This window comes from Leptodactylus fuscus, chromosome 10, assembly GCF_031893055.1.
Source record: "Leptodactylus fuscus isolate aLepFus1 chromosome 10, aLepFus1.hap2, whole genome shotgun sequence".
Lineage (NCBI taxonomy): Eukaryota > Metazoa > Chordata > Amphibia > Anura > Leptodactylidae > Leptodactylus > Leptodactylus fuscus.
In genome coordinates this window covers 58180928-58325106 of record NC_134274.1, presented here as the reverse complement: position 1 = coordinate 58325106, position 144179 = coordinate 58180928, and the positions used below count along the sequence as shown (strand labels likewise).

At 44.1% G+C, this 144179-nt stretch overlaps 2 protein-coding genes across 2 annotated transcripts; both read right to left on the bottom strand.

Annotated features, from left to right (window-relative positions):
• Positions 1 to 65824: 65824 nt before the first annotated feature.
• Positions 65825 to 79485, bottom strand: TYSND1 (trypsin like peroxisomal matrix peptidase 1). The gene is made up of 4 exons (XM_075258451.1): positions 78043 to 79485; positions 77185 to 77315; positions 67681 to 67866; positions 65825 to 66199 (listed from the first exon to the last, which is right to left on the bottom strand). The coding sequence occupies exons 1-4, from the start codon at positions 79272 to 79274 to the stop codon at positions 65982 to 65984; spliced, it is 1767 nt and encodes a 588-aa protein (XP_075114552.1). The 5' UTR covers positions 79275 to 79485; the 3' UTR covers positions 65825 to 65981.
• Positions 79486 to 89778: 10293 nt separating this feature from the next.
• Positions 89779 to 108818, bottom strand: SAR1A (secretion associated Ras related GTPase 1A). Its single transcript, XM_075258310.1, has 7 exons — positions 108658 to 108818; positions 97822 to 97894; positions 97608 to 97727; positions 93167 to 93232; positions 92785 to 92888; positions 92168 to 92299; positions 89779 to 90917 (listed from the first exon to the last, which is right to left on the bottom strand). Exons 2-7 carry the CDS (start codon positions 97877 to 97879, stop codon positions 90801 to 90803), a joined length of 597 nt encoding a protein of 198 aa, XP_075114411.1. The 5' UTR covers positions 97880 to 97894; positions 108658 to 108818; the 3' UTR covers positions 89779 to 90800.
• Between the last annotated feature and the right edge of the window lie 35361 nt (positions 108819 to 144179).

The following is a 144179-nucleotide window of genomic DNA, read 5'->3' as shown; positions in this document are numbered from 1 at the left end:
TGACTGAGGCTGGGCAGTGCTGCCTACTGGTCTTTATAGTCTTTGCTGATTCTCAGAATTTTGTTGTAAATTGCACAGATCATAAACCAAGCAGAAAAAGGGAGGTGTCATCCAGACGTGTATGAGAGTTTTATTTTTTTAATTGCTGAAAATTTCAGGGGCTGGAAGCCTGACCCAGCGACCCTGCTGCCACGCCGCGAGTGGACCGAAGCAGGAGGCTCCGCCCACCAACTGCACACACCAGCTTTTTAGCCATTTTATTAGATTTTGCTTCATTTGATTTATTATTTTCAATGTTCAGTAAGCTTAGGGAGAGTTCCAGCAAAGGATTCTGGGAAATTATGCAAATTCCTTAAGTTCCTATTGGTCAATTTTTCAAAATGGCCACCCAGTAGGCGGTCCATGGCAGAAGGGGAGCTCCAGAGGCATGATACCTTAAGATACTGGCTGCCCATCACTCAGTTCTCAGCTGGCAACGGTAGCACAGATCACTGATCGCCGGGATCACCTAAAGGGACACTTTTGTCAGAGCTTAGTCTGAGCACCCAGCGATCTTTAAGAGGGTTGTTTAGATTTAGAGAAACATGGCTGCAAACAAACGGCACCTCTCCTGTCTATGGGTTGTGCTTGGTATTGCAGCTCGGTTTCATCTATTGCAACTATTGTGAAACTGGGTTATTCTTTCCACCCTTCAGTAAGCTTAGAGAGAGTTCCAGCAAAGGATTCTGGGAAATTATGCAAATTCCTTAAGTTCCTATTGGTCAATTTTTCAAAATGGCTGCCAGGTAGGCTTTTATATTTCAGAAGGCAAGCACCACAAGCATGGTCTTCTGTGATACACAGGCTGCCCCTTGCTGGCTATCACATGGTAATGGTATCTCAGATCACTGAGATCATTTAAAGAGGACCTTTCATGAGTTGGGGCACATGTGGCTTTATATATGTGGCTTTTATATGTGGCTGGAAAGCCGACATTGCGCTGAATTCAGCGCACCGTCGGCTTTCACGATCTGTGCCCCAGGTGAAGAGCTATCGGTGCCGATACCGTAGCCTTCCTTCCCGGTCTCACAGTACACCGCCATAGGCGCTGCTGTGAAGAAGGGCGTTCCTGACTGATTGTCAGGAACGCCCTTCTGACGGTGAAGAGCTACGGTACCGGCACCGATAGCTCTTCACCTGGGGCACAGGTCAAAAATGAACATGCAAGTTTGTTGGAGGTTTTATCACTTTTTATCAACACTTCAGAATTACTCATCCTTGCAGGGGATTTTAACTGTGTTTTAAGGGGTGAAGGACTGCTGACTACTAGTTCCTCTAGGCTCTACGACAAGATCTCCGGCATGCTGAAGGACATCATCACTGATCACGGCTTAATGGATGCATACCAGACTTGCAATATAGGCATGCCGGAGGAAGTCGGCGTCATGTGGAGCAACGCAACCTGCAGCTCAAGAATCGATTTTACCTTTTTATCACAGTGTTTATTGCCATTATCATGTGAAGTTTTACCAAATGTTTTATCAGACCATAGAGTTTTAAGTTTTAAAGTTAAAATTCTTAACAATGCTCTTAAAGGTCATAAGTCCTGGAAGTTAAATAAGATAAGATAAGATAATCCTTTAATAGTCCCACAGTGGGGAAATTTCAGTATGTTTCAGCTGCATAGTAATACAGATACATGATAATACACAGTAAATATTACAGAAGTAGTAGGCACACATATGCTGAGAAAGATATACTAGGAGTCCTAAGGAACAGAGCAGCTACGGAACAGAGAAAAAAGAAGGAGGACATTCATAATCATTAGTTCTCTGTGCGGAGTGTCTCCGCTTGGTCTGATGTAGATTATACAGCCTGGTCGCGGTTGGAAGGAAGGACTTGCGATAGCGCTCCTTCTCACACTTGGGGTGAAGCAGACGGTCACTTACAGTGCTGCCAAGTCCCATCAGGGTCCCATACATGGGGTGGGATTTGTTCTCCCGCATGGAGGTCACCACACACAGTATCCTTCTGTCACCCACCACCTCTACTGGGTCCAAGGGGCTCCCCAGGACAGAGCTGGCCCTCCTGATCAGCCTGTCAAATGTCTCTGTTTTAGATGATTCACAGGTTTGTAAAGATTTTATTGAATTTTATTCCAGATGTAGGCGGTCCAGAGGGTCTGATGTCTCCACCAGTAAATGGTGGGAGAAAATGAAAGTTAAGATCAAACACTTTTTTATTAAAGTTAGCGTCCAAAAAGCAAAAGAGAAACAAGCTGCTTACCAGACCCTCAATGATCGCCTGCAGACCCTGTACAAACTAAGGGACGGAGGGTTAAACGTCACCCCGGACATCCAATCACTAAAAGATGAAATTGAGAAGTACCTGGAGCGGAAGGGCAAAGAAATCATTTTTAGAAGCCAAGTTAAGCACGTGGAGGAGAACAAGACCTGCTCCAGGTACTTCTTTAAAAAAAATTAACAGCAAGAAAGCAGCAATAGATAATATTGACGGGGTGACGGAGGTACAGGGTCTTTCAGATAAAGTGCATGCATTTTATTCAGACCTTTTTAACACAAAGCCTGTGGATCATCAGTTTTTAGAAGACTCGCTGAAGGAGATAAAATCTGTTTTAACCCCTGTCTCCCAACAGTTTTTATTACAGGTACCTAAGGAGCAGGAGATTTTAGAAATGGTTAAAAGTTTTAAGGCAGGTAAGGTGCCGGGGCCCGATGGTATACCCGTAGAGTTTTATTCAAAATTCTATAATGTTTTAAAAGATGATCTTTTAAGCCTTTTTAAAGAGGTTTTTAACTCTAAAGAGCTCCCTAAGTCCTGGCGGAAGGGTGAGGTGTCCCTTTTATACAAGTAAGGGGACCGGGCTGATTTAAGAAACTGGAGGCCAATTATAAACGTAGATTATAAAGTAATGGCAAAAATATGCGCCAACCACCTGAAAACAGTTATCCCCCAGATCATCCATTCCAACCAGGTCTGTGGGGTGCCAGGCAGGAGCATATGGGATACCCTAAACCTTGTGAAAGATGCCATAGAAAATACCAAAGTGCGGAAAAGCAAACTGGCTCTTATAAACATAGACTTTGAGAAAGCTTTTGACAGGGTATCCCATTTTTATCTTTTTAAGGTTTTAGATCAAATGGGTATACCAGAGGGCTTTTTATTATCCTTAAAGGCATTTTATCACAATTGTAGCAGTCAAATTTTAGTAAATGGTTTTAAGACACGGGATGTTCTTTTAAAATCAGGAGTTAAGCAGGGGTGTCCCTTGTCCCCACTGCTCTTTATATGCGCCCTAGAGCCCTTCCTGTGTTCAATAAGAAACGATAAGATGGTCCGTGGTGTGCCCCTGCCCGGAGGAGGATGGGTTGAGGCTAGAGCAGTGGGGTACATGGATGACGTCACGATTTTATGCCCGGGACGCCCCTGCCCTACACAGAGCTTTTAAACACCTTGATTTTTATTGTCTTGCCTCAGGTTTTAAAGTGAATTTAATAAAAGTAGCATTTTAAACATAGGAGGTATGACTTTTACGGATATTCCTGTGCCCGTGTCTGATTCTGCTACAATTTTAGGTGTCTCCTTCAGCGAGGATAATAATGGTGCTTTTAGCTGGGACATGGTGGCTGAAAAGGTGAACAGGAAATTTTTAATGTGGAACATGAAAAAGCTATCTATGGAGGGTAAGGTCTTGATTTTAAAAATGGTGATCCTCCCCATACTCTTATATTTAAGTTTAGTGTTCCCTCCCCCAACGGTTTTATTAAAAAGGATCACCAGAACTTGTTTCACCTTTTTCTGAAGTTCCAAAGCGGAAAAACTGAAGAGAAAATACGTTGTAAGAGCTAAACCTAAAGGGGAGAAGGATTTCCCTGACATATGTAGATTTCATTTATTTAAATATTTTATATTTTATATTTATATATTTTTTTGAATTAAATATTTTTATATTTTATGAGGAAGATCGGGAGGTTTGAAACATCTCTTAATTCACCTTATGCTTTTAATCTCCCCTCACATTATGCAATTTTAGAAACTATTATAATTCTACAATTATATATAATTGTAAAACTATTATATATATTATAACTATTATAATTTATTATAATACAATTTTAGAAACTCTTTAACCTGAGATCCAGAAGCGCCATAGAACTAAAACAGAGCGGTAAGCTAATAAAGAGTCTTAGAGAGAGGGAAACCATAATACCAGTCGGGAGGTTTAATGAAGTGCAAACAAAACAGATATGGAAGATGACTAATTGTTTCCCTCTTTTTAACCAGCAGATGGACCTGGCCTGGAGTTGTGTGCACGAGTGTCTTCCATGTCGGGCCTTCCAGTACAGTAGAGGATATGCAACAACCGCCGTCTTTCCAGAGTGCGGCTTTTACGCAGTTCATGGTCTTCCATGCCGTTGCCTTCTTAGCTTGTGACGTACAGTTCCGGTCAAGAACATCTTGCTTTTTAAGAGAGATGTTTTATCCTCTGCTGATGTTTTACGCTTGTGTTTTAGTGAAATGTTTTTATATTATTTAATTGATAAAAAAGGAATTCCCCCCTTATTAAACAATGGTATGTCAGGGAATGGAACTCCAGCATATAGCCACCATGTACCCTTTTATGTTTTATGTACTTGACTGTTGACTGTTTTTATACAAAATATATTTGAGTTGAAGTTTAATTTGTTGTATGCAAATTGATGCTTAATAAAAATGCTACCCTTTGTGGTAGACTTCAACTTAAAAAAATCTGTTCTTATCAGAAGCAGTAAGTACGTGAAACTGCCGGAGGTGCTGGACTAGGGCCCACCATGCAGGAGTAGACCGAACGCTGTGGAGATGGGGACAGAGAAACCACTTTGGGCATGTTGCTGGGGGATGCAGTCAGTAATCAGTTCCACCAGTGGTAGGATCGGGCCACTGTAGGGGACTGACAGAACGCTGCTGACGCTGGCAACACGACCACCTGGCGCTTCGGTGCCAGTGGACCTTGGCTGGGGGCCGGGGAGCACTCGAAGGCCTCTTGTTTTGTGCCCTGGGGGCTTGAGTGGACCCCGGGGTGCCTTAGACCACTGGGCGTGGGAAACCCACTGGTTTTCGGCACATTGCGTGGCACAAGTTCACACCTTTTGAGCACCCCACTCCCTATGCCTGGTTTACCAGAGCGGCAGAATTTTTATAGATCCGGCGGGTAAACTGGGCCTTGATGGCACTTTACCACATTGTTTAGATGTTTTTCACCTTCTTTTGTCCACTTTGTCACATTTTTGTGTTTGACGAAGGGATGCTGTACTCTTTTGGGACGCCCCCAACGGTCATCTGGAAGTGAAGTCTGTAATGGGCTTCCCTCCTGTCTCTTGTTGATCCTTTCTGGGTCGACTGGGGAGGACGCAGGTCCTTTGGTCTGAGTCCAGGAGTATCCTAGGTGGTGGTAGCCCAAGGGGAACAGGGCAGTTGCGGGCTTTTGGCTTCGGCTGTTAGCCCACTGGTACTCGACTCCGCTCGGCACCTTTTGGGCCTTGTGGGGAAGGATTAGTCGGGAATCCCCCCTTTTGGGAGGGAAAGGGTAAGTTTTTGACAGACAGCATCCTGGGCACGTTTTTTTTAGTGGCACTCCCACTTTCTCCGTGCACTGGGTGTTTACGTTGGCACTGTTTGAGGCCTTCGATAAAAAAAAAAAAAAAAAAAAAAAGAGGTCTTGAGCCGCTGCTATGTGTGGCCCATGGCTGCTTAGTGGTAGAGTTCTAGAACTACTGCTATGAGTGGTGGTTGACGCTCAGCATTGACACTTGCCAGTCTTTATAGTCTTGGCTGTTTCTCAGAATTTTATTGTAAATTACAAAGAAAATAAACCATATAAAAAAAGGTCTGTATTACCCCAACTTAGATGATATAATCTATATATAATATATATATTTTAATTGCTGAGAATTTATGTTGCAGCGCTGGAGTTCCTCCCAATATTCCCAATCTTCCCAACAGACTCATCCCACTTTTGCCCCCTCCCAGGATCTCTTTTCGGGTCCTTTTACTGTCTCTCCCTCTGTTGAACCACTTCCCGAATCCCAGGAACTACCAGACAACTTTGTGTGTCCTGATGCCCAAATACTGGAGCATCCGCAATTTCCTGCCAAATTTGTGGTTGTGGACCTGCAATCAGCATTTCTGGGCCTCAGTGATGATGACGAGACACAGTTGCCACATCAGGGCAAGCTGTGGTTATGTGTGGTTTGCAGTAAGAGGAGAGTGAGCAATTGGAAGAGGAGTTGGTGGACGACGAGGCCACCGACCCGACATGGACAGGGGTGATGTCTAGCGGGGAAAGCAGTGTAGATGTGGAGGCAAGCGCAGCAGCAAAAAAGGTGGCTAGAGGCAGAGGCATGTCCAGAGGCACAGGACAGCTGCTTCACAGAAACCAGGCCTGAGGCAGCAAGGCCCAAGATGTTCCCTCTTCTAGCTACCCGAGAGAAACTCCCCTATCGAGGCCACGTTCCTCAATGGTGTGGAGATTTTTCAATGTATACGCGGAGGACAAATTTAGTGCGGTTTGCACACTTTGCAAGTCTAAAGTGAGTAGAGGCTCTGAAAAGAGCAACCTTACCACCTCTGGCATGCGCCGTCATTTGGAAGGCAAGCCCTGGGCTCAGTAGGAGAGAGCAAACGCAGGACAATCGTCGGCTGGTGTTGCCAACACTGACTCTTCCACAGTTTCCAGTGCTGGAGATGCAGTCCAGACCACCAGCCTGGACACCTCAATATCTGCCTCAACACTTTGTGGAGTTCACCCTCATCTGCCCCTTTTCCTGCCTCTGCTCCTCTCACCTGCACCATCATGCACCTCTTCCAAGCAACTCCCCATCTCCCAGGCCTTTCGTCGCCGGCAGAAGTACAGCGCAACCCATGCCCAAGCCTTCAACGGCCTCATATCAAAACTGCTGGCCCTGGAGATGTTGGCGTTCCTGCTAGTGGAGACTCATGCCTTCAGTGACCTGATGGCAGCTGCGGCACCTCACTATGATGCCCCTAGCCGTCACTACCTTTGTTTGTGTCCCCTAACATTAGTCGGGCCCTGAGTTCCACGCTTTGCTGTAAGGTCCACTTGACCACCGACGCATGGACAAGTGCCTGCAGTCAGGGACACTGCTTCTATGTAATGACAGGCCGGGTGAATGGAGTTGAGGATGGGCCTGGGGTGCAAACTGCGGTGGCCTATCTCCTCTCCCAGCCCAAAATTGCTGGCAGGTCCTCTTTGAAAGCCTACTCCTCAGCTGCAACCTCGACCACATCTGCGACCTGTAAGTGCTTCAGCACTGGGGTGTGGAGACATCAGCAGGTCGTGCTGAAGCTCATCAGCTTGGCCGACAGAAAACACACTTCCTTCGAGATTAGGGATGCCATCCTTGATGCGACAGCAATGTGGTTTTCCTCGCTGCAACTGGGCCCAGGCATGTTGGCGTATGTGATAATGGCCGGAACCTGGTAGCAGATCTGGAGCTTGCCAGACTCAAACACAGTCCACACATGGCCCACGTTTTCAACTTGTTGGTGCAAAGGTTCTTTGAAACCTGTTTCATGTTGGGTTGCTTTTCAAGAGACAAAGGCATAGTTCACATCATGGAGAACAAACAATACTGGATTTTTGCAATCCTCGACCCCCGGTATAAGAAAAAAATCTCGTCCTTTGTTCTGGTAGGGGAGAGGAAAAATCGCATAAATGATTGCCACAAGCAACTGGTGCAGAATATGATGGTAATGTTTCCGTAAACCCTCGCTGGCGGCAGAGAGGAGATTTCCTCCAAGAGGCTAACAACTGCCATCCGGTCCACAACCACCAGGAGAACACTCTCCAAGGTCTGGAAAACTGGATTGAGCGTATATAGCCTGACAATTGCTGTGTATCCCCCTTAGGTTTGGGGGGATACACACCTTTAAAAACTGGATTGAGCGTATATAGCCTGACAATTGCTGTGTATCCCCCTTAGGTTTGGGGGGGGGGTGGGGGAACACACCTTTAAAAACTGGATTGAGTGTATATAGCCTGACAATTGCTATGTATCCCCCTTAGGTTTGGGGGACACGCACCTTTAAAAACTGGATTGAGCGTACATAGCCTGACAATTGCTGTGTATCCCTCTTAGGTTTGGGGGGTACACACCTTTAAAAACTGGATTGAGCGTATATAGCCTGAAAATTGCTGTGTATCCCCCTTAGGTTTGGGGGGGGGGACACCTTTACAAACTGGATTGAGAGTATACAACCTTACAATTGCTGTCTATCCCCCTTAGGTTTGGGGGGGGGACACACACCTTTAAAAACTGGATTGAGCGTATATAGCCTGACAATTGCTGTGTATTCCCCTTAGGTTTGGGGGGTACACACAGTGGTTAGCTGGATTGAGCGTATATAGCCTGACATTGCTGTGTATCCCAGTTAGGCTTTGGGGGTACACACTGTGGATAGCTGGATTGAGCGTATATAGCCTGACAATTGCTGTGTATCCCTCTAAGGTTTTGGGACCAATAAAAAGTGAACTAGATTCACTAAAAAAAACCCAGGTGGGTGCACAATCCCTTGTGGATGGAATGATTGAAACCGATACTTGAATTACAGCAACAGTTTATTGAAGGACAATTTTGAGAGTAGATAACGCATTTCAGGGCCTTTGGGCTACAAAGCCCACCCCTTCATCAGATCTAGTGTAAGAATATTAAAAAATCACATTCAGTAACATACAGTCATATACAGTATATATAAAAAAAATCAGCTGTATTTATATAATAAAAACTCCATAGTGTCATGAAATTTGTTAGGAAATTAAAAATCATGATAAAAAATAAGAATTAAAGTAAACATAAAAATAATGGATACATTGAAATCAATAGAATAATTAAAAACCATATATAAGCTAGTAACTAGAGATGAGCAAGTAGTACTCGATCAAGTAGGTATTCGATTGAATACTACGGTATTCGAAATACTCGTACTCGATCAAGTACCACTCGCTGTTCGAATGTAAAAGTTCAATGCAGAACCAGCATTGATTGGCCGAATGCTATACAGTCGGCCAATCAATGCTGGTTCTTCTCCTACCTTTAGAAATCTTCTCTGTGCAGCTTCCCCGCAGCGTCTTCCGGCTCTTCATTCACTCTGCCAGGCATCAGGCCTGGGCAGAGCAGACTGCGCATGTCCGCTTGTAGTGCAGGCATGCGTAGTCGGCTCTGCCCAGGCCCGATGCCTGGCAGAGTGAATTCAGAGCCGGAAGATGCCGCGGGGACGCTGCACGGAGAAGACTTCTCGGAGGATCCAGCCCGACCCTCACCCGTGGACTTGGTAAGTATAATTTGATCGAACGTTGCCTACCCCTGAAACGAGCATCTCCCCCCCCTATAGACTATAATAGGGTTCGATATTCGATTTGAGTAGTCAAATATTGAGGGGCTACTCGAAACGAATATCGAACCTCGAACATTTTACTGTTCGCTCATCTCTACTAGTAACCATGATTGGTAGCAAATGTTTCTCCTTTGTATGGTGACTAGGGTTCATGAACTTTGTGCAGAGATATTGTATTTGGTTATATTGTGTGTACAGACGGAAGGAAATGTTAAGTGGCATGCCTAAGGGTCTTATTATATACACAAACCAAACAGTGAAGTTTAGTGCCAATGCTCTGGAATCAAACCTCACACATGCAGAGGTGATCTAATAAGGTGAAAAAGAAAATAAGGAAATAATTACCTTGTTCAAATCAAAGTCCAGAGTCAGATCTATGAAGCTCAGGCTTCACTTCTGAGCTTATATATAGTCTACTAAGTGTGCAGGGAGGCTACAGGTGTAGGGCCTCATTGTCATAACCAGGTCTGGAGCATTGCACCTGGCAGAGATTCAAATTCTTGTGTGGAGGCATTGATAAAATGAACAAACAAATATATATATATTGTTTACTATAGCAGTATATAATATGCATTAATAAATATATAGATGGTAACAGACACCAAATAAATGGGTATTAGCCTGGCAGTTAAATGATACCATAAATAATACATTACAATACAAAAAGAATAAAAGATTAAAAAAGCTCTACTATGTGGATTTTACCATTGATAATTAAGTAATTGGATACATTGGTACGATGGATAACAAGTTTCTCTACAGATCAATCAGATAATTATTTTATTAATATATTATCAAAGTCAACTCTCAATAATCAAAACAGTAGCATAAAAATTTAAAATTAAAAAGATAGGACAACACGGAGGCTCAGCGGCCAGCACCACAGCCCTGCAGTGCCGGAGTCCCTGGTTCAAATCCCACCAGGAACAACATCCGCAAAGAGCCAGCACGTCCCCCCCGTGTCTGCATGCACCTCAACACTCCACAAAAATACACCAATAGGGGGGAAAAAAAATAAAAATGTGTGCCCATTGTGATCCCTAAATGGTTATCACAATCCACATTAACCACTTCCGGACCGCCCATAGACTATATACGTCCGGGAAGTGGTTGCCTTGTTCTGACAGGACGTACCGGTACGTCCAGTCAGAACACAGCAGCTGGACAGAGATCGTGCAGCTGCTTTCAATGGGAGCCGGCTGTAACTTCAGTCGGAGCTCCCAGAGAGAATGTCAATGTATAGAATCTCCCATAAAATAGTGCAACAATTTTTTAAAAAAAATAAATAAATAAAAGTTCTTAATCCCTCCTTTCCCTAGAATACATACAAAAGTAGAAAATGACTGTGAAACACATACACATTAGGGGTCCCTGTGTCTGACAGTGCCCTGTCTACTGAATATAGGGGATCTGCAGTGCTCCTGTTCCATCAGGAAGGGGTAAATAGGAGCACTGCAGATAACCTATATTCAGCCAGACTGAATTCCAAGTGGGGGGAAAAAAAAAAACAGTCCTCAAGCTCAGGGAAGGGGCAGACAGACAACCAAAACACCCCCTCCCCTTCCCCAGCATCTACTGCACCCAAAAACTACGACCATTTTAATTTTTGAAATTTTCCAGTAGCTGCTGCATTTCCCCCCTAGGCTTTTACTCGAGTCAATAAGTTTTCCCAGTTTTTTGTGGTAAAATTAGGGGGGTCGGCTTATATTCGGGTCGGCTTATACTTGAGTATATACGGTATATATATATATATATATATATATATATATATATAATTAAAAAGTTTTAAAAAAAAGTAAATAAAATAATAAAAAATAAATAAATAATACACTAATAAAACGCTGTTATTAAAGGTTATAGCCCCACCCCCGACAACACCATACAAAATAAAAATTACCGTAACGGAGAGGAAAAACTATATTATAAAGTTTTTCAGTGACACTTTGTGTTATTAAATGAAAAAAATAATAAATTGAAAAACAGACACAATTTCCCTCCTATTTTGTTTATATTTTCCTGGATATGAAAAAAATTAAAACACATTTGAAAATAAAAATAACATAAAAATAAAGCCCTATGTGTCCCCGACATACGAGAAAAATTTGACAGACCTCAAAACCACACATACAAAATAAACCTAAAATGTGTCTGGTCCTGGACCACAAATTGGCACGGTACTGAAGTGGTTAAAAGGAAAAAAAAAAAAAAATTAGAATAAATTTTTTTTATATATGCCATCATTAGAATGATAAAATAAACTCAAGATATTACTTTGGTAGCCTCATTTAGACCTTGGGGTTGTAGGGTGTTTAAATGAAATATCCAATACATTTCCCTGTTTTTTAATTTTTCAAATCTATCAATGGAAGAAGATTAAATCTGTTCAATTAGGGTTACTCTGAATTGGGATGCATCACAGTTATGATGTATTTTAGCATGTTTTGAAACACTATGTTTCAAAAAACCTTTTTATATTTTACATCTGTGATTAGGTTAGGTTTTGGGGGTACGCACCGTGGAAAGCTAGGTTGAGCCTATATAGCCTGACAATTGCTGTGTATCCCACTTTGGCGTTTGGGGGTACACACCGTGGATATCTGGATGAGCATATATCGATTCCTTGCCCTGCAGTATAGCTCTAAAAAGAGCTGTTGTTGTTCTTCAGTTTTTTCCTGCCTAGTAGAAGCTAATCCCTCTCTAGCCCTCAGCAGATCTCTGTCCTTAAGTCTCCAAGCCGCAAAATGAGACGAAGATGGCGGCGACTATTCTATAAATCCGAGGTCACCTGATTTTGGCAGCCAATGGCTTTTTCAGGTTTTCTTCACTGCCTCCGTTTTGGTAGTTCCTGTCCCACCTCCCCTGCACAGTTATTGGTGCAAAAAGGTGGAAGGGGATACAAATTCGATCGAATGCCATTCTCTCATCTCTACTAAAATAAGATAATCCTTTAATAGTCCCACCATGGGGAAATTCAGTGTGTTACAGGAGCATAGATAATACAATAATAATAATACAAGAAAAATCAACATATAAAAAGCTCAGACTAGAAAAGATTTTTAAAAAAATGGTAGTAGTCATAACAAAAAAAAAAAACCCTTCAGGATCATATTAGTTCTTTGTATGGAGTGATATACGTTTAGCTCGGCATTGATTGTACAGCCTAACCGCAGTGGGGAGGAAAGACCTCCAGATAGCACTCCTTCTCACACTTGGGGTGAAGCAGTTGGTCACTGACAGTACTGTCACGGTGTCATGCATGGGATGGGAGTTATTCTCCCACATGGAGGTCACCACGGACTGTATCCTTCTGTCACCCACCACCTGCACTGGGTCCAGTGGGCTCCCCAGGACAGAGCTGGCCCTTCTAATCAGCCTGTCAAGCCTATTTCTGCCCCTGGCTAGTATGCTACTCCCCCAGCAGGCCACACCAAAGAAGATGACTGATACCATTACAGAGTTGAAAAAGGCCCTAAGAAGTGCCCCCTGGACTCCAAAGGCCCTCAGCCTCCTGAGCAGGTAGAGCCTGCTGTGACCCATTTTGTGCAGCACATCCAGGTGATCAGCCCAGTCCAGCTTATTATTGAGAAGCACACCCAGATACTTATAGGTCTTGACTATCTCAATGCCCATTCCATGGATGTCCACTGGTTTTGGAGCAGGTCTCCGTTTACTAAAGTCTACCACCATCTCCTAGGTCTTTCCAGCATTAATCCTGAGGTGGTTCCACTGACACCATTCCACAAAATTCCGATTTAATTCTCTGTATTCCCTGTCACCTCCATCTGTGATGAGGCCTAGTAGACTAGTAGGCCTTTTAGACTAGTTTTACTGTGGTGCCTATTTATGATGTAAGTGCATCTCCTTGGTAAATGCTGTGCATATGTTACATTAGATGCACCTTTATAAACTATAGTATGTGGACTTTTTCCATTTTTTGCTCAAAAAGGCGCAAATGCCCATCTTTAATACTTTCTGACCATAAAGGCTCTTTTACAATGTCCATAAACTGGAGTGAATTTAGGCCATGCCCCTTTTCTTTGCAAAAATCAGAAATGGAGAGGGCAGTACAACATCTGGAGAAAACGCTTTGTAAGGTGGAGAAAAAGACCACAAAAAGATACTTAACATTATATAAAATTTATTTTATTTTTAAACTGGAACATGATTTTTAAAAGGTGGTCATATACTTTAAAGGAGTTTTGTAGACAAAAATTATTGTTGGTTTATCCTAAGGAGAGGTCATCAATATCAGATCAGTGGAAGTCTGACACCCTGTACCCCAATCGCTCAGCTGTTCTCAGCTGCTGACACACGGAGAATGGAGCAGGAAGCAGACAACTCTGTTCTCTGTGTAGTGGCCAGACCAGGTACTGCAGAACAGCTCTCATTCCAATACCAGCCACTTCACAGAATGGAGCTGTCTGCTTCCTGCTCTATTCTCTGTCTATCAGCTGTTGAGAATGACCAATCTATGGGTAGTGTCAGACCCTCACTGATCTCATATTAATGATACATCCTTAGGTGAAATATTTTTAGTCCAAAAAATATTCTTTCTTTGAGGAAATATGGCTTTTAAGAGAAGTTAAGTACCATACTGGACCTGGGGAAGCCTGTAGTGTATCCGGACTTCCCAAAGGCATTGTATAACACATTTTTGTTTTTTTGGTTTTCAAAAGAAAATACTGGGACTAAGGGAATAAATGTGTAATGATATTAACAACCGATACAGGGATAGGAAATAGAAGGTGGTTATAACAGTACATGCTCAGATTGGATCCCAGTCACTAGTGGGGTGCCACAGGGATCAGTATTAGACCCATTTTATTTTTCTATATATTTTTATTCATGGCATTGACCAGGGTTTAAAAAGTATAGAAGAATCTCAATATTTCAGATAATACTAAGCTATGTAAGGTAGACAACACAGACAAGCATAGTGTAATATTAGAGAGGGATTTGGGGAAGCTAGAAGGTTGGACAGGGAAATTAAAAACTAATTTTGCCGTGGCTAGATGCAAAGTTATGCACCTGGGCTACAAAACAAGATTTACAACTGTATTAAATAAAAAATTCACTAGGTAAAACCAGCAGTGAGAAAGACTTGAGCTTATTTGTAGATAGTAAACTTACCTTTAGCAACCAATGCAGATCATACATATGTCATAATTTTGTGCACCTGTATGTAAGAAGGACAGATGCAGAAAATTAATTAATTACAATTAATTTGACACTTAATGGGTTAACAATGCTGTGAAAGAGTGTCATCTCAACTATTTCAATGGCTTTTCTTGACTTATGTGATAAAATATCACAATGCAGCAAGTTTTTACAGAAATTCAAGTTAATGTTTGAACATATAGCTGAACAACAGTGGGTGCGCAGGGGAAAGAATCCAAGGTAAATTACCTCTTCCCACATTCATATTCCCATTCCCATCCGTCTGTGTGGCATTTGTCAGGTCTTTAAAGGGATTCTATCACTAGACACGTTGGAATAGCCTTCTCTTAGCCTTCTCCAACTCAAGGCTATTCTTCTCTTACCTTTATTATTCTGATCCGTGCCGCCGTTCCTTAAAAATATCTTCTTTTTTCTTGCGCGATCCTCTTTTCTTCGTTCCAAAGCATTAACTGTGCATGCCATTTTTCCTGTGGCCGAATGGGAGAGGCCACAGGAAAATGGCCGACTGCACATGTCTGTCGTTCAGTTACCTGTGGAATGCCAATAGGACCAGAAGATACAGATCACCGTGCTTCACCATATATTAAAGCAAATGTTGACCTCTCATACGATCTGGAGTGGCACACAGGACACTGACAGGGCCGACATGGAGGCGCAGGAGCGGGCACATCATGGTTCATACACTTGAGAAAGGGCAGATAGCCCGAAACGCATTGTGTTTTATCGGATATCAATATATTGCTTTAATATATGGTGAAACGCAGTGATCTCTATCTTTTGGTATCATTGGCATTCCACTGACACCCAGGGTGGCATGGGTCCTGCAGCTGCAACACCTAGGGAAGGACCCCCCTACGAACTGGTTCATAGGCAACCGTGGAAGGGGAGGAGCTTTCTTTTCCTATTTATACTCACCTACCAAACGTTACGTACCATATACAGCTTGGTGCTGTTCTCTGTTTTTGTCTCTCCATGTTCAGTTACCTGTGGCCTCTCCCATTCGGCCACAGGAAAAATGGCCGACGGACATGCACAGTCAGCGCTTTGGAACGAAGAGAAAAGGATTGCGCAAGAAGAAGGCAGAGAAGAAGACAGAGGCCATCGCTGGAGAGTTTTCAAGCAGCCCAGGGGACGCCTACATTGCTGTTTGAGCGCTGGGGACTGCCCCGAGTGCTGTAAGAAAACTCATTTACATAAGGAAAAAAGAAGATATTTCTAAGGAACGGCAGCGCAGATCAGAATAATGACGGTAAGAGAAGAATAGCCTTTCTTAAGGCTATTTCTACATGTATTTAGTTTAAAAAGGGATTATAGTGATAGAATACCTTTAAGGAGGTTGTCCGAGAGTTGAAATTGACTGACCTGGTTTGGGGAAACTGATGAACTGGAAGGTTCCAGCTATGCTATGACCCTCCATGTCATGTGAATGTAGGCAGCACATGTAAGCAGCTTGCAATCACTTGACCCAAGGCTTGTGATGTGGCCAAAACCTCCTGGGTCCATCATCAGCATTACTGGATCAGGTAAGTCAATTTCAACTCCCTTTCAATTGCAACTCCCTTTACAAACATCTTAAAGACAAGCCTACTCAAGCGCTGTAAGGGTGCAAAAAGCTGCTGGATGGAATCGATGGAGCCATTCAGTTGCCATGACAGGCAGGAGCCTTGTGAAAGCTCTCATGCCCACCAAGCCTAGGTTTGTATTAAACCCCTCAGCAGGCAAAATTTAAAAACAAAGATCATTTTAAAAAATTTTTAAAAATCAAACAAAAAGTTTCTTTGCCAATTCCACCTCAATTAAAATTGGTTTCCATTGAGCAGTTAGACACCCTTCCATAGGGTCTTACCAAGGCTGATCTCTCAACAAGTTCAAGAGCCTTTTTTGAAAGTTAAAACATCATAAGATATGGGAACTGAGATTTTGGGATACAACTTTGAGTCAGGAATTCATTTTGATATTTGGAAATGTTTTTTGTCTATATATTGGGCAATTGGCATACAACTTGTCAGGATACGGAGTTGCCACGGTCTCCTTGCTGCGCGGCGTCTCCCTGGGAGACGTGTTAGGAGTTCTATTGGGTGTGCTTAGGTCATTAAGGGTTAATCTTTTCCTTGCTCTCAGTCTCCATGTCATTAGCCATCAGGTGTGTTCTCTGCTGCTATTTAATCCCCACCCAGGCATGGATCCTTGCCAGCCATTCACTTTGTGGTTCCTGGTTCCTCTGCGCAGTCTGATTCCCTGTCTGTTTGTATTCCATATGTTTCTTGGTTTTTAGACCCGGCTTGTATTTTTGACTATCCCTTGTCTTTTGATTCGGTACCTTTATTATATCTCCTGGCTTGACCTCTTGCTCGTCTGACCTCGCCTTCTCTTCTGTGTCTTGCTGGGACTTGTGGTCCTCCCTGGTTCCATGCTGTTTAGTCTTTTGTTTTGCATTGCATTTACACTGTGCTTTCTGTTTAGGTGTGACCCCGTGACTCCAGTCCCTAGGACTTTCAGGGCCTCCTCTCCCCTTATCCTAGCCGCCGGATAGAAGGTTAGGAGCCGTGGTAGGCGCACTTCAATTAGGAAGTGCATTGGTCTGCCTCATCTCAGATATTACAGCATAGTTATAGCTGCAGGGCCTGCGACCCCTTTTGTCATTAGTTGCACAGTGTTGCTTTCCCAGCTGTGTCACTTTGCACTGCCTGACCCTGACTCCAATCCTTACACAACTCATGGAGTTTTTGCCTTTCTGTAGAGTAACATGGTAGGATTAGAGGTTGGACCTGGCGGACATATCTATATGTAAAGGGAGCCCTGCAGATTAATAGGTTAGCATCATCTAAATCAAACAGAGCTTTCCCATAGTCTGTCCCCCAACTCCGTCCTGCTCTTGGATGGACCAGTTGAGAGCAGCTGCAACATCTCAGACTACCAAAGCACAGTGTGCATAGGATAACAGTCTAAGAAGTTAGTTGCTGGTCACATTACAGAAATAAAGAATGGACTGGGAATTGGAGGAACCCCATCGAAACACTATCTACGTCATAGGCATTGATTGTGAAATTTTTACTGTGAACTGAAGGGCCATTTTAACACAAAAGTTGATGGTCAAGTTAGAAAGAGCAAAAGTCTCCATGTCAACACTGGAGCATATTGTTTTGAATGAAATGGTAAAATACAACATGTATCTAATGAATAGGTAAGAGCTGACTTGACTTTGTTAAATTAGACAGAGAACAAAGAGCAATCAATGCCCGGGTAGATATTGATTTCTGCCATTAGCGGCAAGCTTCTACAATCCAGATAATCCAAAGTGAAATGGAAAAAATCAAGGACCCTATTAAGCACCATCTTTCATCAAGTGTAGGATGTGAGAAAAAGTGGATTTATCTGATAGGATTTCCACTAACACAATCGGCAACACACAGCAGTCCTGACATTGACACTGCAGGGAGTTCAGAAATCAAGTTCGATTCAGGTACATTAACCACGCTGGGCAGAGGTTTTAGGACTTGAAGAAAGCCACAGGAACACCTTGGTGTGGAATAAGATGAATTGGAGAAGCCATGTGTGAGTAAAGCTTTCACACTGTATGTCAGCATTAAACCACAGGAAGTTGGCTTCTTTCCAGAGCAGAGATTGATCAAAAGATATTTCTGATATCATGTAAAGTGAAGTGAGAACTTAGAGAAAGAAGTGAATGTGATCCAACCTCTGCCAGGCTCATCTCGTAACCTCCCAGGAATTAAATCCTGGGGAACTTGAAGCTACACAACTTCCATAAGTATGCCAGAGCTTCTATCACCCCTTATATTCTACATAGTATTTAGTGTGCAATATAGATAGTGCACATAGCTCACATTGTGTATTTTGTTCATTGTATGTTTTTGTGCACTGTTAGGCTGCATTCACACGGAGTAAACGCTGGCGTTTTTTGTCCGTTTTTTGTGTGTTTTTTTACGGCCGTAAAAAGACGTTTCCATTGATTTCTGCAGTAAAATACTGCCGTCTTACCGTTTACGCGTGTCTTTTTACGGCCGTATTTTTACGGCCGTAAACTAGCGTAAACGTCGCGTTCACGCGACGTTACGTCGCGTAACGTCGCGTACACGTACCGCGTACGCGGCGTGTACGCGGCATAACGGTCGTAAAAAACGTGACCTATGAAACTAACCCATATTCATGGGCAACGCCCAAAAGGGCTGGGCTGTGGGCGTCACCAAAAGCCAGCGGCCATTTTAGGACACCTAGAATCTTCCACATCCATCTTTACACACCTGAAATTGATGGGAGAAGGAGCTCCAACTGTCTGCTCATGTAAGTATTGCCTTAACAAGTGATTATGAAGATAATCTTGTTTCCCTTAGTCCTAACAGCGGCACAATGTGGGGTATTTCTGCCCCAGTGTGCTGGTAGGACAGGCGGATTTTTAATTAGCCAATCAAAAGCGTGGCTGGCCCTATAAGAGGGCACAAGAACCTCCCCTCTGCGTGTCAATACAAAAGTACCTCCATATTTATACACAGTTTTATACATAAGATATGATTCCCAGGGTGGGAAATCTTGTGCCGCTGTTAGGACTAAGGGAAACAAGATTATCTTCATAATCACTTGTTCCCTGTCGTCCGTACCAGCGGCACAATGTGGGGATATAGCAAGTAGGCCCAAAGATGGGCGGGATTATTCCATGACAGAGCTCAAAATGGTTTGGGCAAAGGCAGAGGAATCGGACACCCGGTCCCTCAGGCGGTAATGCCGAATGAACGTGGACTCAGATGCCCAGGAGGCAGCTGCACAAATCTGATCCAAGGACAACGCACTCCTCTCAGCCCGAGAGGTGGACACTGCCCTGGTCGAGTGGGCATGAAGAAAAGATGGGACCGGACGCCCTTGGGCGGTGTAGGCGACCTTTATGGTATCGGAGACCCAGCGGGATATCGTGGCCTTGGCGGCCTTGGCGCCTTTATTCTTCCCCGTATAACTGATTAACAGGTTTTCGGCCTGCCTAAAAGGGCGAGTGCGCTGCAGATAAATTTGCAGACATCTGATTACATCCAGCCTATGCCATCTTTCCTCTTCAGATGAAGAGGGGAAGGGAAAAAATGCTGGAAGAGAAATAGTTTGGTTCCTATTTGCAGCGGATGGAATCTTGGGACGAAATCCTGGGAGGAACCTAAGCTGCACATGGTCCGGAAAAAATATAGTATATGGCTCCTCGGCAGATAAGGCTTGTAGCTCACTAACTCTTTTGGCAGTTGTAACTGCCAATAGTAGAGCCATTTTGCCAGTCAGTAACTTAAGTGAGACTTCTTCCAGGGGTTCGAATGGTTGGTCACAAAGAGCGTTCAGGACCGGAATAAGGTCCCATTGGTGGACAGGGGTGTTCACCACCGGTCTCAGCCTAGTTGCTCCTTTAATAAAGGTGCTCACTAAAGGATCCTGAGACAGACGCCTCCCCAGATAGGCGGACAGGGCCGCTACGTGTACTTTAAGTGTGGCCGCAGCCAGACCTCTGTCTAGTCCGTCTTGAAGGAAGTCCAGGATCGCCTCAATCGGGGGATCAGTGGAGTCCACTTGATGCCGCAGACACCAGGCATTAAAGATGTTACTAATTCGACGGTAATTCCTGTTAGTCGAATCCGCTCTGGCGCTGGATAGGGTCTTCAAGACGGCTTGTGACAGTCCTCTATTCCTCAATAGGGACTGGTCAACCTCCAGGCTGTCAGGTTGAGTCTCCTCAGATCCTGGCATCTCAGCTCTCCTTGGGTTACCTGATCTGGGAGAGGGGGAAGCCTCCAATATATGCCCTGACTCATTTGTATGAGCTGAGCAAACCAAGCCCTTTTTGGCCAGAACGGGATTATGGCTATTCCCGAGGCTTGGTCCTGTCTTATTTTGATCAATACCTTCGGTATGATTGGAATTGGAGGGAATATGTAAAACAGCCTGAACCTCCATGGGATGGACAGGGCATCCACTGCCAAGGGATTGTCCTCCTGGTATAGGGAGCAGAAGGTCCCTACCTTGGCATTGAGTCGGGTAGCCATTAGATCGACCTCCGGGAGACCCCATCTCTGGACGATCTGTTGAAAAACGTCTGGATTGAGAGACCATTCTCCTGATACGGTAATACCCCGACTCAGATGATCCGCTACTATGTTCAGGGAGCCCTTTATGTGAACAGCGGATAACTGGGCTAGGTTCTTCTCTGCCCAGGCAAATATAAGATTCGTCTCTCTCAGTAAGGTTGGTGACCTGGTGCCCCCTTGTTTGTTTATGTAGACTACCACCGTCATGTTGTCTGACCTGATCTTGACAGACTTGCCTTTCAACTCCGGGGCAAAGTGCACTAGGGCCAAGTACACAGCTCTGAGTTCCTTGAGATTGGAAGATCCCAGCTCCGGACATCTCCATCGTCCTTGTACAGTCCTGTCCTGGCAATGGGCTCCCCATCCCCACTGGGATGCATCTGTTGTCAACAGGGTCCACAATGTCGGGACCATGGACCTTCCGTCTTTCAGGTGTATCCACCATCTGAGGGAAAGACGGGTAGCGGGAGAAAGGCAGATCTTCTTGTGCAGTCCCCGTGGAGACCTGTTCCAGGTTGTCAACACTTCCATCTGCAGGGGACGCAAATGCCATAAAGCCCAAGGGACTGCTCTGGCCGAGGATGACATTAGGCCGAGGACCCTCATGGCGGTGCGGATAGTTACCCGCCGGGTGTGTAATAGAAACCGTGCACCGGCCTGGATCCTTTCTTTCCTTGGGCTGGAGAGGAAGATCTGCATCGTTTCTGAATCCACTATGAACCCGAGGAACTTCCTGCGTGTGGAAGGAACGATTTCGGACTTCTCCCAGTTGATGATCCATCCTAACTCTTGTAGGAAACTGATGGCAAGGTTGAGCTGCTGGAGGAGAGCAGCAGGAGACTGAGCTTTCAGAAGCCAGTCGTCTAGGTAAGGAACGATGAAGAGGCCCTGTAGTCTGAGGGCCGCAGCAACCGGAGCGATCACCTTGGTAAATACCAGGGGGGCGGATGTGATGCCAAACGGCAGAGCTGTAAATTGAAAGTGCTCCCTGTGGCCGGCCATAGAAACGGCAATCCTGAGGAATTTCCTGTGGGAGTGAGCAATAGGGACATGAAGGTAGGCGTCCTTCAGGTCAAGGGTAACCATCACGTCTCCTGGCTGGAGAAAAGCAGACACGGAATCCACGGTTTCCATACGGAATGACCTCTTCTTGATAAAGCGATTGAGGTACCTCAGGTCTATTATCATTCTCCAGCCCCCGGTGACTTTGGGGACCAGAAAGACGGGGGAGTAAACTCCCAGACCGAGATCTGAGGCTGGGACCTTCTCCAGGGCGCCTTTGATAACATACTCGGCGACCAAGGCCTCTAAACTGGCCTGTTGGGAAGGTGGAAGGGTTCTGGTGACAACAAACCGATCTGGAGGTGGAAGGTGGAATTTGATAAGATAACCGTGCTGTATAATTCTTAGCACCCATGGATCTTGAATATGGGTGACCCAAGTTCTGAAGAAAACCGAAAGCCGTCCTCCCACAGGAAGGGGGGCCACAGGGAGCTGCCCCGCGTCAAAATTCCGGCTTCCTCTTGGTGTCCTCCCTAGAAGCACCACGTCCGGAACCTCTAGGACGATATCTGGGACGCCTTTGCTGGGTTGGGCGTCTATAATTAGAGGCGGAACCTCTGCCTCTAGAGGGGGCACGTCTGCCCCTGGCAGCTTGAGGTAAGGACTTCCCCTTACCTTCAGCTAATCCCTCTATGATAGTATCCAAGCCCTGCCCAAATACTCTTCCTGGCTCAAAAGGAGCAAAGAGCAGCCTTGGATGCAAAGTCTGCATGCCAAGGCTTTAGCCACAGGGGTCTGCGGGCCGCAGTGGACAACGCCATTGACTTGGCTGAAATTCTCAACTGATGGCGAGAAGATTCTGCCAAAAAATCTGCGGCCCTATGAATATTCTTCATGGAAGCCAAGATGTCATCCCTGTCCACACCGGAATCAATATCCCGCTCCAAGGTGGCTAGGCGGTTACGAAGAAAATCGCCCACAGTGGTAGAGGCTATGGCTACTGAGGCTTGGGCAGAGGAAGCAGAATAAACCTTCTTTAGAGTGGCGTCAGCCCTGCGATCCAAAGGATCCTGAAGATTTGATCCATCTTCGAGGGGCACCAGGGTTCTACGAGACAACTTCGCCACGGCTAGATCCACCTTCGGGGGAGGCCCCCAGGAATCCCACTGAGTCGAATCCATAGGGAACAGGTGCTTAAAGATCCTGGATAATGAATGTCCTTTCTCTGGCTGCTTCCACTGCTGCACCATGAGGTCGGTCAGCGTGGCGTCCGCATGGAAGGCAATATGTCCCCCAGAGGCAGACGTGGAGGCTTCCCCGTCAACATCTCGGCCCACTGTAGACCGGATGGACTTCAGCAGCCTGCCTGTTTGTTCATAGTGGAACACAGGTCTGCTGGAAACTACAGAGTCGTCCTCGGAGGAAACATCCTCTGCCACCCGTAGATGTTCCAGGGGAGGGAGGGACGAGGAACGATGCTCTGTGCATGGTCTCTTGGCGAGCTGAGACAAGGTAGACTGTATGCCTTTAAGGGAATCATCCTGCAAAAATAAAGAGAGAGTACAAGCAAGGGAATTATCCTTACCCAAGCGATGCCCAACTCACCATCTCCTTGACCCAGGCCATCATATCTCTAGGAGAAGGCTCCTCAGGTGGGGGGCCTCTGCAACCGCGACAACGGGCCCACTCATAGCCTAAAAATAATAGGCGGGTTATAGGACCGGTAGTACCCCAGAGGGATAACTTCTTAAGCCGCTACCTACCATCAGGGAGCGGCGTGTCACAGTCAAAACAGGAAAGGTGCTTCCTTTTGGCAGTAGATTTCCTCCTATAATCCCCAGGGGGGGTAGTAGAGGAAGACATATCCTACAGAGAGACCATAGACCATGCAAAATTGTCACCAACATATTCTACCAAATATCAAAAGAAGGGGTAGATCTTACCGTGTCCTAGACCGGACAGCAAGGTGACAAGAAACTGAAGGTTTGGTTTGGAGGCAAAAGGAGACTTGAAGCTAAGCAACAACCTCTGATGCACAGCCTTCCGCCTTAGAAAAGGAGAAGGTAACTAATAACCGGCCGGCCTGACCTTTAACCCGGCCGGCCGGAAATGGGAGGGGCCATAATCACATGTACCCTCCAGGAAGAAAAAAAGGTTACCCCCCCTCTCTTCATACAGCCCCAGCAGGGGCGCCTACCCCCTCAATTCCTGGCCCGGACCTGCGTGCAGGCTAGATTCTGCAATAAGCAGAAAGCCGGAGTAAATAGCTTTCGCCGGCGCCAGGACTTTCAATGGCGCCGCTATACTTCCGGACACAACCGGAAGTGTGCGCCCGGCAAATGTGGACGCAGGAACTCTCCGCCGGAACTTAGTTCCGGCAGAGCACGTCCGCGAGTGCACAGCGAGAGAGCCCCGCGGCAGAGTGCCGGGCCAACTCACCAGTACGCGATGTGCTGACAGGTGAGCCAGGGAGAGGGAGGGGAGGGAGGGAGGGAGGGAGGTAGGAGGGAAGGAAAGGAGCCACGCAGGCTAAAAACTTTTTTTCCCCCAGACAGGGGAAGGGAACCTTCAATCAAGAAGGTCAGAAACTGAAAGAAGAAGAATTATGCTCCAAAGGTAAGTAACCCATAGAGCCTAAAATAAGAGGACACAAGTCCTCCCCACCTGTCCTTGACCACACAGGACAGAAAAAAACACGCAGAGGGGAGGTTCTTGTGCCCTCTTATAGGGCCAGCCACGCTTTTGATTGGCTAATTAAAAATCCGCCTGTCCTACCAGCACACAGGGGCAGAAATACCCCACATTGTGCCGCTGGTACGGACGACAGGGAAAAGTTGTTGAAATGGATTTTTTTGGGGTGGTTTTGTTGTTTTTCAACTTGCACTTATATGTACTTTTGTCTTTTCTTAGTGAAAGCTAAATTTCATCAGTTTTGGAAAACAAATTCAACTCACACTGCCTGGCTACTCATGTAAGTATAGGTTTCTATACATTTGTCTTGGGTGTAGAAATGTTTTTTTTTTTTTGCTGTTTAATTTTTTTTTTTCACTAAATTTTTTTTTCTTTTCAATAGTCAAAACACCGCTAATTGCAAATTGACCGCCATCCTCACATTGCTACACCTTGTTGCTGTCTCTTCATGTAAGTTTTTTTTAAAATTTCCTTTTTTTTTTTTTTTTTTTGGTTTTCACTTAAAATCCTTGCAGTTATCGTATGTGTATTTTTGTATAAGATTTTTCACACAAAATAGCAACACATTTCATGTTTAAGGCCCAAAGCACACACCTTTTTTAATGTAAGGACCATGACACCATCACACGGTAGAATGCTTTCTAGTGTCCCCTGCACATAGTGTAATGTACAATAGCAGTCGATATAATGTCCCATAGTCGTTTTTTTTTTATTTTTTTGGTTTTTTTTGTTTGGTTTTTACTTAAAATCCTTGCAGTTATCGTATGTGTATTTTTGAATAAGATTTTTCACACAAAATAGCAACACATTTCATGTTTAAGGCCCAAAGCACACACCTTTTTTAATGTAAGGACCATGACACCATCACACGGTAGAATGCTTTCTAGTGTCCCCTGCACATAGTGTAATGTACAATAGCAGTCGATATAATGTCCCATAGTCGTTTTTTTTTTATTTTTTTGGTTTTTTTTGTTTGGTTTTTACTTAAAATCCTTGCAGTTATCGTCTGTGTATTTTTGAATAAGATTTTTCACACAAAATAGCAACACATTTCATGTTTAAGGCCCAAAGCACACACCTTTTTTAATGTAAGGACCATGACACCATCACACGGTAGAATGCTTTCTAGTGTCCCCTGCACATAGTGTAATGTACAATAGCAGTCGATATAATGTCCCATAGTCGTTTTTTTTTATTTTTTTGGTTTTTTTTGTTTGGTTTTTACTTAAAATCCTTGCAGTTATCGTATGTGTATTTTTGAATAAGATTTTTCACACAAAATAGCAACACATTTCATGTTTAAGGCCCAAAGCACACACCTTTTTTAATGTAAGGACCATGACACCATCACACGGTAGAATGCTTTCTAGTGTCCCCTGCACATAGTGTAATGTACAATAGCAGTCGATATAATGTCCCATAGTCGTTTTTTTTTATTTTTTTGGTTTTTTTTGTTTGGTTTTTACTTAAAATCCTTGCAGTTATCGTATGTGTATTTTTGAATAAGATTTTTCACACAAAATAGCAACACATTTCATGTTTAAGGCCCAAAGCACACACCTTTTTTAATGTAAGGACCATGACACCATCACACGGTAGAATGCTTTCTAGTGTCCCCTGCACATAGTGTAATGTACAATAGCAGTCGATATAATGTCCCATAGTAGGCTTTTTTTTGGTTTGTTTAAATTTTTTGTTTTTCAAAAATTCATAGCACACATTTTTGTAATGGAGCTGATGCTGTGTCCCTTTGTACCTATATGCATGAGTGCTTCAAAACACATGGCATTCACTTCTATGCTAGCACATGTTAACAAAAAAGGATGCTTTTTTCAACGTGTGCTGCCTTTTTCAAAATGGAATGGCATGTTTTTTTTATCAACTTTGTCATGCGCACACTATATATTATATATATATATATATATATATATATATATATATATATATATATTTTAGATTTTATTTTGGTTGTTGTGGGGGGGGTTTATCATTTCAAGTTCTTAATTTTGTTAGTGATCCTTTAACCTTTGTTATAAAATTTATGGGGGTCCATTCAGCTGCTGTTTGATGCTGCGCTCATGTATTCATTTTATTTCCCGCCAGTGGCGTGTTACAGGAGCATGTACGCAACCTTTAAATCCCGCGCTGCTTACGGTTGTCTGTAGCCGCCATTAAACGTGGCAGAAACGTCACTGTCAATGCAGACTGTTAAGACCCCCAGCGCAAAGGCACTGTACATGCTCCTGTAACATGCCGCTCCCCATACAAATCAGGCACAAATGAGTGTAACATTTAATATAGTTTTAATAATGGCTTTGCAAAGGACACTTTCATACACTTTAATTACAGGTAGCATACCATTTTGTTGCAACATGTATTTCAAGCTTTGTTATTTGGATTACATGTTTTTAAAAGTGACTACAAGTTTTTAATCTTTGAAAACATTTTGTCATACAGATCAAACATGTCAACACGCCCCAAAGAACCGGCTCAAAAAAGAAGTGGGCCCACCGCATCCCAAAGTTACCACCGCATGGACATCAATGTGAAGCGTCTCATCACATTAGTAAGTGCGATGCCTTCCTTTTTTTTTTTTTTTTTTTTTTTTTTTTTGGGGGGGGGGGTTTCTGGTGGGGGGGTCGGGGTTGCATTTGGCCACATACGTAACATTGGTTGCATGTTGTAATTCGGGACAGTATGGAGATTGCTGTTTGGACTATGGTCCAGCATGCTTGCTAATGTATTTGTTTGCTGAAACACATTGCCATTGCTATATGTTGGCACAATGTTTTTAGTAAGGAAGGGCCTTTTTTTTTTTTTAAAGTTTTTGGTGACTAAAGTTTGGTTTTTGTTTTGCTTGTAAACATGCAGGTTCACCAGAAGCCACGATTGTGGGATAAAGCCCACCCGCTTTATGGGGATCGGCATGCCCGTGACGCCGGGTGGCTGAAGGTTTGCGCCGAACTCTACCACGAGCAATGGGCCAGCTTCCCAGCTCGGCAAAAGACACAGATTGGTGAGTATATATCTCTGCAGGTTTCTTCATAAAGCTTAAAAAAGGGCTTGTTCACATGGTGTCACGTGCCGCCTGATGTTGCACATGTATGCTGTGTGACCCTTTCTTTGTGTGCCGTACATGCTCCCATTCATTGGCATGGGAGGGTTGATTGGATGCGTAGCGCTAGTTTACAGCAGGGAATATAAATGCACGGCCGCAAACTAGCACCATGCATACCATCCCCGCTCCCATTCAACTGAATGCAAGCATGTAGGGCACGCAAAAGGGTCAGGCGGCGTACACGTGCCACATCACGCGGCACGTTACACCATGTCAGCGAGCCCTTAATAAAGGGTCCTTTCACATGTAGTCAATGTTTTTTGGGGTTTTTTTTGACCTTTTTTGGTTTAAATGTTTTTTTTATAAAGAAATTTTATCCGTTTGGAACATTTTTAATTTCGGTTGCGGTCATCTTAATAACCCGTCCCTTAACGAAACCACAAACAGGAACCCTATTCATATCAAACTTGATGATAAAAATGAACTGAAAGCGCAAAAAAGCCACCACAAAAATTAGTGCCCCATTACTCCATGTGAATGGACCCTTTTAAATATAATAATGTTGGTTGTGTGTTATTTTTTAATTGTTAATTTTGAATTTATGATTGCAGAACATGATGTCCGCACACGGTGGAAGAGTGTGCGGGACCGGTTCATGAGAGAGCTGAGGAAGGTGGAAGCCAGTGGGGCCTCTCCTTCAAAACGCGCCAAAGTGGCGTTCCACGACGAGCTGCAGTTCCTTGTAACTGGCAGTGCCTCCCAGGAGTAAGTCTCTCTCTCTCTCTCTCTCTCTTTCTCTCTTTCTCTCTTTTTTTTTTTTTTTTTTTTTGTGGTATTGCTAACATTTTAATCCCTTTTTTTGTCTACAAAACATTTAATAGAGACATACTTAATCCTATTATTTTCCTCTTTTTCATTTACAGATCTTCCGGCAACACCCCTGCCACGGGTTCCCGGGAGCCACCAGCCAGCCAAGAGGAGCTGCAGCCGGAGGAGAGAGCCCCATCGAGTCCACTGGAGGGACCCTCTCATGAACCGGAGAGGAGGGCCCGAAGTGCATCCCCTCTCCCTGCCTCTGCAAGGGTGGCTTCCCCAGCAGCCTCCCAGGTGTCTACACCAAGTCAGGCACCTGAAGAGGAGCTGGTGGAAGCCACCAGGCGTATGAGGCGGGAGCGTCGGGACCCTCCTCCCCCCACACCTTCCACCCAGGAGAGGCCAGGGAGTACCCTCCGGGGAAGGGCCAGCCAGGTTGACCTTGAAAGCCAGGCCCTGGCCCTTCTCCGAAGGGTCAACAGCATGGATAATGCTAGTTATTTTGCCAATGACGTGGCAGGTGTCCTCCGGCAGCTGCCACGTCATCGGCAACAACTTTTCAAGGCATATATCCATGCTGTTGCTGTTGACTTTCTGGGCTCTCCTGAGTTTCCGGATCTGGCTTGCATGACAAGCCAGTTCCGGAAGCTGTGTGTCAGGGCATCTGAAGGCCACCTCTCCACTGCAGAGGAGTATGTCTCCTCCTCTGCTGATCCCGCCCATGATGGAGACACTACCCCACTTTGCCCCAGTCCCGCTTCCCTTACCCAAACTCCTCCCCATGATTAGTTTTCCTTAAAAATCCTTTACCCCTCCTTTTCCTTTCCCCCCACCCCAACACTTGACATTATTTAAGTTGTCACTTTTTTTTCATGTTAATTATATTTTGGCCTGGTGGGTGGGGGTGGGTTGGGGATGTGTGGGTTTTTTTAATTTGTGTTTGTTTATATGTTTGGATTTTCTTTCCAAAAAAAAAAAAAAATTACAATTTAAAATTTTTTTGAAAAACAAAATTGTTGTTTGTGTTTAAATTCACTGTCAACACACACTCACTTAATTAAGGGTCCATTCACACGTAGGTAAACCCCTCGCCTGTATCAGATGTGTACACGGTGCCGTTTACACCAGGGCTTAAAAACAAGGACTTTGCATTCACTTCAATGGGAGCGCTAGTAGCACCAACATGACGGGGGTGATAACTAGTGCTCCCATTGAAGTGACTGGGAAGTGCTTGCCAGCCCATCGGTAATGTCGCCGTGTCCACCTGTGATACACACTTAATAGGTGTCAAATCAGTGTTCATTGGGCCATCAACTAAAACGGGTGGTTCAACATAGTGGGGGAGTGTGACACTTCACTTGTTGGTGGGGCCACATAATGTGATTAAAAAACAGGGTGTTGACTTGATGCCATTGGTGTTATGTTTTCACATGATTATGTGCCCCCACCAAAAAGCTACTGTTTTGATGTTCACATATGGATTGACTTATGCTAGGTTCACACCTGCGTTGTGGTCTCCATTCTGTTTTTTCCATCTTCTGCATGACCAAAGACGGAAAACACAGTCCCGGGTCCAGCACTGAGGTTTGCATGCAGTACCCTGAAAAACAGGTTTATGAAATGGCGACACAGAGTACTGCATGTGTGACTCTCTGTGTAGATTCCAATACTACATTTCTGCACGGCGAGCCTTCAAAAAACGCTGCCCGCAGCTAAACACCCGCACACCTTTCTCACCCATTCAAAGGAATGGGTGATAAAGGATCATGCAGATTTTCCGTCTCCTGCTCAGTTTCTATGCAGGGCATCAAAACCTGCATTATTATGAAAGGGACTGCTGGGTGCAGATGTGACTGAGGTGTTTAGGGGGCCTTCACACTACCGTCGCTGTCCGACATGTAGTGTCCGCTCCTAGTGTCCGCTCCAAATCTGTCACGGACACTAGGAGTGGCCACTAGCTGTGTCCGTGACACCTGTCATTCACTTTATAATGGGCATTGGGTGCGTTCTTTGGCACTCCGTGCCCGTCCTTTCCTGTCTGCAAGAGAAGATGTGCGACTTCTCAAGCGGACAGAGGAACCCTGCATGCAGGGTTTTTCTGTCCGCTTGAGAAGTCGCACATCTTCTCTTGCAGACAGGAAAGGACGGGCACGGAGTGCCAAAGAACGCACCCAATGCCCATTATAAAGTGAATGACAGGTGTCACGGACACAGCTAGTGGCCACTCCTAGTGTCCGTGACAGATTTGGAGCGGACACTACATGTCGGACACCGACGGTAGTGTGAACGCTCCCTTAACTGATATGACATTTATTTAAAGGTGTTGTCCCGTCACAAGGATCCTATCTATACTGCTTGTAAATGTGAATGTTCAAGACTTTTCCTAAGTACATTTCTTCTGCCAAACTGCTTTGTTTGGCCACTATCTAACTTTATTCACTTTTTATTGGCCACAGCCCTGACCTGAGTCAAGTGATCTGTCAGCCTGCTCTCAGGGGGGAGTGGCTAAGTACACGGGAGCGAACCTGGAGGGGGGGGGTGTAGTTTACCCTTTGGGGGACAGGTGAAGGCAGCAACACCGCTATGCTTCTGCCCTGCATGAAGACAGCAGCGGCAGAAGCGATGCTGTTCCGCTCCGGGGTCACATATGCAAAGCCAAGCGGCGAGATGCCGCCGGCCCTGCGGGCAAGCTCATACACCAGTCTAGCCTTCACAATGTGAATACAGACCCGCAGGGTGTCGGGTCTGTATTCGCATTGTGAAGGGTAGACTGGTGTATGAGCGCGTTCACGCAGGGCCGGCGGCATGTCGCCGCTTGGCTTTGCATATGTGACCCCGGCCACCAATGACGAGACAAAGCCGGAAGACAGAAGATTTTATAGGAACGCACGCAAGAATACTGAAAGCACAAGCGGCTCCACCTATTCAGCGCTGGTGGTCGTTTGCTGCTCTCCCCTGCAAACTGTCATTTCAAAATCCAGAAACAGTACTACAGGTGCTACTGTGTGGCCATATTGGCCAAAAAGAGCTTTCTAGGGGGAGAGCATCAAACACTCAACGCCACTTTGCTGTTTCCACAAAAACACAAAACAAAAGAAAAACACACAAGAAAGATGACAGTTTTTGGAACAATTTTTTTTAATGCCAAAAGTGAAAATTTTAATAAAGGATATGTGACCAGATGAACCAGCACTGCTGCATCACACACTATATAATAAACATTCATAAGCAGCACCAAAAAAAAAATAATTGGAGCCCTCAGAAGCTTGCACACAAAAATATATCACATACTACTACACTACACAAAGAAAAAATGACACCACGATGAGGAAGGTCTTCAGTCCGGGTCAGGCTGCTCATCACTGAGGCGAGAAAAAGGCCTGGGCACGGCACCTTCGGGACTCACGAAGTAGTCAGCAAAGGCATCTCGCACCTGTACAGCTGCGTTGGCTGTCCGATCTGAGGACCGAGATGGTAATAGTGGGTGACCCAAAGCTGCCTGTGGCTCCACTCCAATGTTCGGCCTGTCATAGTCCAAAACAAAGTTGTGAAGCACACAGGCAGCTTTGATCACCAGGTCCACAGTATCGGGAGCCAACTGCAGTGCACCGGTGAAGACCCTCCACTTACTACTCATGATCCCGAAGGCGCACTCCACGAAGCGTCGTGCCCGGCTCAGCCTCATGTTGAAGACCCTCTTCCGGGCATCTAGTCTCGACCGTGGGAAAGGGCGCAGCAGGTTTTCCAAGAGGGGAAATGCCTCATTCCCCACCATGACGAACGGGACTGGATGCGTGGTACCCGGAAGCGGTCTTGGTGGAGGTAGAGTCACCTGATCTCTCAGTACTGTGCGGCCCAAAGCCGATGTCAGTAGCGCACGGGAGTCCCCAGTACTACCATAGGCACCGACTTCAATAGCACGAAAACGGTACGTGGCATCAGCGACCGCCATCAGGACCACGGAAAAATACTTCTTGTAGTTGAAGAAATGTGATCCTGAGTGCGGTGGCTTATGCACACGTATATGCTTACCGTCGACGGCGCCTATGCAGTTGGGGAAATTGGCCACAGACTGAAAGCCTGCTGCTGACTGCAACCAAATCTCCTGTGTCGGACTGGGCATCGCTATGGGTTGCAAGTGCTGCCAGATCAGATGGCATGTGCTCCTCACAACTCCAGATATGGTGGATATACCAACCCGGAATTGGAGGTGCAGGGATGCAAAACTCTCCCCTGTTGCCAAAAATCTGAAAGAAAAGAAAAAAAAAAAAAAAAACATCAGGACACAATCGCAGATGCAATGACAACATTTAAATAAATGGTCTGCTCAACTGTATCTAACCATTTGTTCAAACTATTGCTAAGTATATATATATGGTGACATTTGAGGGACTATGCAAAGTAGGCAGACCCATATTCCACGCAGTATTCTTGTATTGAAAGTATATCGAGAGTCAATTAGCCCAGTATTGTAAACTATCTATCCAACATTGCGAACACATTACAAACGGAAATAAAAAATCTTTATGGACACATTGTCCAGACTATGCTAAACACACAGTTTGGATCTGATATCTTTTTTTTTGTTTTTTTTTTTGGTTTGGTTCTTGCACGTTGCATTTTTTGATTGAGGCAAAACTCCCAATTTCAACATGAATAATTTAATAATGAAACAATTCATACAAATTAAAACACATACCGCAACGTGATGACCAGCCTTTCCGTAGGACTGAGGGCCTTCCTCATGATGGTGTCTTGGTGCTCCAGATGTGTGCCCAGGTGCTCCATGAGCACATCAAAGGCCTCTGGAGGCATCCGCAGAAATTTGAAATATTTCTGAGAGTCCCTTTTTGTGTAAAACAAAAATATAATACAATTAAATTCATAGAGAAACCAGCGTTACATTTTCGATTGTTGACCACTTTCACCTCCACACAGTGAAATACCAAAAAGTTTGAATTAAAAACCATGTTCCCTAAAAAATCCCTATAAAAAACCATCCACCAAAAAAAGGGCCACTTGACACTTTATACAGTGAAATCTGAAAAGTTGACTACATACAGAAATGTACATCAATTAACTACATTGAGAAAACTTGAAGGAAACTTACAGCAGCAACTCATGATACAGCTGGCCAAAAACACCCCTGGATGGTCTCAATTCATTAATGGGGTGGACCCAATAGCGCCATTTTTTGACCAGCGGCTCAGCATCTGGGTCCTCCAAATGTGCCTCTTGGTCCTCAAAATGATGTTGAAGAACCTCCTCCTCCTCCTCCTCCTGTTCATGTTGTTGCTAGTGAAAAAAAAAAATATATGAAAAGAGCCGGTAGAATCAGAAAAAGCTTACCAAACATATGTATTTATGAACGTACCTCGTGTTGAAGTGTGCGTTGGTTCAACAGATTCCCAACCACAGACACAAGTAGGGCAGTGTCCTGGCTGAGTGGCGCAAGAGTCCCCCCCTCTGGGTCGTCATCATGCTGCAGGAATATAAAGAAATGGGCATAAATGTCAGTGCAAAAAGACTCCTAGCCACATCAGAGAAACCAGAACCTAATCTGTATTTGTTAACGTACCTCCTCTTGTAGTGTTCCAGGATTATTAGAAATATGGGCTAGTAGGCCCAGCTGCAGCGGGGTGACCTGGCTTGGGGCAGCAATTTGTGAATTTTGGCTGTGGTCAGGATTCTGTGAGGGAAATGCCAAAATAGCTCAGCAACAGTACCAGCAAACTCCTGACAAAACATTAAGAAAAGATGTATTTATGAACGTACCTCGTGTTGGAGGGTGCGTTGGTTCACCAGATTAGCAACCACAGACACAAGTAGGGCAGTGTCCTGGCTGAGTGGCGCAAGAGTCCCCCCCTCTGGGTCGTCATCATGCTGCAGGAATATAAAGAAATGGGCATAAATGTCAGTGCAAAAAGACTCCTAGCCACGGCAGAGAAACCATTAACAAATCATTATTTGTTAACATACCTCCTCTTGTAGTGTGGCAGGATTAATAATATTATGGGCTAGTAGGCCCAGCTGCAGCGGGGTGACACCAAGTTCCACATTTTGCCTAGTGTCAGGATGCTGGGAGAAAAATGTAAAAATAGATCAGCAACAGTACCAGCAACCTCCTGAAAAAACATTTTTAAAACAAATTAATTTATGAACGTACCTCGTGTTGGAGTGTGCGTTGGTTCTGAAGATTGGGCGCTATGCCCAGCAGGATTGCCGTGTCCAGGGTTGAGGCTGCAATGGGGGTTTGTTGGTTTTCCATTGAGAATTTGAAACCAAATGTGACCAGAGCATACACAGCTGTGTGTTGATTAAATAATGGCCTGTTCTTTTTGGGCCGGCCCAGTGGGCTTGACTGGAGTTTTTAATGAGTTGCCTTGATTTACGGCCGTTAATTTACGGAAGCGTAACAGCGGCGTATACGCGCCCGAAAGACGCGAGCGTATACGCTGAAAGTGAAATACGGTGCGTATACGCGCCCTTCGTCTTTTTACGGCCGTAAAAAAACACACAAAAAACGGACAAAAAACGCCAGCGTTTACTCCGTGTGAATGCAGCCTTAGGGTGCATTCACACTACGGATACGGTGACTGATTCTGAACGTTAAAACACGTACAGAATCAGTGCGTATAAAGCAGATCCCATTCATTTCAATGGGAGCCGGCATACGAACGCTCCCCATTGAAATTAATGGGCTGCTTTTTTCTCTACGAGTGCTCCCATTGAAGTGAATGGGAAGCGCTCGCGTGTACGCCTCGGAATGAGCCGAGCAAGCCATACACGCGAGCGCTTCCCGTTCACTTCAATGGGACTGCTCGTAGAGTAAAAAGCAGCCCATTCATTTCAATGGGGTGCGCTCGTATGCCGGCTCCCATTGAAATGAATGGGATCTGCTTTATACGCACTGATTCTGAACGTGTTTTAACGTTCAGAATCAGTCACCGTATCCGTAGTGTCAATGCACCCTTAGGGTAAGTTCACACGGGGTCTTTTGAACCGGATTTTGATTTGGAATCCGCCTCATAATCTGCTCAAAAAACTGGAAGCCTAGAGATAGGTGAAACGCGTTGAGGTGGTGTGGGATCATGTTTTATCCATGGATGACCTAGACCAGAGACCCCAAACATGACTACAGGTATATTACCTACTCCTTAAGTCTGGTACCTCATTTGGTGGGTGTATGTTCATGACATGAGATATGTGTACTTAGTTAAAAAAAGAGATTCTAATAATAGAATAGTCCTATCAAATATCATGGAAATAGGGAAAACTTCCCCTTAATTGAGATCCAATTACAGTTTAAATTTTTAAAAATTATAAACCTTCTTTTTTTGACCTTTGAGACCCAAACCAAAGATAAATACAAATAAAACATCCTGACTAGAGATGAACGAGTAGCATTTGATGGAATACCTCCGGGGCCACACGGTGGCTCAGTGGTTAGCACTGCAGCCTTGCAGCACTGGAGTCCTGGTGTTCAAATCCCGCCAAGGACAGAAAACCATCTGCAAGGAGTTTGTATGTTCTCCCCGTGTTTGCATGGATTTCCATCCCATATTCCAAAAAAAGACATACTGGTAGGGAAAAATGTACATTGTGAGCTCTATGTGGGGCTCACAATCTACAAAAAAAAAAAAAAAAAGGAATACCTCCCCGCCATAGGTATTCGTGTAAGCGGCCGAACACCGAGAGGTTAAGCGAATCGAATATTCGATGCATTTAACACCTTGGTGTTCGTCCGCTTACACGAATACCCATGGAGGGGAGGTATTCGATCGAATACTACTAGCTCATCTCTAATCTTAACCAACAAAACAAACAATCATTATCACAATGCTAGCTCCTCACCCAATTCTAATATAACAGCTACACTTTGTACTCAATGACTAGCACTAAGGTAACACTAAATAATTACCAGAAGAATTAATAAAAATTTAATAAAAGGCTAAAGAGCATAGACATTAGAGGAAACAATAGAGGAAACTGAAGTATAAATAAAACAAAATAATCTGTATTAGGCCTGGTTCACATCTGTGTTTGGTAATCCATCCGGGGAGTCCGCATGGGGACCCCCCCGAACGGAATACTGAACGCAGTAACAAGCGGTGACCTTATGAAAGCACAAGGACCCCATAGACTATAATGGGGTTCGTGTGCTTTCCGAGCACTGTAATGGGGTGTGTGTGGTTTCCGTTCGAAAAGTGCTGCTTGCAAGACTTTTCACTCTGCATTTTTCATGCGGAGAGGGGAATGAAATGGCCCAAATGCAGATGTGAACCGGGCCTTACATTAAAAATTTCCCTTATACATTAAATATGTATCTGCAACTTCAGCCTATTTTAGTAGGATCTGCTGTTAATATCATAGCCATAGCCTTCAGATTCTATACAGAGTTCTAAAGACCCAGAATCCTGGTGCTGAACTGGTTACATTTTTTTCCTGTACTGAGGAATATAAAGATACATGGATCATATAAAGGTGATATATAGTGATTCCATAACGTAGAGCTCAGGGTCTAAGCAGCGAGGCAAAGCAGATGGGACAGATCACAGTAAGGGTGGAGCACAGCTATGATGTCTCTATCATTATAATTGACTGATTTGTCTTAACGGTTTAGTACATTAGCAGCCCCAGCCAAACCCTGCCAAGCTCCAGCTGTATGTGGAGAGCTGGAAATATGCTCAGTGAAATGTGGTAAAGCAGCAGGAAAATATCAGCTGGTCACAGTTTCTGCCTCCCTGCGGCACCGACAGCTTGTCAGGTCCTGAAATCTCTCTACTCGTGACATGAGCCCTAACTCTTGGTGCTGCTCGGCTGTTACTTGCCACTTAAAGACTAAATAGCAGCACCCAATGGACAGCGCGGAGTCATCTTGCCTGAAGGACAATGCTTCATGTTGTCTGCAAATAGGAATTATTACTCATCAGGATATTATCACGCACAAACCTATGTAGGATTTGTAATGACATTAAAGTGATGACATTAGTGATGATTGTATTTCAGTCATTTGTCAGATCCCGTTAAGATGACGGATAATTTACTTTTCTAATTAGTATAATTGACTAGACCAGACACAGCAGGGCAGATGAATCAATGTATGCATTCCTATATATTACACATATACTAGGGAGATTAGATGGCCACTTGTCAGGCGTCCTTTGAAGGTTGACAATGCCTCATGTAGAAATGATAAATTGCCTAAAGGGTAAGGGGCTAGCATATGGAGGCACTGCGACTGGCTCTCAGGAGGGAGGACTTTTTCTGGCTATAGGGTTAATGTGGTTGCCACCTGTAACAAATATCCCATCTGTCATACATATTCAATCATGAACAGTAAGTGGTTTGTGTTATTGATTGTGATTTACATAAACCTCCTGATCAAAAAGAGGTTCTGCAGCAGATGAGGCACATTGTACAGACTAATATAGCTCACGTTGGTGTGAAGAAGGCACAGAAGTATACACAGAGGGATGGACTAAGACCTGTATTTCTAAACTAGAAAACTTCAAGCATGTAAGGGGGTGTTCACACTACCGTCACTATCCGCCCAGGGGTTTCCGTCCTATTCCTCGGAGAAACTGGATAATGGATGGCTTGCCGGCGGTCAGCTTTAAACCCATTCATTTGAATGGGTTTTTAAAGCAAACCGCCAGCAAGCCGTCCCGTGGGGTTTAGGACAGAAACCCCTGGGCGGACAGCGGCGGTAGTGTGAACACCCCCTTAAGCCTAATCATAGACTCATATCTGTTGCTCATTCTGTATATTTTTCCTGTAACTACCTTTCAAAGACTTCAATACATTTTTTTTTTTTAATAAGAAACTGTGAGTCTTTCCGATGGGTAACGTGGGTTAGACTTACATCATCACCCAAGATTGTTATATCGTACAGAGTTCCAACTCTGTTCCAGTCTGCAGTTTATAGGACCCCTAAGGCTGGGTTCACATGAGAGTTCTTTGGACCGGATTTTGAGGTGGAGGCCGCCTCAGAATCCAGTCCAAAAAACAGCTAGTCGCGACTGGATGCCGGTATAGTGCATTCCACATTCTGCTCCGGATTGGTCGGGAGCGAGTGTTGCGAGGCAGATGTCTGTAGCTGAATCAGCCATGGAATCCACCTGAAGAAAGGGCATGTCGCTTCTTTTTTCCACGAGCGGGAACAAACCACTTGCGGAAAAAGGAACCCATTGAATTCAATGGGCGGCAGTATTTTGAGCCGGATTTTCATGCGGATTCTGCATCTGCGAAATCCAGACCAAAAAACCCTGTGTGAACCCGGCCTGTTTGTACCAGGTGACCGCTGCAGCCAGTCATGGGCCTCCATGCATCTGTGAAGAGGTCACCACTGAGGCCTGTGATTGGTTGTAGCAGTCCCATAGTAAAAACAAAATGTCACTGGGGATGCCAGTCAGTTAATCTGTATATAAAAGATTGGAGCTGCCAAAGTTGGAAATAGGAGTAAGGCTTTGTTCTGTTTATAGGCGCCTCAGCATGACTATCAAATAGAATATAAGTGTCAGGACACCAATTTAATTAAGATTATTAGAAGTTGCACCTTGAAGTTCATCAGTCATAGCAATAAACAGGAAATTAAGTATTAAATTAATCAATTAAGGGGTAGGATTATTACAGCAAGTGAACAGTCAGTTCTTGAAGTTCTAGTCAGGAAAATAGGCAAGGGTAAGGATCTGAGTGACAAGGGCCAAACTGTGATGGACCTGATGCTGGCCATCAAGGATGGGGATACCAACAAACCATGTTTATGCTTTTCGATAAGGTAAGGGTAGTGAACTGAGCTTGTGTCTTGCTTGAGGGAAAGCCTAGAGGCAGCTCAGGCCTCTGTATGTTTCCAATAAACAGTTGGCGCCTGTAGATAATAGAAAGGTATGACTATTTCAAGAAGTTTCCAAATCTATCATTTTCACCAAAAGGGAACAACTGAAGATTTAATTATTAACATATGCTGTATTTTTAATGTTATTTCTAAGCATGGGAATGGGCGCCTGTACATAACCATTCAGGTGTGCTGAACTGATAAATGTATATCAGACAGGGGATCCTGCAGATTATAACATGCTGGGGTTTGCTTGGCACCATTTGCCATCACTACAGGCTCCTCTGCTAATGTCACCAGTTGCTAGGAGATGTGAGCACAGGGTCACAGAAGATGGAAGAAGACGCTCGGCTTTTTATTATTCTATCCCTGTTAATTGGTTATACATCTCTAAGGGAAATTAACAAAAAAAAAAAAAAAAAACTTTTAAAAAAAGAACCCAGAATAGTTTTTTTTTTTTATGGGGCATAAAATTGTTTACTAAAAAGACACATCAGGATTGGTGAGGGGTCCTCTTTTAGCTAAATAAAGCCTTTGCACAGCATTTACACTAGGTTAACACTAGGGTTGGTCTCATGTCTGCATGGGGACCCGAACGACTAAAAGCACGTTGTCTAAAAAGCGATTACCTGCGGACGCCAGCAGACCCCATAGACTATAGACTTTGTGTAGGACTTTGCTCTCTACCGATTTTAGGCAGAATCTGCGACAGAGTACAGCAAACACAATAAGGTAGGTTCACACTACTGTTCATTGCTCTTGTCCGTCATAGGATGAGAATAGTATACATTAAAGGGGTTGTCCGGGATAACTGGAAATTCCTCCATGAATCTAAACACCCTCCCCCTTCCTACTGTCTAAATAGCATAATTAATAAAAAAAAAATATATAGTTACCTACATCCCTTGGGCAGTCATGTGTCCACCCCAGGGACATTTTCTGATTATCCGGTGACTATCCGTTTCCCCATTTCTGGAAACGGATCATCAATACTACTCCCCCCCCCCCAATTATACTTACCCTCCACGCCTCTTCCTGGGGAGGGCTCTTCCTTCTTTACTGATTCAGCAGGTACATACTCTTCTCCAAGTGCTTCCTTGCGCACAGTGCTTCCACATGTGCAGTAGAGGTGGATCGTCACTGCAGAGAACAGAGCAGCAATGGAAAAGAGCACACTATGCCTCACAGAAAGATAAGTATACTGTATAATGGAGTCGGGGGTTGGGCTGAGTAGGTTGGGAGGAGTGGGTTAACTAGAGAGACAGGGAGGGGGTATATGGGAGGGAGGAAGAGAGAAAGGAGGGGGGGATTGAGGAAGGAGGAGGGAGTAAGGCGAGAGGAGTTAATGAGGAAGTTACATAGCAAGAAGCTGAAGAATATAAACAAATGCAGGAGATATCAGGAGCTCCCAGAGACACCCAGAAATCACTGCCGCTATGTGGGGGCCATAGCCTAATATAGGTTAAAACAAGCTTTCCTTTATAAGAAGCTCTTAACTCCCACCAACTTTACATACAGCTATAAATGCTACAGTTCTGGTGGCCTATGGCTACTACTAGATGGAGCATACTGAAGTCAGGAATCCTATGGCTTCACTATGGTCTGTCACCTAGTCAGTTATAGAAGCCACAGACAGACAGAATTTTATCATTTTTACACATTGCTGAATGCAGGCCATTGATTCAGCGCTCCAACACCATCCATTAAAAAATAAATGTGAGAGTTTATTTGAGGCACAGATAAAAGCAAATGTCCAGTCATGAGCTGTGAGGGATACTTACCTCCTGTTCATCTCAGCATTTGATTTGTGGCCCAGTGGTCACAGGTAGTCTAAAGTAGTCCGAGACACACCTCTTGTCTTATGATTGGTTCAGGCTGCTGCTACTCTCTTCCTCTAGCTGCAGGCTCACCAGTGCACAGACAGCAGATTTCTATTGCAGCAGTAAACAACCAATACATTTTGTGAGAAGGTGACTGGTAAAATTCTGGAAGGTCGCTATATCTCCTCCAGATTCCTCACTTATGTGTGGTGAGGATTCAGATGTCTTTAAACAAAACCTTAGCCTTGAGAAAGCCTTCTCTGTTAACCTATTCTTGCCCTACTAGAGAGGAGCCTTCAAACACATGTGGGAGCTGGGTCTCATTAAAGGCCTATAAAAGTTGATAAGACCTCAGTCCTGGGTAGTTCCTGGGGGAGAGCGGAGGAGCCAGATTCTGTCCTACCTTGTGAAGACTGGTGGGATTCCAGTGTGAACTGTCGCCAGTGTTCTGCCTGAGTTTTGATCATATGGCTGGAGCAAGCCACATGTATAGTTAGTAGATTACCTGTTTAGTTAGAAGCTCAGACGGGCAGGAGTTTTTGCTACCGTTTTGCCTGAAGTTAAGGCTTGTTTATTTTCTGCTAGTTTTTCCAAAATAAATGTATAGGGTAAGACCCTGTTTATACCTGCATTTTTGTGTGTCTCTGGCTGTCTGGGTCTGCCGCTGCTACCACTGAGCCAATCCTCCCACAATATATATAGATTTTATATAAAATGTAAAATTAATTTATATATTTTATTATGTTATGAGCGAAAACAAGAAGTGAGTCTAGCAAACAGTATAAGTCCATCCTTCCTTATATTATTCATTCCTTTTGAATCTACTTCTGGATTTGGCTCCAAAAAACTTCCTAAAAAAAGCAAGTGTGTAGGAAATGACCCTAAAACCACATTTGAATCAACAGACATGGAAAGAAGGAGAATATAATGCATGATGTCTCTATCAATTTTTTCCAGACAACTGAAAAATAATAATAACAGTTTTATTCCTTGTTCTTGTTTTTTTTTTTTTTTCTATTTTGTTCTTTGGATTTATATGCATAGGTAGAGTTGTTTATTCCATCCTGATTCTCTGCGGATAAAACTATATCAAACATGGAGAGAACATCAGTCTTGTGTTGTATCCAGGGCAACAACAATCAATGACTCTACCAACAGCGGTTTCATGAATACATAGTAACGAAAGGACAGTCGAAAGAGAAAATGTTATAAACAAATTTACTAAACGGATCAAAAGCACATCCTCAACTAAATAAACAAAAGGAGATGAATTTTTGGTGATTCTGTCCTAACAGTATAAAAAATACTTCAGTGGCTTTGTTAAGTAATTCCCATTTTGCATTCATTGATCGCCTCCTCGAGCAAGGATTAAGAATTCTGCAACAATTTAACTACACAGGTAGACAACAATAATTAACCAGGACTAATTAAAAGAATGGAACTGATTTAAAGGGAACCTGTCACATGTAAAATGCAGACAGCATGTTATAGAGTAGGAAGAACAGTGCGGAATAGATGGTTATATAGTGTTGTTGCAGAAGATTCAGTATAACTTGTATTGCATTAAAACATAAATTTGCTTTTTCTATGCTTAAGAGCAGCCATCTAGTCCTACACAGTGATTGATATCCTTTTGTACAGTCATATAGTCGTAGGGAGCAGGCCTACAAAGTGATTGACAGCCATCAGTGTATGGACAGTCATATATTGAGAGCCGATAATTGATAATACAATAAGACACAGAGATTTACTTATATATTTCGCAGTATTAACTGTGTTAGGAGACAAAAATAGAACCAACGGAAGAAGGTTAATGCATTTTTTTGTGTTTAATGTTCCTTTAAAGACTAATTTAGAGGCCCCATTAATTTAGTCAGATAAAAGAAAGATGAATATTATTAACAATAAGGACACTGATAAAAACTGCCCAAGGCTAGGGCGCCAAGTAGCGTATATGCCACAATTTTGCCACAGTGGAAACACTGCAGCAAAACCAGTGTGTTACAGTACCTGCAAAGTGGATGGGATTCCAATGCCACACAGACATTACAGAAGAGTATCTGCATTAAACATGATGCAAGTTCAAAAACCATTGCTTTTAGTAAATTGCAGCATGTAAATTATACCTATGGAAATGCTGGCGGTTTCCGTTATAGGTATAATTGAAGCAGATTGTCCTCAGTGAAAAATCCACAGTTTTTCCTGCTGCAGTTTCTGGCTGTGATTTGCTCCGCGGCTTCTAAGCAAAGAGGACACAATCCCATTTTGTAACCATGATGTGTGACTTTATATGGCAATAAATTTTAGATACCTGATCTTACCCAAATGGTTTTGAGATTGTATTTCACATTAGTATTAATAATTAATCAATATTTTATGCGGTTATTGATAGAAAAAATAGGAAATTGAAACATTGCATTTCTCTTTAATAAAATATTCATTTAGCCCTAGAATTTTCACATTCACAGGTGGTTTTTTATTTTTATAGAAATATGCCATTTAATGTCAATGTGTTCTGCCCACTTTATGTCAACAGAGACACACAAAACTGTTGTATATGTTGGCATAAATTGCTGTTTGGGCGCACAGCAGGGCTCAGAAGGGAAGGAGCACTGTGATTTTTAGCTTTTGGAGTAAAGATTTAGAGGAACTGGTTTTTGGACACCATATTGTTTTTGCAGATTCCTAGAGGTGCCAGTAAATTGGAATAACCAAAGAAGTGACCCCATTTTGTAGGGGCCTCTTTAGGGTCTTTGTAAATATGACATGGTATCCAAAAAACAAGCAATCTAAGGCTGTATTCACACAGAGTAACGCCAGGCGTTTTTTTTGTGTTTTTTGCACATAGCGCCGCGTTTACGCCGCTTAGCGCCGCGTATACGTAGCGTTAACGCCGCGCTATTTAGCGGTGGCGTTGCCCGGCGTTAACGCGGCGTATACGCGGCGTTAACGCGGCGTAAACGCGGCGCTATGTGCAAAAAACACACAAAAAACGCCTGGCGTTACTCTGTGTGAATACAGCCTAAATGTTCACTCCAAAACCCATATATCTCCCCTTCACATCTGTGCCATGCTGTGTGCCCAAACAGCACTTTATACCCACATGTATAACACTGTTTTAACCAGGATAACGTACTTAACAACGTCTTTTCTGGGTATAAACTGTTGTTAAGGTGCACAGCCAGGCACACATGGGAAGGAGCACTATTTGGCTTTTGGAGCACAGTTTTGTTTTTTAGATATCATGCCACTTTTGCAAAGTCTCTGAATAAGGCTAAGGCCCCATGTAGCGCTCCACAGAAAAAAAAAGCACTGTAGGAAAAACTGTGGCTGCAACACATCTCTGACACATATTGCACATTGATATTCTGTATTTCTGGAAAAATTGTCATTTTCACTTTTCACCCTCAGTAGCGCATTCACAAATCTCAAGGGTTAAAAATGCTCATAGCACCTCTGAACCAACCCATCTAAATCTGTGCTCCAAAAGTCAAATAGCGCTGCTTCCTTTCTGTACCCAGCTGTGTGTCCAAACAGCAACTTATACCCTCATGTGACATTAAGTACATTATCCTGGGTACAATACTGTCAGATATTCATATATGTGGGCATAAACTGCTGTTTGGGCACATAGCAGGCTGCAGATGTGAAGGAGCACTTTTGGAGTACAGATTTAGATTGGTTGTTTTTTGGACACCATGTCACATTTGCAATGCACCTGAGGAGCCAATAAAGTGGAATTTCCTAGGGAGTATCCCCAGTTCGAAAATTGCACCCCTAAAAGAATATTCAAGGGACATAGTGAGTAGAGATTAGCGAACAGCGTTCTATCGAGTACATGTCCGATCGGACATCACGCTGTTCGCCATGTTCGATTCAATACAAGCACCGCGTGGCAAATGCACTTAAAACTCGATTCCCCTCCCACCTTCCCTGGCGCTTTTTCTGCACCAATAACAGCGCAGGGGCGGTGGGACAGGAACTATGACAATGGAGGCCATGAAAAAACTAGGAAAAAGCCATTGGCTGCCGAGGACATGTGACCTCTGATTCAAACGAACAGGCGGCATCATCTCCGATTCATTTGCGGAATGTACTTAGTTAGAGACAGACATCTACTCAGGGCTAGATAGGTTTTAGATTCTGCTAGGCAGGAAATCAAAAGAAGAAGAAGAACAACAGCTCTTTTAAGAGCTACACTAAAGGGAGAAGCTCAAGCCAGCTTTCTGTACCCACAAACGCCAAACTGGGATACACAGCAATAAAGCCAGGCTATATCCGCTCAACCCAGCTTTCCACGGTGTGGAATAAACTAAGTGGGATACATTTAAATTGTCAGCCTATATACCCTATATATGCTTAATCCAGGTTTCAGCAGTGTGTACCCCACCAAAACTAAGTGGGGTACACTGAAATTGTCAGCCTATATACCCTATATACGCTTATTCCAGGTTGTAACGGTGTGTACCCCCCCCCCAAATATAAATGGGTTATACTTAAATTGTCAGCCTATATACCCTATGTATGCTTAATCCAGGTTGCAACGGTGTGTACCCCACCAAAACTAAGTGGGATACAATGAAATTGTCAGCCTATATACGCTTAATCCAGGTTTCAACAGTGTGTACCCCACCAAAAGTAAGTGAGATACACTGAAATTGTCAACCTATATACGATTAATCCAGGTTGTAATGGTGTGTACCCCCCCCCCAAAAAAAACTAAGTGGGATACACCTAAATTGTCAGCCTATATACCCTATACACGCTTAACCCAGGTTGTAACAGTATGTACCCTCCCCAAAACTAAGTGGGATTCACTGAAATTGTCAGTCTACATACCCTTTATACGCTTAATCCAGGTTTCAAAAGTGTGTATCCCCCCAAAACTAAGTGAGATACACTGAAATTGTCAGCCTATATACCCTATATACGCTTATTCCAGGTTTCAACAGTGTGTACGCCACTGAAACTAAGTGGGATACACTGAAATTGTCAGCCTATATACCCTATCTACACTTAATCCAGGTTGTAACAGTGTGTACCCCCCCCCCCAAAAAAAAAAAAAAAAAAAACTAAGTGGGATATACATTCTAATTTGCAGGCTATATATGATTTATTCAGGTTGTAACGGTGTGTACCTACCAAACCATGAAAACCATCTAAAAGTGCTCAAGGCTACCGTTAAGGGACGTGGACGAGGCTGTGGGCGAGGCCTGGGGCGTGGGAATGCTGCTGGGGAGCAAGGTCGCAGGGAAGCCACAGCGCATCCCGTGCCTACTCCTCAGGGGCAGCAAGCATTGCGCTTCTCCACAGTCCCCGGCTTGATGGCCACATTAAGTAGGGTGCAGGGCACAAACCTAACTAGGCCCAAGCACCAGGAACATGTGTTACAATGGCTGGCGGATAATGCTTCCAGCACATTCTCCACCAGCCAGTCAGCCTCTACCTCAGCTCCTCCTACGCAACATTCTGTTCCGCCTTCCTCCCAAAATGTCTGATCTTCCCAGCAGAGTAATCCCACCTTTCCCACTTTCCAGGAGCTGTTTTCCGGTCCATTAAGGGCCCCTTCACAGGGCGGATACTCTGGCTGATTCGGAACGTGTAATCGTTCTGAATCAGCAGCGTTTAAAGCAAGTCCCATTGCTTTCTATGGAAGCCGGCATACGTGCGCTCCCCATAGAAATGAATGGGCTGCTTTTTCCCATTCATTTCTATAGGGAGCGCGCGTATGCTAGCTCCCATAGAAAGCAATGGGACCTGCTTTAAACGCTGCTGATTCGGAACGATTACACGTTACAAATCAGCCAGAGTATCCACCGGGTGAAGGGGCCCTAACTGTCCCTCCCCCTGTCCCTCCATTTCCCGATTCCACAGAGCTACCAAACGAGTTTCTGTGTCCAGATGCCCAAACACTGGAGCCTCCTCCATCTCCTGTTGTTTTTGTGGTGGTTGACCAGCAACCCACCCTCAGTGATGATGACGAGACAAAGTTGCCATCAGGGCAGCCTGTTGCCATGTGCGGTGTGCAGGAGGAGGAGGCAAGAGAGGAATTGGAAGAGGAGGTGGTGGACGACGAGGACACTGACCCGACCTGGAAAGGGGGGATGTCAAGTGGGGAAAGCAGTGTCGATGGCAGACAGCTATGCATCTAGCCTGACGTGTCAAGCTTTGTTCTTGCACTTGAAGAAGGACCCTTAAAGGTACGAAACGCGTCGTGCTTTTGTTTCTCAATAAATCCATACGTGGACAATTGGTCTTTGTGTCACTATCTATCAACAACCAGGGAGCGCAGTTTTTCCACTTCATCTTGAACCTCTGGTTCTTGCCTTCCACTGTCTTCTCTCCGGGATTCCGGTACATCGTGGATTCTGCTGCCACTCTCACCTGGATTGTTTACTAACTTAAATCCACATTGGGGTTGTGATATCCCACAACCCTTCAGGTGAGAGGCCAACTGGTCTGAATTAATATTAATGAATATTGTCTACCACCATTTTAACAGATCTACTACGCTTAGAGCGCTCGGTGTCTTTTTCCTTTATTCCGGTAGAGAGGAGGGCCAATCGCATTAATGACTGTCACAAGCAATTGGTGCAGAACATGATGGAGATGTTCCCATCAAGTGTTGTTGGCGGCAGAGAGGACAGTTCCTCCATGAGGCGAACAAGTGCCATCCGGTCCACACCCACAAGGGGCACACTGTCTAAGCTCTGGGACACGTTAATGGCACCCCCTCGCCAAACTCCCGCCACTGAGGGGCCTAGTGTCACCAGGTGGGAAAAGTATAGGCGCATGTTGTGGGAATACCTTTCCAACCACAGCCCTGTCCTCTCCGATCCCTCTGCGCCCTACATGTATTGGGTGTTGAAGTTGGACCTGTGGCTTGAACTTGCCTTATACGCCTTGGAGGTGCTGTCCTGTCCTGCCGCCAGCGTGCTATCTGAAAGGGTCTTCAGCGCAGCCGGTGGCATCATCACGGATAAGCGCAGCCGGCTGTCAGCTGATTAGAGGCTCAACTCACCCCAAGGGCAAAAAACTCTGCTGGTGGAAGGCTGAATAAGTGAAAGGGCCTAAAACTCTGTTGGTAAGAGGATGAAGTCACCTAGAGGGCCTCAATCTCTGCTGGTAGCTCAGCTTAAAGGCCTCTAACTTAATTTGGAAGGGCTCATGTGAAGGGCCAAAAAAGTAATTTTTGGAGGTCTCACCACATCACACACACACATAAACAATGATAGTTAAGGGTGGGGGCTTTTGGATTTCCCATTGCCTATGCCATCTGTGGTCGTCATGAGCAACATGATTTAAAGGGGTGCATGCTAATGTTTCTTTAGCTTTAAATTTGTGTTTCTGTCCATACTATTGTGGAGGAAAGAAGGTTTCTAAGTATTTTTCCACTTTCATAGGGTTTCTACTGAGTTTGTAAAGTGTCTAGTTGATAGGCTGTGATAGTGGGGTAATACTGTGACTTGGGCGTGTTAGATGCCCCCAGACATGCTTCCCCTGCTGTCCCAGTTGCATTCCCGAGGTGTTGTCATCATTTGCTGAGGTGTCATTGTGGACTTGGTGACCCTCCTTAGTTGAATATTGGTTTCCCCCTAAACGAGTATTTTTACACTATACCATACACTATAATGGGGTCCGATATTCGTTTGAACAGTCGAGTTTTAAGGGGCTACTCGAATCGAATATCGAACTTCGAACATTTCACTGTTCGCTCATCTCTAACAGTGAGCACTGGTTTTCCCTGACATGAATGCATAGTGAACATACCTGTCAGCACTACTGTTATAAACCACTCGTAAAGTCACTGTCTGAAAAATAAAGGACATGCATTCAGTATTGTAGTAAAAAAAAAAAATAGATGAGGCAATTTTTCTGAAGGAGATGATACTTGTGAAGGTTATTGTGGTTATAATTAGCTTTTTACAACTCACTGTAAATGCTGCAAATGAGTTCTGAACTATAGACATATAATTATCATTTTTATGATCTTTATTTAGATTCCTAGTTTATCTGTAAATATATATAGGCTGCCCCTATAGTTGCCCTTATTATTCACTAGCTTTTCAGACACCTTAGTCTCATTTAATAGAGCATGTGAATACAGACCAGAAAGTAATGCATTTTATTTAAAAATGTTACTGTTTTGCCAGAATAACCTCTCTAAAAGTTGCTGTCACTCCATGTTTCTCCAAAAATAAGCCCTAGCTACAGCTCGTTTAAACCCTTCCCAACATCCGCCGTACAATTACGGCAGTTGTCAGGCCCTTAAAGATTTTGGCCGCTCTTCTGCAGAGTGCCTACCACAGCTAGCTACCGTACTGAGTCTCTGCTGTAATGTACAGCGGAGACCCAGAGTTCTTGCCCATGATCAGAGTCCAGTGTGACAAAATACCACAACTGTTTCCGGTGGGCACTGGCCCCGTACGCTCTTCTTTGCTGGCGGCTGCCATAGCTACTGTACTGGGTCTTTGCTGTAATGTACAGCAATGTACAGCAGAGACTCGGAGCCACCATAATGCCTGTAATCTGCCCGCAATCAGATTATGAGAATGACCCCTTCTTCCACCTCCCCACTCCCAAAAAAGTGCCACAGCTGTTCCTGGGGCTATTCCCCACCACCCCGTTCCTGTTTTTTGGCTGGTGGGTGCCTTGGCTACTGTCCCGGTTCTCTGCTGTAATTTACAGCGGAGACTGGAGCCAATTCTATGATCAGAAACCACTCTGATCGAGGGCATTGTCGAACATGACATCCCTCCCTTCCCCCAAAGTACCATAACTGTCCCCCGGACTAGTCCCCACCGACCCTTTACCTTTCTTGTTACAGGCCAGCTCCTGCAATCTCATCTGTTTAGGAACCTTCATAAGCTGGGATCCTTATGAAGGTTCCCAGGCCTGTCATAGGAATATTACTATTGAGGCTGGTTTAAAAAAAAAAATACAAGTTCAAATTACCCCCCTTTCCTAGAATACATATAAAACTAATAAATACTGTGAAACGCATATAAATTAGGTATCCCTGTGTCTAAAAATGCTTAGTCTACAAATTTATAAAAAATAATTTTCCTGTACAGTGAATGCCATAGCGAGAGAAAAAAAAAATCAAAAGTGCTGTCGCTGTCTCTTGATTTTTTTGCCTCTGATAAATATTTGAATACAAAAGTGATCAAATGTGTCATTGTTGTTCATGAAAAAATTAAAACCTACCCCAAAGATAAGCCCTAATCTTTTTTTTCTGAGAAAAAGTAACATAAGACCCTGTCTTATTTTCGGAGAAACACGGTAGCTGATTTGTTGTTCACTTCTTGTTATTAGGGAAGTTCTGTCCTTAGTTACTATCAAATTCAAAACAGATTCACAGTGAGTGGATGGAGGAGAAGCATGTTTTTTTCACACAGTCATTGAAGAGGGGAGGGTCAATCTTACTCTCATTCTGTACATTGCACTGCAGGGTTCTGCAGCATCTCACAGAATACAATCCAAGAAAAGTCTGCTATGTACTTATATCTACTTCTGTCTGCTTGTATTAGTGTTAATGGGAAGATATCAAGCAGATTTCCATATTTCTCTTTCTCTGAGCCAGGGATCTTTTTTGCTGCTTCATGCCCTATATTTGGAGTTTAAGGTCACTATGTTGCCTATGTTATGGTCACTTGGGCTTTTCTCAGCTATTTGTTATTTTGCCATTACTCCTGACAGAATTACATGTACAGAATTCAATGATACTCCTGTTTTTTCCTTCTGGAGTCCTATCGAGATAGTATGAGGTTGGCCTACTTCTGGGTATTAGTCATTGGTCCTGCGAAGGTACAGTATCAGTTACGCTGCGTTCACACTAGCGCCCGCACTCTGTTTTCAGGTTTCTGTCTTCTGCATGCAGAAGACGGAAACCTGTCAGACCGGGTCTGGTTGTGAGCGCCGGTGAGCGTTTTATGCTCTCCGCCGCAAAACTGGTTTTTTTAAACCGGACACAGAGTACTGCACGTCCAACTCTGTGTCCAGTTTAAAAAAAAGGTTTCGTGGCGGAGAGCATAAAACACTCACTGGCGCTCACGGCCGCATATCTTTCAAACCCATTCAAATGAATGGGTTTGAAAGAGTCCTGCAGCTTTCCGTCTCCTGCTCTGTTTTGTGCAGGAAACGGAAACCTGTATGAACAAGCCCTTAGGCCCCTTGTACATGACATTTTTTTTAAGAATTCTTGATTTGTTAAACATATTTTTTTAATTAATTTGGGAGAGTTTTATAAATAGTTTTTATGTTATCTATTTAGAAAACAAAAATTCTAAAAACTCTGCAATTCTGACTGAGGCCACTAAGCCAAATAATGTTGATTCTTCCTATTTTCTTTGCAGCAGCCACTGATATAATGCATATATGTATAAGACTCAGAATGTACTTGTCACAATAGGTAATTTTACAGTTTATTTACTCCTCTTTTTGCACAGGTCCCAGAGCATGTCTTGAAAACTCTCCTAAAGAAGTCTATAGGGTCTGCTCCAGACCATTGTGTATATGGCCCTTAGTCCATCTCCAGGAAACACAAAATCATAGATAATTTTAGCGTTAGTGGCAAGAGTTGGAATTGCAAGATTTTTAGAAATTATTAAAAAATATGAATAATAACATGTAAAATTAAAAACAACATAATCAAAAGTGATTAAAAAATAATAATAATAAAAAAAAAATAGACAATCTTCTAATGACACATTAACCTTAAGTAGTACCAAAGGTGTGAAACAAACCAGAATATGCTTTATATTTGTTGGCTGCTTTTTCTTGTCATCTGACGCATCACTCTATCACTCCTCAAGATGGTCTAAATACAAAATGTGGCTCTGCAAAGAAAAAAAAGACACCTTACACAGCCCTGTATATGGAGATTTTTTTCCAAAGCTTTGGATTTTTGTTACCGCATATACTCGAGTATAAGCCGAATTTTTCAGCACAGTTTTTGTACTGAAAATGCCCCCCTCGGCTTATACTCGAGTCAGCAAAAAAAAAAAAAAATGCTTTTTTTTTTTTTTTTTAGGAGGGGGGGGGGGGGGGGTCTATGGCCAGCCACAATATCAATGTATAGAGTCTCCCATAAAATAGTGGGGGAAAAAAGAAGCTTTAAAAAAATAAAATAAAAATAAAGGTTCTAAATCACTCCTTTCCCTAGAAGACATACAAAAGTAGAAAATGACTGTGACACACATACACATTAGGTATCCCTGTGTCTGACAGTGCCCGGTCTACTGATTATAGGGTATCTACAGTGCTTCTGTTCCGTCGGAAAGGGGTTAATAGGAGCACTGCAGATACCCTGTATTCAGCCAGACTGAATTCCAAGTGGGGGGAAAAAAAACCCAGTCCTCAAGCTCAGTTAAGGGGCAGACAGACAAACAAAACACCCCATCCCCTTCCCCAGTATCTACTGCACCCAAAAACTCTGACCATTTTAATTTTTGAAATTTTCCAGGCATTTTTTTCCATAATAGTCTGTGAAGCTGTTGGCCATTTTACAGAAATTACAAGATTTGGGATCAAGGAAGCACATGACAGAGACTAGGCGAGAACAGGGTGGGTGTGTCTCTAACTACCAAATCACAGTGTGAACAGAGTAGTATGATAAGATGGTGGCCATTTTACAGAAATTATACTATTAAGAATTAAAGTGATTTTCCAATCATACCATATAGAAAGGCTAAAGTAATAAATACTATATACACACCTGTCCGTTTTGCTGAGGATTCAAAGGAGGGTTTAGGTTCCCGGTATTCCTGACCTTTGCCCCATACAGTACTCCATCAACCAATCAGTGAGCAGTGATGTTCAGCTCAAACAAAACACCACTGATTGGCTGATGTGCTCATCACAGAGACATCAGGGAATACAGAGACTTAAACCGGGGCTCTGTGGAATGGTGTCGGAGGAACCACCTCAGGATTAATGCTGGGAAGGAGCGTTATCGGAGGTCCTTCCTCCCAGCCAGGGTCAGGCTGTATAATCTACATCAGGCCAAGCGAAGATCACTCCGCACAGAGAACTAAATGATCCTGAAGTCTTTCTTTTTTTTCTTCTTAGTTGCTATGACTCCTAGTATCTTTTCTATCTGCTATTCTGAACGTGAATGTGTTCTTTCTTGTACTATATTACTGTATTATCCATGCTGCTGTAACACACTGAATTTCCCAATGGTGGGACTATTAAAGGATTATCTTATCTTATCTTATGTGCTGCATGTGGTTTAAAAAGCACCTGGGACCCGGATGGAGACTCTCTGCTGGATCCCTGGCCAAATGGACTGATAGGTATTTGTTATTTTAAGCCTCCCTATAGGATAAGAAAAAAAAAGGTGGAAGACCCCTTTAAGAAACCTTATCAGAGAAACTTGCTGAGAGAGTATGAGGGTAGGGGGTGAGGTCTGAGACTTCCAAAACACAGTGTGCCCAGAATAGTCTAAGAAGCTGATAGTTTCATAACTAAAGGGGGTCTAGGAATTATAGGAATGGCACCAGAAAGAATATAAAGTAGGGCGCCGGGTATTTAACCCTTAAGTACTATCATGGTGTCTATCATACACCACTACCATAGACATATCATTATGATAGAAGCCATGATAGTACTTAAGGGTTAAGCTAGGCATTCATTGTAAATAACAGAGCTGCTTTATAGAAAAGTATAGACTACCAGGATCGGCTTCTAGGCTACCGAGACATTAAGCCACAGGACCTATTCTGTTTCTAGGTAAATGTTTGACATTAGGTGGAAATGCTCTTTAAAAATGTAGAAAATAAATTTCCCAGATCTGCAACATACGGTTCTCACAAGTAGCTAGGCCGGATGTTACTTGGCTACGCCGCAGGAACACATTTTAACAAACACTTATGAGTGTTGGCAGGTTTATGAAAATGAGGGCTGTATAAATACAGCTACTAAATCAATTTATTGTGCCTCTCATCAGCCGGGAGACCGGCCGCCTTAATGCACTCGCACAACAGTTTATTCGTACCTGCAGGTTCTGCATTTGGTTGCCATAGAAACTAGATATTATCTTAACCCTTTGAGGGATGATCAGGGCTTTGTCGGAGCGCTTATTGATCGCCACGAATCAAATTTTTACACTTCAGAGAAATTCAATGGGTCTTTTGATTCTCCCATAGTTGGAAGCAATAATACAATCACGTGGTTGGTGTCCACGGATGACGGAACAGCCATTGTTAAACTTAAGAGATCCTAATGACAAACGCATATTAAAAATGAAAACCATTGTACACAAATAACAGCGAGCCTCCTGTCAGTGTGATTCCTTCAAATGGATTCAGTCACCCTTTTTAGCGCAATTACCTCACTTTCAATTTACATATAGATATCCTGCACGGCTTTTTAATTTACTATGAAATTATTTTGCACAGACAATTTATTTCATTTTCTAGTGTGTTACCTTCTAATATATTAACAACAAGCTGCGATATATGGATGGTCGTGACAGTAAGACAAGTGTGCCATCTGGTGGGCAACATTCTACATTACACAAAATTAAGATTTTCTGTTTTGGTTTTTTGTTCCAGTTTTTGCTTGCACCTATATCCCCTACTTCCTACTAACATATATTTTATTTATGTGCTGTATGTAGGGTTTGGGACGTGGCTTTCACTTGCTGATCAGACCCAGATGAACTGTCAGCTGAATGTCTTGCATTGCAGGTTCCACATATGATCAGTCATGGAATATTTTTTTCTGCATCCAGTAATAGTGCCCCCTTACTGTACCCACAAAGGGCACCTAAACAGTGATAGTGTTCCCCATACACAAAAGTGCCCCTAAACAGTAACAGTACCCCTTTTGTGTCATACAAAAATAAAATGCCCCTATAGTGCTCCACACGCCAAGTGCCCCCTAGTAACAGTGACAATGCCCTCTTATTTTCCTCACAAAGTGCTCCTTTTGTGCCCTTAAAGACAGTGCTCACACAAAATTCCCCTAACCAGTAATCAGGACCCCTTAGTGCCCAAATAAACATAAAGCGCCTCATATTGTCCCTAAACTGTGTTAGTGCCTCTTCAATGTCTTACATCCACAAAGTGGTCAGTTCACAGAGTTTTTACAGTTTACATGCAGATTTTGAGGCAGAATCGGCCTCAAAATCCGCCCCACCTTCATTGGAAATCACTAGCAGTTTTTTTCCGCTAGTGCATTTTTTCAGCTAGCGGGAAAAAAAAAACGACAAAAAAAAACGACTTATCTTCAGGTGGATTCCGCCTGGAAAAACCCATTGAAGTCAGTGGGAGGTGGAAAAAACGCAATGTGGTTTTTGCAAAAACTGCTTCAAAAACCTCTAGCATTTTTTTAAAAAAAGAAATTTCCAGGTCCATACAGTGTGCTGGAGCAAAAAAACAAACAAAGACAAAACAATGTCATGCCAAAAACCTCATCAAAATACTGTTTCCTAACTCCTGAAGCAGATTTTTTTACGCCTGCAAAAAACTCCATGTGAACTGACCCTTACCCAAGTATAAATAAAGAGATCATATTACAGTAATAAAAATGTACCGTATTTTTCGGACTATAAGACGCACTAAGGTTTTAGAAGAGGAAAATAGGGGGAAAAAATTTTGAAGCAAAAAAATTTGTAAAAATTAGCAAAATATTTAATAACATAATAATATAATATTTCCCCCCCCACCGTTGTCCGCTTACCTGCACAGCTGCAGCTCCCAGTTCTTCTTGGTCCGGTCCTCTGTCCTTCACATGTCTTCAGGGCGCCCTGCGCTGCCCCCCGGCTTCCTGGACTAGTATTGTAGAGATGCAGGGAGTAGGCGGGGCTTGGTGCGGCTGGAGAGTGTGAGCGCTCAAATTACGTGCTCAGAAGTGCTGCCGCTGCCTTCTGCAGGTCCGGTCCTCTGTCCTTCATGTGGCTTCAGTGCGCCCTGTGCCCCGCCCCCGTCTCCCTAGACTAGTATTATAGAGAAGGCGAGGCTTAGGAGAGTGTGATGCACTCATGTCTCCCCTCCCAGTGCCCGCCCACACTCTCCTAAGCCTCGCCTTCTCTATAATACTAGTCTAGGGAGGCGGGGGCGGGGCACATGGCGCACTGAAGCCACATGAAGGACAGAGGACCGGACCTGCAGAGGGCAGCGGCAGCACTTCTGAGCAGGTAAGTTGAGCGAAGTTCAAAAGTAAATAGATATTACTGTACATTGACTTGTCTAGTAGATAAAGTCAATGTACAGTAGTATCTATCTACTCATGAACTTGCCTCGTCGTCCTTACAGATATCAGGAAGGGGCATGATAAACAAGTACAGGCGCCGGAGGCTTTCTTCTAACTTGCCTGCGCCGCCTGTACCCTCTATCTGTAGCCAATATCTGCTTCGCACAGACGAGATAGGGACAGGACATAGACACAAAAACAAAAAAGAACCCCTTTAAAAAATGCTGCACTTACGCGTTTCGAGACTATACGTCTCTTCGTCATAGTTAACTACTTCTTTTTTTCTGTTTGTACATTTTTATTTTTTGTAACTAAGAATTAAAAGTTAAATTTTATCATGGAAAGACAGAGAAAAATAGAAGTGGTGGAACACTGATAAGATGGAAACAAACTTTGGGATAGTATTTCAGTGGAACGTTAAGGGTATATTCACACAGACTTTTTTGCATCCGGATTTTGGCGCAGAATCCGCCTCAAAATCCACCTACAAAAACATCTCCCATTCATTTCTAAGGGAGTCGCTCGCTTTTTTTCCCACTAGCGATTTTTTTTCAGCTAGTGGGAAAAAGAAGCAACATGCCCTATCTTCTTGCGGCTCGAGACTCACTTCTGATTAGGCCCATTCAATTGGACAGTGAGGAGCCACCCTAAGGTGACATCTCTGTAAAGGTCTGGAATCATAAAGCGCCACTTTACTTCTGGAACTCTAGTTGTCATTAATAGAGATGAGCGAACGCCGTTCGATCGGATAGCAGGCTGTTCGAGGTGTTTGATTCCAATCGATCACCACGCGGAAAACGCAGTAAAAATTTGTATCCCCTCCCACCTTCCCTGGCGCGTTTTTTGCACCAATAACTGTGCAGGGGAGGTGGGACAGGAACTACGACAACGGAAGCATTGAAAAAATTTTTAAAAACCCATTGGCAGCCGAAATCAGGTGACCTCCCATTTATAAGAATAGTCAGCGCCATCTTCGTCACATTTGCGGTGACAGATAGGGAGAGATCTGAGGGCTAGATATGCATTAGCTTCTAGTAGGCAGGGAAAAACCGAAGAAAAACAACAGCTCTTTTCAGAGCTATACACTGCAGGGAGAGGAGTCGAGATTTCCACGGGGTGTCCCCCCAAAACAGGGATACAGAGCAAATAGGTCCGGCTATATACGCTCAACCCAGCTTTGCAGGCGGTGTCCCCCCAAAACAGGGATACAGAGCATTCAGTCCGGCTATATACGCTCAACCCAGCTTTCCAGGCAGAGTCCCCCCAAACACCTAACAGGGATACAGAGCATTCAGTCCGGCTATATACGCTCAACCCAGCTTTGCAGGCGGTGCCCCCCCAAAACAGGGATACAGAGCAAATAGGTCCGCCTATATACACTCAACCCAGCTTTCCAGGTAGTGTCCCCCCAAAACAGGGATACAGAGCAAATAGGTCCGGCTATATACGCTCAACCCAGCTTTGCAGGCGGTGTCCCCAATAAATTGTGTGGCCCTTACCTAATATATATCACTGGGCCCCTTAAAGAGGCTCTATCATTGGGAAAAGTAATTTCTAGCTAAGCACATACTTGCATAGCCTTTAGAAAGGATATTCCAAGGGGCCACATGGTGGCTCAGTGGTTAGCACTGCAGACTTGCAGTGCTGGAGTCCTGGTGTTCAAATCCTGCCAAGGACAAAAAGCCATCTGCAAGGAGTTTGTATGTTCTCCCCGTGTTTGCATGGATTTCCATCCCATATTCCAAAGACATACTGATAGGGAAAAATGTACATTGTGAGCTCTATGTGGGGCTCACAATCTACATTTAGAAAAAAAAGAAAGGCTATTCCATACATACCTTTTGTATGTAAATCGCTTCAGTAGTTTTTTTAATAAGTCCGTTTTTATTCATATGCTAATTAGCCTTCTCCGTGCACCCGGAATTGTCTGTGTGCACCCTCTGCTATTCTCTATGAGTATGAGAGCAGAGAGATGAGTCATCAACACAGCAGCCTCTCTACTGAGGCAGTTTACATAAAAATGTATGTGCAAAATAGCCTTTCTAAAGGCTATGAAAGTATGTGCTTAGCTCAAAATGACTTCTCCCAATGATAGAGGCCCTTTAATAGCCCCCTTCCCTGAGTCTGAAGTCTGGATCCACTGGATGTCGCTGTAATCAAAGTGGCATTGTATGCCATGACATTAGACGCTTTACCGAATAATCAGAAGTCACTGGGCCCCACCGACTTCTATTACTTCATAATGAAATTAAATTAATAAATAATGACATTTACCACTGTAAGACCTATAGGACCAGTATCCATAAAATGCTTTCCAGCATCACTCTTGCCCGAAAAGTAATTTGTCATAATTTTTTTTATGCAAGGTCGCCACTAAATAATAAAGTTACCAAATACAAAAACACATTGACCACGTAGTGAGCAAACATCAAATCTGTACAGTAGTAATATAATAAATATAATATAGCATTACTGAGCAAAAAAACACATGCAAGGACTAAGCGTCCCTAACCCTGAACCTTACTATTATACAAAGAATACATAAGACTCCACAAAAAGACAAAAATGGGAGCCTTTCTTCTAATCCTGGATAACCCCTTTAAATTCAATGACTCACAGTTAACATTTTCACTAACTGTATTTCTATACTATTTTTCGATCCATCCAAGACTGCTGTGAATAGTCTTTTCAGCCAAGAATGCAGAGACAGTCTCTCGGACAGATTTTGCTCTTAGATCCTAAGTCAGTGATGGTGAACCTATGGAACGGGTGCCAGAAGTGGCACTCAGTGCCCTCTCTGTGGGCACCCCTGTGGAACAGATTATACTGTGTGGAGGCCACTGTGGAGCAGATTGTACTGTATGGGGGCCACTTTGGTGCATATTGTACTGTGTGGGGGCCACTGTGGTGCAAATTGCACTGTGGGGGCCACTGTGGAGCAGATTGTACTGTATGGGGGCCACTGTAGAGCAGATTGTACTGTAAGAGGGCCACTGTGGTGCACATTGTACTGTGTGGGGGCCACTGTGGTGCAAATTGTACTGTATGGGGGCCACTGTGGTGCACATTGTACTGTGTGGGGGCCACTGTGGTGCAAATTGTACTGTGTGGGGGCCACTGTGGAACAGATTGTACTGTGTAAGAGCCACTGAGGAGCAGATTGTACTGTATGGGGGCCACTGTGGAGCAGATTTGACTGATTTGACTATTTATATCACACAATATCTGTTTTATAGCAGACTTGACAGGGCCAGCTGACTCTTACAGCCCGGCAGCCCGGGCGATTTTTTAATAATTTTTTTCTTTTTTAACTTTTTTTTTCTTTGAACCAGCGCAGGAGAGATGCCGCTCTACTTGCGCCGGTTCAGACATCTACGTATCAGCGTAGGCGGCGTCATCACGCCACCTACGCTGATATGTAGACGTCTTACGTCTACCGAGAGAAGAGGATCGCGGAGGCAGCGGGAGCAGCAGCAGCGGGATCGGTAAGTATATTAACATTTTTTTTGTTTTATAATAGGCCGCTACCTGCTGGAGTATCTCCAGCAGGTAGCGGCCTATTTACCAACCTCCCCGGACCTGCTCACTGCCACCCCCGCTTCCCCTTGTACTTTAGGCTGCGGAGGCCGGCAGTGAATAGGCCCGGGCCAGGCCGCGATCCCACTGTCGCTATTATTATATTTGGGTGTCTTTTCAGACCCCCCAGTATAATAAACGGAGCCCCAGGGGAGGTGAGGGAACATAATAAACAATGTTACTTACCTCTCCGGGATCCGATGTTAATCGACTTTCCTGGTCTGTTCTCCGGGTGAAGAGCTATTGGTGCCGGTACTGTAGCTCTTCACAGTCAGAAGGGCGTCGTTCCTGACAGTCTGTCAGGAACGTCCTTCTTCCCAGCGGCGCCTATAGCGCTGTGCTGTGTGAGTGGGGAGGAACGCGCGCCCCTCCCCTCCTGATAATACTCGTCTATGGGCGAGCACTGTAAGCAGAGAGAGGGGACGTTCCCATGCCTCCCTACTGTCAAGGAACAGAAAGAGGGACAAAATGTGCGCTATGCGCGCCGCTGCAAATTTAGCTCTGCCCACTTCTGTTGACTCTACCCACTGATCCATTTTTCCACGTGCCCCCACACAATATAATGCTCCTACAGTCACCCTAACATTATATACCCCCATATTATAATGTTCCCCTCCAATTTCCCCACAGTAAGAAGTCCCTCTCCTCATGCCCCAGTTTAAACTGGGGGAAAATACGAAGGGGGGGGGGAATTAAACTGGGGTAGTTGGAGGGGGACAAATTAATGGCAGCTGGAGTGAACATTAAACTGGGGGCAACTAGAGAAGGAGATTAAACTAGGGTAGCTGGAAGGGGACATTAAACTGGAGGCAACTAGGGGTGGACATATTGTCCACAGTTTAATGTCCCTTTCCAATTGCCCCCAGCTTAATGTCTCCACCCACTTACCCTTATTTTTTAATGTCCTTCTTCATCTGCCCCCAGTTTCATGTCCCCTGTACACCATGCACCCCACATCTGTCCCCCTCACACACAGTACACCCTGCACCCCACATCTCTGCCCCCTCACACAGTACATCCTGCCCCTCACATTTCTGCCCCTCACAGAGTACACCCTGCATCCCACATCTCTGCCCCTTCACACAGTACCCCCTGCACCTCACATCTCTGCCCCCTCACACAGTACACCCTGCACCCCACATCTCTGCCCCCTCACACAGTACACCCTGCACCCCACATCTCTGCCCCCTCACACAGTACCTCCTGCACCCCAAATCTCTGCCCCCTCACACAGTACACCCTGCATTCCACATCTGTCCCCCTCACAAACAGGACACCCTGCACCTCACATTTCTGCCCCTCTTACACAGTACACCCTGCACCCCACATCTCTGCCCTCTCACACAGCACACCTTGTACCCCACATCTCTGCAACTCTCACACATTACACCCTGCACCTCACACAGTACACCCTGACCCCACATCTCTGCCCCCTCACACAGTACACCCTGCATCCCACATCTCTGCCCCCTCACACAGTACACCCTGCATCCCACATCTCTGCCCCTCTCACACAGTACACCCTGCACCCCACATCTCTGCCCTCTCATACAGTACACCCTGCACCTCACATCTCTGCCCCCTCACACAGTCTATTGTGCCACCGTGGGGCATAATATAGGCTGCAGCGGACACTGTGGGGTGTATATACAGTATATATATATATATATATATATATATATATATATATATATATATAGGGGTTGGGTGCGTGGAGAAGTGAGGAGTCTCTGTGTTTCAAACTTTACAGAGTCAAGTTACAGCTGAAAGAAGTGGTCATGGTGGTCCAAAGGGAAGAGACGGGAAATGTGGGGAGACGTCTCCTCTCCTGTGAGTATTACTGCTGTTGCACAGTATAGTTGCAGAAGAGAGCTTGAAAGTAGATTATATGGGTTAATCTTCAGTTTACTTCACAGAACATGAGGTAACATCATCAACATGTCTATACACAACAACAAAAGGAACACACTGGAAAAGAACTTAACCATAGATAGATGCAGCATGGTGAGATACAACACAGTATAATACCATAAGGCTTAGTTCACACGTAAATAACGTGTGGCTTATTTTGGCACTGGAAAAAAACGCTTCCTAATTAGGACACTTTTTGTGGAGTTGTTCTTTTGTAAAAACCGCTTCCAGGCAGTTTTCCCATCCTTTAAGAGAACGGGCCGCAAAATTCGCTTTGCGGTTTTTACCGCGCAGCTTTTTGTAAAAAAGCGCGACGCGTTTTTTTGCAAAAAAACGCGGTAAAAAATGCTTCCCATGGTCATGTCGCTTATTTTTCTCTGCTAACACAAAAATCTACTAGCAGAAAAAAAAAAGCTGTCAGTCTACATAGACTAAGGGTGCATGCACACTACGTAACGCCGTGCGTGTATGAGAGCCGTACACGCCGGCGTTACAGCAGGGCTGCCGAACACTTCCCATTCACTTCAATGGGAGCGCTCGTAACAGCGGCGTTTACGAGCGCTCCCATTGAAGTGAATGGGAAGTGCTTGGCAGCCCTGCTGTAACGCCGGCGTGTACGGCTCTCATACACGCCCGGCGTTACGTAGTGTGCATGCACCCTAACATTGTATGGAGGAGGATTATGACGTGGATTCCGCTGTCAAAATCTTCCTCCATGTCCCCGTGTGAACTAGCCCTGAGTTGCATCTGTCTGTAGCATATATGTACAGTCCTATGAAAAAGTTTGGGCACCCCTATTAATCTTTAACATTTTTAGTTCTAAATATTTTGGTGTTTGCAACAGCCATTTCAGTTTGATATATCTAATAACTGATGGACACAGTAATATTTCAGGATTGAAATGAGGTTTATTGTACTAACAGAAAATGTGCAATATGCATTAAATCAAAATTTGACCGGTGCAAAAGTATGGGCACCTCAACAGAAAAGTGACATTAATATTTAGTAGATCCTCCTTTTGCCTCTAGTCGCTTCCTGTAGCTTTTAATCAGTTCCTGGATCCTGGATGAAGGGATTTTGGACCATTCCTCTTTACAAAACAATTCAAGTTCAGTGAAGTTTGATGGTCATCGTTCATGGACAGTCCGCTCTCAAATGATCTGTAAACAAAGATTGTTTAACATAGTTGTTCAGGGGAAGGATACGAAAAGTTGTCTCAGAGATTTAACCTGTCAGTTTCCAGTGTGAGGAACATAGTAAGGAAATGGAAGACCACAGGGACAGTTCTTGTTAAGCCCAGAAGTGGCAGGCCAAGAAAAATATCAGAAAGGCAGAGAAGAAGAATGGTGAGAACAGTCAAGGACAATCCACAGACCACCTCCAAAGAGCTGCAGCATCATCTTGCTGCAGATGGTGTCACTGTGCATCGGTCAACAATACAGCGCACTTTGTACAAGGAGAAGCTGTATGGGAGATGATGAGAAAGAAGCCGTTTCTGCAAACACGCCACAAACAGAGTCGCCTGAGGTATGCAAAAGCACATTTGGACAAGCCAGCTTCATTTTGGAAGAAGGTCCTGTGGACTGATGAAACAGATTGAGTTGTTTGGTCATACAAAAAGGCGTTATGCATGGCGTCCAAAAAAATAGCATTCCAAGAAAAACACTTGCTACCCACTGTAAAATTTGGTGGAGGTTCCATCATGCTTTGGGGCTGTGTGACCAATGCCGGCACTGAGAATCTTGTTAAAGTTGAGGGTCGCATGGATTCCACTCAGTATCAGCAGATTCTGGAGAATAATGTTCAAGAATCAGTGACGAAGTTGAAGTTACGCCGGGGATGGATATTTCAGCAAGACAATGATCCAAAACACCGCTCCAAATCGACTCAGGCATTCATGCAGAGGAACAATTACAATGTTCTGGAATGGCCATCTCAGTCCCCAGACCTGAATAACATTGAACATCTGTGGGATGATGTGAAGCAGGCTGTCCATGCTCGGCGACCATCAAACTTAACTGAACTTGAATTGTTTTGTACAGAGGAATGGTCCAAAATACCTTCATCCAGGATCCAGGAACTGATTAAAAGCTACAGGAAGCGACTAGAGGCTGTTATCTTTGCAAAACGAGGATCTACTAAATATTAATGTCACTTTTCTGTTGAGGTGCCCATACTTTTGCACCGGTCAAATTTTGGTTTAATGCATATTGCACATTTTCTGTTAGTACAATAAACCTCATTTCAATCCTGAAATATTACCGTATCCATCAGTTATTAGATATATCAAACTGAAATGGCTGTTGTAAACACCAAAATATTTAGAACTAAAAATGATTAAAATTAATAGGGGTGCCCAAACTTTTTCATAGGACTGTATATACCAACAACTGCATTGTATTTAATGGTCCCCCCAGCCCCCGAGATAGACGATCATACTCACTGTTCAGAGCTGTCCTGCTACGTTCCCCTTCTACTTGGCTGTGTGGGGTGAGGAGTAAGTGAGGCCCTGACTGGCTTCATCATCATCATCAATCATCATCATCATCATCATTTTATACACCCAGTGGTATGTCTCCTTAGTGAGTGCTGCTGCTGCACCCTCTCCCCTATCTCATCTCTCCAGGTAGATGCTCCCCCTCTAAGGCCCGGTTCACATCTGCGTGTGATATTCCGTTCGGGGAGTCCCCTTGAGAACCTCCTGAACGGAAACCTATACACATTAAAAAGCAGTTAGCTAAGAAACCACACGGACTGCATAGACTATAATGAGGTCCGTGTGGTTTCCTACACGAATCATGCAGAGGGAAAAGTACTGCAAGCAGCACTTTTCTCTCCGCATGTTTTGTGCGGAAACTGAGCAGAAAACACACGGACGCCATTATAGTCTATGGGGTCTGTGTGGTTTCTTAGCTAACCGCTTTTTAATGCGTTTAAGCTTTTCGTTCAGGGGGTCCCCAAGCGGACTCCCTGAAAGGGAGCAAAATAGTACTGCAGGAAAAACTGCGGCAGTAATGCATTGTGGTTTTTTTTCCCGAACTGCTTTTCACTTTCTCCTTCCATTATAGACCCATGGTGTTTTTGTAGGTATAATTGATATGCTGCAATTTCCAAAACCCCAACGGTTTTGGAAATCGCAGCGTGTCCACTGCACATATTTTTCCACAATGTGTGGATGGGGTTTGCTAGAAGGAACTGTAAAATGTTGGGTTTTCCCGTGGTGTTTTTGCCACATGAGGCCGCATCCCCACTTTGCGGTAAAATAAAATACACAATGTAATTTCCAAAACATGCATGCAGGGTTTTTCTGTCCGCTTGAGAAGTCGGACATCTTCACTTGCGGACAGGAAAGGACGAGCACGGAGTGCAAAAGAACGCACCTGATACCCATTGAAATAAATGACAGGTGTCACGGACACAGCTAGTGTCCGCTCCTAGTGTCCGTGACAGATTTTGAGCGGACACTAGGAGCGGACACTACATGTCGGACACCGACGGTAGTGTGAACGCCCCCTTACTTTTTGATGTCTGCACAGGTTCTATCTACTTGTATGGAATGGTCTATATTACAGACCACTCAAGTAGGTCCTCCTCAGCAAAAAACCCACTCAATTTCAGTTATCCATTTTGCTACAGTGCGCATGGGTTGCTCCAAAAAGGGGCCCACTGAGGCTCTGTTGCCCATGGGCCCACACAAACCTGGAGCTGGCCCTGAGACTTGATATTATTACCGGTCACAACAACATTGCACAATCACTATAAAACAGATCTGTGTGATGTAAATAGTGAACATTAATTGTTCAAAAGTACCAAATCCAATAGAAAGTTGTTTACATTATTGAAAGTTCAATTGAAGCGGACTAAGCTGCAAATAGGATATGTGAACAATAAACATGATGTCACATGGCTTGCAAAATCTAAGCAAAGTTCACTGGAGCGCCACTTTGAACAGCTGATTTGTGATGTAGGGTGTGAAACAAATGGCAAACTTATATTGATGACTAATCACCAGGTCATCAGCATTTTAGTCCAAGAAACCCCCTTTAAATCTACAGTGGCTACTGCAGGGGAGTCTGCCAGGACTGATAAAGTCAACCCAATGCTCAAAATGCATTTTAAACATGAAATCCTATGTTTTTTTTGTTTTTTTTTTACTATCCATCAAACACAGGCAGATATTCTTACAAGTCTTTAATATGTTCATAGTCATGATAAATCTTATTTCCTAATCCCACTCATGGTACAAAGTGAAATGAAGTAATAGCTATGTCATTTTCTTGTAAAAAAGCAGAAGGAAAAATTGATGCAACCATTTTACAGCTTTAAGTAGTTCCAAAAAGTAGAAAACAGACTTGCAAGTGTGAATGCATATGTATAGGTGTGATAGTGTATGCAGATAGCATTATAGCAGCTTTATGTCGAAGAAATACTTATAGTTTGCTCTGAAAAACTTTCCCGGGTGATCTCTGCAGACGCCAGACATCTTGAACTGCATGTCCTGCTTTGTTCAGTTCTCCAAAGCTTCTTAAATCCCCATATTTCCTATATCGCTGAATGGCAGCACCAACAATTGTAATGGGGATGCTAAAATTTAAATGGGGATATGTGGCACCTGTACAGTTATCCCTGGTGTTACTGGCAACAATACCTACAACAAGAATAACAGAGAGAAGATATTTATTCCTACTGAATATTCCATCATTATGTTATGAAATTAAACAATAGCAGAGGTCAATTCCAGGAAGCTTCATGTATGAAGGTGCAATAGGTCAAGGCTAATTTGGAAGGAAAGGCGCTACCTATAATCCTGGAATAAGAGAGGGAGGGCAGCAGCTATTATAGAGGAAGAAGCAGTCCTTGTTCTGACTAATGTGGAAGGTGGGGGGACTGCTTTAACTCATAGCAAAGTTAGGGGTGAACTACTGTGACTACCAGGGAAACAGTGGCCCAGGGAAAAAAGGGTACACTAGACTGAACAAAGGAGTAATGAGCACTGTTGTGACTACTAGGAGACAAAAAAAGGCTCAGTGGGGAGGGCCCTGGTTTGACTACTGGGATGAGAAAAGAATTGCTGTGACCCCTGGAGGAAACTAAGAGAGATTTTAGTATGAGTGCTAGAAAAGGGTACTACCATGATCTCCTGGGAAGGAAGTAATGCTTTTATTAATAGGAAGAAAGGAGGACAGTATACTTAAAGAGTTGTCCCAGCATCAACATTTATCACCTATGTACAAGATAGATGATTGCTGATGGATCCCAATGCTCAGACCCCTATGATCACTAGAATGGAGGGTCCCTTGTGCCTCATTTTCCCTCACTGCAACCCTTGGGCCGGGTTCAGATGGGTTTTTTTGGGCTGGATTTTGCAGCGGAATCTTTGTTAAAATCTGGCTCAAAAAACCGCCTCCCATTGAAATGGGAGGCGGTCATTTCCTTTCTCCGCGAGTGGGAACAAACATGCCTTTTCTTCACGTTGGATTCCTTAGCTATGACTAAGGGCTAGTTCACACGTGAACTGCCCGCGCGGGTTTTGACACCGAGAGAGCCGCGGCGAGCCGCGTCTCTCTCTGGTCAAAACCCGCCTGCCGCGACCATCGCGGTCGCTGCTTTCCCCTCGGCTGTCGGCTCAAATGAAGATAGGGCCTGAAGATAAGGCAGGTCGCTTCTTTTCTCCGCTAGCAGCAGCCCGCCACTAGCGGAAAAAAGAAGCCTGGCGGTCTGCATAGACCACCATTGTAAGGGGAGGTTTTTGACGCGAAATCCGCTGTCAAAAACCTCCCCTGGGCTCATGTGTGAACGAGCCCTAAGAGATCGTTTTCCTAACGCCTGAAACGCGTAAGCTGTATCTTTGTTGTTTTTTCATGTTTGGATCCATGTTTTTGTAGATGTTTTTAACCTTTTGAGTAAAAGTAAAATTGTATTCTATTTTGGACATGCTGGAGTGAATGCTTTTTTTCTCTGCATCTTGTACCCCGTTAAACAGCCCGGGAGATACTCTGTGCAGTCAGCTTCTGCTTATATATGTTTCTATCACTGGAGGATGCATTAATATGGTAGTAGCAACACACATTTTTGTTTTTTCTATGTTAAAAGAACTTAAAAAAAAAATTATAAAGATGAAACACCTACCTAGAAGCTGTCCAGACTCTGCAGCAAACAAAGGTCCTCCACTAGAACCTCCATGCACAGCACATGACGTTTGTAACATAACTGGGACATTACCCACAGAAATCACTGTTGACAGGACACCAGATGTCACAGATGGGCCACATCTTTCACCAAGAGCCCCGAATCCTATAACGTAGACGTCTTCCCCTGGTAATAATTGTGCAAAATGAGTATAAAATTAGTGGATGGTCATCTCCCAGTACTCCCACTAATCAGGTGTAGAGATGAGCGAACAGTGTTCTATCGAACACATGTTCGATCGGATATCAGGGTGTTCGCCATGTTCGAATCGAATCGAACACCGCGTGGTAAAGTGCGCCAAAATTCGATTCCCCTCCCACCTTCCCTGGCGCCTTTTTTGCACCAATAACAGCGCAGGGGAGGTGGGACAGGAACTACGACACCGGGGGCATTGAAAAAAATTGGAAAAAGTCATTGGCTGCCGAAATCAGGTGACCTCCATTTTAGACGAATAGTGGATTTCAAATCCGGGTCATATGAGAATGTGAACTTTGTGACTATGAGACAGGGATAGCTGTACAGGCAGGGATAGCTAGGGATAACCTTTATTTAGGGGGGAATGTTATTAAAAATAACTTTTTGGGGCTCTATCGGGTGTGTAATTGTGATTTTTGTGAGATAAACTTTTTCCCATAGGGATGCATTGGCCAGCGCTGATTGGCCGAATTCCGTACTCTGGCCAATCAGTGCTGGCCAATGCATTCTATTAGCTTGATGAAGCAGAGTGTGCACAAGGGTTCAAGCGCACCCTCGGCTCTGATGTAGCAGAGCCGAGGCTGCACAAGGGTTCAAGCGCACCCTCGGCTCTGATGTAGGAGAGCCGAGGGTGCACTTGAACCCTTGTGCACCCTCAGCTCTGCTACATCAGAGCCGAGGGTGCGCTTGAACCCTTGTGCACACTCTGCTTCATCAAGCTAATAGAATGCATTGGCCAGCGCTGATTGGCCAATGTATTCTATTAGCCTGATGAAGTAGAGCTGAATGTGTGTGCTAAGCACACACATTCAGCACTGCTTCATCACGCCAATACAATGCATTAGCCAGTGCTGATTGGCCAGAGTACGGAATTCGGCCAATCAGCGCTGGCTCTGCTGGAGGAGGCGGAGTCTAAGGTCGGACCTGAATGGAGACTGGTGTGGAGCGATCTTAGACTCCGCCTCCTCCAGCAGAGCCAGCGCTGATTGGCCGAATTCCGTACTCTGGCCAATCAGCACTGGCTAATGCATTGTATTGGCGTGATGAAGCAGTGCTGAATGTGTGTGCTTAGCACACACATTCAGCTCTACTTCATCGGGCTAATAGAATGCATTGGCCAGCGCTGATTGGCCGAATTCCGTACTCTGGCCAATCAGCACTGGCTAATGCATTGTATTGGCGTGATGAAGCAGTGCTGAATGTGTGTGCTTAGCACACACATTCAGCTCTACTTCATCGGGCTAATAGAATGCATTGGCCAGCGCTGATTGGCCAGAGTACGGAATTCGGCCAATCAGCACTGGCTCTGCTGGAGGAGGCGGAGTCTAAGATCGCTCCACACCAGTCTCCATTCAGGTCCGACCTTAGACTCCGCCTCCTCCAGCAGAGCCAGCGCTGATTGGCCGAATTCCGTACTCTGGCCAATCAGCACTGGCTAATGCATTGTATTGGCGTGATGAAGCAGTGCTGAATGTGTGTGCTTAGCACACACATTCAGCTCTACTTCATCGGGCTAATAGAATGCATTGGCCAGCGCTGATTGGCCAGAGTACGGAATTCGGCCAATCAGCACTGGCTAATGCATTGTATTGGCGTGATGAAGCAGTGCTGAATGAGTGTGCTTAGCACACACATTCAGCTCTACTTCATCGGGCTAATAGAATGCATTGGCCAATCAGCGCTGGCCAATGCATTCTATTAGCGTGAACTGAGTTTGCACAGGGGTTCTAGTGCACCCTCGGCTCTGCTATATCAGATTGCTACATCTGATGTAGCAGTGCCGAGTGTGCATCAGATGTGTAGTTGAGCAAAACTGACTCAGCACTGCTAAGTCTCTGCATTCGCATAGGAATGCATTGGCCAGCCTTCGGCCAATCAGCGTTGGCTCTGCCGGAGGAGGCGGAGTCTAAGGTCGGACCTGAATGGAGACTGGTGTGGAGCGATCTTAGACTCCGCCTCCTCCAGCAGAGCCAGCGCTGATTGGTCGAGTTCCGTACTCTGGCCAATCAGCACTGGCCAATGCATTTCTATGGGGAAAAGTTAGCTTGCGAAAATCGCAAACTGACAGGGATTTCCATGAAATAAAGTGACTTTTATGCCCCCAGACATGCTTCCCCTGCTGTCCCAGTGTCATTCCAGGGTGTTGGTATCATTTCCTGGGGTGTCATAGTGGACTTGGTGACCCTCCAGACACGGATTTGGGTTTCCCCCTTAACGAGTTTATGTTCCCCATAGACTATAATGGGGTTCGAAACCCATTCGAACACTCGAACAGTGAGCGGCTGTTCGAATCGAATTTCGAACCTCGAACATTTTAGTGTTCGCTCATCTCTAATCAGGTGTTCTCAGCAGCTGATACACAAAGAATGGAGCAGGAAGCAGAGAGCTCAGTTCTCTTTATAGTGGCCAGATTAGATACTGAAGATCAGTTCTCCATCACTTGAGTGGGAGCTAAGCTGCAACGACTCAATACCGTCACTACACAGAACAGAGCTGTCTGCTTCCTGCTCCGGATATCAGCTGATTGATGACGGTAATGGGTGTCAGACGCCCACAGATCAGATATTAGTGATATTAGTGAACTCTCTTTGGTACAGATCATGAATATTTTCATTCCAAAAAATCCCTTAAGGCTAAGGCCCCACGTTATGCATGTTTTTAGTTTTGTTTTTTTTGCAGATTTTGTTGCGTTTTTTCGAGCCAAAGCCAAGAATGGCTAAAGAAGGAATGAGAAATATAAGAACTGCACGTGCAGCAGCCTCATTCTGGAAACTTTTGGGTCCCCCCTCGTATATAGGAAGTTCTTATACTTCTACCTGCTGCTTCATCCACTCCTGGATTAGGGTCAAAAAACCGCACCAAAATCTGCAACAACAAAAAAAGCTGCATTTACGCAACGTGGAGCCTTAGCCTAAAGCTTAACTTAGACATACACTCACCGGCCACTTTATTAGGTACACCATGCTAGTAACGGGTTGGACCCCCTTTTGCCTTCAGAACTGCCTCAATTCTTCGTGGCATAGATTCAACAAGGTGCTGGAAGCATTCCTCAGAGATTTTGGTCCATAGTGACATGATGGCATCACACAGTTGCCGCAGATTTGTCGGCTGCACATCCATGATGCGAATCTCCCGTTCCACCACATCCCAAAGATGCTTATTGGATTGAGATCTGGTGACTGTGGAGGCCATTGGAGTACAGTGAACTCACTGTCATGTTCAAGAAACCAGTCTGAGATGATTCCAGCTTTATGACATGGCGCATTATCCTGCTGAAAGTAGCCATCAGATGTTGAGTACATTGTGGTCATAAAGGGATGGACATGGTCAGCAACAATACTCAGGTAGGCTTTGGCGTTGCAACGATGCTCAATTGGTACCAAGGGGCCCAAAGAGTGCCAAGAAGATATTCCCCACACCATGACACCACCACCACCAGCCTGAACCGTTGATACAAGGCAGGATGGATCCATGCTTTCATGTTGTTGACGCCAAATTCTGACCCTACCATCCGAATGTCGCAGCAGAAATCGAGACTCATCAGACCAGGCAACGTTTTTCCAATCTTCAATTGTCCAATTTCGATGAGCTTGTGCAAATTGTAGCCTCAGTTTCCTGTTCTTAGCTGAAAGGAGTGGCACCCGGTGTGGTCTTCTGCTGCTGTGCGTTCAGAGATGCTCTTCTGGCTACCTTGGTTGTAACGGGTGGCTATTTGAGTCACTGTTGCCTTTCTATCAGCTCGAACCAGTCTGGCCATTCTCCTCTGACCTCTGGCATCAACAACACATTTCCGCCCACAGAACTGCCGCTCACTGGATGTTTTTTCTTTTTCGGACCATTCTCTGTAAATCCTAGAGATGGTTGTGCGTGAAAATCCCAGTAGATCAGCAGTTTCTGAAATACTCAGACCAGCCCTTCTGGCACCAACAACCATGCCACGTTCAAAGGCACTCAAATCACCTTTCTTCCCCATACTGATGCTCGGTTTGAACTGCAGGAGATTGTCTTGAGCATGTCTACATGCCTAAATGCACTGAGTTGCCACCATGTGATTGTCTGATTAGAAATTAAGTGTTAACGAGCAGTTGGACAGGTGTACCTAATAAAGTGGCCGGTGAGTGTATATACCCAAAACATAAATTTTTGCATCGTTCAAACTGTTATCAGCATTTTGCTCTAAAACAAACCTTACTCCGGATTAAACATTTTTACCCAGATGAAAAAAAAGTATCTCTTATGGAAAGCATTTTCTCATTATGGAGATGTTTTAGGGGTTTTGACAACCTCGATTCATAATGCCAATTTTGGCAATCTCGTAGAATGAGGTATTACTTTGGCCAATTTTTTCAACCTTCTGTTAAAGAATAGTGTGAACTTTTATATTGAGGCCACATGGGACCTACATGCAGGGGTGAACCTGGGCTTTCTGCCGCCTGAAGCTGGCGTCAGAGAGCCGCCCCCCCCCCCCCCCGGGAGGAGGGGGCGGGGTCGCAAGAAAGGAGCGGGGATGAGCGGAAAGGGGCGGGGACGAGCGGAAAGGGGGCGTGGTCGAGCGGAGCGAGCGGTGTTTGCAGGCAGAGAGCAGGCAGGGAGTGGACCTGCTCTCTGTCTGAGTGTGAGGGGCGGCCGCTGGAGCAGCGCTGCGTCCAGCAGGGCCACCCCAATACACTGCTCGCTTCCCGTGTCGGGCTGCAGACACGGTGACGCTAAGCCAGTCCAGGACAGCTTGTCCTGGACTGGCTTAGGTCAGCAAAAATGCCACCCTCCCGAGGCCCTGGCATAGCGCCGCCTGAAGTGGTCGCTTCAGGTCGCCTCATGGGAGGTGCGGCACTGCCTGCATGAGACCTACATTCTGTCAGGCAAATACAATAGACTGTTTCTGACCTGCAGCTCCTGGGGATAGGGGCTGAATCGTTTTGATCAAAATGCCCCTTTAAGTCACAATTTATCAGCTCTGCACAGAAACACACATAACACTACCCTGAGCATTAGACGGAAATGAAACATTAAAATATAAGATGTACGCAAAGTAAAAAATGATTCACATAGACTGTAGCATTATTGCAATTTTGTGGAAGCCCTCAATGGATTGAGGGTGCACTATTCCAGGATTAAATAACGTGCCAATGTTTTACATGAATCCCCAGCACTTGATCTAAGAGCGCCATCTCTATCCATCTCATTGTAGTCAGCTATGTCTGCAGGAAATTTTGGTTGGACAAATACACCACAGGCAGCATAGATGAACATGCCAGAACGCGGAACAAAGGTTGCAAAGCTCAGTGGTGAAAAAAGATTAAGAATATGGCACCAGTAATAAAGTATATCCCATAGACTTCAACTGGATTAAAAAATGCCTGATATATTAAATAAAATAATATTGTAACCTGCCATGAATACAAAGTTGCATTGCTTAAATAACAAGCACGATTTAATTGCATATCTGTATTTAGACGAAGATACAGACACATTAAAGGTCACTAGAGATGAGCGAATGCCGTTCAATCGAGTAGATATTCGATCGAATTTAAAGGTTGTTTTTTTTTTTTTTTTTTAAATCAGAGGCAAAACAGTAAAAAAACCCCCAGCAGTTTGGCACTTTTGACGTTTTTTTCCTGCTAGTCATCTGCTGTCTGTTCCTAGATTCGGGCAACTAGTCTACCTAACACATGACAGTCTCTGTCTTCAAAAACACAGCTTCCTCCTCTAATATGTAAAGCAGCTATCAAAATGGCAGGCAATTCTCAGCTAAAAGGTCTCTGTCCAACATAGCATCACTCAGATGGACGCCTGGTGCAGATGTGAATGTAGCCTAACTATTCTGACTCAATAGCTTGACTGCAAGTGGAATTTAAAGGTACTGTATTTGATATATTCGATTCCAATAGAATACCACGCAGTAAACACACTAAAAATTTGTACGCCCTCCCACCTTCCCTGGCACTTTTTTTGTACCAATAACTGTACAGGGAAGGTGGCTCCAAAGCAGGAAAACGTAGCCATCAAAATAAGGAAAAAGTCATTGGCTGGAGAAATCAGGTGACCTCGGATTCATAAGAATAGTGGCAGCCATATTTGTCTCAGTTGCGGTTTGGAGAGATAAGGAGAGACACTGTATTGAGGGTGAGATAGAGTTTAGACACTGCTAGGCAGGAAAACATTACAATCAACTGCTCTTTTCAGAGCTACACTGCAGGAACAGCGTTCACATACACTGAACCTGCCAATGATACATCAGAATAGCATCAAGGGACGGGCTGGTGGATGTGGAAATCAAGCTGGGGATCCAGTCAACAGTCCAGGTACTGGAGAGGGGCCAGTAGTATAGTGTCCCAGTACACTCCTTCTTGCCATTATAATAGTTGTATGCTATGTAATGTCATGTCTCTCACAATGTACTAATACTGAGTATCACTATCTATTGTATAATCTGAATTTCCTGTGTGCATACACTATGCTTATTGCCATGTACTATTCTGTTGCCACCTATGTTTCACTCTATGTAGGTGCATGTGATATAGGATCCCAATCACTCCATACACAGCACGAGCAGAACTTTCTAGCAAGCTGTGGGTGGAGACTTTAGCCCCGCCTTCCTCTTAGAAGGGGAAAGGAAACTAGAGCAGCCATGTTGTGGAGAGTGCAGTGTGTGAGGTAACAGCACCTGCTGCTACTCCAACTCCAGGCAGGATTTTCAGATTCCTTCTGCCAAAACCTAGGAGCTACATGGTGAATCTCACAGGCCATGTAAGATACAGAGTCTCCTAGGACCCTTCACCAGTCCATACAGAGGGGATAACAGCCATACTGCCTCCAAGAAGGAGAGAACCTGACAGAAAGGAGCAGCTAGAAAGGAGCCTTTCTGCATTCCTGGACCTAAAGAGGGCCTCCGGTCAAGTCCAGCGCTCCGTGGTTTCCAGGCCACGTGTATTAGGTCTGCGTCCGGCTATCGGATACCGCAGCCCAGTAACCGTGAGTAACTACATATACCCCAAATTAGTCACCTGCCGGGAGCCAACCGGTGAAGATCCCTCTTCTGTAGCTATAACCTGGACTGTGTCTCCTCAATACTCTAAACTACCAAATCTGAGGAGAGTTGTGTCAGCATCAGCCATTACCTGTCAGCTTACAAGGGAATCCTGCATCACATGCACCTGCTGTAATGTACGAGACTGTATCACTGGGAGGTATGGCTGCACTTTATCAGAGTCCTCAGTAAAGAAACTTTTGGTTAACAAAGGACTTGCTGTGTGTCCTATGAGAGGTGCCCCGCAGTCTGGACCACCATTACAGCTACCGTGACCATTACAACATCTCATCTATCAGAGGGACTACTACCCCCATTGTGTGGAAAGTGTCTAGTTGATAGGCTGTGATAGTGGGGTAATCCTGGGACTTGGGCGTGTTAGATGCCCCCAGACATGCTTCCCCTGCTGCCCCAGTTGTATTCCAGAGGTGTTGGCATCATTTCCTGGGGTGTTATTGTGGACTTGGTGACCCTCCTGAGTCGAATTGTGGTTTCCCCTGAAAGGAGCATTTTTTCCCCATAGACTATAATGGGATTCAATATTCGGTCGAATATTGAGGGGCTACTCAAAATGAATATCGAATATTTCACTACTCGCTCATCTCTAAAGGTCACATCTCAGCTAGATATAATCCCCCCAAACCATCATGAGTACCTCACAATGCATTTCACATGTGTCCTTATAATGCACGAGTGCGGCCTTCATCCTCCGAAATATAACTTTTATTCAATATTCAAATCAAAAGTTTAGAATAGAGGGGGTGGAAAACTAACAAGATAAGTCAATCTCTCCATGTCTGAACTTGGCCCCTCAGCTGTGACCGACATCGCCAAGACTACCAGACTAGGGCTTACGGACATCAATCACGGCCATTGGAGTATATAAAGCTGGACTTCTTCCATTAGCTCCTCACTCCTTGACATGAAAGTCCAAACTTACATAAGGAATACAATTTATTTTTTGGAGGATGGCAGCAGTACTCGGGATTTATGAGGAGGCATTGGTTAAACCAAGCCAACAGGTTCCTATAATGGGGTTCTCCATGTCTTAAAAGTGGTGTTCCTATATTAAGCATTTATCACCTATGTGGATAGGTGATAATTAGAGATGAGCGAACAGTGAAATATTCGATATTCGTTTCGAGTAGAGCCTCAATATTCGACAGCTCGATCGAATATTGAATCCCATTATAGTCTATGGGAAAAAATGCTCATTTCAGGGGAAACCACTATTCGACTAAAAGAGAGTCACCAAGTCCACGAGTAGCAGGAGGAGAGTGTTTAGGAGGAGCGCTGTGCAGTGGAAGCACACGGACCTCATTATAGTCTATGGGGTCCGTGCGCTTTAACTGCACAGTGCTTGCAGTTGAGCTGATAAAAAGTAAGTCTCCATTGTGGTCCGATCTTAGACTCCGCCTCCTCACAGATGAGCCTCCGGCAGAACCAGCGTTGATTGGCCAAATGCTGTACACTGGCCAATCAACGCTGGTCAATAAATTCCTATGAAAAAAAAAGTCAGCTTCCTCGTAACAACAAGGACTAGCAAGGACGAGCCTGCTGCAGAACCAGCGCTGATTTGCCGAATGCTATACACTGTACAGCATTCGGCCAATCAAAGCTGGTTCTGAATCAAATATTTACTGCAAATATCTAGTAGTATTCGATTGAGTATGAATATTTCGAATACCGTAGTATTCGATCGAATACCTACTCAATCGAATACTACTTGCTCATCTCTATTGATAATTATAAGACTACTGGGGTCCGACCTCTGGGAACCAAGGAATTAGTCCACTAGTCATTTCTTACTACTTTTTTTTAGCGTCTCATGGGTCAGACACTTGGTGGTTAAACATTTATCACCTATCCTATAGGTAACCTGTAATTGTGATATACACACTAACTACATCTACAATTGTTTAGCTACCCTGTTTCCCAGAAAATAAGACACACACCCCCCTTCATCTTCTGGATCACATACAACCGGCAGTCATGCCGGCGCTCCGCTAAGGAAGCATCAGCATGACTGCCGATTGTTCCCCGCTCCAGCTGCTGCATAAGACATCCCCCGAAAATAAGAAAGGTCATATATTTCGTTAGATAATTTAATATAAGAAATTTTCGGGGGAACAGGGTACTATACTGGAATGCAAAACAAATAATACCGTATTCCTTCTATGCAAATACTCCATATGTAGGTTTAAAGCTAAGTAGTTCCAAACCTGTACAATATTCAGATGCCAACACTGGTTCAGGGATACCCCGAATACTTTCTTCTAATTCCACCACGGCAATGTCATATGGTGAAAATGCTTGAGTGGCAAACAAAACTCGACCTTTGATAGCCTGGTACCTGAAAATATGAAGGAACATGGGTCACCTGAAAATATATCAATGTAAGTAAAGGTGAGTAAATACCAGTATACCCAAAAATAATATGACCTTATTAGAAGTTGAACGTAAAAAATCACTACATACTGTAAATGATGCAAGACATTGAAACTAACTAAAAAACATAATGTTACAAATCTCCAGAGATCAAGTAAAAGCAGGTACATTTCCAAGATCGCCAATAAGGTGGAAGCACATCATATGCAGAAAGACTTTCTTTGGGACCCACAAATATGTTGAGAATATGGATAAATTCCTTGGAAAATTGGTAACTCCCATAGAACAAAATGGAGAGTCGCACACATGCATGTACGCCTCAATATAAGATTTCAGGTCCATTCCTATATTGTCTGTATATGGGACCTAAAATGGGAGTCAACTGACAGAGAAATGCTATAGAATAATGCGGTCCTTGACAGTGATGTGAAGCCTCCTCCTTCAGGGAAAGACATGGGAGATGTATATACCTTCACCCATGTGTATAGTGCAAAGGGTGCCATCAGATAAAAGCCTTCCGAACAAAATAAGAAAAAAAGGGGGGGGGGGGTTAAATAATGATTCATATAATATGTAATTTTCTGAGATGGACCCAAAGTTCATTTGGGTTTCGAGTGTTTTAACCCGGAACAGAAGAACAGACTAAAATGATACATATGTGAACCCACCTTAAGAGTGTCTGTGCTACTTACCCTTCATAGGTATGGTGTCCAGCTGGAGTTTTAGGATGGTAGATCTTTACAGTTACTTTGAGTGAATTCCTAATTACATGTCGACAAGTCAGTACTAAGTTTGAGCTCAACAAAACACCAGACCCCCAAGCTTGCCCTGAGTCCACTAGAACTACAGATGCCATTAGCTTCTCTATGGATCCTAGGCCCATGTGCTTAGGCCTACAGTGGTCTGCTAGCAGCAAAGTTCCCAGTTCATTCTTTAAACCTACTTCTGTCCTTCCAAGTATTTTATTGATGCTGTCCAGAATATGGCTAAGAGAACAAGCCACTGTCAATCCCACCCACTCATTTGTCTTCCAGCAGAGAGGTGCCACTATAATGCCAACCAAATGAACAACCCCTTCTCCAAACGCGAATATGCCACCACCTTCCGAGCCTGGTAAACAGCGGGCATCGGTCAGCAGTACAACATTCTGGTCTCCTGCAATATTGCTTAGGACACCTTTAGATATGGTGTTCAGAAAGATGTCAGTGTAAAATGAGCCAAAGGGAGAGCCACAAGCGTACACTGTACCACCTTTTACCAGCTTGGAGGAATCCATGATGCCCATTTTATGTGTATGAGGCAGTGGACTCTGAAGCTTTAAAATAGCAAACCAATGAAGGTAAGCTAGATCCTTCTGAAACTCGCCATATTCCTTCTTCTCCTCCTCACTGGAAAACACCCAACCCTCTTCTTTCTTAAAAAGTTTGGAAAATGCTTTTTGAAAGCCTGGACAAGGCAGAAGCATCAGAAGTTGTGCTTGGAATTGCATCCGTCCACTTTTTGACTTTGACATGGGCACAAGTCCAAGTACAGATCGCTGGTCCATAACGTCATTATGGACATGGCTGCCATGCTTCACGTGTATCTGTGGTTGACTGGCGCATTCCACTTGAATCAAGAAATCTGATGGGAAGTCATCAGTGAAAAGCACAGAACTATCTGGATTGGCACTTTTTTTCAGGAAGGGAAAAAATACCGCTCCTTGACAGATAACAATGCCTGAATTTCTATCTAAGATCACCCCACTGCAGCTCCACTGACCATCACACTCAGCATTAGGATGAGGAAAGGGCTTCTTGTCAGGGTCTGTGGCGGATAATCTTTGGTTCTTATTGTGAACATTGGGGGCTGGTTGTGTCTGGCAGACGGTTATAACACAGCCAGTGGACTGTGCCAGGGCCAGATGGGGCTTTGTTATGTTCATAGTAGAAGTGGATTTGTAGCACTTACAATCTATAAGTGCAGCAATATGATAGTGAAAAGAGTCCTCTGCACATCCAGATCTATGATGTCCATCTTCTGCTCTTTTCCAGGCCTGCCTGCATTACTAAAGACCGGGTGAGAAGTCAGGAAAATAAAAAGTATACAGTCAGCATGGACTATGTGCACATACAAAGTTCACAGCCAGCAGCCTGACCAGGAAGCAGTCTATGTAGGGCCAGGCTGTGAATGGCTGGGCGTCTATGACTGCAGTATATTCCTGTACCTACCATTGGTTCTTCTATGTGACACGACTCCGAGTCATCCAGCAAGTCCGCCCTCTCTTAGTAGATTTAACCATTTCTGTGCATCAGTTGTGAACAGGAGCTTGCATGGGTTTCATGGCAGATTTTTTTTTTCTTTTCTTCTTGGTCGATAAGTTTCAATCCACAATCGCATTTATTCCTTGTGTAATATTTAACTATTACATTGCTAAACAGTTTCCAATGCCTCCGCCGGAACTCATAGCATGTTATTAATATACTGAAAGTCAGAACACGTTCTAGAATAAATATATATTATATAAATATATATTGTAGCTTCATGTTATAGTGCAGGATGTATCTAGGCAAGATTTCAATGTTGCTTTAAATAGACAGGTAGTTGCGGTCCTCTGGGTGTTGCAGCTACACCTGGATACTCTTCTGACATGTAGTGACTAGCCTACAATTGCATAATAGCAAACACTAAAAGAGATCGCCTTTCTATTATATACAATAGTGAAGCGAACACAATATAAGGATATTTTATATGTATACCTTTATGATATTAGTCACAAACATGTAATTACCCGTACCTGCAGATTCTCAGAACTGGAGAGGTCTTGGGGCTGGGGCCGAATTCTTTCAACTCGCCCCATGTACATCACCTTCTGCAAAGTATGGCATGAAATCCACGATAAAATCTGCATTTAGACCATGCTCACCTTGTGGTAAAAACTGTGATGAGGACATAGCAATTTCCAAAACCGTTGCGGTTTTGGAAACCGCAGCATGTCAATTATACCTAGGAATATGCTAGCGCTTTCCCTATAGGTATAATGGAAGCAGAATCGTGATGCGTTGCCGCCGTGGTTTTTCCTGCAGCACTATATTGCTGCGAGCACAGGATTTATCCTCTTTTTTTGACTATAACAAAAGGCTCATCACTTTGCTTTTGATGGAAGTGGTTGTGGTTTATATATTGTATTCTTTTCTAATCCTTATCCTTTCCTTAATAATAATAATATTAATAATAATAATAATAATAATAAAGTTTGGTTGTTTGTTCCTCAATCACTCTGAAACGGCCAAACGGATTAGAGTGAGATTTGCCACATTGGCCCCCGGAAGGAAACATAGGCGCCTTAAGATCCCCGTAGGTTGCCGTTTTTTGCCACCACAAGCCCCAAAATCCAGGTCGGCGGAGGCTGAAGGACCTGAGATGACGTCATCTCAGTCCTTCGCACTGCTCTCCAATTGTACAGACTCAAGCCAGCCGCAGAGCCTTTCCGCTGTTCTCTGATTTGAGCGGCCGAGACAGGGGGAGGAGCTATAGGGTTGGGGGCTGTTAGCTGGGGGTGAAGGGGGGACTAGGACGGAGAAGGGAGGCCAAGGTCTCTTTGGAGGGGCGCGCCGGGATCATGCATGGAGGGAGAAGGTGTCGCGGTGGCCATGGGGCAATGGGGGGGGGGGGCGGGACTGCACTGCAGGTGTGTCGCGCACTAGGGGAAGGGGGGCCACGGACGAAGTCGCGGGTATTGCTAGTACATTTATAAACGTGTCTTTATATATATATATATATATAAAAAAAAAAAAAAAAGCATAAAATGTGAAATTAAATCTGAAATATCTGACATCCCTGGATTAACAACTTTATCTTAAGGTGACTTTGTACAAAATGTGTTGCACAGAATAAAAATGTTTGTGGAAGCATTGCTTTAATGAAAATTTGCAACGACTGCAAAAACTGCGGTGTACAGTATCTGTCACATGTGAACATACCTTATGGGTGAATGTACATGTTCAGGATTAGCTATGGATCTTCTGTGTGTATTTATAATACAGTACCTGAGATACTTAGTACCTTTGGTCATTGTTTTACTTCTGACTTGATCGCATTTCAGATTTTGGCAGGCAAATGCCAGAAATAAGTGCAGGAATTGTTATTTCTTTAGAAGTTTGTGAAGTTGGTAATGGAGACAAATAGAGATGAGCGAACAGTGAAATGTTCGAAGTTCGATTCGACTAGCCGCTCAATACTCGACTGTTCGATCGAATATCAAACCCCATTATAGTCTATGGGGAATAAATACTCGTTTAGGGGGAAACCACTATTTGACTCAGGAGGGTCACCAAGTCCACTATGACACCCCAGGAAATGATGCCAACACCCTGGAATGCAATTGGGACAGCAGGGGAAGCATGCCTGGGGGCATCTAACATGCCCAAGTCACTGTATTATGTCGGGATCCCTGTCAGCTTGCGATATGCGGGAGCTGAATTTTTCCCATAGGAATGCATTGACCAGCGTTGATTGGCGTTTATCTCCGGTGTAGCAGTGCTGAGCGCACGGCCAGCACTGCTACATCTCAGCATAGGAATGCATTGACCAGCATTGATTGGCCGAATGCCATACAGAGTACAGCATTCGGCCAATCAACGCTTGTTTTGCTGGAGGAGGCGGAGTCTAAGATCGGTCCACAGCAGGCTCCATTCTGGTCCGATCTTAGACTCCGCCTCCTCACAGACGAGCCTCCGGCAGAATCAGCGTTGATTGGCCGAATGCTGTACTCTGTATGGCATTCGGCCAATCAACGCTGGTCAATGCATTCCTATGGGAAAAAGTCAGCTCCCGCATATCGCAAGCTGACAGGGATTCCGACCAGATAGAACCCCAAAGAGCTGGGTGAGTAACATTCCCCCCTAAATAAAGGTAATCCCTAGCTAACCCTGCCTGTACATCTGTCCCTGTCTCACAGTCACATAGTTCACAGTCTCATATGAACCGGATATTAAATCCATCATTCGTATAAATTGGAGGTCACCTGAATTAGCTAGCCAATTACTTTTTCCAATTTCCACCTCCCCTGCGCAGTTATTGGTGCAAAAAAAAAGCACCAGGGAAGGTGGGAGGGGATATGAATTTTTAGTGAGTTTGCCACCTGGTGTTCGACTCGAATTGAACACCTCGAACAGCCTGATATCCAATCGAACATGTACTCGATCGAAAGCTGTTCTCATCTCTAGAGACAACAAATTTATCAGTAAACACAAACCTAAGCTACAGCTGCATCTGGTCCTGGACCACAGATTCTCTCCTGTGCAAGTAAAATACCAACTCATTTCAGCTGTATATTATTATAGGCGAGTGATAAAAGCCAAACTGCCCAGCCTGTATTAATAGCCAGATGAAATGAAGCAGGGAATCACTTCCCTTTAGTCACATGACTTGAATTTCAGTCATGTGAAGGCTATTACATGGCCACTTTAATTTCAGTGCATTTGAACTGGGGCTGATCATATGACTAATATTTAGACAGTCCATTGTACTAGACTATTAAAATATATGTCATGTTCTATTTTCCATTTTCACAGATCCCTCCATACACTGCAATGTATAAAAAACGGGTGCACATCTGACATGGGGAGTGGGCATTATTCACGGTAGGCATAGAAGTGAGAGCATCGGCACCTGGGAATTATAGCAAAGTCAGGTACACCGTGTCACCATCCTTATACCTGATGCCCATTAAATTGGGAGAGGAATTTGCAAAAAGTTCTTGATGGAAAAAAGGGAAAGAAAGGTAACGCCCTACAGATTAAAGTATGCTTTTCTATAAAACCTAGAGACAGGGTAAATGGCAAAAGTAGACAGACAATCTAAAAATACAACAGATTTTTCACAGTGACTGATGGATGGATAAATCTTGCATATCTTTGGACAGTCTAGTGTAAGAATATACCACATTTAGGCTAAAAAACTAAAATTGACACCATCAGAGACAGTCTCACCCTACTCCCCCGACAACCCCTTTACCCAACTACTCGCTGCTCCCCATCCCTGACCTGTTTCTCCTCCATCACTGATGAAAAACTCTCCTCCCTAATCTCTAAATCCCACCTCACCTCCTGTGCGCTTGACCCGATCCAGTCACATCTCATCCCCAAGCTCACTGAAGTCATTACTCCGACCCTAACCCATCTCTTCAACCTATCTCTAGCCAATGGATCCTTCCCCTCCCCCTTCAAACATGCCACTGTCACACCTATACTTAAGAAACCGTCCTTTGACCTGTCCTCTCCAGCCAACTATCGTCCCATCTCTCTGCTCCCGTACGCCTCAAAACTTCTTGAGCAGCATGTCCACTCCAAACTCTCCTCCTATTTCTCATCCAACCTGCTCTTTGAGGCTTCAGACCCCGTCTCTCCACTGAAACTGCCCTAACTAAAGTCACTAATGACCTGTTAACCGCCAAAGCCAAGTGCCATTACTCTGTCCTCCTCCTTGACCTCTCCTCTGCCTTTGACACAGTCGACCACTCCTTCCTGTTAGAAATTCTCTCATTCCTTGGTATCTCAGACCTGGCCCATTCCTGGATCTCCTCATACCTCACCGACCGCACATTCAGCGTCTCCTACTCACACTCCACCTCCTCACTGCGCCCACTCTCTGTAGGTGTTCCCCAAGGCTCCGTCCTAGGACCCCTACTGTTCTCCATCTACACCCTTGGCCTGGGCCAACTCATAGAATCTCATGGTTTCCAGTACCATTGCTATGCCGATGACACCCAAATATACATCTCTGGACCAGACATTACCTCCCTGCTGGCCAGAGTTTCAGATTAACGGCCGTAGCCTCCTTCCTCTCCTCCCGCTTTCTCAAACTCAACATGGAGAAAATGGAGTTCATCATTTTCACCCCATCCCGTATGGCCCCTCCACCCGGCCCATCTATCAAAGTTAACGAAACCCCACTTACCCCGGGCCCGATGCCTTGGGCTAACTCTGGACTCTGACCTATCCATCAAGTCACATAATCAAACCCTCAACACCTCCTGTCGCCTCCAGCTCAAGAATATCCACCGAATCCGCTCCTTCCTCACCCCGGAAACTACCAAGATGCTCGTCCAGGCACTCAAAATCTCCTGCTTAGACTACTGCAACACCCTTCTTCTCGGACTCCCAGCAAACACCTTCGCCCCCCTCCAATCCACCCTAAACTGTGCTGTTCGCTTAATCCACCTCTCCCCCCGATCTTCATCGGCTGCTCCCCTCTGCCAGTCCCTCCACTGGCTACCCATAGCCCAGCGAATTGAGTTCAAGCTACTAACGTTAATATACAAAGCCATCCACAACCAGGCCCCTCCATATATCTCTGAACTATATATATATGAACATATATCTCCAGCTACCTGCCCACACGTAACCTCAGATTCTCCAATGACCTCCTACTCCGCTCTGCTCTCATCCGCTCCTCACACAACCGTCTCCAAGATTTCTCCCGTGCATCCCCCATACTCTGGAACTCCTTACCAAGACACATAAGACCGATCCCACAATCACAGGCTTCAAGAAGGCCCCGAAGACTCGCTTATTCAGGAAGGCCTACAACCTCCAATAACACTGTCACCGCACTGCCATCTGTACAGCCTCCCCCTCTCCTTCTGTCTCGATCCCTTCCCTCATAGATTGTAAGCCCTCGCGGGCAGGGTCCTCTACTACACTGTGCTGGTCGGTCATTGTTAGTATTATATCTATCTGTATATTTTGTGTATTGTATGTAAACCCCCAAATGTAAAGCACCATGGAATTAATGGTGCTATATAAATAAACTATAAATAAAATAAATAAATAAATGCCCGGTCCACACTAGCGTTTGGATTCCATCCGGAAGGAGTCCGCATGAGGACCCGTCCGGATGGAATACAATCGCAACTGCATGCGCTGAACAGTGAAAGCACACGGACCGCATAGACTATTATTAATCACCATGCGGGCAGTGCGCGGCAAGCACACGGACCCCATTATAGTCTATGGGGTCCGTGTGCTTTAACTGTTCAGCGCATGCAGTTGTGATTGTATTGGAATCCAAACGCTAGTGTGAATTGACCCTTAGGCACCATGTAGTGAACGGAAGAAGAGGGGGAAGAAAAAAAGAAAAAAAAAAAAAAAAAAAAGAACACCGCGGAATAAAACATGGCAGAAATGCATTACGTTTTCCATCAATCCACAGCATTTTTCATTTAGTTCTCCTCTGTAGACTTTCTGCCCCTTTTATACCTATATGGGAAACATCAGTGCTAACGTAGGCATACCTGACATGCTGCGATTCATACACGGATTAGAAAAAAAGCAGATATTTTTTCTGCAATGTGTGGATGGGATTAGCCAGAATTTCATCTACTTTGCAGGTATTGTAAAACGTAGATATTGGATTCATATCAGTAGTATACTGTATGATATGAAGTAGTATATGATATGAAGTGTTTAACCTCAAACCTGTGCTAAGCTGTGTAATTCTAACAGATCCTCCTAAATACTTATGAATAAATTGACAACTAGCACCATATATAAAGAGTCTGCCACTCACTAGTGTAGTGAATACCATGACTATAGTAAAATACTATTTACTAGAAGAGATGTCCAAAGACAATACTGAATGTAGTACGTACACCATGTTATTGGTGTTGTGCTTGTCAAAGTCCTGACTATCAGATTTCTAGACCTTGTGTCGACTGCGGCCACTGCTTGTACAGCAGATGCTTGAGGATAAGTTTCTATTTATGAGACATCTTGGATTACACAAGCACTTTACCTCAAAGTCAACTATAAAAACACAAACAATTCTACAAATGGTGTAATAATGACATGCAGCGTTACATAGGACTAAGGTAAAGGGTTCACTATGTGAGATTCATATAGATGGTTGTTGAAATTTGACAGGCTTTTAGTTGTACTAACTAGGCCATCACCAAGAGATTTCATCAGCCTGAAAACCTATTAATAACCTATATTTGCATGTCATGCTTGTTTTTCCATTGCAGTCACCAAGTATAGAGTAGCTTTCAGGAATGACACTTGTTTTGTGGCTACAGTACAGACCATACTATTATTATGGACTTCCCTGGACGCTGACATGACACATTGGACACTTGGAACTGTAGAAGTATTCAGGCTAGGCCTACACAGCAATTTTAGCCTCAACTCCCGTCATATAACCAAAGATCTTCGGGTCCAGGCAGGGAAACTAAATATATGAGATGATAACCCGGACACAATAAAGAAATCATGGCTGACAGGATCATTGAAATTTCCCCAGTCCCGATTTCCTTATTGTGGCTGGCTATCACTTCATGCCATATATTGGGTTTCTCACAAGTGCCAAACCAGACAATGTTCTTGCATTCATGGTCATGCAAATACTTGGAAGCTGGCGTCAATCAACACCCAGATTTAGGCCGCGTTCACACGGTCAGTGTTTAGTCAGTGATTTTTATCAGTGTGCCAAAACTAGGAGTGGGCTAAAAACTCGACAGGTACAAATATTTCTACTATACAGATCTCAGAAAAAAAAAAACATGCAGCAGAAATGCAGCGAGTTCAAAAATGCTTCCGCCTCCAAAAAAACGCCTCCCAATTGACTTCCATAGTATCCTCTAGCTTTTTTTTTTCCGGTAGCATTTTTTTCTGCCTCATATGCCTCAAAAAACGCTTAAAAAACCCCCCATTTCCTAATTCCTGAAACGGATTTTTTCCTCTCCAAAATCCTTGCCAAAAAACTCCAAGTGAACTCAGCCTTAGGCTAAGGACCAACATAGTGGGCAGCAGCACAAAAAAAAAAAAAATAGCAATACAGGAAAAACTGTAGCGGCAGTGTATTGTAGTTTTTCCCGCAGTGCTTTTCACAGAAAAGGAACCTGCACACGGAGTTACGCTCCGCTCATTCTGAATGTAAAACTCGTTCAGAATGAGCAGGTAAAAACCAGATACCATTGATTTCTATGGGTGCCGGCATACGTGCACTACCCATTGAAATCAATGGGAGGCTTATTTCCGTATTGCTTTCAATGCGATTTGGAAACCGCAGCGTTTCACTGTACATATTTTTCTGTTATGTGTGTATGGGATACTTTGCCTTGGCCAAACCACAGCATTTACGCCACGTGGGCCCCCAGCCTTAAAGGGGTTTTCTGGGACTTAAATACTGATGGCTAAAGACTAGGTTCACATCTGCAGCGGAGTCTCCATTGAAAACTCTGCCACTGAAAATTGGCAGAGATAAAAGTCTTGCGCAAAGGTCTTTTCTCTTTGACAGTTTCAGTATAAAAATGGTAGAAACCCAACAGACCCAGTTACAGTCTATGGAGTCCATGGGGTCTCTGTCATGTAGGTAACCAGTGGACCCAAATGATGGAATCCAGTGTTTAGATGTAAATCCAGCTCATCCATGACATGTGACATCTGGAACCAATTTTATCAGTTTTAAGATGCTGTTGCCTTTCGGTCACAATACACCAGCAACTCAAACCCATTCAATTGATTGGGTCAAGTCGAGGACATAAATATAAAAGTCCCATAATAGTATAATTTGCACTTTACGATCGATCAATCGATTGATATATGAGGATAGGGAAAACTATGGAGGATATTTTGCAGAAACCCCCCCCCCCCCCCCCCCAAGACAGTAACAATACTAAAGTCCCTTCATATACAGGTTACAACCCCAATAGTGTGTTGAAATCTTTATATTTTTTGATAATGCACTTCTGGAACAGCATATATCCACGGGGCCAATACCTCTTATTAACAAGCTTTCACTACTGCTGGGTGATGGGTTTGTTTGTTTGTTTTTTTTTTCTCACGTTCCCAGCTGGTTGCTCCAATTCCTGGACCACCCCCTTTAAATATAATTTGTGAAAACTAAGGATGGTCCAAGTTGCATTTCTTTTGCAAGTACTGAATTTCCAACAAAAGTAGACAGCTTATTCCTCTTCTGTCAGGGATGTGATGAGGCTATATGGCTCAGGCTAGGTTCATATCTGAGCTGGAGTCTCAAGGAGGACTTTTCTCTCTGCTGGTGGTAGTATAAAACCGGCAGACCCCGTTATAGTCTATGGGGCCCAATGGTACCCGCTTTTTCAGTGACAGACCTCACACTTTCAGGTCCTCATGTGGACCAGAACGCTAGTGTGAAGCTAGCGTCAGTTAATTGGCGAAGTCAGCCAACTTCTCAGTCTCAGCCATGATGTGGGAGGATAGTCTGGCACAGCAAATGACAGCCAGCCAGCAAATGACTCAGAGGGATGGGTGAGAGGGGAGAGAAAGCTCCTGCTTTTTTGGAACCACAGTTTACAAAAAGGAGCCTCACTTCTGAGGCCAAAAATGTGGACAGAAATGAGGCACTAATACAGATTGTATGATGTCGGACAACCGCTTTAAGTGAATGAGGCCGAGATACAATACCACATATAACACAAATGGCACTGTCTGGAAAAAAAAATCTGATTTCTTGAGTAGAGGAGGGTCCAAGTTCAGTATCCCTTAGCAAAAAGATGTAATCAACTTCAACATTGAGCAAAGTTAAAGGGAATTCCCCACAAACAGAACCATATGTAAATCTGTACACAAGTTAAACATTTTGTAACTATAAAACATTTTGCAGAATTTTAAAGATTTTCTCTAACCATCTTAGTGGTGACATCTTTTGTCCTTATAGGCTGCCAATAGAATGCAAGAGACTTCTATGGTCTGGCACTTGTAAGAGACCCAGCGGTGATTTATTTATCTGGCTGGTGATCTTCTCGTGTGCACTGTTGGGGATAGGATCTCTATACAGCCATGTCCCTGCTTGCTCACGATATGGGAATCATGGGTGGACATCTGACAAGTGCAAGACTACAGAAAATTACTGTATTTCATGGCAACCGATCAAGGCAAAAGACTTCATCGCCATGATAGAGAAAATCTTTAAAATATTGCAACATTTTTAATTATTTTATTAACTTTACAAATATAAGTAGTATAAGTTACGCTCATGGGAATACCCTTTTAAATTGGGTGACATAATGCTGCAATTCAAGATTCAAGCCTAGTAGGTATTATACATAAGCTTTCCCCTTACATTTGATAGTACAGGGTGGACCATAAGTATAGATACTCCCAGATGACGCCCATGGTGGCCATCTGTTTTTCTTGTGCAATCCTCCATGTATTTGAGGTGTCACATGCCGAACCTCCCATGAGAAAAAAGTAAAATTGAATCTAAAATGGCGGCTTTGCAGATGGCCTCCATGGGCATCACCTGGCCTCAAATGTTTTCCCCCTCCCATGTACTAATATGCCCCAAACGGTAAGGTGATATCAGCAACCTGGGTGTATCCACCCTGTACAAGATACAACAATGTCCAATAAAAGCTAGGATCGCATTATTATTTATGTACAACGGTGGCACAAACCAATTCACAAGTTATATCTGAGTGTTTTACTTTATTGCAAATTCTATATAGGTTGCAAAGTGGGAACTGGACAACCCAGTGGTTTTTTAAAATGCAACTAAAACAATATCTTGAGAAAATATGATGTAAACTGTGTATAGACACTTCTTTACAAATCTCCTTCCAGCTGTTAGTACACTCAGGTCTGGGGAAGAAAAAAAAAAAAAAAAAAGTCGCACCAAAACCTGTTGACTTCCAAAAGACCCTTTGAACACTTTGTAGTGAGAGTTGACTTCAGACTAATAGAGGACACCAGACACATTGCTCAGGTCGAGGAGAGCAGAATTGCCACAAACATCTATCTAAAGGGCAGTGAAGAAATGAAGACTCAGAACAGAATGTCTGGGAAATACAAATACCTTTGCTTCAAAGGGCACTTTTCACTTCACACAAGTGAAAAAAAAAAAGCAAAAGCACAAAATGCTCATCCCTCATGGAGTCTAAACCATGCTCCAAATACATATTAGCCAAGTTTCTACAGCAAAATCATGGTTAGAGAGCAGGCCAGCCCAAAAACTATGTTTATTGTGGACTTCTAATGTTATGATACGTGGATCAGTATTTAGTGATAAATGTAAATACCATTAAATAGATTAAAAAAAGAAAACAAAACACAAAACAAAAACCAAAGGAAAAAAAAACCAAAACAAAACAAAAAAAAAAGTAACTCCGGACCAAATAAACTATTAAAAAGAAAAAGAAAAAAAAAAACAAAAGAAAAAAACAAAAATCAAATAAAACTGGGAGGGATACTGTTTTAGTTAACACGTTCCTTAAAAATAGAATGATTTTCTCTTGATTTGACTCATGATCAATGGGGGGGGCCCCCATAAGACTCCTGGTTGTTGCATGGGTTAATCACTGCCTTTGTGAGCCTGCCCCACACTGAGAGAGAAGTCCGTCTGGATCAGGTCCGGAGGAGTTGAACTCTGTGTAATCTGGTTTTATTTGTTTTCTTGTTTTGTCAAAGGGAAGAATTGTAGAATGGGAAAAGTTTCAGTCAATATACTGTGAGAGCCAGCGGAAGCCCTCGCCATAGCCTTGCCTCTTGAGCACACTGCACATAAACACTTCCATGGGCCGAGCGTTTAGATCCTTCAGTGGCACGTTACCCTGCAGAAAAGATGATAAAGAAGTTACAAGAATGAAGTACAATATTGCAATTAACGTATTTTTCGGACTATGAGACAACCTTTTTTTCCCCAACATTGGGGGGAAATTCGGGGTGTGTGCCTTATAGTCCGAATGTGTAAAGATAATGGTGGCTGCTCTGCTGTAGAGCGGTCGCCACAGCTATTGGGTCTCCGCTGTAATGTACAGCGAAGACCCGGAGCTAATGTCCACAATCATAGTCCACTCTGATTGCGGCCATTGCTACCTGTGAGCCCCCTAAAGGTATTAAAGCTGCCCCTGTACTTTTCTTGTTGTAGGCAGGGTCCTGTGCGGCAAGACTGCAGGAGCCGACCTGTTCCTGTGACAGCCGGGAGCCTAATGAAGACTCCCAGACCTGTCATAGTAATATTACTACTGAGGCTGGTCTATGATCAGCCTCAATAGTAATGTATAGACTCTCCCATCGACTGCAATACACTTGTATTGCAGTGTATGGGACTTGAAATCAAATGATTACAGGTTCAAGCCCCGAAGGGAGGACTAATAATAAAATAGTAAAAAAAAAAAAAATATCTAAAACAATAAAAGAAAAAAAATAAAAGTTCTAAATCACCCCCTTTCCCTTGCATACATATAAACGTAGAAAATTACTGTGAAACATACACATTTGATAACCCTGAATTTAAAAATGCCGGTGAATCAAAACTGCTGAACTGCTGCTTTGCCACTGATTTGAATAAAAAGTGATCAAAGCAATACATATTTCCCAAAATGGTAAAACAAAAAAGTACACCTGACCCTGCAAAAAAAGACACCCTATGACCCTAAAGCCCTATACAGCTGCAGGGCCATCTGGCAATGTGTCCTTGCAGCTGTTGGAAAACTACAACTCCCATATGCTATTAAATATTTTACCACATTTTTTTTTTTTTCAAAATGTTTTCCCCTATTTTCCGCCACTAAAACCTAGGTGCATCTTATGGTCCGATGCGTCTTATAGTCCGAAAAACATGGTACATTACAGTGGTTATCGGCACGGGCGGTTGAGGGACTGACCCACTCAAGAAATACTCCACTAGCCAAAGCAGAGACACATATTCAGCATGTAAGCATACAGTGCAAATAATGGACATCCACTAAGTAATGCCCTGCCATGTTTGCAGTGGTGTTGCGCCCCAGTTCACCAGCAGCTCAAATATGGATGCCCGATCCCGACTGCTAGATACTTAACACAGTAAATATGTAATTACTTTTCCTGTGGTTTGTCCATAAAGTCCAAAAATTTCTCTCAGTTTCTCTTCGCTGATTGCCTCAGGTCTGTCAATTTTATTACCGAGGATAAGGATTGGCACATTTGATATTGTTTCATCTGTCATGAGAGCCTGCAATGGCAAACACAAAAAGAAAGATTAATTCAGTGGTGAATCGCTATACCGCAAACCCTCAACACACAAAGCTATTACAAAAGGGGTTATCCCACAAATTTTTTTATTTTTTTTAATGAGCTTCAGACGCAAAGCCTGTGGTGGGTGTTATATTATAAGTAGTCAGTGCAAAAGATTATCAATATAATGCACCAGTACAGCGCCACCTGCTGTTTGAGGTTTTCGGTCTTGCTGCGTCCACCTGGCTAACAGAGTGGACACTCCTTCAGGACACAGATTCCTGGTGCTGCTAAATGCGGGATCTGACACTGCACCTTCTCTGCTTGTCAGTGGAGGTGCTGGACAAGTCCTATAGCAGTTATTTTCCTCCGACAAGCAGAGAACAAATTGTCTGCATGTCAGCAACACTCTAGCAACTTTAGATGGGGATTAAGGAGAAAAGGTATCTGAACAGAATATAATGTTTTCATTTAATATCTTACATTGAGCTCCACTTTGGACTCCATAAGGCGTGGATGGTCTACACAGTCCACTAGAAACACGATGCCATTGATTGCTGGTAAGTAGTTCTTCCAAACACGCCGAGCTAAAAAAGTTAAACAAATTAAGAATATTCCGTTGAGACGATGGTACAAAATGTAAACTCTTTACCATAGCCTTGGCATTTACAAGTACACTTTTTAAAGGGCCATAGCTAAGATTACTATATGAGATTGCAGCCTCTATTCCCGAGGGACAGGATCAGATCAGAGATCTACATTAGAGATTTAGGGGGTATAGTAGGAGTATCTGAACATAGTACGGTTCTGTCTTATTCCCGTTTCTTAGATAGCAAAAACTGCATGTGACCATGATGCTACCCACCTTGTTCATGTCCACCAAGGTCAAAAGTTGTGAAGGTCATTCCAGCAATAGTCAATTCTTCTGATGCTGTAAGAGAAGGGTCACAGGTTATGTAAAGTAGAATACACAGAAAGATATAATATAATAAATTAATAGGTAAAGTTCCACTTTCAATCGTACTTTAAGTTAAAGTGAAATGTCAACTTTAAAGGGATTCAGGATACTTGGCCTCTATCCAGAAGACAAAGCGTGAGGTTGCAGGGGCCCAACAATGAGGAGAGCAGGAGACAGTCTCCCATGCCTTCTCCTTGTGAATGGACTGCCAGTTATCTTGCAAGGTCAGCGCTTCATTCACAGCTATGGTGCTGCTGGACATTACAGTCCTGGCAGCCCAATAGCAGTGAACGGAGCGCCAGTCATACAAGGACAAGGCATAGGTCACTTTCAGTTCCCTGTCCTCATCTGCAGTTAGACACACAGAGCAGAAGTGACAACTGAACAGCTAGAATGCAAGTGAAAAAAAATGAGACATTTAGACCATCTCGATTAATTGTTTGTACACTGATTTCAAGCAATTCTATGTAGTATCCTTCATTCATATACGTGTACAGTTGCTTTTGATCCAGACAATAATGTAGTTCCAATATGTTGGGTCATGTGATCTAGTAACACAGTTTGCCATACAAGTAGATTCATATACACCGACCATCTATTATGTATGGGGCCTCCTGACTTCATCCAGAAACGGTCAGCGATTGAGCTTGGGTTCAAGATTTTCTGGGGTGTTTGTCAGGGGCTTACTCCCCTCTCTCCTCACATGTACACTCAGATTAGGCCGGGTGGAATAAGGAGGCCAGATGGGAACGCACATTTGTTTGTTTTTTATATAACTGTATGGAGAGTCATCTCTCCATTGTATGCCGTAGGAATGTCTACATAGCATATGACGACTGTATTAATATGGGGAATACAGAGTGACTTTCGGGCATCTCTCGGGCTGCTATTAATTTGTGACATATGCACAAGCAGTGGCATATTCACAAATGTATATAATATACAACCGACCCGTGAAATATCTCCAACAGAAGGCTCACATGCAATGAAAACAATAGCAGTAATGTAGTAAAATCATATTAGTAATATGATGATATACAGTATGATAAAGTCACGGAGACAAAATATGCAATATTACAATATTGTACGACACCTGCCTATAGCGAGATAAGTGCCACATACACAGAGGCATATCTCATGAGCCAACGCTTATCAGATGTAAGACGCTCGCTCTTCTAATCCCACCATATCCTGTATCCAGGACATTATCAATGTGATCTCCCAAAACACCCAAGTATAGAACTGCGCTAAATGTAGCTGTGTGTGGAATATGAGCAGCTGCTGGAAGACACTGAATCTTTCTTTCAGAGCTGAATAGAAGCAAAAATCTCCTTACACAGTTCCTTCCCATTCTATCATAAAGAAGCCAGTGAAAGCAATTTATTCTATGCCATGTGCAATGAAGACAGAGAGCAAAAGGAATCCCTGCAAACACGGTAAAAGAAATACCGCAAACCTACCTAAATGGTAACTAACAGCTACATCCCACCATCCTTATAGCAGAAACATGCTAGATTTATTACCAGAAAAATGACGATGGATGAACACATCTGAGAATAGTTTGCCTAAAGGGAAATTTCTTTTTTTCTGATTCCTAATTTGCAATATCTCATATAAAGATCTATGGGTTCCAGGGTAACAGACTACAAACACTGCGTAGTCTGATCCTGTGCTCATATGGCCTTCCATCTACCCCCTACTTCTGGCCAAACTACCAAATTATGTTTGCAAGTAAGGGACAGACGGAAAGACGTAACCCTACAGGATCTGACTAAGAAGAGTTTGTAAGAAATGAATACACGTCAGCGCAGAAGCTGGAGCCACTAAACAATAGGAGGTTTTTTCATTAAGACTATTTACAAAGCCACTTCATTATTTATTCCCTGGAAGTTATTAATCCTGCATGTATTATATGAAAACTGGAAATGTGGACGGCGAGCACCAAGTCACTCTCATAGCTGGCACATTATCCACTCACGGGCTCGTTCACATGGGGAGAGAGGGGGCGGATTTTGTCGCGGAATCCACGTCATAATCCGCTCCCTCACAATGGTGGTCTATGGAGACAGTTAGCGATCTTTTTTCCGTGTTTTTTCCATGTGCGGCACGTTGCCACTCATGGAAATAAGAAGCGAGCTGCCCTTTCTTCAGGCGGATTCCACAGCTCATTGAGCCACGGCATCCGCCTCGCGGTAGCACCCTCCGGCCTAGGCCCATTCATTTTGGGCCTACTCCGGAGTGGGAAGCCGCAACTGACAGTCGCAGCAGGTTTATTTTGGTCCTGATTTTGATGCGGCTTCCCGCGTCAAAATCAGGACCAAAATATGCTATTCCGTGCCCGTGTGAACTAGGCCTAAGGCTGCATGTACACAACAGTGACAAAAACAGGCATTAAAAATAGATAAAACGATAAATTTCTTAACGTAAGTTTTCCATGTAAATCTAACTTTTTTTTTATTTTTTAAACTGGTGTAAAATGGGCATTAAAAATAGACAAAAAGAAGCAAACATGTATATGTTTCCACTGACTTCCATTCCATGTTTCTTAAAGGGATTCTACCACTAAAACACATTTTTTTCTAGTTAACACGTCGGAATAGCCTTTAGAAAGGCTATTCGTCTCTTACCTTTGGATGGGCTCTCCGCCGCGCCGTTTGTTCAAAATACCGGTTTGTACCGGTATGCTAATTAGTTCTCTCGCAGCGATGGGGGCGTCCCCATTGCAGCTCGAAAACCGACCGCAGCGCCGCCTCTCTGGTCTTCTGTATCCTCCCCTTGCTTCTTCAGCGTCTCTGTCGGACGCCTGCGCAGTACGCTCTGTTCGGCGAAGATTGCCGAACGTACTGCGCATGCGCGAAATTGCGGTCCCAGCCATAGTGCGGGCACTGCAATTTCGCGCATGCGCAGTACGTTCGGCAATCTTTGCCGAACAGAGCGTACTGCGCAGGCCTCCGACAGTACGCTGAAGAAGCAAGGGGAGGATACAGAAGACCAGAGAGGCGGCGCTGCGGTCGGTTTTCGAGCTGCAATGGGGACGCCCCCATCGCTGCTCCTGCGATGGGGACGCTCCCATTGCTGCGAGAGAACTAATTAGCATACCGGTACAAACCGGTATTTTGAACAAACGGCGCGGCGGAGAGCCCATCCAAAGGTAAGAGACGAATAGCCTTTCTAAAGGCTATTCCGACGTGTTAACTAGAAAAAAAAAAATGTGTTTTAGTGGTAGAATCCCTTTAAAATGGACTTGTGGTGGTCTTTTTAAAAAAAAAAAAAAAAAAAAAATTTAACGTTCTGCACAGTTTTAAAGATGTTCTCTAAATATCTTGTGGTCACAGATATTTGTGGTCATGTGGTCACTTTGTTGTATTGATCAGTTGCCAGTGGATACGACCATGAATGCAGGAACTTTTTAAGGTCAGAAAATCAGCCATGATATCTTCTGATACATGTAGTGCCCCTGCCTGATAACTCAGCTACAATAAGAAAATCTTGGCTGTGTTCCTGACAACTCTCAGACCACAGAAAGTTTAGGCATTCGTGGTCGTAACCATTGGCAACCGATCAAGACAACAGACTGTCACAAGTAAGATAGAGAAAACCTTTAAAACTCTGCAGAATTTTTAACTACTTTTATTTGCAAAAATGTTTAACTTTTAATTATCTACAAATCTAGATAAGATTATGTTCATGGGAATACCCCTTTAAGCTACAGAACTCTTCACCGCAAAAGCACCTGGAAAAGGGCGGCATTTGTCTCAGTAACTCCTCCACTTCCCCCATGCTCTTAAACTTTGCGCATATATATCCTTATCCTTTCCTTATACACTATATATATATACTAATAAAATGTAAAATTTTGGATGTCTGTTCCTCAATTGCTCTGAAACGGCCGAACGGATTAGAGTGAGATTTGTCACATAGAATGGCGCCCGGAAGGAAACATAGGCGCCTTAAGATCCCCATAGGTTGCAGTTTTTTTTATATGATTGAGGAACAAACATCCAAACTTTCACAAGTATTAATAAGGATATATATATATATATATATATATATATATATATACACACACACACACACCTGTGAGATTGAGAGTAATATTCTTAAGTGCTGTAAAAAGATTATACAATAGCATGAAACCAGATTACTTCCAGCATTGCACCTGGTCAGAGGATGATGGTTGCACCACCAGATTATCTACACACAGAACACAGCAGCTGCAATTTTGTAGTTAATTTCTGTCTATATCCTAAAAAGTGGCAATGCCTCTCCAGTAAATGTAATAACATGCACAAAAGGAAATCAATGTATGAAGGACACTGGTACAACTCTAGGCATCTAGATCACATACTTGGGTGTAGTGTGGGGACGTGCTGGCCAAGCCGGTCATCCTTGAGCATGTGTAGCAGCGTGGTTTTACCAGCATTGTCCAAGCCTAAAAATACTAGTTTCCCACACTTCTTGTATAATCCTGCAATAAAATGAACAGATTTCAGTAGAATGTAAGATAATACAGATCAAGAAAGAAAGAAAGAAAGAAAGGAGGTCGTCTGAATGATATTTACCTAAAAACTGCAGGACGCTGCTGAAGCCGTTATATATCCATTCAAATATGAAAGACATTTCTGAATCTGTGTTCTGAAACATGGAATAAAACAAGGATGGTTAGAATCAAAATGAATAAAAGCTTAGATACCGATATCATTTGTTAGCACTGGAGTCTTGCAGCGCTGGAGTCCTGGGTTCGACTCCAGCTAAGGACAACATCTGCAAGGAGTTAGCATGTTCTCCCTGTGTTTGCGTGGATTTCCTTCCATACCCAAAGACATACTGATAGGGAATATAGACTGTGAGCCCTATATGGGACAGTGAGTGTCAATGTCTATAAAGTGCTGTGGAATATGATGGCGCTACACAAGCAGGCATGAAATTAAAAATAAAAAAAAATAATATATATATATATATATTATAATTCTGCAACACAGTCTCTGGTATTAGCATGCTTCTTGGGCTGTAACTTCCATGCAGTGAAGAGCGTGTGTTACACATATACAACACATGCACCTATCCGTCCATCCATTCTCTGGTTTGTTGCTAGTTTTTTTTCTTTCTGTTGTATAAGTGGGGTCTGTTCAGATGCATGGCATGAACACGGTGAAATATGAACAGACCCTTAGGATACTGACTTGTTATTAGACCCTCTTTACTGTATTTTTTATCCCAAAGTATAATGTACTTTCAGGAATTTGGGATGATTTAACTGTTCAGCAACATATGAAATACATTCTAAACGGTTCACTAATAAAATCAGTGCAAAGTGCAAAGTCAATTCCCGAAGGACTGAAGACGACCTGTGATTAAGATCTCTCGGGGAGAGTGTGGGATCAGCTGGAGTGTCAGTGTTTTGCTCACAGTCCTCCATTATGCCAGTACTGGCTTATAGTCATCTGCAGCATCAGAGACTCATCCACAACAAGACACAAACAAGGCTGGCGTAAAATTAGCATGTGTAGAATCCGACTGACTGCAAATGACTGATATGTGACACCGACATGTACTTGTTAAGTGACTCATCCTGAATATCTTCACACGGCAGAGGTCACAGGACTGCTCGCGCCTCATTCATGTTGGCAGCATTAGGATTAATTTACCTTGTCCTACCGGCTACATGTCCCCACACCCTCTATCAGCATAATTATGATTATAGAACCCAACGTATGCATGAATAGCCTTTAAAAAGGCTATTCAGGCACCGGTAATCTAATTTTAAACCCCCCGCCTGTTTTAAAATAAAATTATACAAACATATATGCAAATCATACCTGAACGTGCACGCTGGGCGGTCGTGCACGATCCGCCGCCATCTTCGGTCCCTCCTTCCTCTTCTTTCTTCTTCCAGCAACGTCCTCCTGTCCTGACTCTTCTCCACCTTCATCTTCTTTTCTTCCGGATATGAAGGCGTTCGCGAGCGTACTGCGCACGGTTGCGTAGTTCTAAGGATACTTAGAACTACAACAAAAATGGCAGCGGCGCGTGCGCAGTGGGATCTGAACACAACCCGCTGGAAAAACAGAAGATGAAGGCGGAGAAGATCCAGAAGAGGAGGACGTCGCTGGAAGAAGAAAGAAGAGAAAGGAGGGACCGAAGATGACGTCTGATCATGCACGACCGCCCAGCGTGCACATTCAGGTATCATTTACAAATATGTTTTATAGTTTTATTTTAAAACGGACGCAGGGGGTAAAATAAGATTAGCGGTGCCTGAATAGCCTTTTTAAAGGCTATTCGCGCATACGTGGGGCTCATACAGTATAATTTTGCTGATAGAGCCCCTTTAATGAAGCCGCTGCACAGCCCAAAGTATAAGCTGATCCAGTAATATATCCTTATGCATTAAGAGGTGAGACAGAAAAGTATATGTATATAATTTTAGATCAGGTTACACTGGAACAAGTTCCATCCATAACCTACTAAAGGCACTGATACACTTTAGAAAGAAGTCAGCCAATTTCAGCACCATCGACTGACCATATATGTATGCAGGCCTACTGACTTTCCACCGACAGATGATGTTGAAGGAGCAAAGGATCAGGCATGTTGAACTTTATCATACCCAACCCAACCATCCAAAAGTGTCTGGCAATAGTAAGAATAGCTGCCGGTCGATAAGGGTTCAGTACATACTTATTGGAGTAGTGTGGGAACCTTTAGGCTGGCTTTACACGGCCATATATGATCTGCAACATACGCACAGTACAGTATTTCCAAGACTGAAACTTGAGCTGGGACCTGGACTCCAAGCATCACAGTCATCTAAGATACTTAAAGCTCCAGGTCCCAGCTCAGTTTTCGGTCTGGGAAATATTGCCGACATACCAACAGCATTTCATGATCTGCCACCATTACTGCACAGACATACAGTAAAAATTGGACTTGTGGCAAGTACAAAAAGAGTGAAAGAAGACTTTTCCCAAGATGTGGAGATCCACACTATTCATACTCAGGAAGAGGACCCAGAAAGGTATTAGCCATCCTGTGGAAAGATCATACATAACAATTGTAGGAAAACCAATTTAAAAGGGATTATGCCACGAAGAATATATATCCTCTCTCCATGGGATAAAGGATACATGGCTGATCGCTGAGAACAGAGGTGTTGTGCCCCCATTGGCAGGCTAAATGTAGGGTTTACCCCTTGCAGAAGGAGACAAATCCACAATCTCATTCACTTAAATAACAGCGCTGGAGATAGCCGAAGCATAGGACTCAGCCATCTCTAGTGCTCCCACTGAAGTGAATGGGAGTACAGACAATCCCCGTTCAACAGGGGGAACACCTATATTTAAAGAGGACCTTTCATCAGATTGGGCACAGGCAGTTCTATATACTGCTGGAAAGCCGACAGTACGCTGAATTCAGTGCACTATCGGCTTTCCCGATCTGTGCCCTGGGTAAAGTGCCATCAGTCCCGGTACCGTAGCGCGTTACAGTCAGAAGGGCGTTTCTGACAGTCCGTCAGGAACGTCCTTCTCCACGGCAGCGCCTATCGCGCTGTACAGTGTGAGCGGGGAGGAACGCCCCCTCCCCTCCTGATAATACTTGTCTATGGACGAGCACTGTGAGCAGAGGGAGGGGGCGTTCCTCCCCACTCACACTGTACAGCGCGATAGGCGCTGCTTTGGAGAAGGACGTACCTGACCGACTGTCAGAAATGCCCTTCTGACTGTAAAGCGCTACGGTACTGGGATCGATAGCGCTTTACCCGGGGCACAGATCGGGAAAGCCGATAGTGCGCTGAATTCAGAGCGTTGCATTGCATTTTTCAGAGCTTTTTTTTTTTTTTTTTATTATTGCAGACTTTCCGTCCCTATATGTAAAATGCCAGCATTTCGACAAGTAGCATCGACATGCTGCACTGACATTAGACAGAATCCCATTCACTTTGCAGGTAACCTAAAACGCTACGTCTTTTGCAACGTGGGGCATCAGCCTAAGATGGGAACAATCCCTTAGTAGTTAAAATGGAGAAATCTTACTACAAAAAGTCTTTTATAAAAGCCTAAAGAAAAAAAAAAGATCAGCATTATAGACACATGAAGAATGAAATGTTAATAGGAGAAGGGCAGAAGGGATTTTGGTGAAAAAAACTCACTAGAAAATCAACCTGATATAGCGACTGCTTATACAGCGAGGGATAAGCCGAGCAATCTCTGTACATTTGGCATTTGCCACAGTTTAAGTCCACAAAGGACGCCCTTTATTGCACAATGACTCAACACATCCAGAAAACATTAGCGAAAAGGTTGAACTCACATGAACACACAAGAACGGCTCTAAACAAACAAGACACGGCTGTATATATAAAATAGCCAACACATGATTCATATAAAAAAGACTTGAAGTCAGCTCAAGAACTCAGCAAAAATGCAAAATGGAAAAGTTACCAAAGTGTTTTTGTATCCAAGTACCGTAGTCTGGTCTATACATATACATAGCCACTATTAAATCTCTGCTGGTTGCTATTGGAAACAGACCGCAGTGTAGCGCTACTTCGCTGTCAGACATGTTACCTAACGGCTCAGGTCTCGCCAGTAATGGTTATTGATTTCCCACAATGCACTGCACAGTTCTGAATTAACCTTTCACATGAACTTAGACGACAAACACCATTGGGGCACAAGTACTAAGCCAAAGGTGACAACTCCAGAGCGAGTGCTAAGGTTGTCAGCCTGGAGATAAGGGGGGCATAGCAAAGAACAAGGTGCCTGACATGCTGCTTATTGGCACGGAGGTCTTGTGTATTAGGAGCACTGGCAGGCGCTCCTGAGTCATGGTGACAATTTATTACTAAATTCATTTGTGACCCATGACCGATCCTCTAACAGTATTGGATATCACTTGCACATTAACCCCAAGCTTATTTATTTACTATCCTATCATGGACACCACACCATACAATTACAAAATCATTCAATCTTGCAATGGCGTAAATATAGGTCCTGGTCGCACTGGCATCAAGGCTTCAGTTTTTACAGGATTCAAAACAGATTGAAAAAACTGACTCAAGCTGCACCTTAGGCCCGGTTCACATCTGCGTTCGGGTTTCCATTAAGGGAGTCCACTTGGGGACCCCCTGAATGGAAACAACAGAAAAACCCCTGAATGGAAACCTACTAAAAACGCAGTTACCTAAGGAAACCCGTGGACCCCATAGAATATAATGGGGTCCGTGTGTTGCGCTCACTCAGGTTCCGTGTGTTTGTAGGACTGTTTGTAGGACTTTTTTCTCTGCACGTTTCGTGCAGAAACCGAGTGGAAACCACACGGACCCCATTATAGTCTATGGGGTCCGCAGGTTTCACAGGGAACCACTTTTTTTTTTTTTTATGTGTATAGGTTTCCATTCAGGGGGTCCCCAAGCAGACTCCTCGAATGGAAACCCGAACACAGATATGAACCAGGTCTTATACCTACAATGCCTGCATATCATCATAACCGAAGCTCTAATCAGAGTTGGCAATGGACATCTGAATAAAGCTCTATTGTGCCTCTACATCCATAGAAGACCTGTACAGCTGATAGCTCAGAACTACAATCTCAGGTGGCGCAAGCACCAGGATTTAGTATCCTGTTCCATTTTTTTGTATGTACAGTATAGAATTCACTAAGGTGCACACCCAAACTTCTACATTTCCTTCAGTCATTCTTATTTTACAGCTGAGAGATTCTCAACCCGGCTACAATGGCCTTCATTGACGATTCTGTCTCTGAAATTGATGGCATCAGCTAGAAGGACAGGATTGATCTTTGTTGCATTAGGTTAATCTACAGAGCTGGTCTATGTATGGTATGTAAGTATTTAGGAAATTTCTATGCATTCAAGTGGGCTTTGCCAAGTTTGCAACATTTCTCTCCATGGGATAGGCGATAAGGGTCTAATGCTAGAACCCCCACCAATCTTGATAATGGTAGGAGGTGGTCCTAGTGGTTGAACCTCCACCATAATGGCGCAGTGGTTGCTCCCTTCATCGGTATGGGATGACTGAAGAAAAGCTGTCAATGAGTGTGTGTGACTGCTGCTTCATTTAGATGTGGATAAAAAGGAACCCCCTATACTTGCGATCTGTGGGATTCTGCTGTCCCGCTATGCTATTAGGCTTATCAATGATGTAGCAATAGGTTTACCAAATTAACCTTAGAAAAAGGAAGGGAAGAGCAAATGGCAACTGAACAAATCATGTAGACATCTCCGGGAGCCAAACTGACTTCAAGACTAGAGATGAGCGAGTAGTGAAATATTCGAGATTTGAGTAGAGCCTCAAAATTCAACTACTTAATCGAATATCGAATCCCATTATAATCTATGGGAAAAAATGCTCGTTTCAGAGGAAACCACTATTCGACTAAAGGAGAGTCACCAAGTCCATGAGTAGCAGGATAACATTGTTTAGGAGGAGCAAAGTGGAGTTGAGGAGTGTTGAGGTGGAGCGCTGTGCAGTTAAAGCGCACAGACGCCATAGACTATGGTCCAGTTCACATTAGCGCTTGCCTCCCGTCCGGAAGGAGTCCGCAGGAGGACTCCCCCGAACAGAATATCAGCGCAACTGCTGGACAGTTAAGCACACGGACCCCATAGCATGTAATGGGCTTTGTGTGCTTGCCACGCACTGCCCGCATGAATCACTCGTGTGGGCAGTGTGCTGCAAACACGCGGAGGCCCTTATATGCTATGGGGTCCATGTGCTTAACTGTCCAGCACTTGCAGTTCTGATGATATTCCGTTCCGTTCAGTGTACAGCATTCGGTCAATCAACGCTGGTTCTGCCGGAGGCTCGTCTGTGACGAGGCGGAGTCTAAGATCGGACCACAATGGAGACTGCTGTGGTCTGATCTTAGACTCCGCCTCCTCACAGACGAGCCTCCGGCAGAACCAGCGTTGATTGGCCGAATACTGTACACTGTATAGCATTCGGCCAATCGACGCTGGTCAATGCATTCCTATGAGAAAAACTCAGTTCCCGCATAACCGCAAGCTGCTGACTAGCAAGGACGAGCCTGCTGCAGAACCAGCGTTGATTGGCCGAATGCTATACACTGTATAGCTTTCGGCCAATCAACGCTGGTTCTGAATCGAATCTTTACTGCAAATACTGAGTAGTATTCGATCGAGTACGAGTATTTTGAACACCGTAGTATTCGATCGAATACCTACTCCATCCAACTACTACTCGCTCATCTCTATTCAAGACCTTTTATACAGGCAGATCATTGCCAAAAGATCATTCTTTCCCCAATCACTGCCATGTGAAGGCGACATATGCTTATTTACTGGACGATAGCTTCTTTTCCGACTGTGGTCGGCAGTATACAGGTAATGGAAATGAGCGACTGCATGAGTGGCCATAACGTATTAAGGATTGCTCATTCACGCTATGTATCACCAACAATTGTCTTGTAACTGTAACCCTGCAAAGACAATAAAAAATAACCCAATAAATCAGTATACTGGCTTCCTGGATCATGGCATCTATCCTGCAGTACCGGTATCATGGCTCCAAGACTACAAGAATGAAAACACAAGTAGTACAAATAATAAGTTCCTAGATTCCCCTTTCATTCTAACTACAGTTTGGATTGGTCGCCATGTGCAGTGCCTTCATTGCACTATTTATTTATTTTTTCTTTTATAAGTCCCCAAATACCGCAGTTTCAATAAAAATTCTCAAAGATTGGTGAAAAAAAAACCCCCTCAAAACACAAGTTTTATGCAACATTATGACCATGCCAAATGTATGGACCTTGTAGAGGGGCATGTGCAGGTTTACATACTCCGCAGCTCCATGAAGGGTTTTACTTTCCCTTATAAGATATTCTACAGAATAGATCTGTAATACAGAGTGAGGCTTAGCGATGGACAGTATGGAACTAATATCAAAGCAATTCTGAATACAACCATATGAAGCCTATGGAATTATCTTCTTTCTTCTCCCTGCTGACATCTGTTTCAATTCTTCTGATTCCAGATGACTATTATATTCCTACAACACCCAGAACCCGTGTGGTTCTACTGGACAACGCTATAGAATCACATTCTATAAGAAACAAAATCCCCTTGTGCCATAATCTATAGCAGAAATCATATTGGAAACCACATAGCTTCTCTTCTACCATAGTAACACCAAATGACTATCATGGCTGTCCATGTGGCTATCCAGAAGAAAAAAAAAAATGGAGGACTAACTACTGGATATCGGTGAAATAAACTAATGATATCTCAAAGTCTTTGATGAGAGACACCTTTAAAGAGGACATTTCATCTCCTCCAATAAGTCCAATCCTTTACATCAGTGCTACACCACCGATTCAGGACCAGTTAGTATTTTTTTCTGTAGCCCCGACCATTCCTGAGAAATCAATACCATTAGTTTTGGTGCCTGATATGCTGTCAGGAAGTCGGTGTCAGGTAGGAGCAGACAAAAGGTGTGATCCTGAGCTTTGACACTGGCTGGCTCTGATTGGAGCTCTGAATCACATCCCCTGCACGACACCGCCCTTCTGACATTACAGAGCTTAAATAGCACATCAGGCACCAAAACTACCTGCACTTTTTCCTCAGGAATGGTGGGGCTAGAGAAAAAATTCTAACTGTGATGGAATCCTAAGAACATGAATATGTGGAGGTGGTGAAAGGTCCTCTTTAAGATCTTGTTGGGTAGCCCTTAAATTAAGTCAGGTTGGATCACAAAGCATCATGATAAAGTAGAACCCACAAAAGGAGCATTTCAAAATTCTTGATCCAATTCTCAAGATGTGGAAAAAGATTTTATGGGTTGGTAACTGGTTTAGTGGTGTTCTCTAGTCATAAGATTTGATGGTCTTGTATAAGATCTATTTATCTCATGTTTGTGACAAGTTTATCAGTGGTGAGAGCCAACCAGACAGTGGAGTCATACGGGGCTTCAACACATCACCAGCACAACCGCTGACCATGACCTGACATGAACGCGTCCTCCCTTACCTTACTTAAAAGAACTATTTCACATGATACAATTTTAAAGCATTCACACTCAGACACATATAGTCCAAGAGAATCATGCAGAATCTGTTTCCAAAGCTGGTCATATCTGGAGCCAAGAGAAAAGGTAAGGAAGTTCACATCTGTTTGATCTGATAGGGGCAGATAGGACATGGACTTTGCTGTGTGCAGTGATTTGACCAAAGTTAATGTCCCCAAGTACAGTACAATGGTGACAGGTGAGAGTTCAGCAACTGAGTCCTAAGTGGTAACACAAAATCTTCACGAAAAGATGCTGACGTTTCACTCAATCACAATTACTGCAATATCCATGTAATATTACCGTTCAACATAACAAATGACTTCCAGAATACATTAACCACTTGCATACAAGGAGGAGAAGCCACGATCATGTTATCCTACATATTGCCACATTTATCTTCTGCTGAGCTATGCCGAGTATCGCCGAGAGATGAGGCACCAAGTGACATCACAGCCTGGCATTCCAAGCCTGTGACGTTTCACAAGATGTATATAGTCCATAGCAGGATAACAACTACTACCTGTCAGGCCAAATACAGATATTACACCTATATTGTGGCAGCAAATCCCATCCTGATCCTAACTAGCTACATTATAGGGGTGGAACTCGCAGCAATAATATGGCTACATTAGATTTACTCTGGCCTGGTTTCCATTTGGTATACTATGTGCTATACTAGTTTTTTTGTGTTTATGAAAAAGACACAAACGGACACCTGGCAAAGGTAACGTCAAAAGTGAACCCTTAAAGTCAATGTTGGGGGTACATTTCAATACTATGGGTTTTGTTCCAGGGTTTCAATTAGAGGCTAAGGTGCTGGAACATGATGTGAACAGCGTCTTACAAGGCCCACTAAATGCACCAACACAAACTGTCAATCAGCAAGACTGATCCTTTCCCTGGATCAACTGAAGACACTGAAGTGTGACACTTTTATAGGAACCCTCATTCCTGGTTATTGCCTCATGTAAACAGAGCAGTGATCAGCTGATGAGCAGAAAAACACTTGACTACTGGCTGAAGGCATCACCTACAGCAGCCAAAAAAATCATCATTGTTGGCAGTACATCTGCTCATGTACACAGGGATGTGCTACTGACACGTAAATGGTGTGGGGCACAATCGCAGCGTCATTTGTAGCCTAGAACGCTTGCATCTGTCCGTGCCCTTAAGGCTATATGGCGTTTTTGGCCATGATGTGATCAAAGATCGTGGAATCACCTTTACTCATGTTATTGAAAAGAGTCGCAATGTGACCACCAACCAAGAACGGTCGACTTACTTGAGAGTTGTGGTACTCTCGGGGTTGCAATGAGACTCCATTCACTAACATAAGTGAGTGTAGGAGTCGTGAGATGACCCAGCAATCTTAGGCCCTGTACTCAGAGTTGGGGCCAAAATCACCCTGTAGCCCTAGCCTTAGACAACGCTGAGTGACTTGGTATCTCATCGCCCAGACCTCGGTAAAGCAGAACATATGTCCACAGTCCTACTTGACTGAGGACTAGTCAATCCCATACTATGTTCCCACACTAAGTCGATCCCAGCGCTCATGTAAAGAGAAGGGCTATACAGTGATTTTGACCTCAACTCCCGGCACTTCACCAAAGTTCTCCGGATCACCTCGCGACTCCTTCATGCATGTTAGTAAGTGGAGACGTATCGCTTACATTTTTTGTGACACGGTTGCGGCACACTTGGGGTCATGATGTGATTCCGTTCACTAACATGAGTGAAGGAATCAAATGGTGTCCCCAGGATCTTTGGTACACTGAGACGCCATGACACCTGGAAATCCCTGGTCCATAGAGGTCTGTGCTGTAGACAGGTTCACTAGGACTATACTGAGGACTGTGAGACTGATCTTAGACAAGACACAGGGTTACAAAAACCTATTTCTCCATGACAACGATCCTATAAGAAATGATTCTGATCTTGGCACACATCTGCTCCTGTAGTCTTACGTAACTGCAGCACTAACATACAGTGTTAGAAAAAAAAAAAAAACGCCAAATGATCCCACTAGTCTGAACAATGGTCTGATCACCCAATACACATCGATCCTCAGATCAGCCATGGCTATACCCAAGTCTATACCAGGCTCGGCCCAGGTGCCCTCCACCTGGTTCCCGGCTCTAGTGCCCACTGCTGCCCAACATCTGGGCTACCCCATCACAGTAAGGGGCCAGGTGTAGGGAATGGCCATGGCTAGGTCCCGTGCAGTCGTAGCCACATCCGTCGGTTCTTATGCTTAGACCCAGCCCAGGTCTATGCGGCCTCCCCAGCACTTGTGTCCCCGATCACCACATCCCTCCCTCCACTCCTGGGCACAGATCACATTACCTCCTTCCGTCTCTCCGCTTCTCCCCTTTCGTACCCGGTGGCGGCGGCGGCAGCGGTGACGACGACTCCTCCTCTTCTCCCGGCCCGGGGCCTTGGACACTAGCTAGTAAAAGAGAACAGGCACCGCACACCGGAAATACGTAGCAAAAAGGGCAGCCCGGACTGACAGCAGGAGGGAGAGCGGCTTCGTCCGGTTTCACTGCGCATGCGCGCGGGGTTTGGCCAACGTGAGCGTACATACTGGGCATGCGCAGTGGCTATAGGTATGCGTGTCACCCATCGACGTAGGCAAGGAGTGCAAGCCTGAGGCGAAGCGAGTGGTTCGGCTGCGTGGCTCTTCTAGGGTCATGTGACTCAGTGATGACGTAGCGACCAGAATGTTTCAGGGAGTTCCCGGCTTAGTGTTTTTCCTCAGTTCTTATAAAACAGCTTGGCCGGTGCTTACGTCACCGTTGCGTCACTTAGTTCTTAGAATTTATTATAGCCAGAAAGTGCTTAGGAATGTGTATGGACTTCTTAGTAGTCTGTACAGAGCCTTAAACTAGGTTTCTGCCTGCTTTTGTGGGTCTGTCCGAAGCCTCTGCCATAGGTTACCTCAGAGTTGTAGGGAAAAGTGACAGACGCCATAATAGAACCACAGTGAAATGGTTAAACTCTGTCAGATACAACTTGGGGTCTGCACTGTAACTGTCATCAATATTGGTCAATTCTGTGTTTCCTAACAAAACCAAAAAATAGAAATTTGAACACAGATGTGATCCCAATGTAATGCCTTCATATACTTAATACCTTAAAGGGATCCTCTTCTTAAGATAAGATAATCCTTTAATAGTCCCACAGTGGGGAAATTTCAGTATGTTACAGCAGTATAGTAATTCAGGTACAGGATAATACACAGTAATATATTACAGACGTAGACACACATAAGCTGAATTAGAAGATATACTAGGAGTCCATAGCAGCTAAGGAACGGAAGAGAAAGAAGGAGGACATTCATAGTCATAATCATTAGTTCTCTCCGCTTGGTCTGATGTAGACTATACAGCCTGATCGCGGTTGGAAGGAAGGACCTGCGATAACGCTCCTTCTCACACTTGGGGTGAAGCAGACTGTCACTTACAGTGCTGCTATGTGTCATCAAGGTCTCGTACTCATACATGGGGTGGGATTTGTTCTCCCGCATGGAGGTCACCACAGACAGTATCCTTCTGTCACCCACCACCTCTACTGGGTCCAGGGGGCCCCCCAGGACAGAGCTGGCCCTTCTTATCAGCCTGTCAAGTCTATTTCTGTCCCTGGTTGATATACTGCTCCCCCTGCAGGGGGGCGTAGGTGTGTCAGGACCAGTCTCTCTAGGACCTTCATCAGGTAGGATGTCAGTGCTACAGGTCGGTAATCATTGTAGCCCATCGGGTTGGGTTTCTTTGGGACTGGTACCACGCAAGATGTTTTCCACAGTTGAGGTACCACTCCTAGCTTTAGACTCATATTATACATGTACGTAATAACGCCACACAGCTGGTCACTGCACATTTTAAGAACTCTTGCGCTTATACTATCAGGTCCTCCAGCTTTGTCTGCTTTAATCCTCTTGATTTCCCTACACACTTGAGGTTCCTTGAGGATCAGTTTCTCGTGACCTGTGGGCATGCGCAGTCTGCTCTGCCCGAGGCCTAGAAGTCTGAGACCTGCGCCGGAAGGAGAAGATAAAGAGGACCTTCCTGACGAAGATGGAGCGGAACGGCGGCGCGGAGAAGACGACGGAAGGTAGGAGACAAATAGCCTTTCTTAAGGCTATTCCTACGTGTTACTAAGAAAAAAATGTGTTTGTATGATAGGATCCCTTTAAAGGGATTGCCTAGGGATTGGAGCAACCTATGGGATGTGTGAACTTTTTACAAAAAGCGTTCTCACCCACCCGGCCCAGGCACACCGTTGTCTAGCCCTGGTGCTCTTTCTGCCTCTTTTCTGGCCGATTGCTAGAAACTCTGAGCCTCACATGACCACTTAGACCAATCATGGGCCTCAGAGGTAGCTGAAGAGGGCCCGGAGATGTAAATCACATATGTCACCATTCCTTACCAGCAACCACTGAGGCTATTGATTGGTCTCAACAGTCACATGAGCCTCAGAGCCTCCAGCAACACACCACGAGACAGAAAGGACATCAACGGTAGACAACAGAGGGACAGGTGAGCAGAGGCCTAGCTAGAGGGGGTGACTAACCCAGGCCCACTGACTCTGTGGGGCCCACTCCAGGGCCGTCATTAATTCATCCTTTATTTCTAACTATATTGGTGTCTGCAGACATGGATCTGGTTAAAATGTATCCTGCAACTTAAGTTAACAGTATTGTAAACCAAAAGCCATTACAGGCCTTCAGTTTACAAGACCCTGAGACTACAAACAGATGTCTGCTTCTCAGCACAGTCGGTGTGATGACGTCACAACATTGCACTCACCTGATCTGAGACACAGACTTCCTGTGTGTGGACAGGGAGGAGGAGGCGGCTTCATTCATCAGGATTGCTAGTAGGTCAGTATAACTTATTCTTGTTGTTTTCATTAGCGCACTTGTTGGTATATTAATAGTATAAGGGAAGATTCATTAGGGGGTATTATGACGATGGGGGTCATTTATATAAAGGGCATTATGAATATAAGGGGGGTAATATTTATAAGAGGTATTACGGGGTATTATGAATACAAGGGGGAAGTTATTTATATATGGGTCCATTAGGAGGCATCATTTATATTAGGAAGCATTATGAACATAAGGGGCTGTTCATTTATATAAGGGGTCATAGGGGAGCAGTATTTATGTCAGCGGGAATCAGGGGCATGATATGAGGGTGAATTAATTTAATTAAAGTGGCACTTGGGCTTTATTAAGGCTAAGTCCCCATGTAGAGCACTGCATTAAAAAAAAGCACTGCAGCAAAAACCGTGGCGGTAACATTGTAGTTTTTTTTCTGCAGAGCTTTTCAATGGGAGCCGCTCAGGAGTTTTTTCCGGGAGCCGTTTCTTCCGGCTCCTGGAAAAAAAGAAGCGAGATGCTCATGGACTCCCAGCTAACACCTTCGACCCCCTTCAGTCCACCTTAAACTGTGCTGCTCGCTTAATTCACCTCTCCCCCCAATCTTCATAGGCTGCTCCCCTCTGCCAGTCCTTCCACTGGCTACCTATAGCCCAGCGAATTGAGTTCAAGCTACTAATATTAACATATAAAGCCATCCACAACCTGTGGATTGTAAGCCCTCGCGGGCAGGGCCCTCTATTCCACTGTGCCAGTTGGTCACTGTTAGTTTTATATCTGCCTGTATATTTTGTGTACTGTATGTAAAGCACCATGGAATTAATGGTGCAATATAAATAAACAATAATAATAATTCTTCAGGCCGAGTCGCCTCGCGTTTCGGCCTGAAGACACTCCCTCCTCCGGACTACGCCCATTCATTGGGCCTAATCCGGAGTGGAGTACGCGGCTCTATGCCAGTGCAGTGCACTGGCTTTCGGTCATGCCTACCCGGTTTTTGGACTGGAGCCTGAGGCGGCCTCCACCTCAGGTCCTGGTCCAAAAATCTCCGTGTGAACTTACCCTTAGAGATAAGTGAATGCCCACTGATCAGTTGTAAGAAAGGGCTATGGCGTCTGTTTATATATTTCATGGCCACTATGAGATAAATGACACTGCATAAATAGAGAAGGTGGTTACCACAGCACTTACACAGGTACCACATTTCATTCAAACAGCTGATCTTAGGGTCCCGCGTATTAGAACCCCAATGATATTTTTTTTTTAAACCTTTTAATTAGGAAACACCTGGGGCATTATTAATAAGGGGCACAATTTACAGGATTGCACAGGGAAGTTATTAATTTAAAGATGCACTTCAGTGTATTATTCATTATGGAGGGGTTATATTATATATTTGGGGGTAGCAGCAGGATGGGGGCTTTGTGTAGGGTAGGACAATGTGGGTCAGGTTTCTGGAAAAGTGAGGAGCCAAGGATGTCTCTGAAGCAAACTTTAAGAGACTGGAAGAAGTGGTCATGGCTTTATTTTCAGCATGGAACATTCTACACGAAATTCCTCACCATTTTCCTCCATGTGACTGGATCCTAACCCCTGTAGGTCCCTTGAAGTCAAACAAGAGCTGGCCATGATTGAACAGCACACAGATGTCATCCATGTATCAACCGTTCTTCCGTGGCCCCATTCATTCAATGAGTAGGAGCCACAGAAGCATGGCTGCAAAACTGGACTGGACTAGGACCTGTCCTGAGTTCTGCGGCCCAAACTGTAATATGTGCGAAGGCAGGAAAAACCCATAAGGCACACTGAACTCGTACATGGTCATCAGTAAAGGGGCCTTAGGATGAGGTCACACGTTGAGGCCTCAGTCTTAAAGGGATATTCCCAACTTGGTCATTTTTAGCATTTATCCCATAAACATGGGAAAAATACGCAAATCTGTTTTCCAAGATGTAAATAAGTCTCCATACGCCTGTGAAGGTGCACACTCCCTAAGGAGTGTTATTATCCCCTGATTCCATAAAAGTCTAATAGATATGGGTCTCATCTCTGAGATGCACACCTACAGTATCTTGAGAATGAGCCACCCTCTATTTCCATTCACTTCTACGGAAGTTCCCAAAAATTTAAAAGTAACATAATGAGAAAATTGTAAAAAAAAAAAAAAAAAAAAAGATATTATTTGTAGGATGGAATGGAAGGAAAAAAATACAATTCCACCGTTATTTTAAGAGTTTTGCTTTTGCAGTGTTGCCTGTCACTCTCCATCAATAAAGCCCACCCTCCTACAGTCCATGCACATAGACTGAAAGATGAGATGAAATTGCAGTCATCATTTATTTACTCCCCGGCGAGGGCGATGTCAAAACGATATTGGCACAAATGGCTATATAAAATGTGGCAAACTATAAAAGTGTTGTAGATACGTTTCACCCACTTTTTTGTAAAATAAACTTATAGCTTGAAACATTATACTGTAACTCTAGTAATATAAGCAGAAGGAAAGAGCTCATAGGCTTCAATGCTGGTAGCCTGGTAGCAAGTAGTTATATTGTTCTCCAGATCTATGATATTAATCAAGTTATTGATTTACCATTAGTCTAATATAACTGAAATGGATGAGGAAAGATCATGATGCATGTAAGACATGTAACCAAAAGAAAAGGCAAAGGTTATGCCCCACCTGCATGAGACAGTGGGACTTTAAACCTTAGTTTGTTACCACATGAGCACAGGCCAGTGGTTCAGGAATTCTTTGCTTAGGTTTTACACCCAAAGATTCTTAAAGGAATGAAATATGAGTGACTCATTGAGAAGCCAAATTATTAACATGACTATTGCATTCTCAAGGCTAATTCAATAGCACTGACAGTTACCTCTTCCCTGTCAAAACCTCAGAAACCAGTGATTATCAGTAATGTGTATTTCCACGTAGGACACCAAAGCAGACCAACTTAGATGTGGCTGATTTGGGGAAAATGGACATAGATCCTTCTTTTATAAACGCTCAGATAGAAATCACAGCAAGGGTGTGGCTATAGGGGGTGCACCGATAGTAGCTGCACCAGGGACTTGATGCCTGAGGGAACCCAAGTGTACATGTCACATAGAAAACCACCAACGTTATTAACTGAGTATGATAGGCCTTGTTAGAGATATTGCTTTAGGGCTTAGGAGCAGTTACGCCTCTGCATTACAGCATTTATTTTGGGCTCTATATAGTGACTTGTTATAAAGGGTTTCATCATTTTTGCCAGAAAAATGCAGATATTTGCATAAAATAAGATTTTGTTTTACTATGAGAGTCAAAGGCTAAGGCCTCACATTGCATGCCGCGGCAAAAAAAAGTGCTACGGGAAAAAAACATGCTTTTTCACCGCAGTGTTTTTCAAAGAAAGTCCACAGACGTTCTGCTTCAATAATACCTATAAGGAAACCACTGGCGTTTCCATAGGTATAACTGACATGCTGCGATTTGCAAAAAACGAGACGGTTTTGGAAATTGCGGCATTTCTGCAATGTGTGGATGGGATTCGCTAGAATCTCATCCACTTTGCAGGGACCATGAAACGCCTTGGAATTTTGCCGCGGTGTTTCCACCACATAGGGCCCAGCCTCAAGCGTCATTCAAGAAAAGTCACACTTTAGGCCCATGTTGCGGAAATGCAGCTTTTTTTGCAGGTTTTTTGAGCCAAAGCCAGGAATGGCTTTAAAAGGAATGGGACTTTGACTCAAAATCTGCAGCAAAAAAAGCTGCATTTCTGCAACGTGGGGCCACAGGCTAAAGCCCTACATTGTAGAAATGCAGCCTTAAGCTGAGGTCTTACGTTGCGGAAATGTAACTTTTTTGCTGCAGATTTTGCTGTGGTTTTTTTGAGTCAAAGCCAGGAGTGGATTGAGCATAAGGTAGAAGTATAAGATCTTCCCATATATTTCCCATTTCTTTTATAGCCACTTCCAGCTTTGGCTCAAAAATACGCAACAAAATCTGCAATAAAAAAAGCTGTGTTTCTGCAAGGTGGGGCTTCAACCCGAATGTTTTTTTCAGTATAGGTCATGAATTAAAGATCAGCAGGGGTCCCCAGCCAGTTAGCTGTTTTTACCAAGCATAGTGCTGTACATTTCTACAGTAGCTGCACTTAGTATCACAGGAAAAACCTATTCACTTGAATGGGATTGTGTTGTGATCAGGCCATGTGATTATAGAACATGAAGTCGCATGATCTGTGAAAAACTAAAGCTTCAGACAGCTGATTCGCAGGATTTTTAGGTGTCGGATTTCCATGGATCTTAAATTGATGACATATACTAAAGCATGTTTAGCCATTTGGCTTGATAATTGTCAGTAATCATGTTGTGCCAATAAAAGCAATCTGATGCATCTGCGCGGTCATCTTGCGTTACGTACAGTTGCCTAAATAGCAGTGCTATACAGTCCCACATCTTTATTGTAAGCAGACCTGTAAGACATAGAAAACATTGGGTTCCCGAATCCGCTTGAAAAATGCAGAGAAAAGTCCTGTGACCCTAAAGTTACAAACATGCCAAAGAAAGAGAGTGCATAACCAATTATATCAATAGTGAAAGCACAATATATCAACAATTAGAAATGAGGAGTAACATAATGTGACCATTCTGAGACTGAACAAATGAAGGCTTTATCAGGGATGTTTTTGTGCCCTCTTGATATGCACTTTGTAAACATAACCATGAATATGTTTCATGATATTTTCTTATATTTTCAGGCATGGCGTGTAGATGGATAGACAAAGGGCAGAAGAGCCTTCTGACACCCCCAGAGGCAGACTGATCATATACTTTACATGGAAGATTCCCAGTGGGCATGGTCTTTTGGTAACACATTGGACTATCTTGCCTGCATTCTGATCCCATGTATAAGCCATGTTTATCATTTATGCTTTCTGGATAGATAGATAGATAGATAGATAGATAGATAGATAGATAGATAGATAGATAGTATCTTCTGTGGAGAGTTCAGCTGGGATTTTTGACTCTTAATAGTAGAAGTCAGTGAGTCTGTCAGTGTAGTTCTGTCCTCTCTCCACATAGAAGACATGCAAGCATGTTGCTGTCTATGTCCATTTATAATAATAATAATAATAAAAAAATTTATTTCTATAGCGCCAACATATTCCACAGCACTGTACAATTTGTAGGGTTCAAATACAGACAGATACATAACAAAAGACGTCATTTCACACAATGGGACTGAGGGCCCTGCTCGCAAGAGCTTACAATCTATGAACCCACTAACCTCCAGCAGATAACTGCTCCTTCATCCCTCTGCTGAGATTTGCTGAGGTAGAGGGAAAAGGGGTCCTGATGGTATGAAATAAGTTCTTTGGGATTTTATACTATTTAGACCTCTCATTCCTAAAGAATATGAGGGCTTTTCATTGAATCCTTATGGTGCCATTGAGCACCCCTGCTTTTTTACTTTTATTGTGTAAAAAAGCTCCATGTAAAATGGGGCCGTATATAGAGATGAGTGCTGCTGTGGGATGCTTTTATTTCCTACAATATGACAGCACATGGAAATGTAGTTGTAACTTTGAATTATAAAGGGGTTGGGTTAATGGGATTGCCAGAGATGGCGTAAGTACAGCACTTGGCTATCTGTGGCGCTCCCATTGAAGTGAAGTTCTGACTACCACCAGTCCTGCCCACATTTATCCGGGCTGTTCTCACGTTGTATGTACAGATGGAGAAAGGTCCTAGGGTCTTCAGTTTGTGGGAAAACCCCTTTAATTTTACTTCAAAAGTAGATGCAAGGTTTAAAGGGATTCTACCATTAAACTACTTTTTTTTTCTAATTACCACATCGGAATAGCCTTAAGAAAGGCTATTCATCTCCTACCTTTAGACGTGGTCTCCGCCGCGCCGTTCCGTAGAAATACTGGTTTTAACCGGTATGCAAATGAGCTCTCCGCAGCAATGAGGGCGGGCCCCAGCGCTGAAAGGCCGATGAGCGCATCCCCATTGCTGCCTGAGAGCTCTTTCCTGCGCCGCCTCCTTCTTCTGCAGCAATTCCGCCTCTTCTGGCTTCTCTTGCTCTTGTAGTTCGATACAGGAGCATAGAGAGGCCACCCCAAAATGGCCGGCGGCCGGCTCCTGTATTGAACTGTAAGTTCAATACAGGAGCCAGCCGGCGGACATTTTTGGGCAGCCGCTCTTGCAGTTCAATACAGGAGCCAGCCGGCGGCTATTTTTGGGTAGCCGCTCTTGCAGTTCAATACAGGAGCTGGCTGGCGGCCATTTTTGGGTAGCCGCTCTTGCAGTTCAATACAGGAGCCGGCCGGCGGCCATTTTGGGGTGGCCTCTCTATGCTCCTGTATAGAACTACAAGAGCAAGAGAAGCCAGAAGAGGCGGAGTTGCTGCAGAACAAGAAGTGGCGCAGGAAAGAGCTCTGGGCAGCAATGGGGACGCGCTCATCGGTGTTTCAGCGCTGGGGCCCGCCCTCATTGCTGCGGAGAGCTCATTTGCATACCTGTTAAAACCGGTATTTCTATGGAACGGCGTGGCGGAGACCACGTCTAAAGGTAGGAGACGAATAGCCTTTCTTAAACAGGACCTTTCATCAGATCGGGCACATGCAGTTTTATATACTGCTGGAAAGCTGACAGGGCGCTGAATTCAGCGAACTGTCGGCTTTCCCGATCCGTGCCCGGTGTAAAGCGCTATCGGTCCCGGGACCGTAGCGCTTTAGTGTCAGAAGGGCGTTTCTGACAGTTAGCCAGGAACGTCCTTCTGCCTCGCGTCGCCTATCGCGCTGTACTGTGGAGCGGGGAGGAACGCCCCCTCCCTCTGCTCACAGTGCTCGTCCATAGACGAGTATTATCAGGAGAGGGAGGGGGGAGTTCCTCCCCGCTCCACAGCACAGCACGATAGGCGCCGCGAGGCAGAAGGACGTTCCTGGCTAACTGTCAGAAACGCCCTTCTGACACTAAAGCGCTACGGTACCGGGACCGATAGCACTTTACACCGGGCACGGATCGGGAAAGCCGACAGTGCGCTGAATTCAGCGCACTGTCAGCTTTCCAGCAGTATATAAAACTGCATGTTCCCGATTTGATGAAAGGTCCTCTTTAAGTCTATTCCGACGTGTTCATTAGAAAAAAAGGTAGTTTAATGGTAGAATCCCTTTAATGCTTAAAATACAATGCTTCAGTCTCACAGTGCTTTTCCACAGTTTTTTTTCCTTCACTGTGTGGATGAGATTAAACGAAATCTCAATTACCCGTGTATACTCGAGTATAAGCCGAATCTTTTAGCACAGTTTTTGTGCTGAAAAAGCCCCCCTCGGTTTATACGTGAGTCAAGCAAAAAAAAAAAAAAAAAGTTTGTTTTTTTTTTTTGGGAGGGGGGGTCTATGACCAGCCGCAATAGTAATATATAGAATCTCTCATAAAAATAGTGAAAAAAAGAAGCTTTAAAAAAATATAATAAAAAAATAAAGTAGATAAAAGTTCTAAATCACTCCTTTCCCTAGAATACATATAAAAGTAGAAAATGACTGTGAAACACACATTAGGTATTCCTGTGTCTGAAAGTGCCCGGTCTAACTGAATATAGGGTATCTGCAATGCTCCTGTTCCGTCAGGAAGGGGTTAATAGGAGCACTGCAGATACCCTATATTCAGCTAGACTGAGTTCCAAGTGGGGGAAAAAAAAAACCTCAGTCCTCAAGCTCAGGGAAGGGGCAGACAGACAACCAAAACACCCCCTCCCCTTCCCTATCACCCAGCAACTACTGCACCCAAAAACTCCAACCATTTTAATTTTTGAAATTTTCCAGTAGCTGCTGCATCCCCCCCCCCAGGCTTATACTCGAGTCAATACGTTTTCCCAGTTTTTTGTGGTAAAATTAGGGGCCTCGGCTTATATTCGGGTCGGCTTATACTTGAGTATATACGGTACTTTACTGTAAAATGCAGCGTTTTAGTGCAAGGTGTTTCCAAAGCAGCAAAAAATGCTGTGTTTCCTCAGTGTTTGGACTAAGCCTTAAAGCCGAGGTAGGCAAGCTTTGGCACTCCAGCTGTTGTAAAACTACAACTCCCAGTATGCATACTTGCTCTGGTGTTCTTGGAACTTCCATGGAAGTGAATGGAACATGTTGGGAATTGTAGTTTCACAGCAGCTGGAGTGCCAAAGGTTGCTTACTAGAGATGAGCGAGTACTGTTCGGATCAGCCAATCCGAACAGCACGCACACATTGAAATGAATGGACGTAGCCGGCACACGGGGGGTTAAGCGGCCGGCCGGCGTCAAAGCGGAAGTACCAGGTGCTTCCATTCATTTCAATGCGTGCATGCTGTTCGAATCGGCTGATCCAAACAGTACTCGCTCATCTCTATTGCTTATCCCTGCATTAAAGTATTATAAGTAGTAAAACATAAAATTTATATGTTTGGTAGCCCCCAGAAATATCTGCTGAGTATTTAGAAACGCACAACAGAAATCCAAGGCTGAGCTAAGAATCAGTGTGTGGGCACCTACCGCTGTAGGGTCGGATGCTTCTTTTTTTGGTGTCTTGGTCAGTGCCTCCCACTGGTCAGATTTAGGTTAAGGCTACACTATGTACAAACGATGTGTTTTAGGGCAGTGCAGAATCACAGTGGAAAAAACTCTCCCAGTCCCATTAAAGTTAATCAGATTTTATTTCATCATTTCCACACATTGTGGAAAAAGTGCTCCGGACAGAGGTGATTTTTTTTTTTTGTTATTTTTTTTTACAAAATCAGCAGGTGAATATTACCATATTGACATCTATGAGTTGTGGAAAAAACACCCTGACTCCATCATTCCCTCCAACAGAAGGGAATCATCCAGGATGGGTTTTACGCAGAGAACAGCAGTGGTAGTTCAGTTTTTGCATCTTGCTAAGAGGATACAAGTAGCTGTAAGGGCAGGTATTCCCTTGTTTTTACAGAACCCCTTAAAGACTATGTTGCAGAATAGCCGCTGCAATATGAGTGTTGTGTATACAGTGATTGGGAAGGCCCCCCTTCCTTCTCTTCCTGCTCCTGCAGATATTTGATCTTGTGTAGCTACCAACTCTGCAAGGACAAACCTGGAGTAATAGTAGGAGTTATTGCCAACTGTGCAGATGTATAAAGTCATTGAGCAGTCAGGAAGTAGTTAATGCAGCAGATTTTATTTTGGTATTATGACGCACTTCAAGGCTTTGAGCATTAGAATAAATTATGAGTGCTCCCTACATAGTAAGAATTATCTGTGTCCAGGTTTTGAAAGACTACTGGTGGAATTATAGCTTAATAATGAAAAATACTCTGAGTATACAGGACAGAGGGGAGGGGGCGGGGTCTGGCTGATGCCACTCCATAAAGAAAATGTAATGTGGATGAACAGACTTGTTTAGCAATGTGCAGTTCAGTAATTGTTCCCCTAATACCTAGTGAGCCACATTACTCATTCACGGCAGATGTCAAGACGCCTCTGACGACACCAGTCATATTATGCAAAATGCTATTGTTCAGTCCTGGGATAGAGTTTCATTTTCACCTTACAGTATTTTTTTTTTTTTATCTCATTTTATTGAGAAAGTATATAACAAATTACAGTACAAGAAAACTCAAGACATAAGAGATGGCAAAGGGTACACAAATCCAAACCAACCTTGGACCAAAAAATCTTGTCAAACAGAACAAGAATCAAAAACCATGCTGTAAAGTCCATATTAGTAATTGAAGGCTTGAAAAAAATCATCCAGTAAAAAGTCCAAATCCGGAAAGTTGAGAGAGGTATCAATCTCCATCCAACCTGCAGAGGACGAGAGTAGAAAACAAGAGAGACAACAGAAAAACATGCACAGTAACATACACATTACTCCAAATACAGTATAAGGCTGCATGCACACGGAGTTACGGCGGGATTGTAAAAATATTCATCCACAGCCGTACACGCGAGCGCTGCGGCGTTACGAGCGCTCCCATTGAAGTGAATGGGAAGTGTTCGGGAGCCGTCCGCAGTGCTCGAGTTTACGGCTGTGAATGAGTATTTTTACAAGCCTGGCGTAACTCCGTGTGCATGCAGCCTAAGCATGCACCAGAGTCACCCCTTGAACATCTAAGGAACAAGTGCATTCAGGGCAGAGTGAAAGGAATGGTCAGCATACAGGGTCAAGGGAGAGTCACACCACAGGCCCCTAACCTTACAAAGTTTTTGAGGCCCCTGCCTTTATATACCACTTTATTATATAGGACAATGGAGTTCACCAGCTTCTGCCACATGGGGAGGGAGGGGGCTCTGGGAGCCATCCATCGCAAGGCAATCACCTTCCTGGCTAAGAAATACCATACAGTATATTTAATGGCCATCCTCTTTGAGAAGATGACCTTCATAAGACCACTTTTTAATGCAATTTTGATTGGTCGCCTGAAATTGGTTCGGTGTGTGCATACCTCCCAACTTTTAAAGTACAGAAAAAGGGACAAAATGTGGGCACCGCGACATGTTTAGCTCTACCCACTTTTAAATTGACTCCACCGATTCTCATCCATTTCTCTTTGGGTATACCTTGTACCCTACATCTTCCCCCAATCTCTCCCTCCACAGCAGGCATGTCAAACATGCGGCCCGCGGGCCGCATGCGGCCCTTTACAGGCATATCTGCGGCCCGCACAAAAGTCTCAAACTTGACATGAATATGGGGGCAGAGATGGAGGGGGGACATGAATATGGGGGCAGAGATGGGGGGACATGAATCTGGGGGGCAGAGATGAGAGGGACATGAATCTGGGGGGCAGAGATGGGAGGGACCTGAATCTGGGGGCAGAGATGGAGGGGACATGAAACTGGGGGCAGAGATGGAGGGGGGACATGAATCTGGGGGCAGATGAAGGGTGTATATGTAAACAGATAATTTTATGAAACTAACAAAATCTTCTCAGAGAACAAGGCTAACTGATCACCACTTATCATCTTTAATTAAAGTAGGCACTGCGTTGTCATTTCAGCCTGATATACCAACAATTGTTAGCACAAAGAGGTGTCAGGCCTCAGGACAAAACACGAAAAAAGATTGAAAAAAATGATAGCAAATAAATGTTTAGTTTTTAATTGCTGTATTTTTGTTAAATATATTAGTTGCTGTTGCGCACTGCAAATATATGTTGCTGTTACATATTGCTACTTCATATCTTGTTTTCATGACTGCTGTTAAAATACGTGTGTGACATTAGCTGCTGTGTGCGGCCCTCGCAATAACCTCTTGTTACTCATGTGGCCCTCGGGGTACCCTGAGTTTGACATGCCTGCTTCACAGTACACCTTACAGCTCACCTCTCTGCCCTCCACAGTACACCTTACACCCACGTCTCTCCCCTCACACATACACCCATGCAGCCCACACCTCCCTCCACACATACAGTACACCTATGCACCCCACATCTCCCCCCCACACACAGTACCCATGCACCCCACATCTCCCCCCTCAGTACACCTTACACCCCACATCTTCCCCCACAGCACACGCTGCACCACCCCCACCCCCCTCAACCCACTCTCCCCCCACACACACACACACTACATCCCTCTCCTCCCGTTTCTCCATTTTCCTCTCTTCACAGGATACAATTTTTCTTCATTTGGAAGGACCTTCTTGCAAGAAAAGACACGTCTACCCAGTCATGTGACTGATGTCAGTAGGTCCTTCAGTAGTATAGTATTTAGCCTTTGTCTGCAATAACAGCTGGTGGTGATCTGGTAAAGTTTGTTAATGAGGATAACACTTCGGGGCATAGCGAGACAAACTGTAAGCTGTCCAGGACGGCTGGACAACAGTCTAAAATCAGGACTGTCTTGCTGGATCTGAGATGGTTGGGAGCTACGGTGTGTGTATTTGAGGAGTAACACTATTTTTTGGCCATTATATGACTTGTATTATTGATTTATTATTATTATTATTATTATTATTGTATTATTATATTATTGTATTATATGACATTTATAGTAATTTTCCCCTTCTGCACCCATCTTCAGTGTTCAGTTCCCCTGATAGCTGCTTTAATGTATCCCATACTCTGCACACAGAAAGTTGAGGAAACTTTACATCAAAACTGTCTCACACACATACACACACGCACACAAACATAAACATCATCAGACTCATTAGAAAGTGAATTCAAATCTGTCCGCTTTAGTTGCACAGGATAATGTTCCTCCGGTCCAAGGCAAACAAATAGGGAAAGCAGAAAAATATATATCCAGCAACCAAGACTTACCGTATTTTTCGGACTATAAGACGCACATTTTTTCCTCCAAATATGGGAGGAAAATGTAGGTGCGTCTTATAGTCCGAATGTAGTGCTAGGAATTAGCGGAGCTAGAATGTAGTGGGCGGGAATGTAGTGGGCGGGGCAAGCACAGCGCCAGTTTAGTCCCGTCAGTTAGAAGGAAAGCAGGTATGTTACGGTAATTGTCTGCGAGTGGTACCGAATCCTGCAGAGCGTTTGCCATAGCTAACAGGTCTCCGCTGTACATGAGACCCGATAGCTATGGCAATCTCTCTGTGAGAGATAATGTCCCACAGAGAGCTAAAAAAGTGCCCATGATACCTGTACTAAGATGTCGGGTCTAAAAGATGGCCGGCGCTCCTGCAGAGCGGTTACCATAGCTAGCGTGTCTCCGCTGTACAGGAGACCCGATGGCTATTGCAATCTCTCTGTAAGAGCGGCCAGAAACTTTCACCTGTAATGTTGCAGGCCAGCTCCCGCAGAGCCGACCTGTTCCTGAGTTTCAGAGCCGCGTGGCACAGGAACAGGTCGGCTCTGCGGGAGCTGGCCTGCAACATTACAGGTGAAAGTTTCTGGCCGCTCTTACAGAGAGATTGCAATAGCCATCGGGTCTCCTGTACAGCGGAGACACGCTAGCTATGGTAACCGCTCTGCAGGAGCGCCGGCCATCTTTTAGACCCGACATCTTAGTACAGGTATCATGGGCACTTTTTTAGCTCTCTGTGGGACATTATCTCTCACAGAGAGATTGCCATAGCTATCGGGTCTCATGTACAGCGGAGACCTGTTAGCTATGGCAAACGCTCTGCAGGAAGGGCCTTCATAGTACGATAATATACTGAGCCTCTCCCATAGACTGCAATACAGTTGTATTGCAGTCTATGGGACTTGCAATCAAATGATTGCAGGTTCAAACCCCCTAGGTGGGTGAAAATAAAATATTAAAAAATTTTTTTTATAGCTATGAAAAAAAATATATAAAAAAAAAATTCAAATCACCCCCATATCCCTAGAATACATATAAAACAAAAACATTACTGTGAAACACAAACACATTAGGAATCCCTGTGTCCAAAAACCCTGATCTACAAACTTATGAAAATATTTTTCTTGTATGGTGACTGCTGTAGCAGAGGAAAAATTGGTACTATTCCATTATCGGGCCAGCAGAGCTGTTCAGCACCAGCATCGGGACATGCTGAACTGCTGACTGCTGGCCCGATGCTGGCTGGCACTGGAGCTGTGTAAAGGAGCAGCGGATCACATGGTTCCCTGATGATTAGAAGAGTTTCCATACTTAAAGCTTAAAGTCCCTAATGGTTGTTAATGCTGCTGTTGAGTTCTGTTTACATTGGTGAAATAATATGTTCTGTTATTAAATATTTTACAAATTTTAATTAAGCATATCTAAAATTTCATCAGGTTGACGAAAAAAAAAAGTCATATAAAAAAACACACCACTTGTCGCTTACCTGTTTCAGAACTGTTGTTCCTTAGTCGTAGCAGTGAATAGGTGCATATAGGAAATATAAAAATACAGTCACAGGAGTGTTGCTATAAGAAAAAATTTTTAAAGTATGTGGATTTTTCACTGGAGTAGTGTGATGTCACAGCCAAATAAAAAGCATTGATGAAGATAAAAATAAAACAAAAATTCAGACCATCAGATAGTCTTGTTTATTTCAGGAAAAGCTTGGATGATACATTCCAATAGATGGCACTGTAAGGCTTTGCTAAAGATCTTCTTTCCTGAGCATCATGACATTTGAAGGTTCAGGATAATAACAATAGTTATGATAAATCTGACATTTGCCAATATTGAAGGTTATCTTTAAAAAAACACTTTTCAGTGAAGTAAGTGCAATATGATATAATACAGTATATGCAATAGATCCTAAGACTGATATTAAATCAAATTGACTATACTGGTACTTACTTGCTTGGGGCAGAATGAAATTTTTGACTGCTATGAAAGCAGGTTCACTGATTCAAGGATTGAAAAAGCTGAGGTGCATCCAGAAGTAGACTTTTTTTTTTTGCTTTTTTGCTTTGATTTCTACAGAAGATTGTGCTTTGTTTGGGATTCGCACTAGAATTGGAAAGGCAAACACAATGTTCTGCCAAGTTTTATGAGATAATGTAAAAATCACTTTATTTGGCCTGGAAGGATACGTATTCATAAAGTGGAGGATAAGTGATAAATATAAGACACATATGAAAACAAAAGTGAAGGAAAAGCTAACTTGTATTATTTAGCTGCACAAAAGAAGTACTCAATAACATCTTAGGGTCCATTCACACAAACTAAAACCTAAATCTGTATGTTGGAGAGATCGGTCAGAAGCTCAGAATGAGAATAAACTCACATCGCCATACAATTAGAGAACAAAGAATGGACCTTCCCGTGCCAAAACATTTCTGTAATGAAGATCATAATATTACCAATGACATGAAAATTTTGGTTTTAAGAGGGAATTTTAAATCAAGGAAAGAGCTACGGATTTATGAGTACAAGCTGATGACCCTGCTTGAAACACTGGAGAAAGGGATGAATCTGTCACATGGGTTCACGGCATCCTACAGAAATAACTGGACTGTAACAGCCATAAAGACACAGAGAAGTGATAAGAACCTGGGAACTGTGGAATTGTTTACTTGTAACCTTCTTTCCCCCTTCCCCCCTCCCTCCTAAAATTCTATTCCTGAGTTTTCCTTTTGTACATAAATATGCAGCCTTCAGAAATTGTTTTTAAATTTACTTGAGAAAGAAGCCGAGAGCTTCGAAATGTTGTAATCTGTCATCATTATGAGTTAGCCATTAAAAAAGATATCAGCTACTGAAGACTATCAAGTTTTTTTGTTTTTTATACAAACTAAAAAGGAACCCATAGAAGTCAAGGGGAGGCTTTTTTTAGTGCTTAAATTCTGCACCAAATTCCTCACCATTTTCCTCCGTGTGAATGGACCCTTAAGTGACACTGGAACTCAAAAAGCATCTCTAAAGCTAGGACATAGTAAAATGCACAGTAATTAACCCCTTCCCGCCACAGGCATTTTTCGATTTTCGTTTTTGACTCTCCTCCCTTCCAAACAACATAACTTTTTTATTTTTCTGCTCTCAGAGCCATATGAGGTCTTAATGTTTGCGGGGCAAATTTTTCTTCAAGATGCTACCATTAATTATTCTGTACAATCTACTAGGAAGCTGGAAAAAAAATCAGAATGGGGTGGATTTGAAGAAAAAAGTGCATTTGTTCGACTTTCTTACAGACTTCGTTTTTACGGCGTTCACTGTGCAGCCAAAATGACATGTCACCTGTATTCTATGTTTCGGGACAATTCTGAGGATACCAAATTTATATGGTGTTATGTACATTTTAACCCTTTAGCAAAACTCCAAAACTGTGCCAAAATTTTTTGTTTCTAAAAATTGCCATAGTCTGACACCCGTAACTTTTTTACACTGTATGTATAGGGCGTCTTTTTTTCGGGACCAGATGTACTTTTCAATTATACCAGTTTGAGGAATTGCTATTGCTTTGATCACTTTTTGTTCAAATTTTTATCAGAGGCAAAACAGTGAACAAAAACAGCGGTTTGGCACATTTGACTTTTTTTTTCCTGCTACGGCGTTTACCATACGGGAAAAATATTTTTATAAATTTGTAGAGCAGGCGTTTTTGTAAACAGGCATACCAAATGTGTATGTATTTCACAGTATTTAAGTACTTTTAAATGTGTTCTAGGGAAAGGGGGGTGATTTGAATACTTTTTATTTTTTTTTAATATTTTTGTTACTTTTTTTTCTTGCATTTATTAGAGCCCCTAGGGGTCTTGAACACCAGGGGGTCTGATCACTAATGCAATGCATTGCAAAAAAATATGGAAGTTCTATTGCAGGTTACATAGAGTAGCCTGCAATAGAACATATTGAATGACCATCCGGGGAGCCTTCACAAGGCTCCTGGCTGTCATAGCAATGGGAAGCTGTACTCGGAGCTTGCTCCGGGTGTCGGCGATGCTCAGAAAAAAAAAGGTGGCGCCCACTCGCCACTGACAAAATGACACCTCGGTCGTGAGAAAATGTATGCCATTGAGGAGAAAGAATGTCTGGCGAGTAAGTGGGCATTAGAAGCATTCAGGTACTACCTGATAGAGCGAACATTCACACTGGTTACAGACCATGCCTCACTTAAAGGGGTATTCCCACGTCGCATACTCACCAGTCTTCACTGCTGTAAAATCTTCTTTCTTCCTGGTTTCTTGCATCATTTTGTGGGCGGGGTTTCACATGCAACCTGCCGTTTAGCTCTGCCCCCAAATTAGTGTGTAGTTCCGCCCACCCATATTGGACTATGAAGTACAGGCAGGAGCAACTCCATTCTGTGTTACATACAGACACTGCCTGTCTCTGCCATAATGAACACAACTGAATTAGCTAGCCTGAAAACTGGGAGAACAGAAGAAATGAAAGCAGCTCCTCTCCCCTATCTGCTAACAGGAAGCTAGGTCATGTGGTGCAGACACAGGAATAGCTAGATACACAGGCTCCTCCCTGCACTTAGCCCCTCCTCCCTCCAGGCTCGCTCCCTGCAGTTAGCCCCTCCTCCCTCCCCCTGAGAGCAGCAGATACATCACTTGACTCATGAGCAGCTAAGTCAGGGGCTGTGGCCACAAAGAATTGAATAAAGTAAGATAGTGGACAAACAAAGCCTTTGTGCTGAAGCAGTGCATTTAAGAAAAGTCTTACATTCACACTAACAAGCAGTATAGATAGGATCCTTGTGATGGGACAACCCCTTTAAGTGGATGTCTCAAATCCGGGAGAAAAACAGACGTGTGACCAGATGGTTTATGTCCTTGCAGGACTTTAACTTTACAGTGGAGCATAGGCCAGGATGTCAGCTTGGAAATACAGTGGAGCATAGGCCAGGATGTCAGCTTGGAAATACAGATACCCTGTCTCAGGCATATTGTTTAAGTACACAGAGTGTTCCACCCCTGAGGTCAAAATAGGGGTGAGGATATGAGACAGGACCAGGGGCAAAGTGGTAGAAGGAGTATACATTTCTCCCAGGTAACTCATATACAATTTAGATGCAGCTGGGAAAGCTGTGTTCTTTGCTTGAAGGTTTACTAAAACCCTGTTAAAAAGGTCTAACTGCTGGAGTGGGGAGAACTGGGTGTCTCTACTCCATTCAGCCACTCCAGGTTTTGGGATGTGGGGGGTTAATTTCAGTTCTCCTGAAGGATGGGTATAAAAGGGCAGACAGCTACTCAGGTATACGGCTGTCTCTGCTCCTCAAAATTCACCTCGTGCACAAGTTATAATAACACTGGTTGTGGCCAGTTGCACCACATTTGGCTGCACTGAACTTTCATTTTTGTGTCAAAACATGCTCGTCTAACTGAGGAGACGACGATCCCTGAGCTAATCCTGTTACAATGTGTAATGTGTGAAGCAGGCTGCTCAATGTCCCTGCAGACTATATAATACAGGGGAAGCGCTGTCCATTGTACAAATGCCAGATCTGATGCACAGAGGTATCTGGTTCTTTAGCAGCAGGTTGTACAGAATATTGCTAAACTTATTGATTTATTTTACTTTTATAGTGTGTGGGAAGATGGGCTCAGTGGTAGCAGCAGCGGACCCAGACAGTCAGAGACACAAGCAAAAATTCAGATGCAAACAGGTTTTACCCTGTTTGTTTATTTTGCAAAACAAAATAAGCCTTAACTTTAGGCAAAACAATAACATACAGTGTTGGCCAAAAGTATTGGCACCCCTGCAATTCTGTCAGATAATACTCAGTTTCTTCCAGAAAATGATTGCAAGCACAAACTCTTTGGTATTAATATCTTCATTTATTTTGCTTGCAATGAAAAAACACAAAAGAGAATGAAAAAAAAAAAGTCAAATCATTGATCATTTTACACAAAACTCCAAAAATGGGCCGGACAAAAGTATTGGCACCCTCAGCCTAATACTTGGTAGCACAACCGCTTCCGGTAACCATCAATGAGTTTCTTACAAGGCTCTGCTGGAATTTTAGACCATTCTTCTTTGGCAAACTGCTCCAGGTCCCTGAGATGTGAAGGGGGCCTTCTCCAAACTGCTATTTTGAGATCTCTCCACAGGTGTTCTATGGGATTCAGGTCTGGACTCATTGCTGGCCACTTTAGAAGTCTCCAGTGCTTTCTCTCAAACCATTTTCTAGTGCTTTTTGAAGTGTGTTTTGGGTCATTGTCCTGCTGGAAGACCCATGACCTCTGAGGGAGACCCAGCTTTCTCACACTGGGCCCTACATTATGCTGCAAAATTTGTTGGTAGTCTTCAGACTTCATAATGCCATGCACACGGTAAAGCAGTCCAGTGCCAGAGGCAGCAAAGCAACCCCAAAACATCAGGGAACCTCCACCATGTTTGACTGTAGGGACCGTGTTCTTTTCTTTGAAGGCCTCTTTTTTCCCTTTAAACTCTATGTTGATGCCTTTTCCCAAAAAGCTCTACTTTTGTCTCATCTAACCAGAGAACATTCTTCCAAAACGTTTTTGGCTTTCTCAGGTAAGTTTTGGCAAACACCAGCCTGACTTTTTTATGTCTCTGAGTAAGAAGTGGGGTCTTTCTGGGTATCCTACCATACAGTCCCTTTTCATTCAGACGCCGAAGGATAGTACGGGTTGACACTGTTGTACCCTTGGACTGCAGGGCAGCTTGAACTTGTTTGGATGTTAGTGGAGGTTCTTTATCCACCATCCGCACAATCTTGCGTTGAAATCTCTCGTCAACTTTTCTTTTCCGTCCACATCTAGGGAGGTTAGCCACATTGCCATGGGCTTTAAACTTCTTGATGACACTGCGCATGGTAGACACAGGAACATTCAGGTCTATGGAGATGGACTTGTAGCCTTGAGATTGCTCATGCTTCCTCACAATTTTGCTTCTCAAGTCCTCAGTTCTTTGGTCTTCTTTTCTCCATGCTCAATGTGGTACACACAAGGACACAGGACAGAGGTTGAGTCAACTTTAATCCATTTCAACTGGCTGCAAGTGTGATTTAGTTATTGCCACCACCTGTTAGGTGCCTCAGGTAAGTAACAGGTGCTGTTAACTACACAAATTAGAGCGGCATCACATGATTTTCAAACAGTGCCAATACTTTTGTCCACCCCCTTTTTATGTTTGGCGTGGAATTATATCCAATTTGGCTTTTTGACAATTCTTTTTGTGGTTTTCCATTGAAGACAAATTAAATGAAGATAATAATACCAAAGAATTTGTGATTGCAATCATTTTCTGGAAGAAAATGAGTATTATCTGACAGAATTGCAGGGGTGCCAATACTTTTGGCCAACACTGTAAATCCTGCTCGTCTGAGCTGCTAGCTACACAGCAAATTCCCTAACTGTAAGTGTGGCTTGCTTAAGCCACATGGTCTACACAGAACACCATTATGGCCACAGTTGAGACTGGACTCTCACCAGTTTGCAGGGTGTTAGGACAGAACCTGGCTCTTCCTCTCTCAACCCTCACTAAAAGCTGCAACCACATCTGTACCTTAAATGAAAAGTAGCAAGGTCCAGCATGAACGATCAGCCATCCATGTATCATAAAACATAGCTGTTATTTCACATATAAAAACTTAATGTGCAGCAGTAGGGGTTACAAGAGCCTACATGTTTACCAGGGCAACCCCAAAACATGTAGGCTCTTGTAACCCCTACTGCTGCACATTAAGTTTTTATATGTGAAATAAAAGCTACGTTTTATGATACAAGGATGGCTGATCGTTCGTGCTGGACCTTGCTACTTTTCATTCATTTGTTCCTGTCTCTGCCGGGAGAGATCTCTGAGCACTGATCACATTGCATCCATTAACCCACGTTATACCAGCAACGGGATCAAGTGAGTGAATTTGTACTTAACATTTTGTTACCTTTTTACTACGGATTTGGGATGTTGCATTTATTTTTTGTTTGGGATACATCTGTAACTTGCCTCCCCTCTCCTGTGTCTCATCCCTTCTCCTTGTGCATGCCTGAGGCACAGACTTCCTAATTACATCATGGAAGTCAGGTTTGCATATTCTTCCTATGTTCCTTTGCACAGTGGAGCGCTCATGGCTTAATAAGACTCTACACACCTAAATGGTGGTTCTCTCCCTATGGAGTGACGATATCCCCCCAACCCTGTCTAAGCCTCTCACCTCTGCCAGGTCAGTCCTCTCTGCGCCAAGCTGATGAAATGCAATAACATTGAAACAGCTGTCCTTGGCTGAGAGATTACCTGGTAAAATCCCAACATCATTGCAAACAAAGGCCTCTGAGAAGGTCAGCATGATGTTAAAGTGTCATGACCTGATTGCGTGTGTGTGTGTTTCTGTTGGGGATTCGATCCGGGCTTCTGTGATCTGCTGGTGGGTTCCCTACCATTGAGCCATCAGTGTGTACATAGTGTTCTGGCCTTCTGAACACACTTGAGGTTATAAGAGTAAACCTCAGGTGTTATGTATTGCCATCATCCTATGGAAGGAGTCTGGGGCCTTTATTAGGATGAGGGCTGTCTTCACCAGTTGCTGGTTTTTGTGGTCTCAACCTTGAATTCTTGGCCTTAGGAGGAGTGGTTTGCTTGTGCTTACTGACTAGAAAGGAGTTTGAGTGTTGTTTGTGTGTGAGTTTGGTTTTTTTCCTCCACACTTCTACTCTGCCCTGTCCTTCACGTCTGTTTGTTTGGCACTATCTGGTTGTTTGAGGTGGGTTCCAGTTTCTTTTACCCCAGTCTCGTGTTTACCCTTTCCTCACCTCTCCACTGTCCCTCTCCTCACTTTCTCTGGTTTTGTATTGTGTTGTGCTGCGTGTCCGTTGTCCAGCACATCCCGTCCAGTTTGTTTGTCTGCAGCTGCACCTTTATTTCTGTAGGGGTCACCACCATAGTATCCCCAGTCCCTAACTCTCTTGCAGCTCTTGTCCTATCTGTCTGTTAGGTCTTCGTGCTAGAGAGCCAGGAGTTGTCGGGGCCAAGACTAGCTTGGGGACAGCTGATCACCACCCGTAGGCAGGGCCTAGCTAGCCACCGTAGTGCCAGGGATAGTCTCCTTCCCCTGTTTCCTTAGCGGTGCAATCTGCAGCCCGGAATCTGTGTCTGGACTCTGACACAAATGTGACATAAAGGGAGCGTCCTCTATTGGTTTGCTTGACTGAGGCTCTGTCTTGCTAATTATATCACGCAAGACAGACTTGCACATTCTCAGTGAGCGCCCTCTATTGGTGTGCATGCCTGAGGCACTGACTTCCTAATTACATCATGGAAGTCAGATTTGCATATTCTTCCCACATAGATTTTTAGTGAAGTAAATATCAAGTTGATAAACAATATTGTCTCTCAAGACAGATTTAGCAATACATTCAGGGTGAATGAACAGTATATGAAGGCAGGGCTGGACAGGAACCTGATAAGTGGAAAAGTAGGACAATTTTATGTTCTGAGGGGGGCCACACGGTGGCTCAGTGGTTAGCACTGCAGCCCTGCAGCGCTGGAGTCCTGGTGTTCAAATCCCACCAAGGGCAGAAAACCATCTGCAAGGAGTCTGTATGTTCTTCCCGTGCTTGCATGGATTTCCATCCCATATTACAAAAAGACATACTGAGAGGGAAAAAATGTACATTGTGAGCTCTATGTGGGGCTCACAATCTACATTTAAAAAAAATTTATGTTCTGAGGCTGCAGTCACACTAGTGTTCGGGGACTCTGTTCCACATTCCACTTTAAATATACGGAGAGAGAAGTCGGTGGAAACCCAGCTAACCCCCTTATAGTTTCTGCATGTAACTGCTTTTTAAGCAGAAGGGTTTCCATTTTTTTGGGTTTGCAAGCAGACTCAAAGAACCTGTATGCTACTGTGAACCTAGTGTGAGATATATTACAAGATTTCTTCTGCTTACTAACTGATATAAATCTCAATTATCATCAACTGCTGCTTCCAATTGCCTCATAGGTGCCCAGAAGACATGCAGTAAAAATAGGCAGTCCACATGGCTTGTAAGTAAAGGTTGTTGAGTTTTTTTTGTATTTATTTATTGTTTTTTATAGGACTTGATAGCAAAATGGAACATTACAGCTCCTTAGTAATGATATACCTGACTATGTTGATCAGTATGTTATTATTCACATACAGTCCTATGAAAAAGTTTGGGCACCCCTATTAATCTTAATCATTTTTAGTTCTAAATATTTTGGTGTTTATAACAGCCATTTCAGTTTGATATATCTAATAACTGATGGACACAGTAATATTTCAGGATTGAAATGAGGTTTATTGTACTAACAGAAAATGTGCAATATGCATTAAACCAAAATTTGACCGGTGCAAAAGTATGGGCACCTCAACAGAAAAGTGACATTAATATTTAGTAGAGATGAGCGAACACTAAAATGTTCGAGGTTCGAAATTCGATTCGAACAGCCGCTCACTGTTCGAGTGTTCGAATGGGTTTCGAACCCCATTATAGTCTATGGGGAACATAAACTCGTTAAGGGGGAAACCCAAATTCGTGTCTGGAGGGTCACCAAGTCCACTATGACACCCCAGGAAATGATACCAACACCCTGGAATGACACTGGGACAGCAGGGGAAGCATGTCTGGGGGCATAAAAGTCACTTTATTTCATGGAAATCCCTGTCAGTTTGCGATTTTCGCAAGCTAACTTTTCCCCATAGAAATGCATTGGCCAGTGCTGATTGGCCAGAGTACGGAACTCGACCAATCAGCGCTGGCTCTGCTGGAGGAGGCGGAGTCTAAGATAGCTCCACACCAGTCTCCATTCAGGTCCGACCTTAGACTCCGCCTCCTCCGGCAGAGCCAGCGCTGATTGGCCGAAGGCTGGCCAATGCATTCCTATGCGAATGCAGACTTAGCAGTGCTGAGTCAGTTTTGCTCAACTACACATCTGATGCACACTCGGCACTGCTACATCAGATGTAGCAATCTGATGTAGCAGAGCCGAGGGTGCACTAGAACCCCTGTGCAAACTCAGTTCACGCTAATAGAATGCATTGGCCAGCGCTGATTGGCCAATGCATTCTATTAGCCCGATGAAGTAGAGCTGAATGTGTGTGCTAAGCACACACATTCAGCACTGCTTCATCACGCCAATACAATGCATTAGCCAGTGCTGATTGGCCAGAGTACGGAATCCGGCCAATCAGCGCTGGCCAATGCATTCTATTAGCCCGATGAAGTAGAGCTGAATGTGTGTGCTAAGCACACACATTCAGCACTGCTTCATCAAGCCAATACAATGCATTAGCCAGTGCTGATTGGCCAGAGTACGGAATTCGGCCAATCAGCGCTGGCTCTGCTGGAGGAGGCGGAGTCTAAGATCGCTCCACACCAGTCTCCATTCAGGTCCGACCTTAGACTCCGCCTCCTCCGGCAGAGCCAGCGCTGATTGGCCGAAGGCTGGCCAATGCATTCCTATGCGAATGCAGACTTAGCAGTGCTGAGTCAGTTTTGCTCAACTACACATCTGATGCACACTCGGCACTGCTACATCAGATGTAGCAATCAGATGTAGCAGAGCCGAGGGTGCACTAGAACCCCTGTGCAAACTCAGTTCACGCTAATAGAATGCATTGGCCAGCGCTGATTGGCCAATGCATTCTATTAGCCCGATGAAGTAGAGCTGAATGTGTGTGCTAAGCACACACATTCAGCACTGCTTCATCAAGCCAATACAATGCATTAGCCAGTGCTGATTGGCCAGAGTACGGAATTCGGCCAATCAGCGCTGGCCAATGCATTCTATTAGCCCGATGAAGTAGAGCTGAATGTGTGTGCTAAGCACACACATTCAGCACTGCTTCATCAAGCCAATACAATGCATTAGCCAGTGCTGATTGGCCAGAGTACGGAATTCGGCCAATCAGCGCTGGCTCTGCTGGAGGAGGCAGAGTCTAAGATCGCTCCACACCAGTCTCCATTCAGGTCCGACCTTAGACTCCGCCTCCTCCGGCAGAGCCAGCGCTGATTGGCCGAAGGCTGGCCAATGCATTCCTATGCGAATGCAGACTTAGCAGTGCTGAGTCAGTTTTGCTCAACTACACATCTGATGCACACTCGGCACTGCTACATCAGATGTAGCAATCTGATGTAGCAGAGCCGAGGGTGCACTAGAACCCCTGTGCAAACTCAGTTCACGCTAATAGAATGCATTGGCCAGCGCTGATTGGCCAATGCATTCTATTAGCCCGATGAAGTAGAGCTGAATGTGTGTGCTAAGCACACACATTCAGCACTGCTTCATCAAGCCAATACAATGCATTAGCCAGTGCTGATTGGCCAGAGTACGGAATTCGGCCAATCAGCGCTGGCTCTGCTGGAGGAGGCGGAGTCTAAGGTCGGACCTGAATGGAGACTGGTGTGGAGCGATCTTAGACTCCGCCTCCTCCAGCAGAGCCAGCGCTGATTGGCCGAATTCCGTACTCTGGCCAATCAGCACTGGCTAATGCATTGTATTGGCGTGATGAAGCAGTGCTGAATGTGTGTGCTTAGCACACACATTCAGCTCTACTTCATCGGGCTAATAGAATGCATTGGCCAGCGCTGATTGGCCGAATTCCGTACTCTGGCCAATCAGTGCTGGCCAATGCATTCTATTAGCTTGATGAAGCAGAGTGTGCACAAGGGTTCAAGCGCACCCTCGGCTCTGATGTAGCAGAGCCGAGGCTGCACAAGGGTTCAAGCGCACCCTCGGCTCTGATGTAGGAGAGCCGAGGGTGCACTTGAACCCTTGTGCAGCCTCGGCTCTGCTACATCAGAGCCGAGGGTGCGCTTGAACCCTTGTGCACACTCTGCTTCATCAAGCTAATAGAATGCATTGGCCAGCGCTGATTGGCCAATGTATTCTATTAGCCTGATGAAGTAGAGCTGAATGTGTGTGCTAAGCACACACATTCAGCTCTACTTCATCGGGCTAATAGAATGCATTGGCCAGCGCTGATTGGCCAGAGTACGGAACTCGACCAATCAGCGCTGGCTCTGCTGGAGGAGGCGGAGTCTAAGATCGCTCCACACCAGTCTCCATTCAGGTCCGACCTTAGACTCCGCCTCCTCCAGCAGAGCCAGCGCTGATTGGCCGAATTCCGTACTCTGGCCAATCAGCACTGGCTAATGCATTGTATTGGCGTGATGAAGCAGTGCTGAATGTGTGTGCTTAGCACACACATTCAGCTCTACTTCATCGGGCTAATAGAATGCATTGGCCAATCAGCGCTGGCCAATGCATTCTATTAGCGTGAACTGAGTTTGCACAGGGGTTCTAGTGCACCCTCGGCTCTGCTACATCAGATTGCTACATCTGATGTAGCAGTGCCGAGTGTGCATCAGATGTGTAGTTGAGCAAAACTGACTCAGCACTGCTAAGTCTCTGCATTCGCATAGGAATGCATTGGCCAGCCTTCGGCCAATCAGCGCTGGCTCTGCCGGAGGAGGCGGAGTCTAAGGTCGGACCTGAATGGAGACTGGTGTGGAGCGATCTTAGACTCCGCCTCCTCCAGCAGAGCCAGCGCTGATTGGTCGAGTTCCGTACTCTGGCCAATCAGCGCTGGCCAATGCATTCTATTAGCCCGATGAAGTAGAGCTGAATGTGTGTGCTTAGCACACACATTCAGCTCTACTTCATCAGGCTAATAGAATACATTGGCCAATCAGCGCTGGCCAATGCATTCTATTAGCTTGATGAAGCAGAGTGTGCACAAGGGTTCAAGCGCACCCTCGGCTCTGATGTAGCAGAGCTGAGGGTGCACAAGGGTTCAAGTGCACCCTCGGCTCTCCTACATCAGAGCCGAGGGTGCGCTTGAACCCTTGTGCAGCCTCGGCTCTGCTACATCAGAGCCGAGGGTGCGCTTGAACCCTTGTGCACACTCTGCTTCATCAAGCTAATAGAATGCATTGGCCAGCACTGATTGGCCAGAGTACGGAATTCGGCCAATCAGCGCTGGCCAATGCATCCCTATGGGAAAAAGTTTATCTCACAAAAATCACAATTACACACCCGATAGAGCCCCAAAAAGTTATTTTTAATAACATTCCCCCCTAAATAAAGGTTATCCCTAGCTATCCCTGCCTGTACAGCTATCCCTGTCTCATAGTCACAAAGTTCACATTCTCATATGACCCGGACTTGAAATCCACTATTCGTCTAAAATGGAGGTCACCTGATTTCGGCAGCCAATGACTTTTTCCAATTTTTTTCAATGCCCCCAGTGTCGTAGTTCCTGTCCCACCTCCCCTGCGCTGTTATTGGTGCAAAAAAGGCGCCAGGGAAGGTGGGAGGGGAATCGAATTTTGGCGCACTTTACCACGTGGTGTTCGATTCGATTCGAACATGGCGAACACCCTGATATCCGATCGAACATGTGTTCGATAGAACACTGTTCGCTCATCTCTAATATTTAGTAGATCCTCCTTTTGCAAAGATAACAGCCTCTAGTCGCTTCCTGTAGCTTTTAATCAGTTCCTGGATCCTGGATAAAGGTATTTTGGACAAACAATTCAAGTTCAATTAAGTTAGATGGTCGCCGAGCATGGACAGCCCGCTTCAAATCATCCCACAGATGTTCAATGATATTCAGGTCTGGGGACTGGGATGGCCATTCCAGAACATTGTAATTGTTCCTCTGCATGAATGCCTGAGGATTTGGAGCGGTGTTTTGGATCATTGTCTTGCTGAAATATCCATCCCCGGCGTAACTTCAACTTCGTCACTGATTCTTGAACATTATTCTCAAGAATCTGCTGATACTGAGTGGAATCCATGCGACCCTCAACTTTAACAAGATTCCCGATGCCGGCATTGGCCACACAGCCCCAAAGCATGATGGAACCTCCACCAAATTTTACAGTGGGTAGCATGTTTTTCTTGGAATGCTGTTTCTTTTTGGACGCTATGCATAACGCCTTTTTTTATAACCAAACAACTCAATTTTTGTTTCCAAAATGAAGCTGCCTTGTCCAAATGTGCTTTTTCATACCTCAGGCAACTCTATTTGTGGCGTACGTGCAGAAACGGCTTCTTTCTCATCACTCTCCCATACAGCTTCTATTTGTGCAAAGTGCGCTGTATAGTTGACCGATGCACAGTGACACCATCTGCAGCAAGATGATGCTGCAGCTCTTTGGAGGTGGTCTGTGGATTGTCCTTGACTGTTCTCACCATTCTTCTTCTCTGCCTTTCTGATATTTTTCTTGGCCTGCCACTTCTGGGCTTAACAAGAACTGTCCCTGTGGTCTTCCATTTCCTTACTATGTTCCTCACAGTGGAAACTGACAGGTTAAATCTCTGAGACAACTTTTTGTATCCTTCCCCTGAACAACTATGTTGAACAATCTTTGTTTTCAGATCATTTGAGAGTTGTTTTGAGTAGCCCATGATGCCACTCTTCAGAGGAGATTCAAATAGGAGATCAACTTGCAATTGGCCACCTTAAATACCTTTTCTTATGATTGGATACATCTGGCTATGAAGTTCAAAGCTCACTGAGGTTACAAAACCAATTTTGTGCTTCAGTAAGTCAGTAAAAAGTAGTTAGGGGAATTCAAATCAATAAAATGATAAGGGTGCCCATACTTTTGCACCGGTCAAATTTTGGTTTAATGCATATTGCACATTTTCTGTTAGTACAATAAACCTCATTTCAATCCTGAAATATTACTGTGTCCATCAGTTATTAGATATATCAAACTGAAATGGCTGTTGCAAACACCAAAATATTTAGAACAAAAAATGATTAAGATTAATAGGGGTGCCCAAACTTTTTCATAGGACTGTAGGTGACTGTCCATTTATTGTCACCTGTGACACACACACAAAGTGGAAACTTTAATATCACTATCCCTGATCCAACGTCAAAGACATCGAGTAATATTGATGTCCGGGTTTATATATTCTTCTTCTTGGATAATCTCCCTGGTTACCTGTTGTGTAAGGGCTAGTTCACACGTGAGTATAAGGGGAGGTTTTTGACAGCGGATTTCGCGTCCAAAACCTCCCCTTATAATGGTGGTCTATGGAGACCGCCGGGCTTCTGTTCTCCGCTAGCGGCGAGCTGCTGCTAGCGGCGAAAAGAAAGGACATGTCCTTTCTTCAGGCGGAAGCCGCGCAGGCTCAGCCGCGCGGCTTCCGCCCCCGGCAGCTCCCTCCTATGTCGGCTCATTCATTTGAGCCGACAGCAGAGGGTTAAGCCGCGACAGCGATGGTCGCGGCGGGCGGGTTTTGACAAGAGAGAGACGTGGCTCGCCGCGTCTCTCTCTCTGTCAAAACCCGCGCGGGCAGTTCACGTGTGAACTAGCCCTAAGAATTCAGTATTTCAATGCTGTTATGATATCTGCCCCTTTTTGGTTCTTTTACAAGATGGAGGAGGTATATATCAATTCTTTAACACAAGTAGATCTACAGAGGCGTCTATGTAGCTATAATAAAAGTTGAGTTTTATTTATCTTAGTATTAGGTACCCAGGCCATTTTTTGTGTTTTGCTATTTCATTTGATCTTTGGATTTTTTTAATTTTTTTTTTTAGGTTTTATTAAACATTGGACTTCAGGCGAGCTATAGGACGTCTTTCAATGTTAAGGTCATTGTTTACATGTTCCCTCACAAGGAGCCTAAACTAAATTTTAAAATTACTTTAAATGAATCCACGTTTGTGGAAAAAAATACATACGGAAAAAAGTCCCAGATTTCCCAAACTTCTGTAACTGCAATACATAAGACAAGAGTAATCTCCACTATTATACTATCACTACCTTATTGTTGTCTCAGTTCCAGTGTATGGATCTGTGCCGCGGTTTGATGCATAGCATGTACCCAAGGAAATATGTGAAGTAACAACCGTCCATGAATAGCCCTGTGGTCCCTCCATTGTGGGCATCATAAAGGGTAATGTGGATGAAAACTACAGGATAGGAAGTAACTTGCTGATTTGTGGGAATCCCGAATCCTGGGATCCCCACTTAGCACAAGAATGGAGGTCCTTTATAAAAACTACTAAACACTAAGAGGATAATGTAGTATAGTAGATCTTTAGAAACGAAATCTTCAGCAAAACAAACAAAATAAATTAAATTCAGTAAATTCAGGAAACTGACTCGCGGATGGTGATGATGTTCAGTTAATAGAATTTCACCCTACGGATGAAGATTTACAATAAAAGCCCTTTGTTTTATTCACTTTAATCTTCAGGCTTCGTAGATGTCTCCAGCACTTGGTGAATTGTCTGCGTTATTCCGGAGAGGTCAGGGATTATGTCTTATCACCATACAGTTGCACCATTTTTGTAGAGCTATAGTTGTCATTTACGTTTTATTCTGCTTTTGTACTCTGACTAGTGAAACAACATTATGTGGTAGGATGAGCACATCATGGAAGGAAACCCATCTGAGGGTTACCTTGACTGGTGGAGGGCTAGCTGGACCCCATCTGTACTTTTGGGACTAGATCAATTGAGAAATTGAGATCAGTTTGAAGATCTTTGACTCTAATGTAGAATCTGTAACAGATTCCCCAATATATAACTCCAGTGTCTAACTATGTATCAGCAAGGCCTTTATGCCCTCAAACCACGAAGGCCTGGGTTAGACGTCTTTCACTACATCACTACATACCATACAGCTGACCCTTGTTGACATCATAGGCCCGGTTCACATCTGTGTATGGGTTTCCTTTCAGGAGTCCACTTGGGGACCCCCCCAAATGGAAACCTAATTCGCATAAAAAAGCGCTTACCTCAGGAAACCCGTGGACCCCATAGACCAGGGGTCTCAAACTCAACTCAGCATGTGGGCCGCAGAGCAAGATCCCAGCCAGTCGGCGGGCCGCACCGCGGCACATTTAGCTCCACCCACTTTTATGTTGACTCCGCCCATTCATTTTTCATGTGCCCCCACACTGTATAATCCTCCTACAGTCACCCGTAAACTATATGTCCCCCCTCCATCTTTCCCCCAGTTACATATACACCCTTCATCTGCCCCCAGATTCATGTCCCCCCATCTCTGCCCCCAGATTCATGTCCCCCCATCTCTGCCCCCAGATTCATGTCCCTCCATTTCTTCCCCCAGTTTCATGTCCCCCCCATCTCTGCCCCCAGATTCATGTCCCTCCATTTCTGCCCCAGTGTCATGCCGTTCTCCCCCCTCCCTTCGTCTGCCCCCAGTGTCATGAGCCCCTTCATTCCACCTCAATGTTTAAAGAGGACCTTCCACCATTTTGCCCACAGGCAGTTCTATATACTGCCGGAAAGCTGACAGTGCGCTGAGTTCAGCACACTGTCGGCTTTCCCGATGTGGGCCCAGTGTGAAGAGCTTACGGTCCGGTACCGTAGCTCTTCTATGGTCAGAAGAGCGTCTCTGACAGTCAGTCAGAGACGTCCTTCTTCACAGCACAGCCAATCGCGCTGTGCTGTGAGAGCCGGGAGGAACGCCCCCCCCCCCGGACCGTAAGCTCTTCACACTGGGCCCACATCGGGAAAGCCGACTGTGTGCTGAACTCAGCGCACTGTCAGCTTTCCGGCAGTATATAGAACTGCCTGTGGGCAAAATGGTGGAAGGTCCTCTTTAAACATTGAGGTGGAATGAAGGGGCTCATGACACTGGGGGCAGACGAAGGGAGGGGGGAGAACGGCATGACACTGGGGCAGAAATGGAGGGACATGAATCTGGGGGCAGAGATGGGGGGGACATGAAACTGGGGGCAGAAATGGAGGGACATGAATCTGGGGGCAGAGATGGGGGGACATGAATCTGGGGGCAGAGATGGGGGGACATGAATCTGGGGGCAGAGATGGGGGGACATGAATCTGAGGGCAGAGATGGGGGGACATGAATCTGGGGGCAGATGAAGGGTGTATATGTAACTGGGGGAAAGATGGAGGGGGACATATAGTTTACGGGTGACTGTAGGAGGATTATACAGTGTGGGGGCACATGAAAAATGAATGGGCGAAGTCAACATAAAAGTGGGTGGAGCTAAATTTGCCACGGTGCGGCCCGCCGACTGGCTGGGATCTTGCTCTGCGGCCCACATGCTGAGTTGAGTTTGAGACCCCTGGTCTATGGGGTCCACGGGTTTCCTGAGGTAAGCGCTTTTTTATGCGAATTAGGTTTCCATTTGGGGGGGTCCCCAAGTGGACTCCTGAAAGGAAACCCATACACAGATGTGAACCGGGCCTATGATGTCAACAAGGGTCAGCTGTATGGTATGTAGTGATGTAGTGAAAGACGTCTAACCCAGGCCTTCGTGGTTTGAGGGCATAAAGGCCTTGCTGATACATAGTTAGACACTGGAGTTATATATTGGGGAATCTGTTACAGATTCTACATTAGAGTCAAAGATCTTCAAACTGATCTCAATTTCTCAATTGATCTAGTCCCAAAAGTACAGATGGGGTCCAGCTAGCCCTCCACCAGTCAAGGTAACCCTCAGATGGGTTTCCTTCCATGATGTGCTCATCCTACCACATAATGTTGTTTCACTAGTCAGAGTACAAAAGCAGAATAAAACGTAAATGACAACTATAGCTCTACAAAAATGGTGCAACTGTATGGTGATAAGACATAATCCCTGACCTCTCCGGAATAACGCAGACAATTCACCAAGTGCTGGAGACATCTACGAAGCCATCATCACTTATACTTCAGTCACATCCAGAGCTGCAGTCACTATTCTGCTGTACATCATGTCTTATACTCCAGTCACCTTCAGAGCTGCACTCACTATTCTGCTGTTACAACATCACTTATACTCCAGTCACATCCAGAGCTGCAGTCACTATTCTGCTGTACATCATGTCTTATACTCCAGTCACCTCTAGAGCTGCAGTCACTATTCTGCTGTTACATTATGTCTTATACTCTAGTCACCTCTAGAGCTGCAGTCACTATTCTGCTGTTACATCATGTCTTATACTCTAGTCACCTCTAGAGCTGCAGTCACTATCCTGCTGTTACATTATGTCTTATACTCCAGTCACCTCTAGAGCTGCAGTCACTATTCTTCTGTTACATTATGTCTTATACTCCAGTCACCTCTAGAGCTGAAGTCACTATTCTGCTGTTACATCATCACATATACTCCGGTCACATCCAGAGCTGCAGTCACTATTCTGCTGTACATCATGTCTTATACTCCAGTAACCTCTAGAGCTGCAGTCACTATTCTGCTGTTACATTATGTCTTATACTCAAGTCACCTCCAGACCTGCAGTCACTATTCTGCTGTTACATCATGTCTTATACTCTAGTCACCTCTAGAGCTGCAGTCACTTTTCTGCTGTTACATCATGTCTTATACTCTAGTCACCTCTAGAGCTGCAGTCACTATCCTGCTGTTACATTATGTCTTATACTCCAGTCACCTCTAGAGCTGCAGTCACTATTCTTCTGTTACATTATGTCTTATACTCCAGTCACCTCTAGAGCTGCAGTCACTATTCTGCTGTACATCATATCTTATACTCCAGTCACCTCTAGAGCTGCAGTCACTATTCTACTGTACATCATGTCTTATACTCTAGTCACCTCTAGCGCTGCAGTCACTATTCTGCTGTTACATCATGTCTTATACTCCAGTCACCTCTAGAGCTGCAGTCACTATTCTGCTGTTACATTATGTCTTATACTCCAGTCACCTTCAGAGCTGCAGTCACTATTCTGC

What these genes read in the sequence shown, in the direction of transcription:
- TYSND1 (XM_075258451.1), bottom strand. Translation starts at nt 79,274, where the DNA reads ATGAACATAACAAAGCCCCATCTGGCCCTGGCACAGTCCACTGGCTGT. An exon ending in GGACACCATACCTATGAAGG is followed by an intron (nt 77,316 to 78,042) that starts GTAAGTAGCACA and finishes TCATATTTTCAG; the next exon opens with GTACCAGGCTATCAAAGGTC. An exon ending in GGCATCTGAATATTGTACAG is followed by an intron (nt 67,867 to 77,184) that starts GTTTGGAACTAC and finishes AATTATTACCAG; the next exon opens with GGGAAGACGTCTACGTTATA.
- SAR1A (XM_075258310.1), bottom strand. Translation starts at nt 97,879, where the DNA reads ATGTCTTTCATATTTGAATGGATATATAACGGCTTCAGCAGCGTCCTG. An exon ending in CAGCGTCCTGCAGTTTTTAG is followed by an intron (nt 97,728 to 97,821) that starts GTAAATATCATT and finishes ATTTTATTGCAG; the next exon opens with GATTATACAAGAAGTGTGGG. An exon ending in ATGGACAAACCACAGGAAAA is followed by an intron (nt 90,918 to 92,167) that starts GTAATTACATAT and finishes TCTTTTCTGCAG; the next exon opens with GGTAACGTGCCACTGAAGGA.